This window comes from Ovis aries, chromosome 14 (assembly GCF_016772045.2).
Source record: "Ovis aries strain OAR_USU_Benz2616 breed Rambouillet chromosome 14, ARS-UI_Ramb_v3.0, whole genome shotgun sequence".
Classification (NCBI taxonomy): Eukaryota; Metazoa; Chordata; class Mammalia; order Artiodactyla; family Bovidae; genus Ovis; species Ovis aries.
Genome location: NC_056067.1, coordinates 50,241,358 through 50,383,748, shown reverse-complemented (window position 1 = coordinate 50,383,748; position 142,391 = coordinate 50,241,358). Strand labels below are relative to the sequence as shown.

At 46.9% G+C, this 142,391-nt stretch overlaps 3 protein-coding genes and 6 long non-coding RNA genes across 24 annotated transcripts in view; 3 read left to right on the top strand and 6 right to left on the bottom strand.

The window, feature by feature from the left end:
* The window catches only part of LOC132657765 (uncharacterized), a 7,473-nt gene extending 2,237 nt beyond the window's left edge, over window positions 1-5,236 (bottom strand). The window contains exons 1-2 of the long non-coding RNA XR_009596353.1: window positions 4,297-5,236; window positions 1-1,774 (exon numbers count right to left, since the gene is read on the bottom strand). The exon at window positions 1-1,774 is cut by the window's left edge and continues 2,237 nt beyond it. This is a non-coding gene — a long non-coding RNA (uncharacterized LOC132657765). The remainder of the gene's footprint in view (window positions 1,775-4,296) is intronic.
* Window positions 5,237-27,774: 22,538 nt separating this feature from the next.
* On the bottom strand, window positions 27,775-32,532 carry LOC132657766 (uncharacterized). Its single transcript, XR_009596354.1, has 2 exons — window positions 32,121-32,532; window positions 27,775-30,499 (listed from the first exon to the last, which is right to left on the bottom strand). It is a non-coding gene; the product is annotated as an uncharacterized LOC132657766 (long non-coding RNA).
* Window positions 32,533-42,262: 9,730 nt separating this feature from the next.
* Window positions 42,263-64,378, top strand: LOC114117997 (uncharacterized). Of its 7 annotated transcripts, none has more exons than XR_009596344.1 (9): window positions 42,263-42,392; window positions 46,383-51,059; window positions 54,719-55,213; window positions 55,322-55,412; window positions 55,935-56,019; window positions 56,452-56,606; window positions 56,897-57,030; window positions 60,450-60,866; window positions 63,811-64,378. It is a non-coding gene; the product is annotated as an uncharacterized LOC114117997 (long non-coding RNA). The 7 variants fall into 7 exon arrangements; XR_009596340.1 differs by adding an exon at window positions 59,778-59,873 and having other exon boundaries at window positions 46,383-55,213; XR_009596343.1 differs by adding an exon at window positions 59,778-59,873 and having other exon boundaries at window positions 46,383-55,213; window positions 56,452-56,808.
* A 2,095-nt stretch (window positions 64,379-66,473) lies between these two features.
* On the bottom strand, window positions 66,474-80,379 carry LOC132657761 (uncharacterized). Its single transcript, XR_009596345.1, has 2 exons — window positions 75,733-80,379; window positions 66,474-70,155 (listed from the first exon to the last, which is right to left on the bottom strand). It is a non-coding gene; the product is annotated as an uncharacterized LOC132657761 (long non-coding RNA).
* Window positions 80,380-96,677: 16,298 nt separating this feature from the next.
* LOC101104051 (uncharacterized) lies at window positions 96,678-104,287 on the bottom strand. The gene is made up of 3 exons (XM_042231391.1): window positions 104,267-104,287; window positions 102,136-102,848; window positions 96,678-98,149 (listed from the first exon to the last, which is right to left on the bottom strand). The coding sequence occupies exons 1-3, from the start codon at window positions 104,285-104,287 to the stop codon at window positions 98,026-98,028; spliced, it is 858 nt and encodes a 285-aa protein (XP_042087325.1). The 3' UTR covers window positions 96,678-98,025.
* An 8,378-nt stretch (window positions 104,288-112,665) lies between these two features.
* On the bottom strand, window positions 112,666-113,102 carry LOC114117822 (protein transport protein Sec61 subunit gamma-like). Its single transcript, XM_042231374.2, has one exon. The coding sequence runs from the start codon at window positions 113,043-113,045 to the stop codon at window positions 112,839-112,841; it is 207 nt and encodes a 68-aa protein (XP_042087308.1). The 5' UTR covers window positions 113,046-113,102; the 3' UTR covers window positions 112,666-112,838.
* Window positions 113,103-115,618: 2,516 nt separating this feature from the next.
* On the top strand, window positions 115,619-116,817 carry LOC114117819 (G2/mitotic-specific cyclin-B1-like). The gene has a single exon (XM_042231373.2). It carries the CDS (start codon window positions 115,634-115,636, stop codon window positions 116,756-116,758), a length of 1,125 nt encoding a protein of 374 aa, XP_042087307.1. The 5' UTR covers window positions 115,619-115,633; the 3' UTR covers window positions 116,759-116,817.
* A 7,122-nt stretch (window positions 116,818-123,939) lies between these two features.
* On the bottom strand, window positions 123,940-126,171 carry LOC121816522 (uncharacterized). Its single transcript, XR_006056194.1, has 3 exons — window positions 126,011-126,171; window positions 125,761-125,871; window positions 123,940-124,150 (listed from the first exon to the last, which is right to left on the bottom strand). It is a non-coding gene; the product is annotated as an uncharacterized LOC121816522 (long non-coding RNA).
* A 9,755-nt stretch (window positions 126,172-135,926) lies between these two features.
* The window catches only part of LOC101122718 (uncharacterized), a 17,266-nt gene continuing 10,801 nt past the window's right edge, over window positions 135,927-142,391 (top strand). For 7 of the 10 annotated variants that reach the window (XR_009596332.1, XR_009596331.1, XR_009596338.1 and 4 more), the window contains exons 1-2: window positions 135,927-136,058; window positions 140,057-142,391. The exon at window positions 140,057-142,391 is cut by the window's right edge and continues 1,899 nt beyond it. This is a non-coding gene — a long non-coding RNA (uncharacterized LOC101122718). The remainder of the gene's footprint in view (window positions 136,059-140,056) is intronic. The other 3 variants (XR_003591546.3, XR_006056187.2, XR_009596333.1) reach the window with 2 other exon arrangements.

Sequence of the window (142,391 nt, the reverse complement as noted above, 5' to 3'; positions counted from 1 at the left end):
AAACGTCCTTCCACAGAGTTCGCCAGACGCTGAGACCCGTGAGTGGATGAAACCGACTCAGACCCTAGCGGAGGCTGAAAAGGAGCCAGAGCCGAGGAAGGAGAGGGGATCGAGGACAGAAGAATCCAGAACACGAGATGGGGGAGGGGAGGAAATGGAGGACGAGTGAGACCGTGGTGAGCAGAGCAGGAAGAATCTAGCAACTGGAGAGGGGAGGGGGGGAGAATCAAGGATGGGGCAGGCCTAGGAGTGTGCAGAGCCCAGAAAGGTCTAGAAAAGCCGGGGAGAGGAGACGAATTGAGGGGGCCGGGGATGAACACATCCTGCCCTGACGGACGGGAGGGGAAAGTCGGGGTGAGGAGTAACTCGGCGGCGGGAAGTGGGGGGCTGCGGGGGGCTTCTTGCGCAGTTTCCGTTCTTGAGGCAAAAAAGAGGCCCGAGTCGCCCCCAGCGCTGCTGGAGCCGCCAGCCTCCCGGCCGCCTTGGGCAGCTCAGGGCTTGTTGGATCCACACCGGCCGCGCGCTTCCCCTTCGGCGCGGTCCTTCCACTCCGAAGGCGCCTCCGCGGCGCAGAGCTTCTCCTTCCCCCTGTTCTGTCCCTTGAAGACCGGCGCCCGGGCCCTGTGCCCCGCGACTCCTCTCAAGGTCCCCAGGGCCCCGCCGGCCCTTCTCCCTCAGGTCGGGAAGCGGCCTCCCAGCCCCGCGCCCAGCGCTGCCCTGCTCGCCACACTGCCCCCTCCTCAGGGCTCCCCGCCGGAGTTTCCCCTTTGAAGCCTCTCCCGCCCTCGGCCCCGCTGCCTCCTGGCTCCTGCAGGCCCGGCCCGTGGCCTGCGCTGCGCCCGCCTGCGGGACCCTCAGCCCAGCAGGAGAAGAAAGTCAGCACACGACCAGGCAGGAGGCCACAGCTACCGTTTCTCCAGGATCAGCTGTATTTATTGTCAAAAAGGCAGACAGACTTGGTAAGACGGTAACAGCCAAAGTTTGGTTTCAAATTTTCTCCCAGTGTTTGCGGAAATGGCAATTTAGGAGCCAATGTATTAATTCAAATCCGACGTGTTTTTTCCAGACTCGTTATCGTAACGTTAGTGACATTTCTTCAGTTTGAAATCACTCTTTGGTAGGCAGGTGCAACTGGTATTTATAATTAGCAAGGAAGCTTAAATCTCTGCTTTAAACTTGCCACAATGATGCCTCTTCTTAAACAATAATATATGACGTCCTTTTAAGATTTTCTGAAGATAGTACAGATAGCGAACGGATATATCAATAGAAATTAAATCAGTCACTTTTGCTGGTTGGTGTTTTATGCTTTTAAAGACGTACATGAGCTTATTTTTTAAACAATTCAGGTATAACCGGCTGTATGTCATGGATGTTATCTTCTGTATGTAGTACAAGTCCGTTTAATAAGGATTAAAAGTACAATATCCTTTTCATCAGGTATGCAACCAGCCAGTTTAAGGGTTCTCGGACTTGCTCCATTCCATATATCATTACTTCATTATTTATGAATTTCTTGACCTTCTCTGTGAGGAATTCAGCAACCATACCCCCTAGAACTTCCATGGTCTTGTGCTTCTTCAGTGAAAGAAGTAAAGCCCTGGGGAAAACTTCAAGTGCTTCTGCTCCTTTCAGTCCACGCCCAGAATTTATTTTCTCTGACAGAAGTCAGGGGGTGAAGTCACTGGCCAGTGAGTGTGTGACAGGGAACATGGCGCCACTTGAGGGAAGAGGTGAGTTCACGCCCACTTGTTTGCCGCCATGATGACTAATCCTAAAAGTTCGGGGAGGATTCAGTGTATAAGTCAAAGTCAATAGTATATGTCACATTGCAGTTGAAAATGTATTGGTTATTTTAAAATCTCTTTTGATACTGATTTCTAACATGATTCAACAGTGATAAGAGAATGGACTGTGTATGGTTTTAATACCTTTAGACCATGACATTTTTGTACCTTGCTTTATGTCCCTGCATGTGTTCCAGTGTCTCCTAGTTTATGAGAACTTGAAGAGAATTTATATCCTACTGTTGTGTGAAAATCATGTAAGTCTTAATTATGTTGAATCGGTTCCTTGTGCTTGTCAGGGCTACTATACCCTCTACGTCTCTGAATATTCGTTTGATGATACTCCAAAAAAGGATATTTATCTATTCAAAATATAATTATAATATACAGTGGAAATACATGTAACCTTCTTCTCTATTTTTGACCAAGATTTAAATATAAAGCTAGGGTAGTTCTAGTAACACAAAACAGATTTAAATATAAAGCTCGGGTAGTTCTAGTAACACAGTTCAGTTCAGTTCAGTCGCTCAGTCGTGTCCGACTCTTTGCGACCCCATGAATCGCAGCACACCAGGCCTCCCTGTCCATCACCAACTCCCAGAGTTCACTCAGACTCACGTCCATCGAGTCAGTGATGCCATCCAGCCATCTCATCCTCTGTCGTCCCCTTCTCCTCCTGCCTCCAATCCCTCCCAGCGTCAGAGTCTTTTCCAATGAGTTAACTCTTCTCGTGAGGTGGCCAAAGTACTGGAGTTTCAGCTTCAGCATCATTCCCTCCAGAGAAATCCCAGGGCTGGTCTCCTTCAGAATGGACTGGAGATTTAAATGTAAAGCTGGGGTAGTTCTGGTAACACAAAGCAGAAGCATTTACAGATCTGTTTTGTGTTTCTCGAACTACCCATGGAGAAGGAAATGGCAACCCACTCCAATGTTCTTGCCTGGAGAATCCCAGGAAAGGGGGAGCCTGGTGGGCTACCGTCTCTGGGGTTGCACAGAGTCAAACACGACTGAAGCGACTTAGCCTTGCAGAACTACCCTAGCTTTACATTTAAATCTGTTTTGTGTTACTGGAAGTACCCTAGCTTTACACTGACAGATCTGCTTTGAGACACCAGAACTGCCCTAGCTTTGCACTGAGAGATCTGCTTTGTGGCACCGGAACTGCCCTAGCTTTACATTAATTCTTGGTGAAACACATTTAAGAGCACAGTAAGAAATGCAGGGTCTTGTTGGAGATTGCGAGTGAAATGACACAAAGACAAGACACACAAGAGACAGACAAAGACACAACTCCGGCCAGAGGAAAAAAGAACTGCGCAAACAAGCTTGCGATTATTTTTGTAAAGCCCCCTTGGCAGAATTCCAGACTGCATGACTAAACCTTTTCAGTACAGCTCATGTGCATACATGTTATCCTACAGCAAAGGGAGTGAAAGTCCTGCTTACTGCAGAGTCTGTCCAGAGCCCTTTCTTCCTAATTATCACAAGAAGGGAATGTTCCCTCGTTTGCAAGGGACCATTAAACTCAAGGCTGTGTCCAGTCTCTGGCAGAACATCTTGTTTGCAAGCACGTTCAGCCCAAGCAGAGAGCCCCCTTTGCAGGCACATCTCCGCTTTCCCTATTGTGGCCGCATTAACTTCCTTCAGGGGCTAACTGGAGACTTCCTGAACTGGGGATTTCCAACTGCCCTTTAGAAATTTTATCAGCTCTAAAAAGACTTTGTCAAAAAAAAGTGGAGCATTTTTCTCTGACTGGAGAATTCAACTGCGCTTTAGAAATGTTATGTGCTTTGTCAAAAAAAGTGGAGGATTATTGCTCATGCAGAGCAAATAAATTCAGGACGTGGACTGAAAGGAACAGACACACTCACACAAGCTCCCTTTTCAGGCATGGAGAGATTGATTTCTTTAACCAAGACGGAGCTAATGGAAAGTCTTCAAGATACACTTGCTGATATTCTCACAGAGAAAGCAAGTGAATTTGTAGAAGATCAATTACAAGTATACAGAATGGAGCAGGCCTGGACGCCCTTCACATGGCTGCTGAAACCCGTAGTAAAAGGTCTGATGAGATGGGCCCTAGAAAAGATAGGTTCCATGGCATGGAGCCAGCTGGGCCTGAGTTCTTTACAGAATAAGATCTTGTATATATTTAAGGCGATGTTTCGTCAAAAGAGATCTGAAGTCTTTACGGTTTAATTTCTATTTCTCTACCACTTCAGGATCTATGCTATCTTTGCCAAGTCTCAAGAAAATGCAGGCTCAAGTTTAAAAAGTTTATCACCGTGGGATCTTTATGAGCAAGATTTATGATTTACACGTGCCAAACGTGCCTGCCTAACCAACAGGACTGATTTGAACCTGGAGGGACATCGCTACCAAGATGATAACAGTGTTCAGGAGGAAAAGATTACCAGCTTGCCTTCCCCTATTGGTTCCTCCGCTGCAGGAAGCACGACAAAACATAGAAACCGAATTTTTGCTGTTGCTGGCAACGCCCAAATCTTACCTTCCGGCCTGTGTGTCGTTCTTGTGACCCTTTGCGCTGTGCCTCCCCCCACTTGCGCACCCCCCCCACCAACGTCCATGCAGTTTCCCAGGCAAAAAGACTGGAGTGGCGTGCCATTTCCTACGGCAGCGGATCTTTCGCATCCCCAGACCAGGCTCCAGTCCCCGGCATGTCCTGCGCTGCAGGCGTCTTCTTTACCGCTCAGCCACCCCGACAACCTGTAGGCTTCACTTCTAAAGAAATAAAGGGCATCTGAACTCTCACGCGGCCTCCCGCCTGTTTCTGTGCTGACTTCCTTCTCCTGGAGGGCGGAGACGCCGCCGGGCAGGGGCAGACCAGGGAAGGGCCGGATTGTAACCAAGCAGGACCCACTGAGGCTTTCCCAGAAGAAACCCCCAGTCAAGTCCTCCACCAGCCTTTTGTCTGTAGGAAATCTTTCACCAAATAATCCATGTAGGGGCTTCCCTGGTGGTCTGCTGGCTAAGGCTCCACCGGTCAAATTCGTGGGCTGAAGGTAGGACCCAGGTCGGGGAACAAAGATCCCTCATGCCTTCTGGCGAGGTTGGGGGGAAATCTGGCCCCAGCACACAGAGGCCCAATGTCGGCAAGGAGATCTGCAGGGAAGCCAGGAGCAGTTGGAAGGACAGGGTCGTGGGGGCAGGAGGGCTGAGGGCCCTGAGTCCCAGCGGCCCGGAAGGCTGCGAGGTGCCTGCACACGGCACCTTCCGCGGCGCCGGGAGCCTTGAGGCGGCGGCCTCTGCGCAGCGGGGGCGGCGCTTGCGCAGACGGGCTCCCGAGCTCAGCGGAGGGGCCGGAGAAACCCGGGCGGCCCCGAGACGAGGCGGGGGCACAGGGCGCGGGCGCCCGTCTTCAAGGGACAGACTAGGGTCAGAACAGAGCCAGGGAGAAGCTCTGCGCCGCGGAGGAGCCCCCGGAGTGTAAGGACCGCCCCGGAGGGGAAGCGTGTGGACGGCGGTGGGTGTGGACTCCAAGCAGCTCCGTGCTTCCCAAGGCGGGGCCCGGGAGGCTGGCGGTTCCAGCAGCGCTGGCTGCACCGGAGGCCTCTCTTTGCCTCGAGGAGGGAAACTGGGAATGCAGCCCCGTCCCGCCCCATCAGAGTTATTCCTCACCCTGACTTTGCCCCCCCCCCCCCATCCCTCAGGGCAGTGCCTCTCTCTTCACCCCCTGCCCCCTAAACTCATCCCCCCATCCCCGGCTTTTCTGGATTTCTTCTGGGCTCTGCACACTCCTAGGCCTGCCGCATCCTCGATTCTCTGCCCCTCCCCGCTCTCCAGGTTCTAGATTTCAGACACGTTGGGACCTGGACTGCAGTGCTTCCACGTGGAGGCACGTCTTCTTGAGCCACAGACAACAAGGAAACGACAAGGGCCGAAATATAACTCTACGGACGTGAACGGCTGGGGCAAATGATGCACGAGATTAAAAAAAAGAAAACAGATCCAAACTCCAGTCACCCCTTCGGAGCTGGAGAACAAAGGCGGGGGTCCTGGTCGAGATGCCTGCACAGAGCACCACCAAGGGGCTGGGCAGACCTCGCATTCAGCCCTCCAGCCCTCCAGCCCAGCGCTGGACCCAGCCGGCCCTCACCCCATCTAATGGACCAGATTTCCCCCCATGTGCCCCGACACCCCCTCACCCCGCAGGAGCAAACAAGGCATCTTGTCACTTGTTTGACTCCCTTCCGGATGCACCCAGAGCTCCAATAAAACCATGTCTGAGTGTCCTGTCTGGCCTCTTATCAATGTCTGTTGACTGAGGACTCCAAGAACCCTGGTGGGGATCATACCCTTTCGGCTCTGCGCGCTCCTAGGTCAACACCCTCCTCCCTTTCCTCCCTCCCCACTCCCCGTGTTCTAGACGCTTCTGTCCTCATGCCATCCCTTCCCTGGACCCTGGATCTGTGTTGCCTCCACTCTGGTCTCAGTTTGGTTCACCTACTCACACATCTCAGCATCTCTCAGACTCGGCTGAAGCATGACTTTTTGACTTCCGAGGTGGGCATTCGCTTTCCTACACAGCTCCTCCAGATGCTGGAGGCCCCACCCAGACCCTCTCTGACAAAAATCCTGCCCTTCTCAGCTCGGTCCCAGCTGGGGCCTGGAAAGCCTGCCCTCTGTCCCACCCTCTAGACCCCACCCCAAGACCTCTCGCCATTGGCCTCCCTCACTTTCCCTGGGCTCCAGTCCAGGGAGCCTTTACTCACACACCCAGGCTCAGCTCGCTTCCTTTGTTTTAAATTCTAAACTTCAGTTCTTGCACTGACAAGTTTGAAAGGCGCTTTCCATTTACAGCTCCTACAAAACACTGCCTATGTTCCCCGTGGTGTAGGATCCCTCCTTGAAGCCGTCTTAGGGCTTCTCAGGTGGCACTCGTGTTCAGGAATCCGCCTGCCGACGCAGGACACACAGGAGACACGGGATCCTTCCCTGGGTGGGGGAGACGGCCTGCAGAGGGAAATGGCAACCCGATCCCAGTATTCTTGCCCGGAGAACTCCATGGACAGAGGAGCCTGTCTTCCTCCCAGCGGTCTGTACCTCCCACTCCTCCTCCCCCAAAGTGAAGCCCCTGCCCTCCGGCTAGAAACCACTAGTCATTCAAACTATCGGTGCGTCTGCTGCCGCTTTGTCGCACACGCCAGCTTGCTTATTTGGTCAGGTCCTCGTATTAGTGAATCCTACGTGACCCTGTCACTAGTTTCTCCCGTCCAGTATGTCATTGCTCTCTAGTCGGTGTTTTCCGTAGTTGTGCAAAAATGTTCAGCTTCATTAGGTCCAGGAAGATCCACTGGAGAATAGACAGGCTAGCCATTCCAGTGTTCTTGGGCTTCCCATGTGGCTCAGGTCCTGAAGAATCCGTCTGCAGTGTTGGAGACGTGGGTTTGATCCCTGGGTTGCAGAGATCCCCTGGAGAAGGGAAAGGTTACCCACCCCGGTACTCTGGCCTGGAGAGTTCCATGGACTCTGCCGTCCATGGGGTCGCAAAGAGTCGGACACGACTGAGCGACTTTCACTTCATTTTAAATTTCCTAACGGGAAGTAGATGGGGAAACAGTGGAAACAGGGTCAGACTTTATTTGGGTGGGGGTGGGAGGGTTCCCAAATCACTGCAGACGGTGACTGCAGCCATGAAAGTAAAAGACGCCTACTCCTTGGAAGAAAAGTGATGACCAACCTAGATAGTATATTCAAAAGCAGAGACATCACTCTGCCGACCTAGGTCCGTCTAGCCAAGGCTATGGTTTTTCCTGTGGTCATGTATGGATGGGAGAGTTGGACCGTGAGTCGGATGTGAAGTTGGACTGAGCGCCCAAGAATGGATGCTTTTGAACTGCGGTGTTGGAGAAGACTCTTGAGAGTCCCTGGGACTGCAAGGAGATCCAACCAGTCCATTCTGAAGGAGATCAGCCCTGGGATTTCTTTGGAAGGAATGATGCTAAAGCTGAACCTCCAGTACTTGGGAAACCTCACGCGAAGAGGTGACTCACTGGAAAAGATGCTGATGCTGGGAGGGACTGGGGGCAGGAGGAGAAGGGGACGACCGAGGATGAGATGGCTGGATGGCATCACTGAGTCTGAGTGAACTCCGGGAGTTGGTGATGGACAGGGAGGCCTGGCACGCCGCGATTCACGGGGTCGCAAAGAGTCGGACACGCATGAGCGACTCCACTGAGCTGAACTGAATGTCAGATTCATCAGAGACCAGTGCTTCTCAAAATGGTCTTCCCTCCATGAAGCACTTCTGCGAAAACCATCAGGGGATGAGAACTATCTGTGAGTGACTGCAAGACATGGCGACACACACGAGCACAATGTAATGGGCTCAGAAACTGCATTCCAGGAACCGGAACTATGACTCGGGAACATCGAGACATACCAGGTTTCTGGGATTTCCAAAATTTTTAATGCGTCTCTGTTCATAGCAACCAGCCACAGTAATGTCTAGAGGACTTGCATTTGCTAATGCTCCCCAAGGTAGTGAACACACCAGTCATGCTGGTTAATCGAATATTTGCCTCTGAGCTGCCTCACAGTTCCTCTGGAACACTCAAAGTTAGTTAGAGAAGGAGACTTCCCATCTGCTCTCCAAGGCAGCTCATTACTCCAGGAAAAACCAAATTCCAGTCTTGTACCAGCTGACTATTAAAAGGAATCCTCCCTATTTTAAAAACATGTATCATTTTTTTGGATCCACATGACGTGTCTCTTGTTTCCCCCTGTCCAAACCAGCAAAATTATCCTCTTCTTACATTTCAAGAAAGACTACTGTGATTTTCTGTATCTTCTTTGCGCAGCAAACATATATCCTACTTGCATTCCATTCTCTTACCATTTTTAGGAACTGTAAATACATTGCAGTTTTAAAATCCCTGAAAACTGAAAACCAAGAAACAAGCAATTGAATTGTATTTCTTTTTACGAACATTAGATTTCATAAAGCATAATTTCTCTTTAGGTGGTGCAAGATGTGTGTTTAATAAACATATTTAGTGTTTTTCTTCATACGAAGGTAAAGATAAAGAAACACTGACTTGTTCAGGAGTCAGTGTTTCAGTGTCTTATCTAAAATTGATTTCAGTCTTCCGTGCATTCTCATCGTTTTACTGAATTTAGCAAAACCCTAAAGTTCTAACTTCCCAAGCATCCGGAAAAACAAAATATAATTCTTTTAAAGAGTTTACCTAAAAACTTCTCGACCCTTTATGTCTATTATTTATCCTCATACTTCCTATCATCATAGTTAATTTCCTTGCAGTCAAAGTCGGGTGGGATCTCCCGTGCTGGCTCCCGGCATCCAAGTCGGTACCAGATGCGACTTTCTGACTAGCAGTAGAACTAGGGACAATGAAAGTTGATGACGGTGTTGGTCTCCATTCATTCGCACACCCTTGAACAACAGACTAACCTGACGTCAGTCCCAGACATGGACTTCATAGTGAGCCTTCCCCAGATTACGGGAACCTTAGAAACACTGCATTTGTAAGCGCGGACTTAAATGAAACACTGCAGTTGTAAGCGCAGCAATAACTCTCCACTTTTTAACTGGGGGAGACTGCCCCTTAGAGACTCTTTTGAGCTGTTGTAAAAAGCCCACCTTGTCTAAAAAAGTGGAGCATTCTTTCTTGCTCCTTCAAGAAAGAGCAAGAAAATAAATTCGGGACTTGGACTGAAAGGAACAGACACACTCAGACAAGCTCACTCTTCTGGCATGGAGAGACTGATTGCTCTAACCAAGACCGAGCTAATGGAAACTCTTCAAGATACACTTGCTCGTGTTCTCACAGAGAAAGCGAGTAGGTTTGTAGAACATCAATTACTAGTAGACAGAATGGAGCAGGCCCCGACGCCCTTCAATCGGCTGCTGAAACCCCTCGCCAAACCTCTGGTGAGATGGGCCCTGAAAAAGATAGGTTCCGTGGCATGGAACCAGCTGGGCCTGAGTTCTTTGCAGAGTAAGATCTCGTATATATTTAAGGCGATGTTTCGTCAAAAGAGATCTGAAGTCTTTACGGTTTAATCTCTATTTCTCTACCACTTCAGGATCTATGCTATCTTCGCCAAGTCTCAAGAAAATGCAGGCTCAAGTTTAAAAAGTTTATCACCGTGGGATCTTTATGAGCAAGATTTATGATTTACACGTGCCAAACGTGCCTGCCTAACCAACAGGACTGATTTGAACCTGGAGGGACATCGCTACCAAGATGGTAACAGTGTTCAGGAGGAAAAGATTACCAGCTTGCCTTCCCCTATTGGTTCCTCCGCTGCAGGAAGCACGACAAAACATAGAAACCGAATTTTTGCTGTTGCTGGCAACGCCCAAATCTTACCTTCCGGCCTGTGTGCCTGTTCAGTCGTTCTTTGTGACCCTTTGCGCTGTGCCTCCCCCCACTTCCCCCGCCCGCCCCAGGCTCCAACGTCCATGCGGTTTCCCAGGCAAAAAGACTGGAGTGGCCTGCCGTTTCCTACCGCAGCGGATCTTTCGCATCCCCAGACCAGGCTCCAGTCCCCGGCATGTCCTGCGCTGCAGGCGTCTTCTTTACCGCTCAGCCACCCCGACAACCTGTACGCTTCACTTCTAAAGAAATAAAGGGCATCTGAACTCTCACGCGGCCTCCCGCCTGTTTCTGTGCTGACTTCCTTCTCCTGGAGGGCGGAGACGCCGCCGGGCAGGGGCAGACCAGGGAAGGGCCGGATTGTAACCAAGCAGGACCCACTGAGGCTTTCCCAGAAGAAACCCCCAGTCAAGTCCTCCACCAGCCTTTTGTCTGTAGGAAATCTTTCACCAAATAATCCATGTAGGGGCTTCCCTGGTGGTCTGCTGGCTAAGGCTCCACCGGTCAAATTCGTGGGCTGAAGGTAGGACCCAGGTCGGGGAACAAAGATCCCTCATGCCTTCTGGCGAGGTTGGGGGGAAATCTGGCCCCAGCACACAGAGGCCCAATGTCGGCAAGGAGATCTGCAGGGAAGCCAGGAGCAGTTGGAAGGACAGGGTCGTGGGGGCAGGAGGGCTGAGGGCCCTGAGTCCCAGCGGCCCGGAAGGCTGCGAGGTGCCTGCACACGGCACCTTCCGGGGCGCGGGGAGCCCTGAGGCGGCGGCCTGTGCGCAGCGGGGGCGGCGCTTGCGCAGACGGGCTCCCGCGCTCAGCGGAGGGGCCGGAGGAACCCGGGCGGCCCCGAGACGAGGCGGGGGCACAGGGCGCGGGCGCCCGTCTTCAAGGGACAGAATAGGGTCAGAACAGAGCCAGGGAGAAGCTCTGCGCCGCCGAGGAGCCCCCGGAGTGTAAGGACCGCCCCGGAGGGGAAGCTTGTGGACGGCGGTGGGTGTGGACTCCAAGCAGCTCCGTGCTTCCCAAGGCGGGGCCCGGGAGGCTGGCGGTTCCAGCAGCGCTGGCTGCACCGGAGGCCTCTCTTTGCCTCGAGGAGGGAAACTGGGAATGCAGCCCCGTCCCTCCCCATCAGAGTTATTCCTCACCCTGACTTTGCCCCCCCCCCTCCATCCCTCAGGGCAATGCCCCTCTCTTCACCCCCTGCCCCCTAAACTCATCCCCCCATCCCCGGCTTTTCTGGATTTCTTCTGGGCTCTGCACACTCCTAGGCCTGCCCCATCCTCGATTCTCTGCCCCTCCCCGCTCTCCAGGTTCTAGATTTCAGACACGTTGGGACCTGGACTGCAGTGCTTCCACGTGGAGGCACGTCTTCTTGAGCCACAGACAACAAGGAAACGACAAGGGCCGAAATATAACTCTACGGACGTGAACGGCTGGGGCAAATGATGCACGAGATTAAAAAAAAGAAAACAGATCCAAACTCCAGTCACCCCTTCGGAGCTGGAGAACAAAGGCGGGGGTCCTGGTCGAGATGCCTGCACAGAGCACCACCAAGGGGCTGGGCAGACCTCGCATTCAGCCCTCCAGCCCTCCAGCCCAGCGCTGGACCCAGCCGGCCCTCACCCCATCTAATGGACCAGATTTCCCCCCATGTGCCCCGACACCCCCTCACCCCGCAGGAGCAAACAAGGCAACTTGTCACTTGTTTGACTCCCTTCCGGATGCACCCAGAGCTCCAATAAAACCTTGTCTGAGTTTCCTGTCTGGCCTCTTATCAATGTCTGTTGACTGAGGACTCCAAGAACCCTGGTGGGGATCATACCCTTTCGGCTCTGCGTGCTCCTAGGTCAACACCCTCCTCCCTTTCCTCCCTCCCCACTCCCTGTGTTCTAGACGCTTCTGTCCTCATGCCATCCCTTCCCTGGACCCTGGATCTGTGTTGCCTCCACTCTGGTCTCAGTTTGGTTCACCTACTCACACATCTCAGCATCTCTCAAACTCGGCTGAAGCATGACTTTTGACTTCCGAGGTGGGCATTCGCTTTCCTACACAGCTCCTCCAGATGCTGGAGGCCCCACCCAGACCCTCTCTGACAAAAATCCTGCCCTTCTCAGCCCGGTGCCAGCTGGAGCCTGGAAAGCCTGCCCTCTGTCCCACCCTCTAGACCCCACCCCAAGACCTCTCGCCATTGGCCTCCCTCACTTTCCCTGGGCTCCAGTCCAGGGAGCCTTTACTCACACACCCAGGCTCAGCTCGCTTCCTTTGTTTTAAATTCTAAACTTCAGTTCTTGCACTGACAAGTTTGAAAGGCGCTTTCCATTTACAGCTCCTACAAAACACTGCCTATGTTCCCCGTGGTGTAGGATCCCTCCTTGAAGCCGTCTTAGGGCTTCTCAGGTGGCACTCGTGTTCAGGAATCCGCCTGCCGACGCAGGACACACAGGAGACACGGGATCCTTCCCTGGGTGGGGGAGACGGCCTGCAGAGGGAAATGGCAACCCGATCCCAGTATTCTTGCCCGGAGAACTCCATGGACAGAGGAGCCTGTCTTCCTCCCAGCGGTCTGTACCTCCCACTCCTCCTCCCCCAAAGTGAAGCCCCTGCCCTCCGGCTAGAAACCACTAGTCATTCAAACTATCGGTGCGTCTGCTGCCGCTTTGTCGCACACGCCAGCTTGCTTATTTGGTCAGGTCCTCGTATTAGTGAATCCTACGTGACCCTGTCACTAGTTTCTCCCGTCCAGTATGTCATTGCTCTCTAGTCGGTGTTTTCCGTAGTTGTGCAAAAATGTTCAGCTTCATTAGGTCCAGGAAGATCCACTGGAGAATAGATAGGCTAGCCACTCCAGTGTTCTTGGGCTTCCCACCCATGTGGCTCAGCTCCTGAAGAATCCGTCTGCAGTGTTGGAGACGTGGGTTTGATCCCTGGGCTGCAGAGATCCCCTGGAGAAGGGAAAGGTTACCCACTCCAGGACTCTGACCTGGAGAGTTCCATGGACTCTGCAGTCGATGGGGGTCACACAAAGAGTCAGACAGGACTCAAGCGACCTAGGATATCAATCTTTAAAAAATTTTTTGCTGGGGTCCAGCACCGGTGGATCCAGGGTGATTCGAAGGTGTGGACGGAGTTGGCGTCCTGGAAAACACTTATTTAATTTCAGATATAGATGGAGGTTCGAAACAGATAGTGTAGTGGGAGAATTAGTGGAGAAAAGAGGCTGAATAACTGGTTTACATGGAATCCCAATCACCACCTAAGTAGGCCACAGCCGTCTTTCCGTTTTCCCAAAGGAGAGGGGGCAGTGAGGCCTCCCTGGTCCGATCTCAGAAGCCCAGGCAGAATTAGCAGGCTTGGTAAGTACCCACATTTCAGATGGGAATTCAGCCAGGAAAACGGGGAGCGAGAAAGAAACGACACGGGGGAATCAGTCTTTCCAGAAACTGATCTGATTTCTTTCTTTTTCAGGTTTGTTTATATACCTTTTTGTTATACATAGGGATGAATACAGAGTCACGCGGGGGTCAGCAGACCTGAATCTTGTCACAATCAGGTGCTTCATATAAAATTATACAAAGGTCTTATGAGTTTTATCATCTTTTAGCCATGAGGTCTGCTGACATTTTATGGCTCTTTCTGATACAGGTCAGTTAACCAGAAAACTTATTTCTCCAGGGGTGATTTTTTCTTAAATCAGGCGCCACCCTCCAAATAAAGTTGCATTCCTATAGGGTGAGCGTGTAGTGAGTTATAATCAAGAAAGGAATTTACTTAACCTAAGGTTTAACATGATTAATCTTAAAGGTTAATACTTATTTCTCCTATATGCTAGTTATATTCATTATAAGGGCAGGAATATGAAGTTTTCGCAGCAAATATTGGCTCAACAAATGTAAACCCTTCACCAATGTTCCCCTTAAGATCTATTTTGTTTTAAGATAGTGATAAAGTTACATAGCATAGTGATTTATAGTGATTTATAACAAAGTACAGTGATGTATAACAAAAAAGAAGATTCATTAAATCAAAAGTCTAGTATTGCTAACATCAAAAACTACTATATTTCCTTTTCTATATTCCAAATACATTGATTAATATATTCCCAGGTGCCTAAGGATATGGAGGCCTGATGGCAATCATTGACTCATCAATGAAAAAAGCCCTATGCTAATACTCCAAACTCTCTGTGCTGTTTATGGTTGAGAGGTTGTCACACAAGCTAGTCTGTCAGCAGAGAGGTTTGACCTGAGACATCCTTGTCACACCCAGGGCAGGGAATTAGCAGTAATTATTGGCAGGACAAATGAAAAAACCCTTCACCAATATAATTCCTACTAATGCTATACTAATAATCTTCTAACTTCTCAAAAGAGTCTGTTTTTAGAAAGTTTTAAAACATCCCGTGCCTCTCACAGTTGGGAGGCTGTAAACAATCACGTGCGGCCGAACGAGCCTGATCAGGCAGGCCAGAGAACCTCCAGAGTTCATAAGTTGAAACACTCTTATCACACCCAGGAATTTTTATTAACTGGAGCTGCAAGTTAACTCCTTCTCTGAGAGAAATGGTTATGGGGGAGAGCTCCCGTAAAGTACTCTGGTTTTGGGGTAGATGCTTGGGAACAGGGGGTTTCCTGAGGCTTGATCACACCTTTGCGTGTGCCAAGCTTCCTTCCTCATGGCCTTTGCCATGGGCGGAGTTCCTCACGCTGGCTCCCAACAATTTTTATTATGTTTTAATTGGAGGAAAATTGCTTAACAATGTCATGTTGTTTTCTGCCATACATCAAAGTGAATCAGTCGTAATTATATTTATATGCATATATCGCATCCCTTGAGAATCTCCCTCCCCCATTCCACCCCTCTGGCTCATCACAGAGCGCCTGGCGGGTCCCTGCACTAGCTAGCAACTTCTCAGGCTATCTGTCTGAGACATGGCTGTGTAACTATGTCGATGGGACTTTCTCCATCCGCCCCACTCTTTCCTTCCCCAGTCCACCAGCCCCATCTCTATATCTGTGTCTCCATTCCTTCCCTGAAAACAGGCTCACCAATACCGTTTTTCTAGATTCCATATATATCATTAATATACAATATTTGTTGCTCTCTGACTTACTTTTTTTCACAGCTATTTGTAAGGCCTCCCCAAACAGCCATTTTGCTTCTTTGCATGTCTTTTCCATGGGGATGGTCTTGATTCCTGTCTCCTGTACAATGTCACGAACCTCATTCCATAGTTCATCAGGCACTCTATCTATTAGATCTAGACCCTTAAATCTATTTCTCACTTCCACTATATAATAATAAGGGATTTGATTGAGGTCATACCTGAATGGTGTAGCAGTTTTCCCTACTCTCTTCAACTTAAGTCTGAATTTGGCAATAAGGAGTTCATGATCTGAGCCAGTCAGCTCCCGGTCTTGTTTTTGTTGACTGTATAGAGCTTCTGCATCTTTGGCTGCAAGAATATAATCAATCTGATTTCGGTGTTGACCGTCTGGTGATGTCCATGTGTAGAGTCTTCTCTTGTGTTGTTGGAAGAGGGTGTTTGCTATGACCAGTGCATTTTCTTGGCAAAACTCTATTAGTCTTTGCCCTGCTTCATTCCACATTCCAAGGCCAAGTTTGCCTGTTACTTCCTACTTTTGCATTCCAGTCCCCTATAATGAAAAGGACATCTTTTTTGGGTGTTAGTTCTAAAAGATCTTGTAGGTCTTCATAAAACCGTTCAACTTCAGTTTCTTCAGCATTACTGGTTGGGGCATAGACTTGGATAGTTGTGATATTGAATGGTTTGCCTTGGAGACGAACAGAGATCATTCTGTCGTTTTTGAGATTGTATTTCGGACTCTTTTGTTGACCATGATGGCTACTCCATTTCTTCTGAGGGATTCCTGCCCGCAGTAGTAGATATAATGGTCATCTGAGTTAAATTCACCCATTCCAGTCTATTTTAGTTCGCTGATTCCTAGAATGTCGACGTTCACCCTTGCCATCTCTTCTTTGACCACTTCCAATTTGCCTGGATTCATGGACCTGACATTCCAGGTTCCTATGCAATATTGCTCTTTACAGCATCCGATCTTGCTTCTATCACCAGTCACATCCACAACTGGGTATTGTTTTTGCTTTGGCTCCATCCCTACATTCTTTCTGGAGTTATTTCTCCACTATCTCCAGTAGCATATTGGGCACCTAATGACCTGGGGAGTTCCTCTTTTGGTATCCTATCATTTTGCCTTTTCATACTGTTCATGGGGTTCTCAAGGCAAGAATACTGAAGTGGCATGCAATTCCCTTCTCCAGTGGACCACATTCTGTCAGCAATCAATGCAAATAAATAGAGGAAAACAACAGAATGGGAAAGACTAGAGATCTCTTCAAGAAAGTCAGAGATACCAAGGGAACATTTCATGCAAAGATGGGCTCGATAAAGGACAGAAATGGTATGGACCTAACAGAAGCAGAAGATATTAAGAAGAGGAGGCAAGAATACACAGAAGAACTGTACAAAAAAGATCTTCACGACTCAGATAATCACCATGGTGTGATCACTCATCTAGAGCAGACACCCTGGAATGTGAAGTCAAGTGGGCCTTAGGAAGCATCACTACGAAAAAAGCTAGTGGAGGTGATGGAATTCCAGTTGAGCTGTTTCAAATCCTGAAAGATGATGCTGTGAAAGTGCTTCACGCAATATGCCAACAAATTTGGGAAACTCAGCAGTGGCCACAGGACTGGAAAAGGTCAGTTTTCATTCCAATCCCAAAGAAAGGCAATGCCAAAGAATGCTCAAACTACTGCACAATTGCACTCATCTCACACGCTAGTAAAGTAATGCTCAAAATTCTCCAAGCCAGGCTTCAGCAATACATGAACCGTGAATTCCCTGATGTTCAAGCTGGTTTTAGAAAAGGCAGAGGAATCAGAGATCAAATTGCCAACATCCGCTGGATCATGGAAAAAGCAAGAGAGTTCCAGAAAAACATCTATTTCTGCTTTATTGACTATGCCAAAGCCTTTGACTGTGTGGATCACAGTAAACTGTGGAAAATTCTGAAAAAGATGGGAATACCAGACCACCTGACCTGCCTCTTGAGAAATCTGTATGCAGGCCAGGAAGCAACAGTTAGAACTGGACCTGGAACAACAGACTGGTTCCAAATAGGAAAAGGAGGATGTCAAGGCTGTATATTGTCACCCTGCTTATTTAACTTCTATGCAGAGTACATCATGAGAAACCCTGGACTGGAAGAAACACAAGCTGGAATCAAGATTGCCGGGAGAAATATCAATAACCTCAGATATGCAGATGACACCACCCTTATGGCAGAAAGTGAAGAGGAACCAAAAAGCCTCTTGCTGAAGGTAAAAGGGGAGAGCGAAAAAGTTGGCTTAAAGCTCAACATTCAGAAAACGAAGATCATGGCATCCTGTCCCAGCACTTCATGGCTAATAGAGGGGGAAAGAGTGGAAACAGTGTCAGACTTTATTTTGGGGGGCTCCAAAATCACTGCAGATGGTGACTGCAGCCATGAAATTAAAAGACGCTTACTCCTTGGAAGAAAAGTTATGAGCAACCTAGATAGTATATTCAAAAGCAGAGACATCACTTTGCCGACTAAGGTCCGTCTACTCAAGGCTACGGTTTTTCCAGTAGTCATGTATGGATGTGAGAATTGGACTGTGAAGAAGGCTGAGCGCCAAAGAATGGATGCTTTTGAACTGTGGTGTTGGAGAAGACTCTTGAGAGTCCCTTGGACTGCAAGGAGATCCAACCAGTCCATTCTGAAGGAGATCAGCCCCGGGATTTTTTTGGAAGGAATGATGCTAAAGCTGAAACTCCAGTACTTTGGCGACCTCATGGGAAAAGTTGACTCATTGGAAAAGAGTTTGATGCTGGGAGGGATTGGGGCAGTAGGAGAAGGGGACGACCGAGGATGGGATGGCTGGATGGCATCACTGACTCGATGGACACGAGTCTGAGTGAACTCTGGGAGTTGGTAATGGACAGGGAGGCCTGGCGTGCTGCGATTTCATGGGGTCTCAAAGAGTCAGACAGGAGTTAGCGACTGAACTGCACTGATGATTCCATTGTATATACATACCACAACTTCTTCGTTCGTGGACATTTAGGTTGCTTCATGTGCTGCAATAAACACTGGGAGAATAGACTTTTTGGTGATGGTCCTTCTGATCAGTGTAGGGTGAAACCGTATTCTAGTACTGATTTGCAGTTCTTTATAATTTGTGATGTTGAGTATCTTTCCAGGTCCCTGTTTATCTTCTACACTGTGAGTACAACTTACCTCTTGCAATTAACTTTTTGAAGGTCTGCCCTGTTTTGAATTCTTTTCCGGTGATTTACCCCCCGGGCATTTCTTAAGGGCAGGCTTGTGTATACCCACTAGCTTCGGCTTTCAAGCGGTTGTTGTGGGAAATGGCCACAAGGTGGCAGCATTTCTTCATGCCCAACTCTGGGTCCCTGCGCAACCAGAGCCTTAGGGCACTTCCTATTTCTGGGTTGTCAGTGAGAGTGGGTATGCTTAAGACTTGTGTCCCCCCTTACTTCCTCCCCCTTACCCTCCATCCCAAGGACAGATCCCGATTGCAACACCACTCTGCAGAAGGGGGTGTCATCCACAGGTGGGGTGACGCTAAGGAAGGAAGCTGGAGATGGGAATCCCAACCCCACCATCAGGAGACGCAGAGCCCAGGGGACTTTGCAAAGTTCTTCCAGTCCAGAGGCTCCACCATCCTTTGGGGGCACTATGGTTGGTTCTGCTGCAGGAGGACCCGCCTGGATCTGGAGACTGAGGGCTCATACAGAGGGGAAAAGGAAGCTCATGTCTATCGCGGTTGGGGGGCTCATTGCCTGGCGTACCCTCCCCAGACCCTCAGCCCCACTACAGTCCAGTCTGGGGACCCAAGCCTACTCAGGCTCCAAGGATGTGACATCAGCTCAGGTCCCAAGTCCTGAGGAGAATAGAGTCATTTTTTTTTTTTTTTTGGCTTTCTATTTTTGCCACTTATTTTGAAATGGAATATATAGACAATTTACACTGTGGTGGGTTTTGTTTTGTTTTGTTTAGGTGTACAGCAACTTGAATAATTTACACATGACTTATATGTTCTTTTTCAGCTTCGTTCCCCATGTAGGTCATTACAGAGTGTTGAGCAGGATTCCTTGTGCTTTACACTGAGTCCTTATGGATTATTTTATAAACACTAGTGTATCTGTTATTCTCATGTTACTAATTTCTCCCTGCCCCCAAATTTTCATTTTTTGGTAACCATAAGTACTGTTTCTAAGTCTGGGAGGCTGTTTCTGTTTTTTAAAGAAGTTTATTGTATCCATGTTTAGATTTCTTCTAGAAATGATATCTTCGGATATTTGTCTTTCCTTACTTATGATCATCTGTGGGTCCATTTATGCTGCCGCCAATGGCATTATTTCCTTCGTTTTTTTTGATGGCTGAGTGTATTCCAGTATATAGATGGACCGGTTACCCTTTATTTCTCTATTGATGGATATTTTGGTGGATGGTCTGTGTTGGAGGTTGTCAATAGTGCTGCCTTGAAAATAGAGGTGCAGGTGTCATTTTAAATTATGATTTTCTCTGGATTGAAGACAAGGAGTGGGCTTGCCAGATCAGGTGGTCACTCTGTATTTGGTGTTTTAGGGAATCTCCACAGCGTTCTCCTTCGTGACTGCACCCACCCATATACATCTCTGAAACAGTGTAGGAGGATCCCCTATCCCCCTTGCCCTCAGCTGCACTGAATCTTTTGTAGATCTTTTGAAGACTAAGGGCTTCCCTGGTGGCTCAGATGGTAACGCATTTGCTTGCAAGGCGGGAGACCTGTGTTCAATCCTAGGTTGGGAAGATCCCCTGGAGAAGGATACGGCAACCCATTCTAGTATTCTTGCCTAGAGAATTCCCATGGACAGAGGAGCCTGGCAGGCTACAGTCTATGGGGTTGCAAAGAGTCAAACACGACTGAGCGATTAATGCTTTCACTTTTTGAAGATGGTCATTCTGAGAGGGGTAAGTTGACACCTCATTGCAGTTTGGAGTGGCGTTTCGCTAACAGTGATCCTGAGCATCTTTTCATGTGCTTTATGTCCATCTGGATGCTTTCTTTGGACAAATGTCCATTTCGATCTTTGGCCCATATTCTATTGGTTGATTGTTATATATATATGTTATATATATATATATGTATTGAGCTGTATGAACTGTTTGCATGTTTTGGAGATGAACTGCTTGTTTCTAAATTTGGTGGCAAACATTTTTTCCCCCATTTTGAGGTTTGTCTTCTTCTTTCCTTTAGGGTTTTTCATGCTGTTGAAAAGCTTTTGAGGTTAATGAGGTCCCTTTTGTTGAGTTTTTCTTTAATTTTCCCTCTTGTAAGAGTTGATCCAAAAAGAACTTGCTGCGATTTATGTCAAAGCATGTTCTGCATATATTTTCCTTGAGAGGTTTAGCATAGTCGTCCCTCCATTTCGCTCTTTAATTGATTTGGAGTTTCTTTTTCCGCAAGTGGTTAGGGAGAGATGTAGATTCTTTCACTTTTCTCTGTTTAAGGAACCTCCACCCTCTCCTCCATCCTGGCTGTTAACAACATACACCGGCAGCATCAGTGTAGGAGTGTTCCCTTTTCTCCACAACCTCTGCAGAATTTAGTGTTTGTAGACTTTTTGACAAAGGTCGTTTTGACAGGTATGAGCTGATACCTCATTTTAGTTTGATTTGCATTTTAATAAGATTCATGATGTTGAAAGTTTTTCGTGTGATTTAAAAGAAACAACATTGTGAGCAAAAATGATCTCTCGAGATTGTCTTCTTGACCATCTGCCCTCATCTGAAATATTTTTCTAGAACCTACCCAAGGACATTTGTTAAGGATAGGTGTTTTTTCCCACATCCCCTCAGGCTTGGCGACTGACTTTTAAGTATCCATTAGCACAGAGGTTTCCATTGTTGTTACCAAACGTGGCCACAAGGCGGCAGCATTTCTTCATGCTCCACACGTTGGAGTTTTGGTTTTTTTCCCCCCCCCACCTCTGGCTAATTTTAATTTTCTGTTGGGCTTCCCTGGTGGCTCAGAAAGTAATGAATCTGCCTGCAATGCAGGAGACCCGAGTTCAATCCCTGGATCAGGAAGATCCCTGGAGAGGAGAATGGCAACCCACTCCAGAATTCTTGCCTGGAGAATTCCATGGACAGAGGAGCCTGGCGGGCGACAGTGCATGGGATCGCAGAGTCAGACACGGCTGAACAACTAACAGCTTCAGTTTCTACTTTCTGTCGGAGTCGAGTTGATTTCTGTTGTTGTGTTGTTTTAGGTACAGGAACTTGATTCAGTCATACTCAGACATACATCGATTCTACTAAGGGGGCTTTTCCCAAATAGGTTCTTGCAGCGTGCTCCGCAGACTTCCTTGTGCTAACAGTAGGTCCTTTAGGATTATATCTGATAGTAAGCAGTGTGTATGCGTCAGTCCTACACTCTCAATGTTCCCCTTCCCCTACCTTTAAAAAAAATAACCATAAGTTGGTTTTCTAAGTCTGTGAGTCTCTTTCTGTTTATAAATTAGTTCATTTGTGTGAATTTATAGATTGTACCCATCAGTGATATATTTCTTTCCCTCTTGGACTGACTTCACTCAGTCCCTCCATGCTCCTGACAATGACACTTTTCCATTCTTTGGGATAGCTGAGTGTATTCCAGCGTCTCTTCGCTTCTCTATTGATGGACACTGGTTGATGCTCTGTCTTGGATAGCGTCAACAGTGCTGCCCTGAAAACTGGGGTGCACAAATCATTTTAAATGATTTAAAAATCATCTGATGATTTTCTCCAGATCTAAGGCAAGGGGTGGGCTTGCCTTATCATGCGTTACGTCTGTGTTTAGCGTTTTAAGGAATCTCCATGGTTTTTCCTCATGGCTGCACCCACCCATGAACACCCCCACCCCACGGGCGAGGAGGATGCTCTGTTCCCCTCGCCCTCGGCAGCATTTAATTCTTTGTAGATCTTTTGGAAGATGGCATCCTGAGCCGTGTGAGCCGATACCTGACCGCAGTTTTGATTGGCATTTTTCTAACAATGATCCTGGGCATCTTTTCAGGTGCTTTATGGCCATCTGGATACCTTCTTTGAACAAATATTCATTCAGAACTTTGGCCTGTTGTTTTTCAATTGAATTGATTGTTTTCTTGATATTGAGCTGCTGTTTGCATGTTTTGGAGGTGAATTCCATTTTTAAACTCAGTTGCAAACTTTTTTTTCCCATTTTGAGGGGTTTTTTTCCACCCTTTGTTTAGTATTTTCCTTGCTGTGCCAAAGGTTTTGAGGTTAATGAGGTCCCTTTTGTTGAGTTTAAAATTTTTTTTCCATTAATCTAAGAATTGTTGCAAAAAGAACTTGCTGCAATTTATGTCGAGGCATGTTCTGCCTGTATTTTCCTCAAGAGTCTAGGGTAATCGTCCCTCCATTTAGCTCTTTAATCAATTTGGAGTTTCTTTTTCTGCATGGGGTTTGAGAGTGTTGTAACTTCGCTCACTTTTCTCTTGTTTAAGAAATCTTCTCCCTGTTCTCCATCCTGCTAACAATTTACATTCCCAGCATTTGTACTGAAGAGTTAGCTTTTCTTCAGAACCTCTCCACCATTGTCTGTAGACTTTTGAAAAGGGCCCGTCTGACAGGTTTGAGCAGATACCTTGGTGCAGTTTTGGTCGGCATTTCTGTAACAGGGATCCTGAGCCCCTTCTCATGTGCTCTCCAGGCATCTGGATGCCTTCTTTGAGGAGTGTCCATTTAGACCATTGGCCCATTTTTCTGCTGTTGGGGTTTTCTGATATTGAGCTACATGAGCTGTCTGCATGTGTTGGAGATGAATTCCTGTGGGTATCCTCATTTGGAAACCTTTTCTTTTCCCAATCTGAAGATGGACTTTTTCTGTCATTTAGGATTTCCCTTGCTGTGCAAACCCTTAAGGTCGATGAGGTCCCTTCTGTTCACTTCCATTTTATTTTTCATTGCTCTCAAAGGTGGATCCAACAGTAACTGGCTGTGATTTATGTCAAAGTGTGTTCTGCATGTATTTTTCTCAAGAGGTAGAGAGTAATCTCCCCTCCAATGAGATCGTCGATCAATGTGGAATTCCTTTTTCTCTATGAGGTTAGGCAGTGTGGTAATGTCATTCTCTTTTCACTATTTAAGGAACTTCCACGCTATCCTCCCTACTGACTGTTAGCCATTTAACAATGCCAGCATCAGTACAGGAGGGTTCCCTTTTCCCCACAACCTCTCCACCGCTTACTGTTTGTAGACTTTTTGACAAAGGCCATTCTTACTGGTGTGAGCTGATATGTGATTGTAGTTTTGGTTTTCATTTCTGCAAGATTTCATGATGTTGAAATCCTTTCAAAACAAACAAACAAACATTATGAGTAAAACTGAACTCCCCAGTTTGGCTTTTTGACAGTCTGCTCTGTTCTGAATTCTTTTCCAGGACATTTGTTGAGGACAGGTGTCTTTTCCTTGCATTCCTGCAGGCCTGGGAAGAGTAAGTCCTCGTGTGAAGTGAAGTCGCTCAGTAGTGCCCGACACTTTGCAACCCCATGGACAGTAGTCTGCACCAAGCTCCTGCATCCATGGGATTTTCTAGGCAAGAGTACTGGAGTGGGTTGCCGTTTCCTTCTCCAGGGAATCTTCCCGATGCAGGGATCGAACCCAGGTCTCCCTCATTGTAGACAGACGTTTTACCGTCTGAGCCGCCAGGGAAGTAGGCACAGATTTTTCTGTTGTTGTTACCAAACATGGCCACAAGGCGGCAGCATTTCGTTATGCGCCACACTTTTGCTGGGGGATCATGGTTAACAACTTGAATCAGTGTAGAGTGGCTTACTGTTGTTTATCTGTTTAAAGTTTACAGGAACTTGATTCAGCTATACATAGACAGATATCGATTCTTTGCTTTTAAGGGAGCTTTTTCCAAATAGGTTCTTTCAGTGTATTCCGTGCTATTCAGTAGGCCCTTTTGGATTCTCTATCTGATAATAAGTAGTGTGTTAATCTGTTAATCCCAGCCTCTTAATGTCCCACTTCCCCTGTGTAGTTTTTAAAGATAATCGTAAGTTGGTTTTCTAAGTCTGTGAGTTTCTCTTTATAAATTATAAAGTTCATTCTCTTTATGAAGTTCATTTTAATGATTTTATAGACTCCACCTGTAAGTGATAATACTTCTGCCGCTCTCTGATTGACTTTCACTGCATATGACGAGTCTCTCAGTCCATCTAAGCTGCTTCCAAGGCGTTTCTTCGCTCTTCCTGATGACGGAGTGTATTCCAGTGTCTAGATGGACTAGTTACCCTTCATTTCTCTATTGATGGCTTTTTGATTGATGCTCTGCTTCGGATGTTATGGTGGCTCAGCGGTAAAGCATCCACCTGCAGTGCGGGAGACTCAGATTTGATTCCTGGGTTGGCAGCATCCACTGGAGGAGGGCATGGCAACGCGCTCCAGGATTCTTGCCTGGAGAATCCCATGCACAGAGGAGCCTGGTGGGCTATACAGTCCACAGGGGTTGGAAAAAGTCAGACGCAACTGAGCAACGAACACTTTCACTTTTGCTGTCTTGAATATTGTCAATAGTGCTGCCCTGAATATAGGGGAACAAGTATCATCTCAAATTATGATTTTCTCCGGATCTGAGGCGAGGGGTGGTCTTGCCAGAGTGAGTGGTAACTCTGCATTTAGTGGTTTAAGAATCTCCATACTGCTTTCCTTTGTGACCTGCCCTGCCCACTGACATCGCTGCCCCCAGTGTAGAAGAATCCCCTCTTCTCAGCAGCATTTACTCTTTGCTTCTCTTTTGGAGGATGGCCATTCTGCCCTGCATGAGGGGGCTGGCGCTTGCAGCTTTGATTGGCACTCATCTGACAGTGACGCTGAGCATCTCTTATGTGCATTATGCCCTCTGGATGCCTTCTTTAGGGAAATGTTCATTTACATCTTCGACATCATTTTCTGTTGGGTTGGGGTTGTTTTTTTTTTTTTTCCTTTATTCTTTTCATTGAGCTTTATGAGCTGCCTGCCTGTTTTCTAGATAAATTCTGAGTTTTTATTTTTGGCTGCAAACTGCCTTTTTCCTATGCCTCATGTTGCCTTTCTTTTTTTAGGGTTTTCCTTGCGGGGCGATAGCTTTTCAGGTTGCTGAGGTCCCTTTTGCTGAATTAGGTCTTATTTGTCATTATTCTAAGAGTGGATCCAAAAACAACTTGCTGCCGTTTCTGTCACAGTGTGTTCTGCCCATATTTTCCTCGAGAGCTGTTAGAGTATCTTCCCTGCTTCTAGCTTTTTCATCGATTTGGAGTTCCTTTTCCGGGATGAGGTTAGGGAGTGTTGTAATTTCATTTGCTTTTCGTTGTTTAAGGAACCTCCATTCTCTCCTTTGAGCTGGCTGTTAGCAGTTTCCATTCCCAGCATCAAGGCAGGATAGTATCCTTTCCTCCAAAACTTCTCCGCTATTTATTGCCTGTAGACTTTTTGACAAAGGCCATTCTGACAGGCTTGAGACGATGCCCAGTTCTAGTTTTGATTGGCATTTCTCTAATAACTAGTGATGTGAGCATCTTTTCATGAACTTTATGGCCATCTGGATGCCTGTTTGGGAGAAATGTCCTTTTAGATCTTTGGCCCATTTTTAAACTGTTTTAATTGAACAGAATGAGTTGTTTGTGTGTTTGGGGAATGCATTCCTTACTTTTTGCTTGGTTGCAAACATTTTTTTTTCCCCCTGAGGATTATCTTTGTTTTCCTTTAGGGTTTCCCTATGGACCTAAGAGAAGCAGAAGACATTAAGAAGAAGTGGCAAGAATACATAGAAGAGCTACATAAAAAAGATCTTCATGACCAGATAATCACGATGGTGTGATCCCTCACCTAGAGCCAGACATCCTGGAGTGGGAAGTCAAGTGGGCCTTAGGAAGCATCACTATGAACAAAGCTAGAGGAGGTGATGGAATTTCAGTCGAGCTATTTCAAATCCTAAAAGATGATGCTGTGAAAGTGCTGCACTCAATATGCCAGCAAATTTGGAAAACTCAGCAATGGCCACAGGACTGGAAAAGGTCAGTTTTCATTCCAATCCTAAAGAAAGGCAATGCCAAAGAATGTTCAAACTACTCCACAATTGCACTCATCTCACACGCTAGCAAAGTCATGATCAAAATTCTCCAAGCCAGGCTTCAGCAGTACATGAACCCTGAACTTCCAGATGTTCAAGCTGGATTTAGAAAAGGCAGAGGAACCAGAGATCAAATGGCCAACATCTGCTGGATCATCGAAAAAGCAAGAGAGTTCCAGAAAAACATCTTTTTCTGCTTTATTAACTACGCCAAAGCCTTTGACTGTGTGGATCACAACAAACTGTGGCAAATTCTTTAAGAGATGGGAATACCAGACCACCTGATCTGCCTCTTGAGAAATCCATATGCAGGTCAAGAAGCAAGTTAAAACTGTACATGGAATGACAGACTGGTTCCAAATTGGGAAAGGAGTCCATCAAGGCTGTATATTGTCACCCTGCTTATTTAACTTAGATGCAGAGTACATCATGAGAAATGCTGGCTGGATGAAGCACAAGCTGGAATCAAGATTTTCAGGAAAAATATCAATAATCTCAGATATGCAGAGGACACCACCCTTATGGCAGAAAGTGAAGAAGAACTAAAGACCCTCTTGAGGAAAGTGGAAGAGGAGAGTGAAAAAGGTTGGCTTAAAACTCAACATTCAGAAAACGAAGATCATGGCATCTGGTCCCATCACTTCATGGCAAATAGGTGGGGAAACATTGGAAACAGTGACATACTTCATTTTCTTGGGCTCCAAAATCACTGCAGATGGTGACTGCAGCCATGAAATTAAAAGACACTTGCTCCTTGGAAGAAAAGCTATGACCAACCAAGACAGCATATTAAAAAGCAGAGACATTACTTTGCCAACAAAGGTCCATCTTGTCAAAGGAATTGTTTTTCCAGTGGTCATGTATAGATGTGAGAGCTGGACCATAAAGAAAGCTGAGTGCTGAAGAATTGATGCTTTTGAACTGTGGTATTGGAGAAGACAGTTGAGAGTCCCTTGGACTACAAGGAGATCCAGCCAGTCCATCCTTAAGGAAATCAGTCCTGAATAGTCATTGGAAAGACTGATGGTAATGCCGAAACTCCAGTACTTTGGCCATCTGATGTGAAGAACTGACTCATTTGAAAAGACCCTGCTGCTGGGCAAGACTGAAGGCAGGAGGAGAAGGGGACAACAGAGGGTAAGATGGTTGGATGGCATCCATGGACATGAGTGTGAGCAAGCTCTGGGAGTTGGTGATGGACAGGGAAGCCTGGCGTGCTGCAGTCCATGGGGTTGCAGAGAGACGGACACGACTTAGCGACTGAACTGAACTGACTGAATACACTGAAAGAACCTAGATGGGAAAATGCGGGGGGCGCTCCGCAGAAAGAGAGAGGCAGTGGAACTTCCCTCAGCAAAGCCGAGGGGTCCAGAGGAGAGGTGAGTCTGCTGTCGGCCAACCCAGCCCCTCGGCGAGCAAGAGACAATAACACACAGCAGGGGTTCCATCTAAGCAGTTCCGCTTTATTGCCACAAACTCTTGGTTTATATAGGCAAGCAAGGGGGTTTTGCGAGGGACTTTCCATAGTTGCACCAATCATGTTAAAGGTCAAATCGCCATGTGCCTTCATTGTAACAGGAGTCTATGGTGATCACGCGCTGTCCACATGCACGGAAATCAAGAGAGCCAATCAAAAACTTTAACATAGACCACTCCCCTATCTCTTCCGCCAGGTGCCATCTTAGTTTTCGACCACAAAGCTAACCCATCTTTTTTAAGGTTTCCCATTTAGGGCCCCTCAGGAAAAGACCTCCTTCCCCCAAAATAGATATATGTTCATGTATAACAAAACCAAGTTCCTGTACCTAAAACAAACACAACGTCGGAAATCAACTCGACTTCAATAGAAAATAAACGCTAAACCAAAACAAAAACCACAGCTGGAGCAGGGAGAAATGCTGCCCCTTGTGGCCACTTTCATATCAGCAACTGAAAAACCTCTGCTCTTGGACACTTATCCACCTGCTACGTGGGAGACCTCGGTTCAATCCCTGGGTTGGGAAGATCCCCTGAAGAAGGGGACAGCTGCCCACTCCAGTATTCTGGCCTGGAGAATTCCATGGACTGTATAGTCCATGGTGTCGCAAAGAGTCAGACACGACTGAGCAACTTTCACTTTCACTTAGACACTTGTATTCACCAGGCCTGCGAGAATGTAAGGAAAAAAACACCTGTCCTCAACAAATGTCCTCAAGCAGGTCCTGGAAAAATAATTCAAAAGAGGGCAGACGACAAGAGGGCAATCTCCACACGTCAGTTTTACACTGTTTTGTTATTAAAAAAAAATCCTATGAAAAGCCTCCACATACTAAAACCTTATAGAAACGCAAATCAAAACTACAATGAGGAATCACCTCACACTGGTCAAAATGACCTTTGTCAAAAAGTCCACAAACAATAAATGCTGGTAGGTTTTGCAGAAAAGGGAATTCTCCTGCAGTGATACTGTCAATAATTGTTAAGAGTCCGTACAGAGGAGAGGGTGGAGCCTCCTTAAGAGAACAGTAAATGAAATTATGGCATTCCCTATCCCCCTACAGAAAAAAGTAACTAAATGGATTAAAGAGCTAAACTGAGGGACAATTACGCTAAACCTCTTGAGGGATGTATAGGGAAAACACACTTTGACATAAATGGCAGCAAGCCCTTTCGGATCTGTTGCAGGAAGGGGGACCCCTCCCAGGGCCTGAAACTGGGCTCTTGTCTAACGCTTGGAAATGAATTGTCTGAGGAGACACGTGTGCTGACAAAGGAAGAGATTTTATGGGAAAGGGCACCCGGGTGGTGAGCAGGAGGGTAAGGGAGCTAGGAGAAAGGCTCTGCCACATGGCTTGCAGTCTCAGGTTTTATGGTGATGGGATTAGTTTCCAGGTTGTCTTTAGCTAATCATTCTGACTCAGAGTTCTTCCTAGTGATGCAGGCCTTGTTCAGCCAAGATGGATTCGAGTGAGGATTCCAGGAGGTGGTCAGGTATGTGGTGTCTCCTTTTGACCTTTCTCGATTTCTTCTGGTTGGTGTTGGCTTATAAAAGTTCCATGTTCCTTACCAGGACCTCCTGTCGTAAAACAATTCATGCAAATAGTTACTATGGTACCTGGCCAGGGTGGGTGGTTTCAGTCAGCGTGCTTCTCCTAACAGATCCACTTTTAAAATAATGAAAAATTAAACAAAACTCAACAAAAGAGCCTCTAACCTCAAAAGCTTTTGCATTGCAAGGGAAACCGTAAACCAAACTTAAAAAAAACTTGCAATGGGGGGAAAAAATGTTTGCAACTGAATTTAGAAACAGGATTTATCTCCAAATCATGCAAACAGCTCATGCAGCTCGATACCAAAAAAACAATCAACCCAGTAGAAAAATGCGTCAAAGATCTAAATGGACGTTTGTCCAAAGAAGGCATCCAGAAGCCATAAAGCACCAGAAAAGATGCTCAGCATCACTAATTACTGCAGAAATGCAAATCAAAATGGCATCAAGGTATCAACTCACACCCCTCAGAATGTCCATCTTCTCAAAGATCTACAAAGATTAAATGTTGCTGAAGGCGAGGGGAACAGGGAATCCTACACTGTGGGCGGGGAAGTAAATGGGTGGGTGCAGCCATGAAGTTAAACAGTATGGAGGGTCCTTAAAACATTAACTATAGAGTTACCGCATGATCTGGAAAGCCCACTCCTTGCCTTAGATCTGGAAGGAAGATTAATTTTATATGACACGTGCATCCCTCTTTTCAGGGCAGCACTATTGACTATCCAAGAGCATCAACCAAAATGTCCATCCATAGAGAAATGAAGAGAAACTAGTCCTCTACACACTGGAATACACGCAGCCATCAAAAAGATCGAAAATATGCCACTGGCCGCAGCGTGGATGGACCAAGAGATTCGTCATATTGGGTGAAGTCTGTCAGAGAGGGAAAGAGAAACGTCTTGTCACTTACAGGTGGAATCTGTAATTTCATTCAAATGAACTAATTTATAAACAGAAACAAACAGACTTAGAAAACCCACTTATGATTAGTTTTTATTTTTTAAAAAGGTAGGGACATTAAGAGGCTGGGATTAACATACACACAGTACTTACCAAATAGATCATCCAAAAGGACCTAGTGAATAGCACACAGACGTCTACTGAACACATGGAAGGAACCGATATGGGAAAAGAATCTGAAAGAAAAAAACAGATAAACGTTCATGTGTAACTAAACCAGGTTTCTGTATACCTATAACAAACACAGCATTGGAAATCAGCTCTCCTCCAACAGAAAATCAACGCTAAATTACAAAAGAAAAACCGTGGCGTATTAAGAAGTGCTGCCGCCTTGTGGCCACCGTTGGTAACAACAACTGGGAAACCTGTTCTTGTGGGCACTGAATATTCACCACGTCTGTGGGGCTGTCAGTAAAATACATCAGCCCTCAACAAACGTCCTTGGGTTGGTAACGGAGAAAGAATTCAAAACAGCAGACTGTCAAGAGGACGATCTCGGGAGGTCAGTTTGACTCTCACTGTTTTCTAAAAAATCACATGGACGTATTTCAACATTGTGAAATCTTAAGAGAAATGCAAATCAAAACTACAATGAGGTATCACCTCACACAGGTTAGAATGGACATCGGCAAAAGGTCTAAAACCAGGAAATGCTGGGGAGGTTGCGGAGAGAAGGGAAGCCTCCTACGGTGGTGCTGGCAATGTCGACTGTTCACAGCCAGCACGCAGAACAGCGGGGAGGTTTCTCAAGTAAAAAGGGAATGAAATTAGGACACTCCAGAGAGAAGAAGAAACCCCACATTGATTAAAGAGCTGAAGAGAGGGCCAGGAATCTAAATCTCTTGAGGAAAATATAGGTATAAGATGCTTTGACATAAATCACAACTTTTGTTGGTCTTCATCTGAGAGAAAGGAAAACAAAACTAAACTAAACAAATGGGGCCTCATTGACTTTATTTTATTTTATTTTATTTCCTCATTGACTTTAAAAGCATTTCCTCAGCAAGGGGAGCCATAAACAGGAAAAAAAAATAGAAAACCCTCAGCATGGTAAAAATTAAGTGAACATGACTTGTTGAATACTAAGTGCCCATCAGCACAATTTTTCCAGTTGTTGTTATGAAGGCACTTGAGTCATCCAGAAATCATCCCCCTTCCCAGCCCCTGGAAAAATTGCCTTCCACAAAACCAGTGCCCAAAATGTTGGGAGACTGCTGCTCTATAGCACAGCAATAAGAATATATCTAACAGAACTGACCACTGCAGTAAAAACTGACCACATATTACACTTGTTTTTTCATTTTTCAAAAACAGCAAGATCTTTCTTATATAGAGTTCCAACATAAATAGAAATTAGCGCACAAAACATTTTTTCAAGGTGAACTAATTAGGTTTTGGGGGAAAAAAGTCCAGAAAGAAAACAGCACTTTACTTTTGCTTATTTCTAGACTAAGGTTCTGTGGGTATTATTTTAGCCCTCTATTACATGCTTTGTCTCTATTTACTGACAATCAGAAGTGTGGAGGTTTTTCCCCTAAAATTTAAAATAAATGCCATTTTCTGTAAAGGAAAATTAACAAGCTAACTTGTTAACAAATTCACTTTATACTTAACAAGCTAACTTTATTCTTCAAGGAACTATAATAAGAGAAGAAATGAACCTAAAGTTAGCAGAAGGAAAGGAATACTAAAAATCAGAGCAGAAGTAAATGAAATAAAGACCAGAGAAAGAAAAAAACAGATCAGTGAAACCAAGAGTTTTTTTTCTCTTTGAAAAGAAAGAGTTTCATTACTTACCACTGGTAAGGACATGGGGGAGGGCAACCTTCCGTCAGGCACCTAAGACTTTCAGCAGCTCGCTTCCATCCTGTTTTCTGTTCCTCTCTAGATCCGGCTGAATTAATTTCCCTCGAAAAAGCAAGAAACACGTCTTGGTTTCATCCCAGCGATTCACATTCTCCCTCCTCCTGGAACCCCCCCTCCCACCACTCCACTCTCCTCGCCCCTTCTCCCACTCCAGCGCAGCGGGCTTCACCTGCCGGACACACCTGCTGCTCACCCGCAATCAGCACAACCAAGCCGCTCTCTTAGTCTCAAAACAAAATTCATACTTTGTTTTGGTTTTTACTCCTTTGTCCCCTGTCTTCCTAATACACTGAGAGCCATGTTAGGACGAGCACTGCTCTCCTCACCCACTCACAGATGCTCTGCCTCCGTGTCTGCACACAGGGGGCCTCCCCTCCTTCTCTTCCCCAGCATCTCCCATGGCAGACAGAGGAAATACAGGCATTCATTCGTTCTGAGCTCTCCTCCGAATTATAATTACCTGCAAATTCCCAGGGACTCCAGAAAGCTAGGTTTTATATGGTACCTTCAATAAATCCCATAAAACCTTTTATGTTAGCAAAAAAAAAAAACAAAAAAACTCACTTGAATTTTTGCTCAGTAAAGCCACACTGGAAACCCCACTTTCTGCTCCCCAATCATCCCTCCATCCAGCCGGAGCCGGGGTGTGGTCAGCGGGGCAGGGTCAGCACATGTCCTGCCCAATGTCAGTGTACAAACACAGCTCCAAGGTTCTCTCCTGTTGGAGACTCCCTCTGTTTTTTGCTCAGAGGTGGAGCATAAAGAAGCACTCCCCTGACTCTTGCTCTTTGCTCCAGAGTTCTGTGCAGGTAAGAGTTACTCAGGATGGACGAGGGGCTCCTGAGTCTGTAGTTACAGGGACTGGGTCCTGAGACCCTCTCTGCCCACAGAGATGCCATCACCACAGCAGCTGCAGATCAGAGACAGCAGCAGCGTCTGCATGGAGCATCCGCTGCGTCTCCAATGAGATTCGAATGTTTGCCTGGGCACAGTCCTCCTCCTCAGATCAGAAGAGAAAGACAGAGGGAGAGAGAGACAGGGAGAGAGAGAAAGAGAGACAGAGACAGACACACAGAGAGAGATACAGTGAGAGACACACAGAAAGACAGAGAGACAGAGACAGGCAGAAAGTGTGTGTGTGTGTGTGTGTGTGTGTGTGACACAAAGTAGCCTGCCAGGCTCCTCTGTCCGTGTGATCCCATGGACTGTGGCCCATCAGGCTCCTCTGTCCATGGGATTTCCCAGGCAAGAAAATGAGTGGGTGGCCATTTCCTCCTCTAGGGGATCTTCTCGACCCAGGGGTTGAACCCACATCTCCTGAGTTTCCTTCCACTGGCAGGGGGATTCTTTTCCACTGCACCACCCAGGAAGCCCCTGACTAAGGACAACTGCTGGCAGTTATCCAGATGATTCCAGTGGGGAGTGGAACAGCAGGCAGAAAACATTCTCAGCCTTCTCTGTGGTAAGACGTGATTCAGAATCAACATTGAGATTAGGCATTAACAGGACACTCCGAGGTGCATCAAGAACTTCCTTTGTGGGCCTTCCTTGGTGGTCCAGTGGTTGAGAATCCATCTTGCAATGCAGGGGACGTAGGTTCAATCCCTGGTCGAGGAACTAAGACCCCACACGCTGGAGCAACGAAGCTTGCATGCTGCAACTACTGAGCCTGCGAGCTTTAGCGCCCGAGTGCCGCAAGAAAGACCCACCACAGCCAAATGCATAAATAAATATTTTAAGAAGAGGAACTTGTTGAGTCCTGCCCCAGGCCACAGGAGTGAGGTCTTGCACCAAGGCCACAGAAGCAGAGCCCAGAACCAAGGTTACCACCAAAGCTGACTGAGCCCCTTTGTAGCCTTGTCAAAAGCCCCTGATAATCACTCACCCTCCTGACTCCCAATTCAGCAAAGAGGCCCACTCCCGTAAACACCCTATAGCGTCCCAACCAATCACCTATCGCCAACCTTCCAGCAGGAATGTTCTTTGTCTTGATATAAGGGTTGGCTGTGAACTCATGAACACTGTCACCTCTCCTGGCCTGTCAGGAGTTGACAGCCAGCTGCGTTCGCAGCGCCCTCAGTGCTTTGTTCGTAATAGACTCACTCCCTTCTGAAGTGCTCTGGGTCTGGAAATTCTTTTCCAATCCATGCTCACACTACCTCAGCATCTGGTGGTCTATGGGGATTGCTCTCAGGGGACCCTGCCCCAATCTCCTTTCCTCCTTCCTTCTTCCTTGGGCCCTCTGTGAACAGGCAAGTGGCTGTGGAAGCAACTGAGGAACTCTGGCCAGCCTTACCCTCTGGTGTGTCCCGAAGGCCCCACTGCTCCCTGGGCCCCAGCAGTTGCTGCCCAAGTGGGTGAGGGTCTCTCTGTTTTCCTCCTTTCCAACTGAGGACTAGACAAATCAATATTGTGTTGGCATGGGTCAGGCATTTAAAAGCCACTAGGGTGCCTGCCGGAGAAGGCAATGGCACCCCACTCCAGTGCTCTTCCTGGAAAATCCCATGGACGGAGGAGCCTGGTGGGCTGCAGTCCATGGGGTCGCTAGGAGTCAGACACGACTGAGCAACTTCCCTTTCACTTTTCACTTTCATGCATTGGAGAAGGAAATGGCAACCCAGTCCAGTGTTCTTGCCTGGAGAATCCCAGGGACGGGGGAGCCTGGTGGGCTGCCATCTATGGGGTCGCACGGAGTCGGACACGACTGAAGTGACTGAGCAGCAGCAGCAGCAGCAGCAGGGTGCCTGCCGCTAGAAGACAGCCGTGGCAGAATAAAGGGAGTCACGGAACAGATCAGGCTCTCGGAGCTCCTGCCCCCAAGGCAACTTCCGTGCACAGTATGTGCCATACAGGTTCAGGCAAGACACTGAGCCCAGTGCCCAGGCCACAGCTCCTAGCAGGAGTAAACAGCAGACTACCCTCAGCTTGTCGTCTCTGTCCCTTTCACTTTCCCTCCCTCTGTCATGATTAATTTACAGGGGCCTAGGAGCAGCCTCTGACTCATCCCAAAGAAGGCCTTCCCCGGGTCAGAGGATCCTCAAAAGGGGAGTCACGGTTGGTTCCAGGAACACTCCCTCTGTCTTTCCGGCCCTAGTAGCCAGGTGTTTTCACGCGGTTTGGGCCTAGGCTGGTGCCTAGCCACACGGCTTCGTGCCGCTCTCGGTCACACATTACGAGGTGACCTCTCACTGTCGGACGCAGTTGCTGGGATGGTGGGCCATTTGTGCCGGTAGCCACATGGTGCCTCATCGCATGCAGAGGGTTCATTGGGTCAGCTGGAATGCCTTCTGTGGCCAGTGAATTCTCGGTACCCTCATTCTAAAAATGGGCTCAGGTGTGTCTTGAGACCCTCCCTCAGACTCACCTCTAGGCTGTATTCTGAAGAACTGGAAAAAAAAAATTTGACCCTGAAAATCTTAAGAAGAAAAGGGTCACTTTCTTTTGCAACAGAACTTGGAGCCGATACAAATTGAGGAACCAAGAAAAATGGCTTCCTCATGGCCCATTAAATTACAGCACAATCCTCCAACTTGATCTCTTTTGATGTTCCTTATGCTCAAAACTTTATGGCACTCGGTCAGATTGCAGATCTCAGGGGCTCACGCTGCATGGGTCTCTCTGCTGCTGCCCAATCCCTTCATTCCCCTCTGTCTCTCCCTCCACCAGATCTCCTGGTCCAGGACTTTTCCCTATAATCAAAAGCCTGGAAAAACTCTCCTAAAATTCTAAAGAATCCCCTTCTAACTCCTCCTGCCTCTTGGGGCGGTGGGGTGGGAGAGAAGGAAGTGGGAACAGAACCAAGCTTCCCCTATTCCTGCAAGTTCCCTTACTCCTTCAGATTCTTCTAATCAAACCAAGGCTCCGCCATCCCAGGGGAACAGTCCCTGCTGGGACAACAGCGTATCAGCCAATCTGCACCTGTGACCAGAGCCAATGTAAATCTGAACACTCTCCAGTTGAAAATTTTAAGCTACAAGACCATGATCACGGAAAGGAAAAAGACAATATAGCCACGATATTCTATAGAGTCCGAAAAAAACTGGCTAAAATGAAATCTTTTTGAAATTGCAAAACTATTTCTTTTGGCACGTGCAATTAGGAAAAAGCTGGCTTGTTAAGATACTTTTTCTTTTTTTGGAGTTCTGACCCTTCCTGCGGAGAAGGCAATGGCACCCCACTCCAGTACTCTTGCCTGGAAAATCCCATGGATGGAGGAGCCTGGTAGGCTGCAGTCCATGGGGTCGCTAGGCGTCGACACGACTGAGCGATTTCACTTTCACTTTTCACTTTCATGCATTGCAGAAGGAAATGGCAACCCACTCCAGTGTTCTTGCCTGGAGAATCCCAGGGATGGGGGAGCCTGGTGGGCTGCCGTCTACGGGGTCGCACAGAGTCGGACACGACTGATGCGACTTAGCAGCAGCAGCAGACCCTGCCTGAGAAGCAAAAACATTCCTAGGAAAAAAAACTGAACTTAACTCTTTCCAAGTCCTTGAGATACACAGCCCACTCTGCCTGAGACTCCCGCTGAGAGCAAATTAGTAGAACTTCAAGCCAAGGGGGAAAAGGGGGCAAAGAGATATTTTAAATCTCAAGTGGCAGACTGTGAGATCTCTGTCTGTCCAGACATATGCATGCCTTAGTGTGTGCCTGTGATTTGGATAATATTGCTGAGGTTAATTTGTCAATGAGCTCTGTTTAATTGGCCTAAAGAAAGGTAGGGCTTCTCTGGTGGCTCAGATGGTAAAGAATCTGCCCACAATGCAGGAGACCCAAGTTCAATCCCTGGGTCGGGAAGATCCCCTGGAAAAGGGAATGGCTACCCACTCCAGTATTCTTGCCTGGAGAATTCCACGGACAGAGGAGCCTGGCCGGCTACAGTCCAGGGGGTTGCAAAGAGTCAGACACAACTGAGCGACTACAACACATACACTAAAGTAAGCGCTTAGAAATCAAGCGATTCTGAATTCAAGAAAAAGTAAACTAAATGAATTTCAGGCTCATGTAAACTGGGAAATATTCACTATTAAGTTAATCAGTTCAGTTCAGTTGCTCAGTCGTGTCTGACTCTTTGCAATCCCATGGACTGCAGCACGCCAGGCTCCTTTCCCAATTTGGAACCAGTGTGTTGTTCCATGTCCGGTTCTAGCTGCTGCTTCTTCATCTGCATACAGATTTCTCAGGAGGCAGGTAAGGTGGTCTGATATTCCCATCTCTTGGAGAATTTTCCACAGTTTCCTGTGATGCACACAGTCAAAGTCTTTGGCATAGTAAATCAAGCAGAAGTAGATGTTTTTCTCAGAGAAGGCAATGGCAACCCACTCCAGTACTCTTGCCTGGAAAATCCCATGGACAGAGGAGCCTGGTGGGCTGCAGTCCATGGGGTCGCTAAGAGCACGACTGAGCGCTTCACTTTCACTTTTCACTTTGATGCATTGGAGAAGGAAATGGCAACCCACTCCAGCGTTCTTGCCTGGAGAATCCCAGGGACAGGGGAGCCTGGTGGGCTGCCATCTGTGGGGTCGCACAGAGTTGGACACGACTGGGGCGACTTGGCAGCAGCAGCAGCAGTTTTTCTGGAACTCTCTTGCTTTTTCAATGATTCAATGGATGCTGGCAATTTAATGTCTGGTTCCTCTGCCTTTTCTAAATCCAGCTTCAAACGATGGAAGTTCTTGGTTCACGTACTGTTGAATCCTGGCTTGGAGAATTCTGATGATGACTTTGCTAGTGATTGAGGTGAGTGCAATGGTGCGCTAGTTTGAACATTCTTTGGCATTGCCTTTCTTGGGAATTGGAATGAAAATGGACCTTTGCCTGTGGTTACTGCTGGGTTTTCTAAATTTGCTGGCATATTGAGTAGAGCACTTTCACAGCATCATCTTTTAGGACTTGAAATAGCTTCATTGGAATTCTATCACCTCCACTAGCTTTGTTTGTAGTGATGCTTCCTAAGGCCCACTTGACTTCGCATTTCAAGATGGCTCTAGGTGAGTGATCACACCATCATGGTTATCTGGGTCATGAAGATATACCCATTTGAATGCAGAGTTCTGAAGAATAGCAAGGTGATATAAGTAAGCCTTCCTCAGTGATCAATGCAAAGAAACAGAGGAAAACAATAGAATGGGAAAGACGAGAGACCTCTTCAAGAAAATAAGAGATACCAAGGGAAGATGTTACGCACAGATGGACTCGATAAGGGACAGAAATGGTATGGAGCTAACAGATGCAGAAGATATTAAGAAGAGGTGGCAAGAATACACAGAAGAACTGTACAAAAAAGTTCTTCATGACTCAGATAACCATGATGGTGTGATCACTCACCTAGAGCCAGACATCCGGAACAAACTTATCAGGTAAATAAAAAGACTGTCTCAAAGAAATCTCAAAGTATAGTGGGGACCTCTAGAAGAAAAAATCCACCTCAGCAAAAACTGATGCCAGACCTATGACAGCTACAGTCAATGGACCAAACATATTAAAAACAAATTAGTCTTGGCTGTGTTTAATAAAAATTAGGGTAATGGTAGAAAGAAATTTGTCTCACTGAATATTAAATCCTAGTTTTGTTAATTAAGGTTAGCGTTTACTAAGATTCACTTCTGAGATAATTATTTGTTGTTATAAAATTTAATTAAGTTAGTAAGAGGACATTCTAAGTTTGTTTTTGAAGACTAACTTCATAATCAATCTTTGGATAAAGATCAGATGCTCCATGGTCTACAACCAGAAGATTAACACCAGATTATATAGCCGTTCAACAAACTAAGTCAGACGACAAGGTAAATACTGGGCTACACCTAGTAAGAGTTCTTAAATTCTTACTTGTGACATTACTATTACTGCTAGCTATATTGCTTTCTACATTGCCTATTTTACAGAATTGTTGTCTCTTACTTTACCAATTGTGTGACTGAGTCTCTAATAAAAGGATGATATATAGTTCCATATGAGATCAATGATTATACTAATGCAACTCTGGATATGAGAAGAAGCAAAAAGACGGAATATTTTCATGGACTATAAGAGAGTACTAGTAAGGCAGATACAATCCAGGACTTTTGCTACTTTCGTAGCCTAGTCCAGTAACAGCGCCTTGAGTGGACAATCAAAACATCTTCCCTAGACCCGGGAACGAGCATTCCTAATATATCTTCGCTAGACCTGGGAACGAGCATTCCTAATATATCTTCTCTAGACCTGGGAACGAGCATTCCTAACATCACGGGACAAAACGACCACAACATGCCCCCGAAACCATGGTCAAATCTGTGGCCATGAAGGGAGCCTGCGGCTGGAAACTGGCACTTGCCATCCGCCTCTACAAAGATGAAATCAGGAGCCACTACAGCTGCCGACCTTCTACACCCACAGAAAGGAATTTGGGCTAGAAATCACGAATGAGGTTGTGTGCTCTAAGAAAAACTGGCAGGACAGGCCTTCCGATGGTTAGACATTTCCAAGTAAAGATTTTCATGAACCCCAATTCTTGCATCTTCTCATACCTAGACCAATGTCTGGCCTTGGTGCTCCTGACTAGCCCCTCTTTTAGGCCCCTTGGCAGTTTTTCTACTTCCATGAATCTTCAGGCCATGTGTCACTAACCTTCTTGTTGAGTTTGTTTCTTCTAGAATACAAATAGAATCTCCAGATGCTGATGCAGTAAGGATACCAGCTGGCTGACACTCAGACGACGCTAGAACAAGCGGTCTTCTCATTCCATAGACTCTCATCTCCCTCCAAAAATGCACCCTGACGGAGTGTGGGCATTGGGACCCAGGACCCCACGACCCTCCTGTCCAGCAGGAAGAAGCCAGAGCAGTTTCGGCCCCTTTCCCCAATGGCTTGGGTCCCCACGTTGCAAGAGAGGATAGGCAGGTAGTTAGACATGAGCAGGGTGTAAAGGGGCCAAAGATCTGGCCCATTAATAAGACGGGGGACACTGAATCCCGCTCCAGGGCACAGCTGTGAGGTCTTGCACCAAGCCACAGAAGCGGAGCCCAGAACCAAGGTCACCTCGAAAGCTGACTATCCCACTTTATAACTGTTGCCAAAAATCCCCTAATAGTAACTAGAAAGCTGCCTGACTCCCAGTTAGGCAAAGATGCCCACTCCAGTAACCACCCTATAGCGTGAAACCAATCACCTAATGCCAACCTTTCAGCAGGAACTTCTTTGTTTTAAGGCTACAAAAGTGGGCTATTAACTCATGAACACTGTCGACTCCCTGGTCTGTCAGCCGTTGTCAGCCAGCTGCGCTCGCGGGGCCCACTCTCTCTCTGCTCTTTGTTTTTAATAAACTCACTCCCTTCTGAAATGCCCTGTGTCTGGAAATTCTTTTCCAACCCGCGCTCAGACTGCTTGAACAGTGTAGACTTGGGAGCTTGGGAGGCAGGCTCCCCGTAGGAGCAGAGGGCCCAGAGGCGCCAGGGCGGCCTTGAGAGGAGTGTGGGGTGCACAGGGCCGGGAGCCAGTCTTCAAGAGAGAGAATAAGGTCAGAACAGAGGGAAGGAGGAGCTCTGTACCACAGAGGAACCCTCCCAGTGTAAGGACCGTCCCCACAAGGGAAGCACGCGGATGGTGTGGACTCCAACAAGCTCTGAGCTTCCCAAGGGAGGCTGGCGGTTCCGAAGGGCAGGATGCGCCTGAGGCCCCTTTTTGCCTGAAAAACAGAAACTACACAGGTAATCCCATCTCTGCAGAGTCATTCCTCACCCCGACTTTCCCCTCCCATCCCCCAGGACAGCAACGTTCTCTTCATTCCCTGCCCCCTAAACTCCTTCCCCTTCCCCCGCTCTTCTAGACCGTTCTGGGCTCTGCGCACTCCTAGGCCTGCCCCATCCTCCATTTCTTCCCCTTCCCACTACTTGTATTCTAGATTCTTCTGCCCACTATACCCTCCGCTCCCTGGGTCCTGGACCCTTTTCAGCCTCCATGTGGCCTCAGTTGGTTTCACCTACTCACACATTTCACCATCTCGCAAACTCCATGGAAGAACGTCTGGCGCCCCCACGTGGACATTCATTTTCCTGCAGGCTGCCCCAGACGCTGGTGGCCCCAACCAGACCCCCTCTGAGAGCAACCCTGGCCTTCTCAGCCTGGTTCCCGCTGGAACCTGGAAACCCGGCCCTCTTGTCCGACATTCTAGGTCCTACCCCAAGCCGTTCCCTCACTTCCCCAGGCTTGGAGTCCAGGAACCCTATTCTGGCCCCCATCCCCACTCCTCCTGTCCTTCATTTTTTGAATCGCCTGCGCCCTCAGCTCAAGACTCCTGTCTCCCCCGGGGTCCTGACATCCCCTGCTGCTGCTGCTGCTGCTGCTGCTGCTGCTGCTGCTGCTGCTGCTGCTGCTGCTGCTGAGTCGCTTCAGTCGTGTCCGACTCTGTGCAACCCCATGGACTGCAGCCCACCAGGCTCCGCCTTCCCTGGGATTCTCCAGGCAAGAACACTGGAGTGGGTTGCCATTTCCTTCTCCAATGAATGAAAGCGAAAAGTGAAAGTGAAGTCGCTCAGTCGTGTCTGACTCCTAGCGACCCCATGGACTGCAGCCCACCAGGCTCCTCCGCCCATGGGATTTTCTAGGCAAGAGCACTGGAGTGGGGTGCCATTGCTTTCTCCCCGACATCCCCTACTTCTGCTCAAACTCTGCTTTTCTAGCCCCAAAGGATTCCAATCTCTTTCTCCACCTGGTTTCCTGGACCCTTTCTCCACCGGCTCCTCTTCCCTGGGACTCCTGTGTGCCAGGGATTTGTGCCTGCCTGTCGCTAACTCCCTTCAGATGCAAAACACATAGAAACATACACACACACATACAAATAGATATAAACACACAAATACACAGACATATACACACATCCGTGTACACACACGTATATGGGCACATACCTACATACATACACACAGATAGACATATATGGATACATATTCACACACAAACACAAACAACCCACAGATGTCCCACACCAAGGCCTTGATTGATTGAGCTACTACGTAGAGCACTTCTCAGAAAACCCCGCCCCCTGGGCTTCCTCTGTGAAAGGGGCACCTCCCACATCATCCTCCGGAGGAAGTAAATTCAGGGTGTGTTCTGAAAGGAGAGCTCACAACTCAAGCTTTCTCCGAGTCTTCACATGTTTCGCTGATCATGGATAAGGTCTGGGAAGTCCGAGAGCGGGTGCTGGCTACATTTCTCACACAGAAGGTAACAAAATTTTCCCTGATGTCCTGGACTGGATGCTCTTATGCGGCAGGGTCACCCAATCTGCCCGAGAAGGCACCTGGCTGGCCAGGAAGTTGCCCACTCTATCTGGGGATCTGGGCAACAGAGGGGGTCTGCCAAATGAACCTTTAATGGGCATCTGCCCTGTGGGTGCCGACTTGGGAGTTTGGGGCGGGCTGATCCAGACCTGAGGGGAGGGCGAGGAACCATGGGGCCTTGAGAGGAGTCAGGGATGCGCGGGCCCGGGCAAGGGAGGGAACTGGGTGAGAACAGAGGGAAGGAGAAGCTCCAGGCCACCGAGGAGCCCTCAAAGGGTAAGGGCCGTTCTGGGAGGGGACATGTGGACGGTGTGGGCCCCAACAAGCGCTGTGCTTCCCCAGGGGGTCCTGGAGGCTGGCAGTTCCAACAGCGGGAGAGGTCACTGAGGCCTCCTTTTGCCTCGAGAACTGAAACTGCACAAGCAGCCCCGCCCCCGCTTTCCCTTCCCGCTTTCCCTTCCCTTCCTCGAGGGCAGTGACCCGCTCTTCATTCTCTGCCCCCTAAACTCTTCCCGCTTCCCGGCTTTCTAGGTCCTTCTGGGCTCCGCCTACCACAGTCTTCCTCATTCTTCCTCATCCTGTGCCCTCGCGTTCTAGATTCTTCTGCCCGCGCTCCCCGCCCCTCCCTTGGCTCTGGCTCCTCTCCAGCCTCCACTTGTGGCATCAGTTAGTTTCACTTCCTCACACATCTCAGCATCTTGGAAGCTCAGCGGAAGGACATTTGAAGCCCAGAGATGGACATTCCCTTTTTTCTTACAAATACTAGTTTGCGGTATTTTGTTAGATTCCTCATGTAAGTGACATCCTATAGTCTTTGCCACTGTTTTCTCCCACTTAATACATTATGTTTACTCTTTTATTTTAACTAACCAGAAGTATCTAAAACGCACCCACTGAGAAATGAGAAAGGGGCACAAATGAACTGATCTACAAAACAAATAAAATTATAGATGTAGAAAGGAATCTGATGGTTACCTGGGGTAAGGAGGGAGGGATAAATTGGAAGACTGAGGTTGACATGTACACAGTACTGTATATAAAATAGATGAGGAGTAACGGCCTTCTGTACAGCACAGGGAACTCTACTCAGTACCCTGTCATGACCGATATGGAAAAGCATCTAGAAAAGCGTGGATATATGTATAACTGACTCACTTAGCGGTATAACTGAAAGTAACACAACATTGTAAATCAACTATACCCCTAGAAAAAGATTTTTTTAAGGAAGGAAAAGAACAAAACTCTGAATGGAAAAGAAAATGAAAGTCAAAGCAATATACATGTACCAGGTACATACCAGTGTCTGGTATATATTATAATAATATGTATACTAAAAAAAATGTATATATATAATATATAATATGGGGCTTCCCAGGTGACACAGTAGTAAAGAATCCGTCTGCCAACACAGGAGATACAAGAGATTCAGGTTGAACCTCTGGGTCACGAAGATCCCCTGGAGTAGGAAATGACAACCCACTCCAGTATTCTTGCCTGGAAAATTCCATGGACAGAGGCTATATAGTCTATGGGGTCAGAGTCGGACATGACTGAGCACACACACACACATGTATATAATATACATGATGTGTATAATGTTCAGTTCAGTTCAGTCGCTCAGTCGTGTCTCACTCTTTGCGACCCCATGAATCCCAGCATGCCAGGCCTCCCTGTTCATCACCATCTCCTGGAGTTCACTCAGACCCACGTCCATCGAGTCCGTGATGCCAGCCAGCCATGCCATCCTCGGTCGACCCCTTCTCCTGCCCCCAGTCCCTCCCAGCATCAGAGTCCTTTCCAATGAGTCAACTCTTCACGTGAGGTGGCCAAAGTACTGGAGTTTCAGCATTAGCATCATTCCTTCCAAAGAAATCCCCGAGTTGACCTCCTTCAGAATGGGCTGGTTGGATCTCCTTGCAGTCCAAGGGACTCTCAAGAGTCTTCTCCAACACCACAGTTCAAAAGCATCAATTCTTTAGCGATCAGTCCAACTTCACATCCGACTCACAGTCCAACACTCCCATCCATACATGACCACAGGAAAAACCATAGCCTTGACTAGACGGACCTTAGTTGGCAAAGTGATGTCTCTGCTTTTGAATATACTATCTAGGTTGGTCATAACTTTTCTTCCAAGGAGTAAGCGTCTTTTAATTTCATGGCTGCAGTCACCATCTGCAGTGATTTTGGAGCCCCCAAAATAAAGTCTGACACTGTTTCTACTGTTGCCCCATCTATTTCCCGTGAAGTGATGGGACCGGATGCCCTGATCTTCGTTTTCTGAATGTTGAGCTTTAAGCCAACTTTTCGCTCTCCGCTTTCACTTTCATCAAGAGGCTTTTAGCTCCTCTTCACTTTCTGCCATAAGGGTGGTGTCATCTGCATATCTGAGGTTATTGATATTTCTCCCAGCAATCTTGATTCCAGCTTGTGTTTCTTCCAGTCCATGGTTTCTCATGATGTACTCTGCATAGAAGTTAAATAAGCAGGGTGACAATATACAGCCTTGATGGACTCCTTTTCCTATTTGGAAGCAGTCTGTTGTTCCATGTCCAGTTTGAACTGTTGCTTCCTGGCCTGCATACAGATTTCTCAAGAGGCAGGTTAGGTGGTCTGCTATTCCCATCTCTTTCAGAATTTTCCACAGTTTATTGTGATCCACACAGTCAAAGGCTTTGGTATAGTCAATAAAGCGGAAATAGGTGTTTTTCTGGAACTCTCTTGCTTTTTCCATGATCCAGCAGATGTTGGCAATTTGATCTCTGGTTCCTCTGCCTTTTCTAAAACCAGCTTGAACATCAGCGAGTTCACGGTTCACATATTGCTGAATCCTGGCTTGGAGAATTTTGAGCATTACTTTACTAGCATGTGGGATGAGTGCAATTGTGCGGTAGTTTGAACATTCTTTTGCACTTCCTTTCTTTGGAATTGGAATGGAAACTGACCTTTTCCAGTCCTGTGGCTACTGCTGAGTTTTCCAAATTTGCTGGCAGATTGAGTGCAGCACTTTCACAGCATCATCTTTCAGGATTTGAAACAGCTCAACTGCAATGCCATCACCTCCACTAGCTTTGTTCGTATTGATGCTTTCTAAGGCCCACTTGACTTCACATTCCAAGATGTCTGGCTCTAGATAAGTGATCACATCATCATGATTATCTGGGTCATGAAGATCTATTTTGTACAGTTCTTCCGTGTAGTCTTGCCTCCTCTTCTTAATATCTTCTGCTTCTGTTAGGTCCATACCATTTTTGTCCTTTATTGAGCCCATCTTTGCATGAAATGTTCCCTTGGTATCTCAGATTTTCTTGAAGAGATCTCTAGTCTTTCCCATTCTGTTGTTTTCCTCTATTTCTTTGCATTGATCGCTGAAGAAAGCTCTCATCTCTTCTTGCTATTCTTTGGAACTCTGCATTCAGATGCTTATATCTTTCCTTTTCTCCTTTGCTTTTCGCCTCTCTTCTTTTCACAGCTATTTGTAGATATATATCATATAATATATAATACATAATAGAATATATAATATATAGTAGATGTATATATTACATTTGTATGCATATGATATATTTTCCGTGGGTTAACATAGATAAATTAATGATATATGGAACGAAACAAGCCCTGAAACCCTTAAACTGTTGGGTTGCCCAGTTCAAGGGATGCTGATATTTGTACTAGACAAGACAGCAACCAGTTAAACGTGAATTGTTCATGAAACAATATCATATACATCTTTAAAAAGACGTTTGGTCACCAACTAGCAAAAGCTGTTATGGTTTAATTTCTTTCTATATATCTTTGGAATCTATGCTATCTTTGGGAAATCTTAGAAGACGATATTGTATATTATTGTTAAAGAAGCCTCATCATTGAGGGAAGTTAACAGTAGGGATTTGGATATCCTTATTAATTATAAATACTGACTCCTCCTGTCCAGCAGGAAGAAGCCAGAGAGGATTCACTTGTTTCGCTGATCATGGACAAGGTCTTGGAAGTCCCAGAGCGGGTGGGGGCTGAATTTCTCACACAGAAGGTAACAAAACTTATAGAAGCTATTTTAACAACATGTGGAATGGAGCAAGCCCTGAGACCCTTTTACTGGTTGATCCCATACCCAATCAGAGGGATACTAACATTTGTACTACACAAGATTGCTTCGGTGGCATGCAACTGGAAGATCGAGAAAATTTTTAAAAATAAGAGCGTATATATATTTGAAAAGATGTGTAATCAACCAACAGAAGTGATTGTGGCTTGATTTCTATTTATATATGCATTTGGGAGCTATAGTATCTTTGTGAACTATGTTTGGGGTTTTTGTGGGGGGAGGGAGGCTTTTCATTTCTTCTGCCTCTTTGAGAAACACAGGCTTTATTAGGTTACTGCTGGGCAGAGGTTACAAAAGGGCTTCTGGGCTTCCTCCCAGGCTGGAGTAGATACTCCCAGAGGAGTAGTGTGTTTCCTCTGCCCTCTCCCTCAAGGCTGAATGCAGATGGCCCCATGTAGCCGGAAGACCTCTCCCTGCAGGACTGGTTTTTCCCTGATGTCCTGGACTGGATGCTCTTACGCGGCAGGGTCACCCAGTCTGCCCGAGAAGGCACCTGGCTGGCCAGGAAGTTGCCCACTCTATCCGGGGATCTGGGCAACAGAGGGGGTCTGCCAAATGAACCTTTAATGGGCATCTGCCCTGTGGGTGCCGACTTGGGAGTTTGGGGCGGGCTGATCCAGACCTGAGGGGAGGGCGAGGAACCATGGGGCCTTGAGAGGAGTCAGGGATGCGCGGGCCCGGGCAAGGGAGGGAACTGGGTGAGAACAGAGGGAAGGAGAAGCTCCAGGCCACCGAGGAGCCCTCAAAGGGTAAGGGCCGTTCTGGGAGGGGACATGTGGACGGTGTGGGCCCCAACAAGCGCTGTGCTTCCCCAGGGGGTCCTGGAGGCTGGCAGTTCCAACAGCGGGAGAGGTCACTGAGGCCTCCTTTTGCCTCGAGAACTGAAACTGCACAAGCAGCCCCGCCCCCGCTTTCCCTTCCCGCTTTCCCTTCCCTTCCTCGAGGGCAGTGACCCGCTCTTCATTCTCTGCCCCTAAACTCTTCCCGCTTCCCGGCTTTCTAGGTCCTTCTGGGCTCCGCCTACCACAGTCTTCCTCATTCTTCCTCATCCTGTGCCCTCGCGTTCTAGATTCTTCTGCCCGCGCTCCCCGCCCCTCCCTTGGCTCTGGCTCCTCTCCAGCCTCCACTTGTGGCATCAGTTAGTTTCACTTCCTCACACATCTCAGCATCTTGGAAGCTCAGCGGAAGGACATTTGAAGCCCAGAGATGGACATTCCCTTTTTTCTTACAAATACTAGTTTGCGGTATTTTGTTAGATTCCTCATGTAAGTGACATCCTATAGTCTTTGCCACTGTTTTCTCCCACTTAATACATTATGTTTACTCTTTTATTTTAACTAACCAGAAGTATCTAAAACGCACCCACTGAGAAATGAGAAAGGGGCACAAATGAACTGATCTACAAAACAAATAAAATTATAGATGTAGAAAGGAATCTGATGGTTACCTGGGGTAAGGAGGGGAGGGATAAATTGGAAGACTGAGGTTGACATGTACACAGTACTGTATATAAAATAGATGAGGAGTAACGGCCTTCTGTACAGCACAGGGAACTCTACTCAGTACCCTGTCATGACCGATATGGAAAAAGCATCTAGAAAAGCGTGGATATATGTATAACTGACTCACTTAGCGGTATAACTGAAAGTAACACAACATTGTAAATCAACTATACCCCTAGAAAAAGATTTTTTTAAGGAAGGAAAAGAACAAAACTCTGAATGGAAAAGAAAATGAAAGTCAAAGCAATATACATGTACCAGGTACATACCAGTGTCTGGTATATATTATAATAATATGTATACTAAAAAAAAATGTATATATATAATATATAATATGGGGCTTCCCAGGTGACACAGTAGTAAAGAATCCGTCTGCCAACACAGGAGATACAAGAGATTCAGGTTGAACCTCTGGGTCACGAAGATCCCCTGGAGTAGGAAATGACAACCCACTCCAGTATTCTTGCCTGGAAAATTCCATGGACAGAGGCTATATAGTCTATGGGGTCAGAGTCGGACATGACTGAGCACACACACACACATGTATATAATATACATGATGTGTATAATGTTCAGTTCAGTTCAGTCGCTCAGTCGTGTCTCACTCTTTGCGACCCCATGAATCCCAGCATGCCAGGCCTCCCTGTTCATCACCATCTCCTGGAGTTCACTCAGACCCACGTCCATCGAGTCCGTGATGCCAGCCAGCCATGCCATCCTCGGTCGACCCCTTCTCCTGCCCCCAGTCCCTCCCAGCATCAGAGTCCTTTCCAATGAGTCAACTCTTCACGTGAGGTGGCCAAAGTACTGGAGTTTCAGCATTAGCATCATTCCTTCCAAAGAAATCCCCGAGTTGACCTCCTTCAGAATGGGCTGGTTGGATCTCCTTGCAGTCCAAGGGACTCTCAAGAGTCTTCTCCAACACCACAGTTCAAAAGCATCAATTCTTTAGCGATCAGTCCAACTTCACATCCGACTCACAGTCCAACACTCCCATCCATACATGACCACAGGAAAAACCATAGCCTTGACTAGACGGACCTTAGTTGGCAAAGTGATGTCTCTGCTTTTGAATATACTATCTAGGTTGGTCATAACTTTTCTTCCAAGGAGTAAGCGTCTTTTAATTTCATGGCTGCAGTCACCATCTGCAGTGATTTTGGAGCCCCCCAAAATAAAGTCTGACACTGTCTCTACTGTTGCCCCATATATTTCCCGTGAAGTGATGGGACCGGATGCCCTGATCTTCGTTTTCTGAATGTTGAGCTTTAAGCCAACTTTTCGCTCTCCGCTTTCACTTTCATCAAGAGGCTTTTAGCTCCTCTTCACTTTCTGCCATAAGGGTGGTGTCATCTGCATATCTGAGGTTATTGATATTTCTCCCAGCAATCTTGATTCCAGCTTGTGTTTCTTCCAGTCCATGGTTTCTCATGATGTACTCTGCATAGAAGTTAAATAAGCAGGGTGACAATATACAGCCTTGATGGACTCCTTTTCCTATTTGGAAGCAGTCTGTTGTTCCATGTCCAGTTTGAACTGTTGCTTCCTGGCCTGCATACAGATTTCTCAAGAGGCAGGTTAGGTGGTCTGCTATTCCCATCTCTTTCAGAATTTTCCACAGTTTATTGTGATCCACACAGTCAAAGGCTTTGGTATAGTCAATAAAGCGGAAATAGGTGTTTTTCTGGAACTCTCTTGCTTTTTCCATGATCCAGCAGATGTTGGCAATTTGATCTCTGGTTCCTCTGCCTTTTCTAAAACCAGCTTGAACATCAGCGAGTTCACGGTTCACATATTGCTGAATCCTGGCTTGGAGAATTTTGAGCATTACTTTACTAGCATGTGGGATGAGTGCAATTGTGCGGTAGTTTGAACATTCTTTTGCACTTCCTTTCTTTGGAATTGGAATGGAAACTGACCTTTTCCAGTCCTGTGGCTACTGCTGAGTTTTCCAAATTTGCTGGCAGATTGAGTGCAGCACTTTCACAGCATCATCTTTCAGGATTTGAAACAGCTCAACTGCAATGCCATCACCTCCACTAGCTTTGTTCGTATTGATGCTTTCTAAGGCCCACTTGACTTCACATTCCAAGATGTCTGGCTCTAGATAAGTGATCACATCATCATGATTATCTGGGTCATGAAGATCTATTTTGTACAGTTCTTCCGTGTAGTCTTGCCTCCTCTTCTTAATATCTTCTGCTTCTGTTAGGTCCATACCATTTTTGTCCTTTATTGAGCCCATCTTTGCATGAAATGTTCCCTTGGTATCTCAGATTTTCTTGAAGAGATCTCTAGTCTTTCCCATTCTGTTGTTTTCCTCTATTTCTTTGCATTGATCGCTGAAGAAAGCTCTCATCTCTTCTTGCTATTCTTTGGAACTCTGCATTCAGATGCTTATATCTTTCCTTTTCTCCTTTGCTTTTCGCCTCTCTTCTTTTCACAGCTATTTGTAGATATATATCATATAATATATAATACATAATAGAATATATAATATATAGTAGATGTATATATTACATTTGTATGCATATGATATATTTTCCGTGGGTTAACATAGATAAATTAATGATATATGGAACGAAACAAGCCCTGAAACCCTTAAACTGTTGGGTTGCCCAGTTCAAGGGATGCTGATATTTGTACTAGACAAGACAGCAACCAGTTAAACGTGAATTGTTCATGAAACAATATCATATACATCTTTAAAAAGACGTTTGGTCACCAACTAGCAAAAGCTGTTATGGTTTAATTTCTTTCTATATATCTTTGGAATCTATGCTATCTTTGGGAAATCTTAGAAGACGATATTGTATATTATTGTTAAAGAAGCCTCATCATTGAGGGAAGTTAACAGTAGGGATTTGGATATCCTTATTAATTATAAATACTGACTCCTCCTGTCCAGCAGGAAGAAGCCAGAGAGGATTCACTTGTTTCGCTGATCATGGACAAGGTCTTGGAAGTCCCAGAGCGGGTGGGGGCTGAATTTCTCACACAGAAGGTAACAAAACTTATAGAAGCTATTTTAACAACATGTGGAATGGAGCAAGCCCTGAGACCCTTTTACTGGTTGATCCCATACCCAATCAGAGGGATACTAACATTTGTACTACACAAGATTGCTTCGGTGGCATGCAACTGGAAGATCGAGAAAATTTTTAAAAATAAGAGCGTATATATATTTGAAAAGATGTGTAATCAACCAACAGAAGTGATTGTGGCTTGATTTCTATTTATATATGCATTTGGGAGCTATAGTATCTTTGTGAACTATGTTTGGGGTTTTTGTGGGGGAGGGAGGCTTTTCATTTCTTCTGCCTCTTTGAGAAACACAGGCTTTATTAGGTTACTGCTGGGCAGAGGTTACAAAGGGCTTCTGGGCTTCCTCCCAGGCTGGAGTAGATACTCCCAGAGGAGTAGTGTGTTTCCTCTGCCCTCTCCCTCAAGGCTGAATGCAGATGGCCCCATGTAGCCGGAAGACCTCTCCCTGCAGGACTGGTTTTTCCCTGATGTCCTGGACTGGATGCTCTTACGCGGCAGGGTCACCCAGTCTGCCCGAGAAGGCACCTGGCTGGCCAGGAAGTTGCCCACTCTATCCGGGGATCTGGGCAACAGAGGGGGTCTGCCAAATGAACCTTTAATGGGCATCTGCCCTGTGGGTGCCGACTTGGGAGTTTGGGGCGGGCTGATCCAGACCTGAGGGGAGGGCGAGGAACCATGGGGCCTTGAGAGGAGTCAGGGATGCGCGGGCCCGGGCAAGGGAGGGAACTGGGTGAGAACAGAGGGAAGGAGAAGCTCCAGGAGCCCTCAAAGGGTAAGGGCCGTTCTGGGAGGGGACGTGTGGACGGGGTGGGCCCCAACAAGCTCTGTGCTTCCCGAGGGGGCCTGGAGGCTGGCAGTTCCAACAGCGGGAGAGGTCACTGAGGCCTCCTTTTGCCTCAAGAACTGAAGCTGCACAAGCAGCCCCGCCCCCGCTTTCCCTTGCCGCTCTCCCTTCCCTTCCTCGAGGGCAGTGACCCGCTCTTCATTCTCTGCCCCCTAAACTCGTCCCGCTTCCCGGCTTTCTAGGTCCTTCTGGGCTCCGCCTACCACAGTCTTCCTCATTCTTCCTCATCCTGTGCCCTCGCGTTCTAGATTCTTCTGCCCGCGCTCCCCGCCCCTCCCTTGGCTCTGGCTCCTCTCCAGCCTCCACTTGTGGCATCAGTTAGTTTCACTTCCTCACACATCTCAGCATCTTGGAAGCTCAGCGGAAGGACATTTTAAGTCCAGAGATGGACATTCCCTTTTTTCTTACATATACTAGTTTGTGGTATTTTGTTAGATTCCTCATGTAAGTGATATCGTATAGTATTTGCAACTGTTTTCTCCCACTTAATAGATTCTGTTTACTCTTTTATTTTATCTAACCAGAAGTATCTAAAACGCACCAACTGAGAAATGAGAAAGGGGCACAAATGAACTGATCCACAAAACAAATAAAATTATAGATGTAGAAAGGAATCTGATGGTTACCTGGGGTAAGGAGGGGAGGGATAAATTGGAAGACTGAGGTTGACATGTACACAGTACTGTATATAAAATAGGTGAGGAGTAACGGCCTTCTGTACAGCACAGGGAACTCTACTCAGTACCCTGTCATGACCGATATGGAAAAAGCATCTAGCAGCGTGGATATATGTATAACTGGCTCACTTAGCGGTATAACTGAAACTAACACAACCTTGTAAATGTTAGGTAAAAGACCAGGACACCAGAAAAGTGTCTAACAGGCTCTGTAATGGCGAAGCGCTCCCGGGCAGGGTTCTCAGACCCGAGCGAGGCAGGTCGAGGAAGTCTGCGCCCGGACTGTGTTAGGGGTGGCTTTTATCCGTTCGTTGCGAGGGATTGTCAGGCTAGAAGGACAGGGATTTGGATAGGTCGCGAGGCCGAGGCATCACAGGCTGACAGGTCCTTCTACGTGGCTGGGGTGGGGCGGCTTTAGCTGGCGAAGTGTGCTGTCTTCGGTCCCCGGGATCTGCGAGGCTCCTTCCGATAGGGACCTCCCCCGCCGGCAGGAGGGGGAGGAGGGGCGGCCCATCATGGCCCCCGGGGTCCGGCCTTACAGTAAATCAACTATACCCCCAGAAAAAAAATTTTTTTAAGGAAGGAAAAGAACAAAACTCTTAATGGAAACGAAAATGAAAGTCAGAGCAATATACCTGTACCAGGTACATACCAGTGTCTGGTATATATTGTAATAATATGTATACTATTATACACCTTGGGAGCTTCCCCGGTAACACAGTAGTAAAGAATCCGCCTGCCAACACAGGAGATGCAAGAGATGCAGGTTGAATCTCTGGGTCACGAAGATCCCCTGGAGTAGGAAACGACAACCCACTCCAGTATTCTTCCCTGGAAAATTCCATGGAACTAATGGGCTATATAGTCTATGGGGTCACAGTCGGACGTGACTGAGCGCACACACACAGACGTATATAACATAATGATAGATATCATGTTATGTAATATATAATATAATACATAGTAAATGTATGTCATATTATGTAACATACATAATATAACATATAGTAGATACATGTATTACGTTTGTATGCAAAATATATATTTTCCGTGGGTTTCTCATAGATAAATTAATGATATATGAAACAAAACAAGCCCTGAAACCCTTGAACTGTTGAGTTGCCAGTCCAAGGGATGCTGATATTTGTACTACACAAGACAGCAACCAGTTAAACATGAATTGTTCATAAAACAATATCATATACATCTTTACAAAGATGTTTACTCGCCAACTAGCAGAAGCCGTTATGATTTAATTTCTTTTTATGTATCTGTTCGGAATCTATGCTATCTTTGCGAAATCTTAGAAGACGACATCGTATATTATTGCTAAAGAAGCCGCATCATTGAGGGAAGTTAACAGTAGAGATTTGGATATCCTTATAATTATAAATACCGACTCCTCTGTCTAAGAGAGAGGACTGATTTAAAACTGGGCAGACATCACTAACATGATAACAGGTTTCAGGGACACAGATTACCAGCTTGGCTTCCTGTGGTGGCCGCTAAACTGTGATTTCCTTCAACACTGGCAAACATTTGGAAATCGAACTTTTGCTGTTCTAAGCAAGACACCAACTGTGCCTTCCTGGCAATGCATAGACTTGACCCTGGACATAAAGGATTACCAAAGTGTCTTGTGGTCTTCTGCCTGGTTCTCTGCTGACCGAGACTCCAACGGGGCACAGAGCAGAGGAAGGGCCAGACGGTGACCGGGCAGGACCCTCGGACCCAGCCGAGTCTTCCACCTGCCTTTGGTCTGTAGAAAACCTTTCATCAAAGAATAAACTTGGGGACTTCCTTGGGGGTCCAGTAGGTGAAGACTCTGAACTTCCCCTGCAGGGAATGCAGGTTTGATCTGTGGCTGGGGAACAAGAATCCTACTTGCCATGCGACGCGGCCAGAAAATAAAAAGTAAAAAGAATTTTTAAAGAGTAAATTGAATCAGAGAAGTGAGAAAATGCGGAAAGAAAAGGGAAACAGTCAAACAAGCCAAGATAATAATACTTCAGCCATTAGACAAAGTCAAGGACCTTTATTTAGTTCTTCCTCAAGGCCTATAGATATTGTTCTCTGCCTTGTATGTGAACTTTTTAGCAGATACTGAAACCCCTACCAGGTGGAGGAAGTTAACTGTATGTTGCCCACAAGCAAGTCAACCCCAGACCACTTGGATCCAGAAGGTTGATGACGCTGCCTCTTCATTACCTCACCACTGACCACGGCTTGGTAAACACTGTGAGACACCTCACTACCACCACCAGGCCGGGACACACGGTCTTAAGGTATTGCCTGCTGTGGCCCTCTTTGCCTCGCCAAACAGTAAAGCTAATTTGTTTCTACTTCACCCAACTCTTCCTTAAAGGTTTCATCCCGCACCACTGTACAGAGGCCGGATTTTGGCAACAAATTGGGCGTTCAGTGTGCGGTTGACTTAGGGGCAGCCCCACGGGGGTCCCCTGGCTTGATCCGACTCTCCAAGGTCATTCCTCCAAGCCAGGCTCTTTTGAGAAGGCAGAGGGTTGGAAGATTCCTACAGAGGCCAGGTTGCCTGGGACCCTTGTCAAGAAGGCTGAGCTCCAGTCATACGAGGTACTGCATCCAGGCAGTGGGGGCTCTGAGTCAGAAGTGGAGGGCGAAGGAGGACCACCCTAGAAGCTGGGGAGGCCACCTTCGCCTTAAAGAAGTTTCTTTCTCCAGCCTATGCCAGCCTGAATTTTTCTGCTCCAAAGAATTATTTGGAGGAAGGAGAAAGCATCGGGGACGTGGAGACACCTTGGCCAGCATCTGGGTAAGTCCCCAGGTGAATATTCTGAGGCTCCTTTGAAACAGGAGGGGAAAGGGCAGGGCACAACCTTTGACATATCCCGAGGGCACAACAGAAACTAATTACAATCAAATGGGTTCAAGATGGCCGACAAGTCAACTTGACGAGACCTTGATCCTTGGTATAAACTCACTGTAACACATCAGCAAGCTAAATGGCACGTCCAAGGTGCCAGGACAGTTCCGAGGTCAAACATCAAAGACCAAAAAGTGGGCCGTGGCCCAGCTCCTGGAATTCCCCTCCCCTTCCTCAAAACTCTTGGGATAATCCTCCCACTTATGAGTCTGTGAAATTAGCCAGCCCATGAAAACTAAGCATACCACGCTTCCAGGCCGTGGCACTCGCCCTCTGTAATGGCTCACACTCTGTCTGTGGGGAGTGTTTCTCTATGAATAAATCCACGTCTTACCCATCACTTTGTCTCTCACTGGATTCTTTCTGTGATGAGACATCAAGAACCTGAGCTTTCTTATGTCTTGAAACCAGGTCTGTGATCTCAGCTGGAAGACCATGGGTTTTGGCTGGGTTCGAGGTTCGAGTTCCAGCACATGGGTTCAAGTCCCAACCTGCGGTAAGCAGCTTCACCTTCCACATGCTCATCTGAGGAACTTTCGATTCCATCTGGGGAACATTCAGCTTCCATCTGGGTATTTCAATTTGGAAATTCCACCTGTAAGATACCACTTGGATAAAAATCACAGGCTGAGCAGGAATTGGAAGCAGCCACTCTGAGCTTTATGCTTTCTGTTTTTCTCCCCCTGCTATAGGCTTTCATTAGCTGGTGAGGTCTGGTTGCATTTGGTTTACTCATTTCTGATCAAAATTGGAAAGTGCTTCTTTGATTCCATCAGACAGCCTCATAAGAACAGAAACATTCTAATATTCTTAGGAGAAACTTGAAGTTAAGCTTTGTCATGTCCTTGAAGTGTTAGGGAAAACAAACTGAAACTGCCTACCCTGGCCAGGCACCATAGTAACTCTTTGCCTATGTACTTCAAAACAGGAAGTCCTGGTCAGAAATGTGGAACTAACAAGCTACTATGAACTGGACGAATTCAGGAAAGTCCAGAAGGAGAGACACCGGTTCATATGTCCTACCAGCCTCCCAGAATCCTCCTCACTGGAATCCATCTTGGCTGAGCGATGTTTGCACCACCAGTAAGGACCCTAAGTCAGAATGATTGGCCAGAGACAACCCAGAAACTTATCCTATTACCATAAAACTCGAGAACTCGAGCCACGTGGCAGAACAGTTCTCCTGGGCTCCGTTTCCCGGCTTCTCTGCCCCTGGGCGCCCCTTCCCAAGAAGGACTCTTGCTTTCTCAGCATGTGCATCTCCTCACACAATTCATTTCTGAAGGTTAGACATGAGCCCACTCTCTGGCCCTGGGAGGGGTCCCTTTCCTGCATCAAATGTCAACTCTTGTGGGACCTCTTCTTCACTACAGCTGACATCCTAACCACTTGGGGCTACTCGGTGACCAGCTCGCCCACCAGTGAACCAGAGCCAGTGGCTATAACTGGAACCTTTTGTCCCTGATCTCCTCCTGATGCAGACAACTGGCCAGAGTGCCCTGACCAGGTAAGGAAAAAGAAAATGACTTCTTTCCCCTCCCTCTTTCTTTCCCCTTCCCTCTTTCTTTCCTCTTTTCAACCTCTCCTATCCTACCCTTTTCTCCTGTCCTGGTCCTGGATGCAGGAGTCGGTTTGAAGGGCCTCACTTGATCTGAATGTGGGAGCCTGGTCACCTCCGGTGGGCAGAGAACTTGCCCCGTCCTCCCTTCCTAGAAGCCGAGGGAAAAGTCCTGTAACCCCTGGGCATTTGCAGGTGTCAAGAAACATCTGTAAGGCCACCCCTTTTGTCTCCCCTTCTTCCCTTCTTTCAACCTGGCCTCCTTCCCTCCCTTGGAACTCTTTGAAGGCCTGAGATATTTCCATTTCCTCTGTTAGCACTAAGATCTGAAGTTCTGTGTCTCAGTAGGAGGTTTTTGGAGGGACTTCAGCCTTGTGTTTAAGGGAGGGTCTGATTAGGACGGCTGGGCCTGTGTGTGTTTTATACTCTGTGGTTTGTGATGGCCATCCTGCCTTGTGACCTGGGATAACATTGTGTGGTCACTGTATTGTTTAGATTCCAGAGAAACTTGATTTAGGCAAAACTCTTAAAAAACTCATTCCGAAACTGGTTCTTTTTGCATATACAGTTAGTAAAAGCAAGCTTAATCAAACATCTTTTGAGAATTCTGACTCGGAGGGAACAAGTCCTACTTAGAGAACTTGATTTTCCCTCCCTGTGCCTTGAGACTAGGGCTCTCAGAAACACTTACTTAGACCAGACCATCTGATTCCTGAGACAGAGAAAAATAGGAAGAAGCCTTTAAAATTTTTACCTATTCCAACAGGTATTTATAAACTAGTGAATTTTATGATACCTGATTTTCATGACTGAGTTTAGAAAATGAAGCTAGATCTCCCATTCTGTCTGTCTGGATATATGTATGTCTCAGTATGTGTCTTTTCCTTTGGATAATATTGCAGAGGTTAATTCATAAATGAGCTAAATTTAATTGGCTTAAAGAAAAGTAAGTGCTTACTAATCAAACAATTCTAAATACAAAAGAAATTGAAATGGAGTAAAGACAATCTCTTTAACAAGTGGTGCTGGGAAAACTGGTCAACCACTTGTAAAAGAATGAAACTAGATCACTTCCTAACACTGCACACAAAAATAAACTCAAAATGGATTAAAGATCTATATGTAAGATCAGAAACTATAAAACTCCTAGAGGAGAACATAGGCAAAACACTCTCAGACATAAATCACAGCAGGATCCTCTATGATCCACCTCCCAGAATTCTGGAAATAAAAGCAAAAATAAACAAATGGGATCTAATTAAAATTAAAAGCTTCTGCACAACAAAGGAAAATATAAGCAAGGTGAAAAGACAGCCTTCGGAATGGGAGAAAATAATAGCAAATGAAGCAACTGACAAACAACTAATCTCAAAAATATACAAGCAACTTATGCAGCTCAATTCCAGAAAAATAAACGACCCAATCAAAAAATGGGCCAAAGAACTAAATAGACATTTCTCCAAAGAAGACATACGGATGGCTAACAAACATGAAAAGATGCTCAACATCACTCATTATTAGAGAAATGCAAATCAAAACCACAATGAGGTACCACTTCACACCAGTCAGAATGGCTGCGATCCAAAAATCTGCAAGCAATAAATGCTGGAGAGGGTGTGGAGAAAGGGAACCCTCCTACACTGTTGGTGGGAATGCAAACTAGTACAGCCACTATGGAGAACAGTGTGGAGATTCCTTAAAAAATTGCAAATAGAACTACCTTATGACCCAGCAATCCCACTTCTGGGCATACACACCGAGGAAACCAGAATTGAAAGAGACACATGTACCCCAATGTTCATCACAGCACTGTTTATAATAGCCAGGACATAGAAACAACCTAGATGTCCATCAGCAGATGAATGGATAAGAAAGCTGTGGTACATATACACAATGGAGTATTACTCAGCTGTTAAAAAGAATTCATTTGAATCAGTTCTGATGAGATGGATGAAACTGGAGCCAATTATACAGAGTGAAGTAAGCCAGAAAGAAAAACACCAATACAGTATACTAACACATATATATGGAATTTAGGAAGATGGCAATGACGACCCTGTATGCAAGACAGGGAAAGAGACACAGATGTGTATAACGGACTTTTTGGACTCAGAGGGAGAGGGAGAGGGTGGGATGATTTGGGAGAATGACATTCTAACATGTATACTATCATGTAAGAATTGAATCGCCAGTCTATGTCTGACGCAGGATGCAGCATGCTTGGGGCTGGTGCATGGGGATGACCCAGAGAGATGTTATGGGGAGGGAGGTGGGAGGGGGGTTCATGTATGGGAATGCATGTAAGAATTAAAGATTGTAAAATTTAAAAAATAAAAAACTAAAAAAAAAGAGAGAAATTGAAGTGAAAGTCGCTCAGACGTGTTCGACTCTTGGTGACCCCATGGACCATAGAGTCCGTGGGATTCTCCAGACCAGAATACTGGAGTGGGTAGCCGGTCCTTCTCCAGGGCATCTTCCCAACCCAGGGATCGAAGCCAGGCCTCCCACACTGCAGGCAGATTCTTTACCAGCTGAGCCACTAGGAAATTAAGCTAAATGAATTTCAAGTTCATGTGAACTAGGAAATATTTTGTATTAAACTAATACATGGTATTAATGTTTATTAGTTGATCTAATTAGTATAGACATGTCTTCAGAGTCATCAATGTGACGTGTAATATTTCTGTTCTGCTTAGGGCTTCCCTGTGGCTCAGACGGTAAAGCATCTGCCCACAATGTGGGAGACCTGGGTTCAATTCCTGAGTCAGGAGGAGCCCCTGGAGAAGGAAATGGTAATCCACCCCAGCACTCTTGCCTGGAAAATCCCATAGACGGAGGAGCCTGATAGGCTACAGTCCACGGGGTCGCAAAGAGTCGGACACGACTGAGCGACTTCACTTCACTAGGTTTACGAGAGATCAAATAAGATCTTATTCTATCTGTTACAAAATTTTCAGCAAGAAAAGTAACTCAGTGTGGAAAAAACTTTTTAAGGAAAGTAAGCTCTGTGTTTTCTGTAAGAGAAGGTGTGAGAAATGAAGTAGTACTGAAAAGAGTTAGGCATGATCAGGCTTTTCTAAGATTGAAATGAATTGAGTGGGCAGATGGATTTTGTTAGAAATGGGCTAGAACAAGACTGGATTTGTTCTATCCTTCCAAAGTAGTCTTGAAATGCTGCTTTTGACAACAGACTGTGTGTTTCTTTGCCTTTAAATGATTTGCATTTGCTTTTGAGATCTCTTGTTACTTTGGTTGAGGAATCAATATTGTCTCACAGTGACAGAAGATCTTATTTGACCAAGTATTTCCAAACATTTTGACAAGTTCTCCAAATATCAAGTTTTAATTAAAGTTCTTTTGATTTCCAGCTAACCTTGAGATACTTGAGAGCTTCCCCGAGGTATCTTAAAGAAAAATATTTAGGAGTCAGCCCTGAATATTCGCTGGAAGGATTGGTTGCTGAAGCTGAAGCTCCAGTACTTTGACCACCTGATTCCAAGAGCCGACTCATTGGAAAAGACTCTGATGCTGGGAAACATTGAAGGCGAAAGGAGAAAGGGGCAGCAGAGGATGACATGGTTCGAGAGCATCACTGACTCAATGGACGTGAATTTGAACAGACTCTGGGAGAAAGTGGAAGACAGAGGAGCCTGGTGTGCTACAGTCCATGGACATGAATTTGAGCAGACTCTGGGAGAAAGTGGAAGACAGAGGAGCCTGGTGTGCTACAGTCCATGGGGTTGCAGAGTCAGACACAACTTAGTGACTGAAAAACAACAAATTTGGTATGTTAAGTTAAATGTAATCATTTGTAATTCTGGTTACTGTAACCAAGTTTTTTTTTATTGATTACACTGTAATCAGATGTTTTACCATTCCTCTGAAGTATCTATAGATACTTTTGTACCCTGGTGCTATCAAGGGTATTTTGCACCCTTAATGCTTCCTCATCAAGGAGATTCATAGAAAGACTGTGGAAGCAGTTACAGTAGTTGCACAGGCTGGATGGTGACTGGGCAGGGATTCTGGCCCATGCAGATAAAAGCAAGGAGCTGTCCTGCCCCTGGGGCCCCTAGATCAGGAATCCAGAGATTTTCACTCCCTGACAGGCAGGGTCGATGTCCCTACTCAGCCTTGAAGCAGTCATAGAAGATGGACCATCGCCCCTCTGCTTCACAAAAGAGTATGGGAATAACATCTCTGAGGGAGGAATGAAATAGGACGAAAGGGAGCGGAACACAACCTTTAAAAGAATGACGTAGCCATAGGATATGATGAACCCTGGTTAGAACTGTGGGGCCCAGGTCAAGAACTAGGAGATCCCGGCTGAGGGCCTGTCCAAACAGGTGGGGGCTCTTTCTGAACCCCTGAGGTAATACTGTCCAAGTCATCTGTTGGTGTTTTTCTCTTGGGACCTCCCAGTCAAAGGCAAAAAGATATTGGGATTCTTTAGCCAGTGGTATGCAAAAAGATGCATCTTTGAGATCCAAGACTGTAAACCACTTGGCACTGGGTGGGATTTCTCCCAAGATTACATAGGGATTGGGTACTGTGGGATGGAGGGGGACTACAGCTTCATTTGTGATCTGGAGATCTTGAACCATTCCCCAGGCTCCATCCTTTTTCTTTACTGAGAGGATTGGGGTGTTACATGGCCAACTGTTGGGGACCAATAGCCCACAAGCAAGGAATTTATTTATTAAAGGCTGTTGTCCCTCCCGAGCCTCTCTTTTGAAGGGATATTGTTTCTTGTTAGGAAACTGAGTGGGATCTCAGAGGACAGTGATGACCGGTTCAGCTTGGTGGGCTCGTCCAGGAGCCCCCTGTTCCCACACCTGGGGGTTAATTTTGTCTTCCCATAGTTTTTGGTCCCTCTCAATTGGAGGTGTAATGGGTTCTTCAGTAGTAACCAGGAGCTGTAGGGCTCTGAAAAGCTTCCCATCACAAGGGTGGTCCCCAGTTTAGTGAGTATGTCTCTTCCCATTAAGGGAGTAGGACACTCAGGGACCACCAGAAACTGGTGGGAAAATATTGTCCATCCCAGCAACAAAGGAGTGCTCGGGTGAATCTTTTAGTAGTTGCTTTTCCTGTAGCACCCCAAATGGTACAGGTTTGGGAGGAGAAGGGTCCAGAGTAGGAGATCAAGACAGAGTAGGTAGCCCCTGTGTCAACCAAGAAATTCTCGGACCTACCTGCCACATCCAGTTGCACCCTGGGCTCCAGCCTCCGTGATGGTTATCTGTTACAGGCGGGCTGGCTGGAGCGGGCTGCTTCAGTCCTCTTGAACTATCATGAGGGTAGGCTTGGCGCTTGACCTTGAGGCTCTTGGGTCCTGAGGGCAGAGTGCCACCCAGTGTCCCAGTTGATGGCATTTGTGGCAGCCGTTTTAGGAGACTTGTCACGGTTTGGACACTCTTTGGCCCAGTGAAAGGCTAAAAGAGGCCCTCCAAAAGTTTACTAGAAAGGTCCTTCAGAAAAACAGGCCTCCAAACAACTATGAAACAAGTGGTCTCCTCTTGTCCCACTTGCCAATGAAACAACCCCCAAGGAGCTCAAAGACCCCAGCTGGCCCAGCCTGTCCAAGGACGTGGGGCCTACCCAGGAGACTGGCAGATGGACTTCACCCTGATGCCACTATATAATAGTATAATAGTATATAATAAATACCTATTAGTCATGAGAGATACATTCACAGGATGGACTGAAGGCTTTCCCACCCGGACTGAGAAGGCTGAGGAGGCAGGAAAAAAAGAACTGTTCCATGAAATCATTCCAAGATTTGGTCTGCCCAGGTCATTACAAAGTGACAATGGGACATCATTTACTTCTAAGGCCACCCAAGGGGTCTCTAAAGCATTGGGCATTACTGATTATGTCCATGTGCCTGGAGGCCTCAATCTTCAGGAAAAGTAGAAAGAGCCAATCAATTCTTAAAATCAGAGATAAAAGAGATAACCCAGGAGACCTCCCTGGGATGGAAGGAGGCTTTACCAATAGGTCTCCTCTGCACCTGTATTGCCCCTAAGAACAGGTTAGTCTTAGTCCTTATGAGATGCTATATGGGAGACCTTTTGTTTCTGTCCATAACCTCCTTCTAGATCCAGAGGTTCACACCGTCCAGTCTTATACCATGGCCATTGGGCAATTCCAACAGGATATGCGATGTGGGGTATGAACCAGGACCCAAAAGATTCTAAGGAGTCACCACTATATGCTCCAGGGACCCAGGTCCTAATCAAAGCCTGGAAAGATGGGTCCCCAAAAGCTCAACTCCAGCCCACATGGAAGGGCCCCTACCCTGTAATACTTTCTACCCCTGCAGCAGTCAAGCTGCCAGGACATGACTCCTGGACTCACTATTCACAAGTCAAGCCATGGGAGAAAACAGAAGAAGACACTCAATACACCTGTGAGCCCCTGGGAGATCTCAGATACCTATTCAGGACTACAAATGAGTGCCATTCCTATGAACACACCCAAAATCTGGTTTCTGAGGATAAGATTTCTTAGGATAGCTCTAAAGAGCCAACACAGCTTGGTAGAGACTGTACTCCAAAACAGACAGGAGATAGATCTTCTGATCTCTGAACAAGCAGGGACTTGAGCCATCCTGGCGATGTGAATTTGAAATTGGCTAATGCCCCTACTAGTCCTTGTCATGCTATATTGATGACGCTTATGATTATTCCATGTACTGTCAATTATCTAACCTGTTTTGTCTCTTCCCAGGTCAACAAGCTGCAACATGCAGTGCCAGTTCAACAAAGATATAAAACTACAGCCGACCACGGAAAATACCACTCACCCTTAGATGGACACCGCTATAAGGACTCTGAGGCTTGAGACTAGCAAGAGGGGGAGGCCCAATACCCCTCGCCGTCCCAGTTCAGCAGGAAGTAGCCAGAAAGACCTCGACGCCCCTAATCCCAAAAGAATTGGGCCTTCCATCTCTTGAGGGGGTAATGTTAGGTAGTTAGAATAGGGAAAAGGAGTCCGGAATGGCGGTGGCTACAAGATAAGGAACAGAAAAGCCCGCGAAAATAGAACACAAGAAGGTCTGAGGACTGGAGTGAGGACCTCAGGTAAAACAAACAACACTCCTGACTGGCCCAATTTACATAGGACAGGCCCAGGAAAAAACATACAAAAAGAGGAGCCAAAGCTAGCTCGCTCTCTCTCTCTCTCTCACCCGCGTGCCGGGGCGCTCATCGCTTCGTGTCTTTGGATAAACGTGCCCTCACGCCTCGAAGATGGATTTTCCTGCTATCTTCTAAATAAAATAGAGCTGTAACACTGATTTGTCTAAGAGCTATAACACGGTCCGTTCAAGGTCTGAGAGCTATAACACGGTCTGTCCAAGACCCGATAGCTGTGACACGCCCAGGGGGCTTTCATGTCCGTCACTCCAAATCTTTGTTGTGACGAGGCAGAACCAATGAGCATACACTCGCCTGATAGACCCAACTAAAGCCAAGATGCAGAGTCGAATTCCACTAGACCCTGAGCCTCAGTATATGCTCACTGTAACATATCAGCAAGCTAAGTGACCATCCAGCACCTTGGCAAAGTGAATAACCACGGTTTCACACTGATCTATGATTCTACCTGATTTAGTGTTTCAACTCCTTTTGATATTTTCAACAAAACTTCCTAAATCAAATTCTAATGAAGTCTTCTTGACCCCTAGCTAACTCTGGGATGCTTCAAAGGGCCCCTGAAACAGGACAAAGAGAGATATTAAGCTAATTAGGTTCCTTTGGTAGGTTAAACTACACGGGCAATATTATCAAATGAGTAATATGTTGAGGTCCTTTTGGAAAATCTAAGCTACTCCATTTTGTTAGCAGAAAAACTCCATTTTGTAAGGTTCCGGGAAAAGAGCCTTTGGAAAGCCTGTGACCTCACCCCACCACCCACGAGCCAATTGGACCCCAGACCAGAATCTCCTGACTTAACGTTCAGGAACTCGTGGTCTACTTAGGTAATAGGGACCAATCAAAAACCAACACACAATCCTTTGAAAGAAAGTGACCAATCAGACGTCCCCCTACCTAGAAATTCTTTTTTTTCCATGAACACTCCCTATATAAGCAATGTAACGCAAAACCCAGGGCTCCTCCCTATAGCCGCTGTGTCGGTATCCGGTGGGAGCCCCAGCTCGAGCTTGGTAATAAAAACTCTCTTGTTTTTGCATGGGATATCGGCTCCCTGGTGGTCACTGGGAGATTTTGCGACTTGGGCATAACACTCTAATGGACTGGAACCTGGTGGTCCAGAGTCGACGATAAGAAAGTAAAAGAGAGAAAGAGGCTCATATTCCTTGGTTTATGCAGAAAACCAATAAAGTGCTTTGACTCAGGGCTTGCGTCGCTCACAAAGGCACCTGGCGCCCTCTCGAGGTGGGTGAAGGCACAGGGTGCCTTCCTGAGAGGGTCTTAGGAGCCTGGGCAGGAGTGTGAGCACAGCGGGTCTCTGCGCTCCAAAGAGTTAGCCAGAGAGAGAGAGAGAGAGAGAGAGAGAGAGACACGGGGACCAAAGCTCTGATGGAGCAAAGTGTTTTATTCAACATTATGTGGGTATTTATACTGTCTTACAAGATAGCTTTTTTAAGCAGAGATAAAATCAAAACTTACAGGTTATCAAGGAAACATGAGGTCATCCATATGAAAGAGAGAGGGTTGTAAATAATCACTTTTACCGTATGGTTCATAAAATGGAAGAGGGTCATAAATAGTTACTTATCACAGCATGGAAAAACAAAAGAAGGAAATGCATGCATTCCTAAGCCCCAGCAGTAGTTTGCTACTCCACTGAATATTCCTGAATATTCAGGAATTAATAAGGGACAGAGGATTCATGACAGATCCAAAACAGCACACAGGAAGCCTCCTCTTAAATGCTTCCTGACAATTCCCCCTATTTTATTATATTTGTAAAATGAAATTTGGTTTGTTCCCAGTTGTAGGCACTATGATTAAAATGAACAGGAGTAACACAAAATTGAAGTAATCTGGAAGCAAGTCCAGCCATGGGACTTTCTCCCCAAGGTCGTTGGAGATTTCCTGGTAACCACAAATTACCTCGAGATCAAAGAATCAAAAGGGAATCATTTCTTAAAGAGATAGAGGAGTTAAGACAAGTATATGGTTTGCAATTAATACAAGTTACACAACATAAAGTCCTATTAAATTGTCAATGTTATGCCCAGAGTCCGAGTCCCCAAAACTGAGAGAATAAGACGTCCACAGCAATGCAAAAGCATAAAGGGGTTTATTACTAGCTCGAGCCAGGGCCCAGGTTTTATCCAGCACAGTGGAATCTGACAAAGGCCCCTTGCTCTGAATCACATATACTTTTATACAGACGGTTCTTTGTTTCTGTAACAGCATAGCTGATTGGTTAAACCATACGTGCACGCGGGACTTTTAAACCTCATATCCCTATCTGGATTGGCTCGGGTCTGGCGCGGGCGGGGGGGCTATGGGGATTTTTTTGATTGGTCTAACTACACTGCCTGTGGGCTTGCCCCTTAGAGCCTGTCCTGGCTTCAGTTTGGTCCTAACAGTCAATTTCCTATGGCTGTAACAAAAGGAAGTGGGACACAGGCCTGTATAACATGTGACTGATTATAGCGAAAGAAATAGTTACTATGACCACGACGGGTTCCTGTGAAATGTCCGGTCCAAGTTCCAAGTTCTTCGGTGCTCAAGCAAATGTGCAAATGTCCCATTGTTCAGGCCCCTCTGTTGCTCGAGGACCATCCTAGGACGAGGTGGGGCTAATCCACCGGCAAGCCCCTAAGAAGTCCTTCGTCATGACAATGTTCCATCATAGTGTCAGTGACCTTCCATGTCACTTGCGTAACAGTCACACACCGTGCTGTTAACATCTTCTGAGCAGTTAGATAACCACATACCATGGGGTCCCCAATCAACAATTGTATGATTAGCCAGAAACATTAATTTTGCTGATTTGGCTTGACATTAGTCCCAACGAAGAGGAGTATATGTAAAGTTCTTATAAGGAAGTGAAAGTGAAATCGCTCAGTCTTGTCCGACTCTTTGTAACCCCATGGACTGTAGCCTACCAGGCTCCTCTGTCCATGGGATTTTCCAGGCACTAGTAATGGAATGGATTGCCATTTCCCTTTGCATAATGTTCTTTGTTCTTTCCCTAACACTTTCCCTAAAGTCTCAGTAGTATAAACATGGTTTACAGACAAAGAAAGGGCAGTAAATAATCCAAGCAACATCTGAAAATCCTTTTTGGGAGGCAGGACGAAAACCCAAGTTTGTCAGCTAACGTTTATACACAATTCTGCTGGGCCCACGCACAGGGGAAGGACTTCATAGCCTAAAGATATGTTAATGAGTTTTCCCTCCTCCCCAGGGTGTGAGGGCCCTTTCACGTTCCAGGGAAGGGGCATGTGGGTGGAGTCAATGGTTGACAAGATCTGTTTTTCCCGGTCCATTCTATGTCCTGCAATAGAGGGGGGTTGCCTATGTAAGCTCAGTAAGTGTGATTAGTCAGAGCTGCAGCGGGGGAGGTACAGGCCAAAAGACTGAGCATTGCCAGAAGAATGTATTCAGGACTCTGAGGCATTCCCTGTAGAGAGACCAAATTTTCAGCTCGATTAGTAAGGGTTTTTATTTGTCCCCAAGTGGGGAGATCATAAGGATGAGGCCACGGAGGGAGGTGCTTCTTGGAGATCTTCAGAACCCACATGGCCCGTGTTGGAATTGCTTCCTCCTGGGGTCCTTGTTGTCCCGTCTCCATTTTGAAGGTTGGGGGACCCCTTGGGTCAAATCTTCCGAAGAGGAAGCCATGTGAGTTCGTTGGATCCATCTGAGGAAATACAAGCATACCCTTTCCCCTGTAAGATTAATTTCCCCCATTTCCATTTTTTCGTGAACTCGTCCTGGTTCCAAATGGGCAGAGGAAGAGAGGTGACCTTCAATTCCTCGAAGTGCTTCTCTGCCCTCGTTAAAATATCTCCCTGTGGTGAGTTTAAAAATTTTAAAACAAATAAAGCTGTATTAACAGTAGGTATAGGTTTAGAAAATATCTTATGTTGGAATTGTTAGGTAGAATAGGGAAAAGGAGTCCAAAATGGCGGTGGCTAAAAGACAAGCAAGGGAAAAGCCGGCGAAGATAGGACAAAAGAAGGTCCGAGGACCAGAGTGAGGACTTCAGGTAGAACAAACAGCTCTCCTGGCTGAGCCCAGTTTGTGTAAGGCAGACCCAGGGGGAGGAAAAACACATAAAAGGAGGAGCCAAAGCACTTTCTCTCTCTCTTCCTCTCCCACGTGTGTGGGCTCTTTCTCTCTCTCTCCCTCTCTCTCTCCCTCCCCACGAGCTCCTCTACTTTCTTCTCTTCAGATCTTTGGGTTGGCATGCCCTCATGCTTCGAGGACGGATTCTCCTGCTATCTTCTAAATAAAACAGAGCTGTAACACTGATTTGCCTAAGAGCTATAACACGGTTTGTCCAAGACCCGAGAGCTGTGATGCGCCGAGGGCTTTAATGTCGGTCGCTCCAAATCTTTGTTGTGACGAGACAAAGAACCGAGGAACATACACTCGCATGACAGAATCTAGTAAAGTCTGCTTTAAATAAGGAAGACAGTAGTGTTCCTGTGTATTCCCCCTTTTAAAATTTTTTTATTTGCAACTTTAGTGTGTGATGTGTTCATTCGACTATGCCTTGTGCCTGTGGATTATAAGGAATACCTGTAATATGTTTAACAGAAAAAGATTGTAAAAATTGTTTAAAGTGTCTAGAAATATAGGCAGAACCATTGTCTGTTTTTTTATAGAACTAGGAGTTCCCATTACAGCAAAACAAGCCAGTAAGTGAGTTATATTCACTTTTCACTTTCATGCATTGGAGAAGGAAATGGCAACCCACTCCAGTATTCTGGCCTGGAGAATCCCAGGGATGGCAGAGCCTGGTGGGCTGCCGTCTATGGAGTCGCACAGAGTCGGACACGACTGAAGCGACTTAGCAGCAGCAGCAGCCGCAGCAGGAGTTCCCATTACAGCAAAACAAGCTAAGAAGTGAGTTATAACGTGTTGTGTAGCCTCACCGTGAAGAGGTGTGGCCCAAATAAAAGAAGTATTAGTGTCGATACAGACATGCAAGAAAGAAGATGGAGAAAGTTCAGGGCAATGAGGTACATCCATTTGCCATAGTTCATTAGGTTGCAAACCACGATGATTAATACCTTGTGCAATGAGTCGAAGATGTAGAGGTCTACAAGTAAAGCAATTACTAATAATTTCTTTAGCCTGGCGGTGTGGGATTTTCCATAACTGGTGTAGGGAGCCAGCATGGTTATGCAACAGAGCATGCTGTTCCTCTGGAGTCGCAAAGGAAACCAGTTTATCAGCTTGCTCATTACCGTAAGTCATGGGGCCAGGAAGACAAGAACGTGCTCGAATATGTGTAATATACATGGGAGAATTGCGGTTTCTAACAACAGATTGTAGTTCGAAAAAGAGTTGTTGAATAATAGGTTGATTGGAGTTTATGGTGGAGGTTTCTATATTTTTTAATACAAAATATATAGAATCAGAGACTATATTAATGGGGTAAGGATGTAGGCAAATAACTTGAATAAGAGCATGTAATTCATTTTGTTGAGCAGAAGCAAATTTAGTATAAAAGACTTTATATTCCCTAAGAGACCAGAATGAAGCTTTGGCGTTTTTAGTCCCACCTATATAAAAAGCCTCTGCCTGTGGTACAGGCTGTGAGCTGATAATGTGAGAACTAATAAATTCAGTATTTTTGAAGAAATTCCACAGCTTACCAGAAGGATAATGAAATGAAATTTCTCCAAAGTATTCCAGAAAAGCTATTTGGAAATCGGTGGAAGTTTGTAATGAGTTCTCAAGTTGAGATTGATTGATAGGTATTATAATTTTATGAGGATCAGAGCCGATTAGAGTTGTAGTCCTATTTCTTCCATTGATAATGATTAGAGCAATTAAATCAAGGTAGGGTGTAAGTGACTTTATTCCCCTAAAACGAGTATAGATCCAGTCTATGGCTGTTCTTGTTGGGCAAGAAGTCCTGTGGGAGAAAGAGGAGAGGGGAGTATAAGCAACTCTAGAGGTAAATCCAGTTTGATGCGAGTAGGAAATTGTTTTGTGATTTATTTTGCACCAAATAGAGTTCCTCTCATGCCTCTTGAGAAAGTGAACAAGGGCTATTTAAATCAGGATCTCCTTTTGAAGTATTAAATCGGTTATTCAGTTGATAATTAGCAATGCCTAAAGAAGGTCTGGAGAAGGCAATGGCACCCCACTCCAGTACTCTTGCCTGGAAAATCTCATGGACGGAGGAGCCTGCTAGGCTGCGGTCCATGGGGTCGCTAAGAGTTGGACACGACTGAGCGACTTCACTTTCACTTTTCACTTTCCACTTTCATGCATTGGAGAAGGAAATGGCAACCCAGTCCAGTGTTCTTGCCTGGAGAATCCCAGGGACGGTGGAGCCTGATGGGCTGCCGTCTATGGGGTCGCACAGAGTCGGACATGACTGAGCGACTGAACTGAACTGAACTGAAGGAAGGTCTAATCCAATTTATATCACCTAAGAGCTTTTGAAAATCATTTAAGGTTGATAATTTATCAGTACGGATCTGAGTTAGTTGGGGAGTAGTACATTGTTTATTAACAACAAACCCCAAGTAATGGTAAGGTGTAGAGGTTTGAAATTTTTCAGGGGCAATGATTAATCCAGAGTTTTTAAAGCATAGTTGAGCTATATCAAACATGTGTTGAGTTTCTAAGCTAGATGGAGCCGAAAACAATATATCATCCATATAGTGAATAACAAGAAAGTTAGGAAATTGCTTTCTCACAGGCTCAAGGGCTTTGGCTACGTAGTACTGACCCACGGTGGGAGAATTCATCATCCCCTGTGGCAGTACAGTCCATGGGTACCGCTTATGAGGTCCGATATGATTAGGGTAAGGGAGAGAGAAAGCAAATCTCTCTCGGTCTAAAGGGTGCAAAGGTATATTAAAAAAGCAGTCTTGTAAATCAATAATAATAATATGCCAACTTTGAGGAATAGTGGTAGGTGATGGGATTCCTGGTTGTAATGCACCCATAGGTTTCCGAGATGCATTAACTTTTCTAAGGTCTGTTAGGAGACGCCATTAGTTAGATTTCTTTTTTTATACCAAACATAGGAGAGTTCCAAGGAGAACAACATTCCTCAATATGCTTTAATTTTAGTTGTGTATCTATAAGTTTCTTAGCTGCCTATTATTTCTCTTTCCTGAGGGGCCACTGCTCTATCCAAATAGGCTCGTCATTCTTCTGAGTTGTTTTAATAATTGTATTGTTTGTTAAATGAGCAGTGGCCCCTCGGAAAAATGTGGAATGTATATCTGAGTTTGCCATTGCATAAGTAAATGTCTTTCTATTAGATAAAGGGGTGCCTCTATCACATAAGGTTTTAATGTTGCAGGTTGGCCTTCTGGTCCCTCACATGGATAAATTTGAGTACTCTGATAAACCTCTTGTACTTTGGTTTGAGAAATCCCTGCAATTCGGAAGAAATTTTTGTACAAGCCAGGATTGGGGGCCATAAATGTTTGGAAATAATAGTAATATCAGATCCAGTGTCGAGGAGACCAAAAAATCTTCTACCATTAGTTTTGATATTTATAGTTGGTCGGGCAAATTCGGGTACTAATGATGTCCAAAAGGACTGTTTTTGATCTGTACTGCCGAATCCGCCCGTCCGTACATCATTAGGGGAATTAATAGAAATGTAAGGTAAAAGGAGTAATTGAGCGATTTTATCCCCCTTTGAATTGCCATAAAACCTGAGATGACATCATACTTTGAATTTCTCCTTTACAATCTGAATCAATTACTCCAGGGTGAACAGTAATTCCTTTAGAAGTCAAACTAGATCGGCCAAGTAACAGACCAAAGGTTTGTTGGGGGCAGGGGTCCAAAAGTCCGGTAGGTATTCCAGAGGGGACTGCCTGGGGGTAAAGGAGAAAGGCATTTAGGGCTGGTATATCGACTGCAGTGCGGCCAGCTGTTGAGGGTTTGAGGGAAAAGATGGAATTTGCCCCTGGTTTTTGTTGAAAGGGACCTGGGGGTCCCCTGCTTGGAGTTTCCCGGAATAGGTTTCCCTTCAGCGTCAAATTTAGATTTACAATCTTTGGCCCAATGCATTCCTCTATGGCAGCGAGGGCGGATTTTTGGAGGTTTTTAACTTTCTTAAGGCAGTCCCTTTCTAAATGGTTCTTATCTCCACATGTAAAGCATCCTTCATTTCCCTTTCTTAAGGGAGCAACCATTGTTTCAGCTAGCATTTGCACCTTTTGAGTTTCTGATCCTAGATTGTGACAAGCCTTCAAATAATCAATAATAGTCCCTGTCTCATGAATTGGAGCTATAGCTTCTTGACATTCCTGATTTGCATTTTCATAAGCAAGCGATTTCTCTAGTTGCCTTTTGGCTTCTTCTCCAATTACAGTATGGGAAATAGCAGTTTCTTTAGAGATACCAAGGGAACATTTCATGCAAAGATGGGCTCGAAATGGTCTGGACCTAACAGAAGCAGAAGATATTAAGAACAGGTGGCAAGAATACACGGAAGAACTGTACAAAAAAGATCTTCAATAATCACGATGATGTGATCCCTAATCTAGAGCCAGACGTCTTGGAATGTGAAGTCAAGTGGGCCTTAGAAAGCATCACTACGAACAAAGCTAGTGGAGGTGATGGAATTCCAGATGAGCTGTTTCAAATCCTGAAAGATGATGCTATGAAAGTGCTGCACTCAATATGCCAGCAAGTTTGGAAGACTCAGCAGTGGCCACAGGACTGGAAAAGGTCAGTTTCCATTCCAATTCCAAAGAAAGGCAATGCCAAAGAATGCTCAAACTGCTGCACAATTGCACTCATCTCACATGCTAGTAAAGTAATGCTCAAAATTCTCCAGGCCAGACTTCAGCAATACGTGAACCGTGAACTCCCTGATGTTCAAGCTGGTTTTAGAAAAGGCAGGGGAATCAGAGATCAAATTGGCAACATCTGCTGGATCATGGAAAAAGCAAGAGAGTTCCAGAAAAACATCTATTTCTGCTTTATTGACTATGCCAAAGCCTTTGACTGTGTGGATCACAATAAACCGTGGAAAATTCTGAAAGAGATGGGAATAGCAGACCACCTAACCTGCCTCTTGAGAAATCTGTATGCAGGTCAGGAAGCAACAGTTAGAACTGGACATGGAACAACAGACTGCTTCCAAATAGGAAAAGGAGTCCGTCAAGGCTGTATATTGTCACCCCGCTTATTTAACTTCTATGCAGAGTACATCATGAGAAACCCTGGACTGGAAGAAACACAAGCTGGAATCAAGATTGCCGGGAGAAATATCAATAACCTCAGATATGCAGATGACACCACCCTTATGGCAGAAAGTGAAGAGGAACTAAAAGCCTCTTGATGAAAGTGAAAGAGGAGAGTGAAAAAGTTGGCTTAAAGCTCCACATTCAGAAAACGAAGATCATGGCATCTGGTCCCATCGCTTCATGGGAAATAGATGGGGAAACAGTAGAGACACTGTCAGACTTTATTTTTGGGGGCTCCAAAATCACTGCAGATGGTGGCTGCAGCCATGAAATTAAAAGACGCTTACTCCTTGGAAGAAAAGTTATGACCAACCTAGATAGTATATTCAAAAGCAGAGACATTACTTTGCCGACTAAGGTCCATTTAGTCAAGGCTATGGTTTTTCCTGTGGTCATGTATGGATGTGAGAGTTGGACTGTGAAGAAGGCTGAGCGCCAAAGAATTGAGTGTTTGAACTGTGGTGTTGGAGAAGACTCTTGAGGGTCCCTTGGACTGCAAGAAGATCCAACCAGTCCATTCTGAAGGAGATCAACCCTGGGATTTCTTTGGAAGGAATGATGCTAAAGCTGAAGCTCCAGTACTTTGGCCACCTCATGTGAAGAGTTGACTCATTGGAAAAGACTCTGATGCTGGGAGAGATTGGGGGCAGGAGGAGAAGGGGACGACCAAGAATGAGATGGCCGGATGGCATCCCGGACTCGACGGATGTGAGTCTGAGTCAACTCCGGGAGTTGATGATGGACAGGGAGGCCTGGCGTGCTTCGATTCATGGGGTCGCAAAGAGTCGGACACGACTGAGCGACTGAACTGAACTGAACTGAATCTAGCCAAAAAATCAGCACATGTTTCATTGGGTCCCTGTCATATTTTAGTATAGCTACCTGTAGGCTCCCCTTGAGGAGTAATTCGATCCCAAGCTTCAAGGGCCACTGTTTTTAATTGTTCATGTAACAAGGGAAGGCACTGTATTTGAGCTTCTATAGCATCAAATTGTCCTGTACCAGTTAGCATTTCAAAAGTAGTTTGATTTGGGGGAGCACCAGCTCAAGCATTTCTGCTAGCATCATCTCTGGCTATATCATGAAACCACATCATCCACTGAAGATATTCTCCTGGTTTAAGGAGAGCTTTTATTAAAGTTCGCCTGCTGCTGCTAAGTCGCTTCAGTCGTGTCCGACTCTGTGCGACCCCAGGAGATGTCAGCCCACCAGGCTCCCCCGTCCCTGGGATTCTCCAGGCAAGAACACTGGAGTGGGTTGCCATTTCCTCCTCCAATGCATGAAAGAGAAAAGTGAAAGCGAAGTTGCTCAGTCGTGTCCGACCTCAGCGACCCCATGGACTGCAGCCTACCAGGCTCCCCCGTCCATGGGATTTTCCAGGCAAGAGTACTGGAGTGGGGTGCCGTTGCCTTCTCCAAAGTTCGCCAATCATGGGTAATAAAATTTCCAATAGAGGATGTTATAGAATTTAGAAGTACTTTAGTAAAAGGTGAACGTGGGCCGTACATAGTTATAGCTTTTTTAATTTGTTGCATGTGGTAAAAGTTAATACCCTCATATTGAGGTATTATGTGCCCTTGAGCGTCAGGATTTCCTAAAACTGGAAAGGCGGAGAAACCATTTGCTTCAGAGACCTGTGATTGCAATGCCAGCAATTCAGAGGGCCTCTGTCGTGAAGGAGAGTGAGTAGGTAGATTATTGTTATTCAGAAAGGTGTTGTTGGTTTTAATGTCAAAAGGTGTCTTAGGGGAGTTGTTGCCAGAATCATTAGGTTCTAGCAAGGGAGGGACTTTGAGATTTGTGCCCATTGCCATGGGAGGAGTGCTTGGAGCAACCAGGGCAGGGCTTGTAGGAAAATTCTGAAATCTTTTTATTTTGTTCTAATTGGGCCGTTCGTAAGGTTTCATCGTCTAATTCTTATTCATGTAAAAAGTATTCTGCCTGTTGCTGAATATCAGGAGGGCTAGAATTACGTTGAAATGGCAAAATCACGGCTTCAGTGAGAGCCCATAGAGGCCAAAAATCTATTGAGATATTTTTTCCCTGTCTGGTGGCACGTTCAACATTCTCTTTGGCCTGGTGCCAAATTTCTAAATCAAAACTACCTTCATCAGGGAACCAAGGGTTACATTCAACTGCTGTCTGAAGGCAAGCCTCTATTTGCTGAGACAAAACTGAAAATCCCTGAAGTTTAAATAAGTGCTGAAGTAAAGTGGAAAAGTGATAGGGCTTTCCAGCCATTTGACCCATGTCTAAGTACTTACCAGCCTCATTAGGCCACGGGGTCACTCTGTCCGCATCTGCCACGTGTACCAGGTACCTGTTCTGGGCACCACTTGTTGAGGTCCTTTAATGGACCAGAACCTGGTGGTCCAGAGTCGATGATAAGAAAGAGAAAGAGAGAGAGAAAGAGGCTGATATTCCTTGGTTTATGCAGAAAATCAATAAAGTCCTTTGACACAGGGCTGTGTCACTCATGAAGGCACCTGACGCCCTCTCAAGGGGGGGTGAAGGCACAGGGTCTTCTCGAGAGGGCCTTAGAAGCCTGGGCAGAAGAGTGCGCACAACGGGTCTCTGCGCTCCAGAGAATTAGCCTGAGAGACAGAGAGACAGAGAGACACGGGGATCAAAGCTCTAATGGAGCAAAGTTGTTTTATTCAACATGTGTGGGTATTTATACTGTCTTACAAGATAGCTATTTTCAGCAGAGATAAAATCAAAACTTACAAGTTATCAAGGAAACATGAGGTCATCCATATGAAAGAGAGAGGGTTGTAAATAATCACTTTTACCATATGGTTCATAAAAAGGAAGAGGGTCATAAATAGTTACTTATCACGGCATGGAAAAACAAACAAAGGAAATGCATGCATTCCTAAGCCCCACCCCCACCCCTGCCCCCAGTAGTTTGCTGCTCCACTTAATTCCTGAATATTCAGGAATTAATAAGGGACAGAGGATTCATGACAGATCCAAAACAGCACACAGGAAGCCTCCTCTTAAATGCTTCCTGACAGTAATAAATCTTCTTACGTTACATTGTATGATAATTGTTACTAGGAATAATATAGCTATTCTAGTGATTGAATAGAGTTTCTAAACATCTGGTCTATCCTAGTAAAATGTTATCAGTCATAATTCTAGTTATTATCTGAAAGGGTGGGACAGACTGTGGCAGATGGCCAGTGAGTCTGGCTGTAAGAGGGGACGGAGCAGGTTGATGGGGAAAGGGGAAGAGGCCATCCCATGCAGGGACTGCGTAGGCAGATACAGGGAGGCGCGAGCAAGTTCCAGAGGACCAAGAGTGATGAGGGGACAAGCGTGGAAATGAGACAACAAGGAGCAGGGGAGAGGGAGCTCTTGGGGGAAGGTGAGACAAAAGAGACAGTAGCTTTTCTGAAGACTTGGTGTGTTCTGTGGTATCTTTTCGGGTTCCCACGTGGCGCTGGTGGTAAAGAACCCATCTGCCAATGCAGGAGACATAAGAGATGCGAGTTCGATCCCTGGGTGGGGAAGATCCCCTGGAGGGGAGGGCATGGCAACCCACTCAGTATTCTTGCCTGGAGAATTCCCATGGACAGAGGAGCCTGGTGGGCTACAGTCGATGGGGTCGCAGAGTCGGACACAACTGAAGCGACTTAGTAAGCATGGACAGACGGACATGGCGTCTTTCCCTCCAGAGTCTGGACTGAGGAGGCCAGGAGGGCTCAGGGCACTGGAAGGGATCAAGCAGTAACTGTTCATGACATGTCTACCACCTGTGCTTGCTTCTTCCTGCTCATATTTGTATGGACATCAGCCAGCCCCATTTTCCCACGTTCCTTCCTGCGTTTGCAAAGGAAAAAAGTTTGAGAGCTAGCCATGATCCCTCGGTCCTCAGGGCAGCATGAGCGCAGCCCAGAGCCATCTTGGTTGCACAAGGGCTTTTTCCCCACTCCTTTTTGAAAGCTCTCCTGTAATATTGTACTCTTAAACTTTTACTTATTTAATGTGGCTGTGCCAAGTCTTAGGTGCAGTACTGGGATCTTGCACCTTCATTGCGGCTTTCAAGATCTTTAGCTGGAGCACGCAAACTCTTAGCTGTGGTGTGAGGGATCTAGTTCCCCGACCAAGGTTGGAACCCAGGTCCCCTACACTGGGAGTGAGGAGTCTTAGCCCCTGGACTACCAGGGAGAGTCCCAGGGTAAAGATTCTTGTGAACGTCATCCTTTCCTGTTAATATCATACCCACCACGTTCTGCCGCCAGAACTTCTCTCTCCCAGGAAACAGTGATGGAGGTTAGGATAATTTAGATATAATATTTTTCTGTGTACCCCTGTGCCCCCAGAATAGAGTGGACTCAGAGTTACAGGTGAATTTCTGCTACCAGACCATTCCCCCAAGCAAAATAAGGACAAATGAGGGCCTTCCGCCGTAAAGCCCCGTCGGTGGTCCCACGTGAATGGGTTGACCAGACTATTTCCAGGTGAAAAAAGCTAATTTTTAGGGATGGGAGGATTTGAGGTGCTTGCCATGGGCATACATGGGAGCCAGAGCTGGAGCCAGCTGCTCAGCTCCCTGACTAAAAAGCAGAAGAAGCATCTTTGAGATTTCGGCGAGGAGCATCCCTTCTACGACAAGGTTTCCAGAAAGGAAGCAAAACCGCAGACTTGTCACCTGTCAGAGAGTTCAGATACTTCAGGTTCTGAAAGAGAAGCAGAGACTTAACCAGAACAAGTGTCTGGTTACCATCGACTGCTCACCACATTAAAGAATGTTTCCAAGGAAGATGAGGAGGAGGAAGAAGACAGTGCTATGGATGAGACAGAAATGAATCTTGAAGATGGCAATAGTGACATCAGTGAGGAGGAACAAGTGGCAGCAAAGTCTGCTGACACGCAGAGGAGTGTGGCCTTACCTGCAGACCCCGAGGGAAAAGATGGGCATGGGCCACCGGGCACATCAGAGGAATCCCCCGAGGAGTTTCAGTTCAGTTCAGTTTAGTTCAGTCGCTCAGTCGTGTCCGACTCTTTGCAACCCCGTGGACTGAAGCACGCCGGGGCCTCCCTGTCCATCACCAACTCCCAGAGTTCACTCAAACTCATGTCCATGAGTCAGTGTTGCCATCCAGCCATCTCAGCCTCTGTTGTTCCTTTCTCCTCCTGCCCCCAATCCCTCCCAGCATCAGGGTCTTTACCAATGAGTCAGCTCTTCGTATCAGGTGGCCAAAGTATTGGAGTTGCAGCTTCAGCCTCAGTCTTTCCAATGAATTTTCAGGACTGATTTCCTTTAGGATGGACTGGTTGGATCTCCTTGCAGTCCAAGGGACTCTCAAGAGTCGTCTCCAACACCACAGTTCAAAAGCATCAATTCTTCGGCGCTCAGCTTTCTTTATGATCCAACTCTCACATCCATACATGACTACTGGAAAAACTACAGCTTTGACTAGACAGACCTTTGTTGGCAAAGTAATGTCCCTGCTCTTTAATATGCTGTTTAGGTTGGTCATAACTTTTCTTCCAAGAAGTAAGCATCTTTTAATTTCATGGCTACAGTCACCATCTGCAGCGATTTTGGAGCCCCCCTACATATAGTCTGTCACTGTTTCCCCATCTATTTGCCATGAAGTGATGGGACCAGATACCATGATCTTCGTTTTCTGAATGTGAAGCTTTAAGCCAACTTTTTCACTCTCCTCTTTCACTTTCATCAAGAGGCTCTTTAGTTCTTCGCTTTCTGCCATAAGGGTGGTGTCATCTGCATATCTGAGGTTACTGATATTTCTCCTGGCAATCTTGATTCCAGCTTCTGCTTCATCCAGTCCAGCATTTCTCATGATGTACTCTGCATCTAAGTTAAATAAACAAGGTGACAATATACAGCCTTGATGGACTCCTTTCCCAATTTGGAACCAGTCTGTTGTTCCATGTCCAGTTCTAACTGTTGCCTCTTGACCTGCCTACAGATTTCTCAGGAGGCAGGTCAGGTGGCCTGGTATTCCCATCTCTTGAAGAATGTACCACAGTTTGTTGTGATTCACACAGTCAAAGGCTTTGGCATAGTCCATAAAGCAGAAGTCAATGTTTTTCTGGAACTCTCTTGCTTTTTCCATGATGCAACAGATGCTCGCAATTTGATCTCTGGTTCCTCTGCCTTTTCTAAATCCAGCTTGAACATCTGGAAGTTCAGGGTTCACATACTGTTGAAGCCTGACTTGGAGAATTTTGAGCATTACTTTACTAGCGTGTGAGATGAGTGCAAGTGTGCTGTAGTTTGAGCATTCTTTGGCATTGCCTTTCTTTGGGATTAGAATGAAAACTGACCTTTTTCAGTCCTGTGGCCACTGCTGAGTTTTCCAAATTTGCTGGCATATTGAGTGCAGCACTTTCACAGCATCATCGTTTAGGATTTGAAATAGCTCACCTGGAATTCCATCACCTCCACTAGCTTTGTTCATAGTGATGCTTCCTAAGGCCCACTTGACTTTGCATTCCAGGATGCCTGGCTCTAGGTGAGTAATCACACCATCATGGGGGATAGATTCATCCTTAAGGAATGATGCCAAGGTACGTGATTCTGAAAATCAAAAGAAATTCTTTCTCTTTCTGACTTACTTCTGTCTGTAGAATATGCTCTAGGTTCTTCCATCTCATTAAGACTGACTCAAATGCATTCTTTTTTAAAACTGAGTAACATTCCACTGTATATATGTACCACAATTTCTGTATCCATTCTTGTCACTGGATATCTAGGCTGCTTCCATGTCCTAGCAATTGTGAAAAATGCTGCGATGAACATTGGGTGATGGGAGGGAGCTTCAAGAAGGAGGGGACACATGTATACCTCTGGCTGATTCGTGCTGATGTATGGCAGAAACCAGCACAATATTGTAAAGCAAATAGCGTGCAGAAAAAAAAAAAAAAAAAGAAATTCCTGTGATATAATCTTCTTCTCAGTAAGATATTTCTTCCAAACCATAAGGGGTCTTGTATTCATTGCCAAGACCTCTCTTCAGATGGTAATATCAGAACAGCCTGTCTAATGGCAATGCATATGGATTCATTATATATCGTTTCTTTCCAACGTCTACAGAATCGCCCTCATTGTACTTTCAGTATAACCCAGTGGGTGACATTCTGACTTGTGATTACCCCCTTTGGAAAACTAGTCTTCCCACTTGGGAGCTGCAGGTAGCCATAAGTTTATCCCCCCTAAATATGCCTCCTAAACGAACCCTTTGTCCAAGATCAACCCCAGTCTCTCAACTCCGCAGAGCCCTCTTTGCTCCTCTTCTACCACGATCAGTCCACTAGAGGGCACTCACGCTCCTCTTTTGCCGTCAGTTCCATTCAGTTCAGTTGCTCAGTCGTGTCTGACTCTTTGCGACCCCGGACTGCAGCACACCAGGCCTCCCTGTCCATCACCAACTCCCAGAGTTTACTCAAACTCATGTCCACCGAGTCGGTGATGCCATCCAGCCATCTTATCCTCGGTCGTCCCCTTCTTCTCCTGCCCCCAATCCCTCCCAGCATCAGGGTCTTTTCCAATGAGTCAACTCTTCGCATGAGGTGGCCAAAGTATTGGAGTTTCAGCTTCAGCATCAGTCCTTCCAATGAACACCCAGGACTGATCTCCTTTAGGATGGACTGGTTGGATATCCTTGCAGTCCAAGGGACTCTCAAGAGTCTTTTGCCCTAACCTGAGACAAATGCCCGTGTGTTCATTGCCACAACCACCAGCGGACAGACATCAGGGTCCCGCAGGAAGAACCTCACGTGGAGCAGGTGGCAGGATGGACTGGTGACCTGGAACCCACCCCAGGACCCAAGTCACTGCTGAGGGGGACGGCTCCAGGCACAGTGGGCAGTGTGGGCTGGACACAGGTGCCCAGACGCCTAGGCCACCAGCGTGGGCACTGGGGGAAACGGCTGTGAACCTGCGGCCCAGTCACTCAGGATCTGCGCATGTGCCCTTGGCTGGGCTGCTGAGGAACCTTCCAGAATGGACCCTCCACAGCAGGAGACGAGTCCTCCTGGGCACTTCAGGAGGCCTTGTGCTGGGAAGGGTCAGGGGAGATGCGTCTATCATTGCGGCACAGGTTCTCCTGGGGGCTGAGGGGGCAGCTGGGGGTCCCAGGTTCACCATAAACTCCAGATCAGGACCCGGGGTGCTGGGACGGGGAGGTCCTGCCACCCCGCCTCTCAGGACACCATTCCTGTGCTTGACACTCCTTCCCACTCCCTGCAGTGCAGGAAAAGAGATCCCAGAGTCCCTTCAAGTAGACTGGAAAATGTAGGCGCACAGGTGAGATTCAGCAGGTGGCCGTGAGGAGAGGGTGGTGTTCCTGAGGGGGAGCAGTTAGATGATGGACAGACTCCCGTGCACTGTCCGCCCAACTGCTGCCGCTGAACCAGCGGGTGGGCGGTTTTCCTCGGAGACTCCAGCCGCATCCCTGCAAACGTCAGAGACTTCTCACTTCATTCCTGTGCTTCCCTGTGACTCAGATGGTAAAGAATCCACCTGCCAATGCAGGAGTCCCGGGTTCAATCCCTGGGTCAGGAAGATCCCCTGGAGAAGGAAATGGCAACCCACTCCAGTACTCTTGCCTGGAGAATCCCATGGACTGAGGGGCCTGACGAGCTACAGTCGTCCATCCGGTCGCAAAGAGTTAGACTCGACAGAGCGGCTAAACAACACTGCTTCATTGCTTCTAGCCGAGGTGCCTTAACTCTGTTCCCCCACCCAGTCCTGCTTCAAGCCTGTGTCCTGACCACGCTTGGGCAACTCAGTTTGACGGCCTCAGGTTTCCAGATACACCCAGGTCATCAGAATGGTCATTGTCACCTCTGACCCCACCGGGATGGAGGCTGAGTCCTGCCCTCCTGGTGGGCTGTGCGACCAGGCTCTCAGCCTCCATATCCTGATTATCAGCCAGCTCCCAGGATGATGGCAGCAACTGAGCAGAAGGAAGAGGCAGGGACGATTGTTACCCATCCGTTGTGTCTGCAAGAAGACCTGTTGGGGAGGAAGCCAGGAAACGGCTGAACTTCCTGTCATTCGGAAGTGGCAGTGCTGCCTGGGAAATTTAGCATGGAACACACGGGTGTGGTCCTGTTTTGCAGACACAAGATTTAGACTGTGGAATCATAGGTTTCCGTTGGGTGTCACCATCAACAACAATCCTACCCATGTGGGGCACAGACTGAAAATTCCTCACCCCAGGGAAGGTTGGTGTGGGGGCCAAGGCACTGCCAGGCTCACCAGGGCGACCCTCTGTAGGGGCAGCTGCTGCAGAGACGTGGTCTCTGTTGGGAATAGCAATGTGTCCTCCCTGGGCATCAGTACCCGGCTCCCTGGCTCCCTCCCTCTCCCTGCAGTCCCCAGGCCACCTGCCCATCACAATCCCATCTCAACCCTCATAGCAGGCTCCCAGCAACTGTCCCTGGGACATCACATGGCTCATTTCGTCTCTTCAGTTTTCTCCCAAAGCCTGCCTGGTGCTGTGCAGGGTCCTGTAGGTGCCCTGAAGGGGGTGTGTGTGTGTGTGTTTGATTAGCCCCTGCGCAGGGATAATATTTCAAGCTGAAGGAATTTGACAGTCATTTTTAAATGTTTATTTTAAATGCAAGAATTCATGATTAGCACTTCTACGTGGACTCAACCAGGGTCTGTCTTGGAGACTGGATCACTCTTTTTTTAAAAAAAAAATTATTGATTTATTTTATATTTACTTTTGGCTGCACTGGGTCTCCATTGCCGTGCACAGGCTTCCTCTAGTTTCGGCGAGAGGGGGCTTCTCTCTGGTTGCAGTGTGCAGGCTTCTCCTTGCAATGCCTTCTCTTGTTGCAGAGCACAGGCCCCAGGGTGCGGGGCTTTTAGGAGTTGCTGCATGGCTTAGTTGCTCCGTGACAAGCGGGATCTTCCCAGACCAGGGCTTGAACGTGTGTCCCCTGCACCGGCAGGTGAATTCCCTGGACCACCAGGGAAGTCCGATCCCATGACCCTTAATTGAACAAGCAGGTGGATGGAAAGAACAGGATGAGAGGTATGAGGAGGGAGCTGTTAGGTAAAAGACCAGGACACCAAAACAGTGTCTAACAGGCTCTTTAATGGTGAAGCCGTCCTGGGCGGGGTTCCCAGACCCGAAAGAGGCAGGTCAAGGTAGTCCGCGGCCCAGACCGTGTTGGGGGTGGCTTTTATACGTTCCTTGCGAGGGATGGTCAGGCTAGAAGGATGGGGGTTCGGATAGATCGCCACGCCCAGGCGTCACAGGCTGACAGGTCCTTCTACGTGGCTGGGGTGGGGCGGCTTTAGCTGGCGAAGTGTGCTGTCATCCGTCCGGGATCTGCGAGGCTCCTTCCGTTAGGGACCTCCCCCGCCCACAGGAGGGAGAGGAGGGGCGGCCCATCATGGCCCCCGGGGTCCGGCCTTACAGGAGCCTGTGTGGAGACCAGAAAGAAACTTTTTAACTGTGTGCAGCGAAGGTGGCTGACAGTGAAGGGCCTGACTGCTGAACTATGGGCCCAGCTTAGATGAGAGGCCAGCGAGGAGTGGTGTTTTTGAGTCACCCAGAGCGAGACGGTCGTAGAGTGTGGGCCCGGATTGAGGTCTTCAGGCTTCCAAGTGTGCACGAAATCGAGTGGGCAGTGGGACAGCTAACAGGGCACAGACTGGAGATCTGGCCTCCACCAGTGACTTCCTGTGCCGGCCCGGCACAGTCTCCCGGCTGCCCTGCTGGTGGCCAGGGCTGTCCTGTACGAGACAGCTAAGGAGTCGCAGAGACACTGGTCAGCCATTATCAACCACCGCATCCCCTCATCGTCCCTGTTTTCCTTGTTAAATTGTGGCTAACTGCATACGTGTACTTTGGTGGCCCCAAAGTGGAAGCAATTCAAGGGGCAATTTGTTTTTATTTATTTATGTTTGGTTGCGCTGGGTCTGTGTTGCTGCTCGGGCCTTTTCTCTAATTGAGAAGAGCAGGGGGCTACTCTCTGGTTGTGGCGTTCCGACTTCTCATTTTGTGGCTTCTCCTCTTACGGAGCACGGGCTCTAGAGCACTGGGGCTTCAGCAGTTGTGGCACGTGGGCCCGGTGATTACGGCTTCCGGGATCCGGGCACAGGCTCAACAGTTGTGGCGCATGGGTTAGTTGCTGCACCGCATGTGGGATCTGCCTGGATCAAGGACCGAACCCGGGTCTCCTGCATTGGCAGGCAGATAGAGTCTTTACCACTGAGTCACCAAGGAAGCCGTCTTTACAATTTAATTTTTATTAAAACATCTTGTTTTGTATTGGGGTATAGCCGACTAACCGTGTTGTGATAGTTTCAGGTGGACGGCAAAGGGATTCAGCCACATTTATACATATATCCATTCTTCCCTGAACTTCAAGGGGCAGTTTGTTCTGGGCATCTTTTTTCTTCCTTGTGCACCATGAATATTATTTTTGAAAAAACCTGCACCACCAAGGTACTGGCATATGCCAACACCCTTTTTTTCCCCCCTCAAACACATTTCTTCCCTCACAGTCAGGACCAATGACAGGAACTGCTGAAATATGCAAGGGTTTCTTGAGAGCCTGTGACCGCGCAGCTCGCAGCAGGCACGCTTCCAGCTGACGGAGTCGACGCGGCTGCTCCTGCTAGGCCGGCGAGCAGCTATGTCCCAGGGAACACTCAGCCGCACGTGCAGGGCCCGTCCTGATGCAAAGGAAAGCAATGACAGGGGAGCTGCTTGTCTGAGGGCTGCCACTGCCCAAGGAAACATCCTCACTTCTCTCTGGTGGCCATATGGGAAAACTTGCTGGGCTCAGCTTTCTAAACCTTTAGACCAGGAATCCCCTGGTGGTCCAGCGGATAAAACTCCACCTGCCAACGCATGGGACACGGGTTCAATCCCCGGTCTGGGAAGATAGCACATGCTGCAGAGCAACTAAGCCCGTGGGCCACAACTACTGAGCTCCTGCACCGCAGCTGCGGAAGCCCGTGTGCCCTAGAGCCCATACTCCACAGCAAGGGAAGCAATGGGAAGCCCGGGCATCACAATGAGCAGCCCCTGCTTGCCACAGCTAGAGAAAGCCTGCCTGCAGCAAGCAACACCCAGGGCAGCCAAAGAATAACTAATTAATTAACTTTAAACAACGCAAGGCCCTAACTTTAATCAAGCTTTTCACTGAATCAGCAGAGGGATAGTGGTTCCGTTATATGGTATGGGGAACTCTTGGGAAAATCGCTGGGGAAACCAGAAAGAACCCAAGACCCTCATTTGGACATAAAACCTGACGATGCCTATTAGACACTGAAACATTCTGGTCACTTGTCCTGCGGAGGCCTTACTTGCTCTGCCCATAAAGATGGGGACTTTCTTTCAGTCTCTCAAGCCTGTTATCTCCCTGGTCTTTCGTTTCGCCCTTAAATCCCATTACAACAGACTTATTTACACTTTCTTGTGGTTCTCAGAAGCCTGGACTCTTAACAGAGCTGACAAAGGCAGTGTGTCGCAGTGGAAAGAACAAGGACTTTGCATCAGGCGGATGTGGGCTCAAATTCTGCCATGAGTGCTTTCAGCCTCCCTGAGAGCAAGCAAGCTGTGAACCCTCCCTGGTCCTAACACCTCCCTCAGCGTGACAACCGAGATCGGCCCTGTGTGGAAGAGGACCTTGCAGGACGCCTGGTTCTGAACAGGTGTCAGCTACGACGGATTTTCCTGTCGTTCCCTTCAGCTGAGCTTCTAAGAGTGGAAGCAGAGAGCAGTCCACTGGCTCCTCTTCCTACCTCCTCCCCTCGGCTGCCGTCAGTGTCCGCGTCCCCAGTGGCTGCAGCATAAAAGCCCCACGTCCTGGGCCGGTTCTGCAGACACTACACGGGGTCCCCCCACCCCCATGCCTTCCGCCCATTTCCAACTCTGGGCCTGGGCTCACGCCCCTCCCTTAATCAGAAACGCGCCCCTCATTTCTCTTGGAGGGTTCACATCCCAAAGACCCTCAAGGATGAACTCAGGTTCATAAACCATCACCGGTTCACCCCGTGCCTGGGATTCCAATCCCAACGACACTCACTTCCTAAATTCACTACAGGAATTGTCGTGAGGAACCTGAGGAAGTGTAGCTTGTGTTTTTCTTCCTTTGGCCACACTGTGCAGTTTGCAGGTCTCAGTTCCCCAACCAGGCTAGGGCCTGGGCTCCAGGAAGTGAAAGTGCTGAGTCCTAACAGCTGGACAGCCAGGGAATTTCTGAAGCTGTCGTGTGTCCCTTGAAATCTGCACAATCTCTCAAGAAGGGGTGTCTTTGCTTCCCATGGCTGCCGTAACCACCCAGCACACACAGAGCACAGTCCTGTCGTGCAAGTCTGCAGTGAACCCGACGGGGCTCGAATCCAGGGTCAGTGGGGCTGTACCCCGTCTGGAGTCTTCAGGGCAGGATGTGTTTCTCTCCCTTTCGCTGGACTCTGCGGGCTGCCTGCATCCAGGGCTCACGGCCCCTTCCTGTGTCTTCACAGCTCATCACTCCTGCCTCTGCCTCTGCTCTCACGTCTTCCTCTCTCCTTCACTCTCTTGCCCCTACTTCACCAGGACCAGGATGATAACACTGAACCACGTGGAGAATGCAAAAATAGAGTCCCCCCCACGTCACCATCCTTCACTTCATCCTGTCTGCAAAATCTCCTCCTTTGTTGTGTAAAAGGAGGGATTCACGGGCATTCTTCCTTCTTCCGTGCAGAGGACTCAGAGTATTGTGGGGTCAAGACCACAAGGGGATCTATTCTGGAGCAGGTCCCCCCGACCTCATCTCAGGGTCCTTTCCTTCCCCAGTGTAGGCACAAAGTGTTTGCTGAAGCCAAGAGCTCCATTTCTAAGTTTTGCTCTTTACACTTAAGGCCGCTGCCAGGTCTCAGCCTTTGACTGCAGGAGGTGAGGGTCCCCTGGCCTCTCACACTTGGCTGTCACTGCTGAATGACAGGAGCGAGCCCGTCCCTCTCTCTGGTCCAGGCTCAGGTTACCAGCACCTGATTCCACACTCCTTCTCTCTACCACCCCCCACACCTCAACCCCGAGACAGCATGCCAGCTGTGCACCTCTGTTCTTATCCCCACTGCTCCCCTCGGATAAAATGTCCAGGATACCAGTGCCCTACTTCCCAGTCCTGTGGTGAGTGATCTGATCCGGAAACAACTTGCAGGGCTGGCTTCCGAGCAAGAGCCACTGCTGGAGTGGATGGTCTCCAGTCCGGCTTCCTGGAAGCAGAGCAAGAGAGAGGATTCTGGAGTTTCCTGGAGGGGTCACTGGCGGGAATCCAGGCAGCACAGAGCCAGGAGCTAGCCAGGGTCAGGTCTGGGGGGGGGGGTGGCATGCTGCAGCCTTACCGAGGGGCTCTGAGCACACACTTCAGCCCATGGCCGGCCTCACTTGGGGCTCCAGAGCCCTGTGCTAGGCAGTCCTGGCTGCTGGCTGCTCCCAGGAGTGGATGGGGGGCAACTGTCTGAAGAGGGACTGTGGCTCAGCTGAGGGCAGTCTCTGCAACAGAGTGAGGCCTCTGTGAGACCACTGAGCAGCCTGGGTACAGACACCACACCGTGCACCCACGGCACGCACTATATCGTATAAATACTTTGAGAGAAAAGGATGAGACTCTCTGGGAAACAACATCAGATGCTTTGGAAACAGAGGTGGCAATTAGGATTCTGATCTGGGCTGAGATGAGAAATGATAAGACGCCAAAGCACATGAAAGGAAGTGAAAGTAAAAGTCGCTCAGTCGTGTCTGACTCTGCAACCCCATGGACTCTAGAGCCCATGGAATTCTCCAGGCCAGGATACTGGAGTGGGTAGCCTTTCCTTTCTCCAGGGGATCTTCTCAACCCAGGGATCGAACCCAGGTCTCCCACACTGCAGGTGGATTCTTTACCAGTTGAGCCACCAGGGAAGCCCCTCCAGAGCACAATCAGGGTTAAACAGTCACTAAGAGAAAGGACGCGCTCCAGGCCCAGCCCAGGGGGAGGCGTGTTCATTACACCTGTGTGTGTTTATGTGTGTGCACCTGTGTGTGTGTGTGTGAATAAGTATGTGTGTGTATATTTGTCTATATATACATGTGTGTCTTTGGACATAGGGAAATGTTTGTGTGTGTTTATATGTGCGTGTATATTTGTGTGTGTTTATCGGTATGTCTCAATGTAATCTGTGTGGACATGCAGGTGTGGGTATATGTATGTGTATTCATATGATTACAGGCATCTGTGTGTGTGTGTATGTTTCTATGTGTTGTGCATCTGCCTGTGAAGGGGGTTAGGGACAGACAGGCACAAATCAGCTGACACACAGGAGTTCTGGGGCTAGAAAGGCAGAGAGAGAATGAGCAGGGAGTAGAGGATGTCAGGACCCAAGAGGAATGGGAGGAGAGAGAAAGCTAGAGTTGAGACTGTGGGCGGTTCAAAAAAGGAAAGGACCTGAGGGCTTTGGGCGGGGACTAGAGTGTAGGACCGGAGGGCAGGGTTTCCAGGCTCCAGCTGGGACCAGGCTGAGAAGGGCAGGGTTGCTCTGCGGTGCGGAGTCGGGGTGTCTGGGTGGGGAGGAAGACCTGCAGGAGAGAGAATGTCCACCCGGGGGCGCCAAACGTCCTTCCACAGAGTTCGCCAGACGCTGAGACCCGTGAGTGGATGAAACCGACTCAGACCCTAGCGGAGGCTGAAAAGGAGCCAGAGCCGAGGAAGGAGAGGGGATCGAGGACAGAAGAATCCAGAACACGAGATGGGGGAGGGGAGGAAATGGAGGACGAGTGAGACCGTGGTGAGCAGAGCAGGAAGAATCTAGCAACTGGAGAGGGGAGGGGGGGAGAATCAAGGATGGGGCAGGCCTAGGAGTGTGCAGAGCCCAGAAAGGTCTAGAAAAGCCGGGGAGAGGAGACGAATTGAGGGGGCCGGGGATGAACACATCCTGCCCTGACGGACGGGAGGGGAAAGTCGGGGTGAGGAGTAACTCGGCGGCGGGAAGTGGGGGGCTGCGGGGGGCTTCTTGCGCAGTTTCCGTTCTTGCGGCAAAAAGAGGCCCGAGTCGCCCGCAGCGCTGCTGGAGCCGCCAGCCTCCCGGCCGCCCTGGGCAGCTCAGGGCTTGTTGGATCCACACCGGCCGCGCGCTTCCCCTTCGGCGCGGTCCTTCCACTCCGAAGGCGCCTCCGCGGCGCAGAGCTTCTCCTTCCCCCTGTTCTGTCCCTTGAAGACCGGCGCCCGGGCCCTGTGCCCCGCGACTCCTCTCAAGGTCCCCAGGGCCCCGCCGGCCCTTCTCCCTCAGGTCGGGAAGCGGCCTCCCAGCCCCGCGCCCAGCGCTGCCCTGCTCGCCACACTGCCCCCTCCTCAGGGCTCCCCGCCGGAGTTTCCCCTTTGAAGCCTCTCCCGCCCTCGGCCCCGCTGCCTCCTGGCTCCTGCAGGCCCGGCCCGTGGCCTGCGCTGCGCCCGCCTGCGGGACCCTCAGCCCAGCAGGAGAAGAAAGTCAGCACACGACCAGGCAGGAGGCCACAGCTACCGTTTCTCCAGGATCAGCTGTATTTATTGTCAAAAAGGCAGATAGACTTGGTAAGACAGTAACAGCCAAAGTTTGGTTTCAAATTTTCTCCCAGTGTTTGCGGAAATGGCAATTTAGGAGCCAATGTATTAATTCAAATCCGACGTGTTTTTTCCAGACTCGTTATCGTAACGTTAGTGACAGTTCTTCAGTTTGAAATCACTCTTTGGTAGGCAGGTGCAACTGGTATTTATAATTAGCAAGGAAACTTAAATCTCTGCTTTAAACTTGCCACAATGATGCCTCTTCTTAAACAATAATATATGACGTCCTTTTAAGATTTTCTGAAGATAGCACAGATAGCGAACGGATATATCAATAGAAATTAAATCAGTCACTTTTGCTGGTTGGTGTTTTATGCTTTTAAAGACGTACATGAGCTTATTTTTTAAACAATTCAGGTATAACCGGCTGTATGTCATGGATGTTATCTTCTGTAGTACAAATATCAATATCCTTTTCATCAGGTATGCAACCAACCAGTTTAAGGGTTTTCAGACTTGCTCCATTCCATATATCATTACTTCATTATTTATGAATTTCTTGACCTTCTCTGTGAGGAATTCAGCAACCATACCCACTAGAACTTCCATGGTCTTGTGCTTCTTCAGTGAAAGAAGTAAAGCCCTGGGGAAAACTTCAAGTGCTTCTGCTCCTTTCAGTCCACGTCCAGAATTTATTTTCTCTGACAGAAGTCACGTGGTGAAGTCACTGGCCAATGAGTGTGTGACAGGGAACATGGCGCCACTTGAGGGAAGAGGTGAGTTCACGCCCACTTGTTTGCCGCCATGATGACTAATCCTAAATTTCGGGGAGGATTCAGTGTATAAGTCAAAGTCAATAGTATATGTCACATTGTAGTTGAAAATGTATTGGTTACTTTAAAATCTCTCTTGATATTGATTTCTAACATGATTCAACAGTGATAAGAGAATAGACTGTGTATGGTTTTAATACCTTTTAGACCATGACATTTTTGTACCTTGCTTTATGTCCCTGGATGTGTTCCAGTGTCTCCTAATGTACGGGAACTTGAAGAGAATTTGTATCCTACTGTTGTGTGAAAATCATGTAAGTCTTAATTATGTTGAATCGGTTCCTTGTGCTTGTCAGGACTACTATATCCTCTACTTCTCTGAATATTCGTTTGATCAATTTTTGAGAGTTTGATATTGAAACTCCAAAACAAATCTTCATTTATCTATTCAAAATATAATTATAATATACAGTGGAAATACATGTAACCTTGCTCTCTATTTTTCACCAAGATTTAAATGTAAAGCTAGGGCAGATCTAGTAACACAAAACAGATTTAAATATAAAGCTAGGGTAGTTCTAGTAACACAGTTCAGTCCAATTCAGTTCAGTCGCTCAGTCTCAGTCGAGTCCGACTCTTTGTGACCCGACTTCTTTGTGAATCGCAACACTCAGGCCTGCCTGTCCATCACCAGCTCCCAGAGTTCACTCAGACTCATGTCCATCGAGTCAGTGATATCATCCAGCCATCTCATCCTCTGTCGTCCTCTTCTCCTTCTGCCTCCAATCCCTCCCAGCATCAGAGTCTTTTCCAATGAGTCAACTCTTCGCATGAGGTGGCCAAAGTACTGGAGTTTCAGCTTCAGCATCATTCCCTCCAAAGAAATCCCAGGGCTGGTCTCCTTCAGAATGGACTGGAGATAAAAATGTAAAGCTAGGGTAGTTCTAATAACACAAAACAGAAGCATTTAGAAATCTGTTTTATGTTCCTAGAACTACCCATGGAGAAGGAAATGGCAACCCACTCCAGTAATCTTGCCTGGAAAATCCCATGATTGGAGGAGCCTGGTAGGCTGCAGTCCATGGGGTCCCTAAGAGTCACACAGGACTGAGCCACATCACTTTCACTTTTCACTTTCATGCATTGGAGAAGGAAATGGCAACCCACTCCAATGTTCTTGCCTGGAGAATCCCAGGGACGGGGAATCCTGGTGGGCTACTCTCTTTGTGGTCACACAGAGTCGGACCCGACTGAAGGGACTTAGCTAAGCACAACTGCCCTAGCTTTACACTGAAAGATCTGTTTTGTGGCACCAGAACTGCCCTCGCTTTATATTAATTCTTGGTGAAACATATTTAAGAGCACAGTAAGAAATGCAGGGTCTAACTGGGGACTTGCTGAACTGGGGATTTCCAACTGCACTTTAGAGACTTTGATGTGTTGTAAAAAGCCTACCTTGTCTAGAAAAGTAGAGGATTCTTGCTCCTTCAGAGCAAATAAACTGAGGACTTGGACTGAAAGGAACAGACACACTCACACAAGCTCACTTTTCTGGCATGGAGAGATTGATTGCTTTAACCAAGACCGAGCTAATGCAGACTCTTCAAGATACACTTGCTCATGACTCACAGAGACAGCAAGTAAATTTGTAGAAGATCAATGACTAGTATACAGAATGGAGCAGGCTCGGACGCCCTTCAAATGGCTGCTTAAAGGACTAGTCAAATGTCTGGTGAGATGGGCCCTAAAAAAGATAGGTTCCGTGGCATGGACCCAGCTGGGCCTGAGTTCTTTACAGAATAAGGTCTTGTATATACTTAAGGCGATGTTTCGTCAAAAGAGATCTGAAGTCTTTACGGTTTAATCTCTATTTATCACCACTTCACTATCTATGCTATTTTTGCGAAGTCTCAAGAAAATGCAGTATTATGTTAAAAAGTTTCTCACTGTGGGATCTTTATGAGCAAGATTTATGATTTACACGTGCCAAACGTGCCTGCCTAACCAACAGGACTGATTTGAACCTGGAGAGACATCACTAACAAGATGGTAACAGTGTTCAAGAGACAAGGATTACCAGCTTGCCTTCCTGTATTGGTTCCTCCACTGCAGGAAGCAGGACAAAATATAGAAACCGAATTTTTGCTGTTACCGGCAACGCCCAAATGTTCCATTCTCGCCTGTGTGCCTGTTCAGTCATTCTTTGTGACCCTTTGCACTGTGGCCCCCCGGGCTCCAATGTCCATGGGGTTTCCCAGCAAAAATACTGTGGTGGCCTGCCATTTCCTACGCCAGCGGATCTTACGCATCCGGAGACCAGGCTCCAGTCCCCGGCATGTCCTGCGCTGCAGGCGTCTTCTTTACCGCTTAGCCACCCTGACAACGTGTACGCTTCACCCTAAAGCAATAAAGGGCATCTGAACTCTCACGTGGCCTCCCGCCTGTTTCTGTGCTGACTTCCTTCTCCTGGAGTGCGGAGACGCCAGGCAGGGGGCAGACCAGGGAAGGGCCGGATTGTAACCAAGCAGGACCCACTGAGGCTTTCCCAGAAGAAACCCCCAGTCAAGTCCTCCACCAGCCTTTTGTCTGTAGAAAATCTTTCACCAAATAATCCATGTAGGGGCTTCCCTGGTGGTCTGCTGGCTAAGGCTCCACCAGTCAAATTCATGGGCTGAAGGTAGGACCCAGGTCGGGGAACAAAGATCCCTCATGCCTTCTGGCGAGGTTGAGGGGAAATCTGGCCCCAGTACACAGAGGCCCCAGTTTGGCAAGGAGATCTGGAAGGGAGCCAGGAGCAATTGGAAGGACAGGGTCGTGGGGGCAGGAGGGCTGAGGGACCTGAGTCCCAGCAGGGTGAAAGGCTGAGAGGTGCCAAAGGGCACATTCCAGAGGGGAGCCCTGAGGAGGCGGCCTGTGCACAGCAGGGCTCCCGAGCTCAGCGTAGGGGCCGGAGGAACCTGGGCGGCCCCGAGATGAGGCGAGGGCGCAGGTCCTGGGCGCCCGTCTTCAAGGGACAGAATAGGGTCAGAACAGAGCCAAGGAGAAGCTCTGCGCCACGGTGGAGCCCCCGGAGTGTAAGGACCGCCCCGGAGGGGAAGCGTGTGGACGGCGGTGGGTGTGGACTCCAAGCAGCTCCGTGCTTCCCAAGACGGGCCTGGGAGGCTCGGGGTTTCCAACAGTGCTGGATGCACTGGAGGCCTCTCTTTGCCTCAAGGAAGGAAACTGGGAATGCAGCCCCGTCCCTCCCTCAACAGAGTTATTCCTCACCCTGACTTTCCCCTCCAATCCCTCAGGGCAGTGCCCCTCTCTTCACCCCTGCCCCCTAAACTCATCCCCCCACCGCCGGCTTTTCTAGATTATGGGCTCTGCACACTCCTAGGCCTGCCCCATCCTCGATTCTCTGCCCCTCCCCGCTCTCCAGGTTCTAGATTTCAGACAGGCTGGGACCTGGGCTGCAGTGCTTCCATGTGGACACACATCTTCTTGAGACACAGACAACAAGGAAATGGCAAGGGACTAAATGTAACACTACGGACATGAACAGCTAGGGCAAATGATGCACGAGATAAAAAGAGAAAAAAGATCCAAACTCCAGTCACCCCTTTGGAGCTGGAGAACAAAGGCGGGGGTCCTGGACACGATGCCTGCACAGAGCACCACCAAGGGGCTGGGCAGACCTCGCATGCAGCCCTCCAGCCCAGCGCTGGACCCAGCCTGCCCTCACCCCATTTAATGGCCCAGATTTCTCCACATGCGCGCCGACACCCCCTCACCCCGCAGGAGCAAACAAGGCAAACTTGTCACTTGTTTGACTCCCTTCCGGATGCACCCAGAGCTCCAATAAAACCTTGTCTGAGTTTCCTGTCTGGCCTCTTATCAATGTCTGTTGACTGAGGATTCCAAGAACCCTGGTGGGGATCATACCCTTCCGGCTCCGGGTGCTCCTAGGTCAACACCCTCCTCCCTTTCCTCCCTTCCCCCTCCCTGTGTTCTAGATGCTTCTGTCCTCATGCCATCCCTTCCCTGGACCCTGTATCTGTTTTGCCTCCACTCTGGTCTCAGTTTGGTTCACCTACTCACACATCTCAGCATCTCTCAAACTCGGCTGAAGCATGACTTTTGACTTCCGAGGTGGGCATTCGCTTTCCTACACAGCTCCTGCAGATGCTCGAGGCCACACCCAGACCCCCTCTGACAAAAATCCTGCCCTTCTCAGCCTGGTCCCAGCTGGAGCCTTGAAAGCCTACCCTCTGTCCCACACTCTAGACCCCACCCCAAGACCTCTCACCATTGGCCTCCGTCACTTTCCCTGGGCTTGAGTGCAGGAAGCCTTTACTCACACACCCAGGCTCAGCTCGCTTCCTTTGTTTAAATTTCTAAACTTAAGTTCTTGCATTGACAAGTTTGAAAGGCACTTTCCATTTACAGCTCCTACAAAACACTGCCTGTGTTCCCCGTGGTGTACGATCCCTCCTTGAAGCTGTCTTAGGGCTTCTCAGGTGGCACTCGTGTTCAGGAATCCGCCTGCCAATGCAGGACACACAGGAGACATGGGATCCATTCCTGGTTGGGGGAGACGGCCTGCAGAGGGAAATGGCCACCCAATCCCAGTATTCTTGCCTGGAGAACTCCATGGACAGAGGAGCCTGTCTTCCTCCCAGCGGTCTGTACCTCCCACTCCTCCTCCCCCATATTGAAGCCCCTGCCCTCCTGCTAGAAACCACTAGTCATTCAAACTTTTGGGGCGCGGTGTGTCTGCTGCTGCTTTGTTGCACACGCCAGCTTGCTTATTTTGTCAGGTCCTCATATTAGTGAATCCTACGTGACCTGTAACTAATTCCTCCCATCCAGTATGTCATTGCTCTCTAGTCGGTGTTTTCCTCAGTTGTGCAAAATTTTTCAGCTTCATTCGGTCCAGGAAGATCCACTGGAGAATAGATAGGCTAGCCACTCCAGTGTTCTTGGGCTTCCCTTGTGGCTCAGCTCCTGAAGAATCCGTCTGCAGTGTTGGAGATGTGGGTGTGATCCCTGGGTTGCAAAGATCCCCTGGAGCAGGGAAAGGTTACCCACTCCAGTACTCTGGCCTGGAGAACTCCATGGACTGTGTAGTCCATGGGGTCGCAAAGAGTCGGACACGAGTGAGCAACTTTCACTTCATTTTAAATTTCCTAATATGAAATTGATCAGAGACCAGTGCTTCTCAAAATGGTCTTCCCTCTATGAAGCACTTTTGCAAAACCATCAGAGTACAAGAAGTATCTGTGAGTGACTTGAAGATATCGTGACACACATGAGCTCAATGTAATGGGCTCAGAAACTGCATTACAGGAACCAGAACTATGACTCGGGAACATCAGGACATACCAGGTTTGTAGGAATTCCACAACTTTTAACATATCTCTATTCATAGCAACCAGCCACAGTAGAACTCTCGAAGACTCACATTTGATAATGCTCCCCATGGTATTTAACACCCCCGTGATGTAGTTAATCTGATATTTGCCTCTGAGCTGCCTCACAGTTCCTCTGGAACACTCAAAATTAGTTAGAGAAAGAGACTTCCCATCTGCTCTCCAAGGCAGCTCATTACTCCGGGAAAAACCTAATCCCAGTCTTGTACGAGCTGACTATTAAAAGGAAACTTCTTTACCTAATTAAATTTAATTTAACCTTACTCAGTCCTCCCTATTTTAAAAACATTTATCATTTTTTGTATCCACATGATGTGTCTCTTGTTTTTCCCTATGCAAACCAGCAAACTTCTCCTCTTCTTACATGTCAAGAAAACTACTGTGATTTCTGTATCTTCTTTGGACAGCAACATATATCGTACTTACATTCCATTCTCTTACCATTTTTAGGAACTGTAAATACATTGCAGTTTTGAAATCCCTGAAAACTGAAAACCAAGAAACAAGCAATTGAATTGCATTTCTTTTTACGAACATTAGATTTCATAAAGCATAACTTTTCTTTAGGTGGTACAAGATGTGTGTTTAAGAAACATATTTAGTGTTTTTATTCATAAGAAGGTAAAGATAAAGAAACATTGATGCGGGGGGTGCTCCGCAGAAAGAGAGAGGCAGTGGAACTTCCCTCAGCAAAGCCGAGGGGTCCCGAGGAGAGGTGAGCCTGCTGTCTGCCAACCCAGCCCCTCGGGGAGCGAGAGACAATCAGACGCGACAGGGGGTCCATCTAAGCAGTTCCGCTTTTTGCCGCAAGCTCCCAACTTATAAAGGCAAGCGGGGGGTGGGGGGGCTTTCGAGGGACTTTCCATAGTTGCACCAATCACATTAAAAGCCAAATCGTCATGTGCCATCATTAGAACAGGAGTCTATGGTGATCACGTGCTGTCCACGTGCTTGGAAATCAAGAGAGCCAATCAAAAGTTTTGAAAACCTCTTAGACCACGCACCTATCTCTTCCACCAGGTGCCATCTTAGTTTCCGACTGCAAAGCTAGCCCTTCTCTTTAAGGTTTCCCATTTAGGGCCCCACATCTCCCCCTTTTTTATTTTATTTAAGCCCTGGAGACATTTGTATTGATGTTCTGTAAAGCAAGGCGTAAAGCTGTAGGCGGCCAACCTCCAGCCTCGCCAGCCCCTCTCGAGGCTGTGCCTGTCTTAGGTTGCCCTCTTCTGAGGGTCTTACCTGTCATTGGCTATCCAGCCACCTCTTGGGGGCTAGGTGGAATCTCTCTAGACAATGGGTTTCTAGAACATTTTCTTATTTATATGTCTCGGTTAATCTCTCGAAGGGCTAAATTAATCCAGGGATTTTGTGGGTGCCCAATGTGGGACTCCTTTTCCATGACCTGGGCAAGCATAACTATTTTTTGCTGTAAGCACCTATTGCGGGCTGTGAGATTTTTTACCTTTAACATTACAACAAGCCGAATAACAAAAACAAGCAAATAGAAGGCATTTTTAAACCAGGTAAATGGACTTTGTACCCAGTCCCATAGATCCGTTGCTCCCTTTTTCACCTGGTAGAGTCTCATTTAACACTGGAAAAGCTGTCAGACAAAAGCTGGGGTATCTCACATCCCAGTGTATGCGAGCCAAGACACTCAACGTCTCGATTGCTCTGGCGTGGAGATCAAGCTGTTGTTGGAGTCCCATTATGGCGGATCTTCAGGTGTTCGAGCTGGTTTGAAATCCTTGAGCAGAGGCACTGGGTATGTTTAAAACCTCGATGGTCTGAGCTTGTTGAACTCCCAGTACGGATGCTGACACTGTTGTACCCTCATGGGTGATGGCCTTGTGTGTCATTAAACCCAGGCTTCTCCAAAAACTGTTGCACAGCCGTGGCACTGACGAAGGTCAGCAAGGAGAGGACAGGTAATCCGACGATCACCAGGAGCAGTGTCCACCAGGGTCACCGCCATCGATGATCTGAAAGGGAAGAAAAGACTGCCTCAGGAACTTTTTGTTCTTGGGCTCTATATGTGAGTGTCTCTTTAATCTGTGTCAGATTTTGAGATTTGACCTCTCTCTTGTGGTGTAAATTTAAGATTCCTTGCTGGCACCCATATAGGGCTGGGGTCCCCAATGGGGAATATGCATCCGAATCCTCTTCTCATTGTAAGGAGTGGATTGGGCCCCTTCCACTGTCCAGTGATGGGGTCTTTTCATCTCACTTGTATTTCAGGTTTTATTTCTTGGTTAGACTAATGTTTTGGAAAACATGGTATCGGTTCATTTTTTGAAAAATTTAAAATGTTTAGAGTAAAGAGTGCCATTCCAAGTTGCTGGTGAGGGCTTATTCCCCCTTTTTGTTTTTGTAATTGAGCCTTTAAATTGTGATGGTGGTGCTCAATTATGGCTTGTCCCTGGGGGTTATGTGGGATTCCGGTGTTATGACGAATGTGCCATTGTTGGAAGAATTTCCGTAAGCTCTGGCTGATGAAGCAAGGGCCATTATCTGTTTTTGTTTGATGGGGAAGGCCCAACGACGCAAAACATTGTAAAAAATGGCTTTGAGCATGTTTTGCTTTTTCTCCTGTGTGGGCAGTAGCCCAGCAGGCATGACAGTAAGTGTCAATAGACACAAAAACATACTTGAGTTTTCCAAAAGGAGAATAATGGGTTACATCAGTTTGCCACAGCACATTGGGTTTTAGCCCTCGAGGGTTTACTCCTGGGGGCTGTAAAGGCGGTACTTGTCAATAAGGAAGACAGGATTTACAAGTATGTATGATTTTTTTTTAATTCTCTAATAGGGATCTGTGGAAACCTTTTATGTAGCCCTCTCCAATTTATATGAGTAAGATCGTGAAGATCATAGGCATCTTGTAAGTTACAAGCTTGGATTGTAAGGGAGGCCGCTCTATCGGCCAGGGAATTTCCCATTGTTTTTCTGATTTTGAATTGGGGGCACCCGTATCAGTGACACGCTCCTCACTCCGTGAAAAGCAGAGCTTGAGGGCCGAAATGGTCAGACAGAACCCTATGGGGGGCTCCCCACCGTACTGTAACCTCTCACTGCCTAGCAAGGGTTTGTACTCGATCCCAAGTGTCCCAAGAGAACAGATTGGCCAAAGCAACCGGGGCGGGGGGGCGCCACCCGTACAATGGTCCCCCAGACCTTAATGGCCTGAGGGTCAGAAATCTCAAGTCCCCTGCTTATGAGCATATGTCTCAGTGCCTTGAGTGCGGGCTCATCAGATTTCCCGATGTTATTTCCCATGCTGCCGAGGGAGAATAGAAAGAAAAGTCACTGAGGACAACCACCAAAAATCCTACCGGGAGTGGTGGCGGCCAGAAAGTTGGGCTTATGGTATGCTTTTGGAACTGTTTCTGTGCCTGCGTCGTTGCACGGAAGTTTTCTTGCTGGGGGCGGGCACCCTAGAGGTTTCTAGCCCGTTCCGTGACCCCCTTACCCTGTCACGGGAGTCTTCAAGTGGCAGGCGCCCTAATGGCCTTTAAGTGCCTGACCCGTGCCCACAGGGAAGGTTCTAGGCCACGTCCTCAGTTAAGAATGATTCAAGGGGAGTTTCACCCGGTCGGGCTCTAGTTACTGAGGCTTACTTGTTGCGGGGCCTTCAAAGTCCGCCAGAGCGTGGCCCTAGCCAGGACTTATCAATTGCCTCCACAACCGTTCTCCAGTTCACTGAAACTCCCGAAAAAGGAATTAAGGACAGATCAGAAAAGAAGAGAAGAAAGAAAATAAGTCAGGAGAGTTTTTTGTCACTTCCACCCAGCCCCTCGGCGAGCGAGAGGCAATCAAACGCGACAGGGGTTGCCTCTAAGCAGTTCCGCTTTATTGCCGCAAGCTCCTGACTTATGAAGGCAAGCAGCGGCGGGCAGGGTTGTTGCCAGGTGAAAGGTCGGGCAAGGTCGGACATGTGGAGGCATGCCCAGGCATGTGGAGGCATGCCCCGGAAAAGTGCCGCAGACAAGTCCAGGAGGCGGGCCGACAACCAAGCCGTCCAATCAGGTGCTGACATGGAGCCCTTGGACACCAACCACCGCTGAGCCTGTGCTTTCTTCCTTATATGGGAGCCCGGCCCTGGCTATAAAACCTTTCCCCACCCCTCATACCCACCAGACTCCCTCTGCTTCCTTGCTCACCCACCCCCGGGAGTTCTGTCCGAGAGCGACCGCCCAATAATGGCTCTGATCAACGGTCGGTAGAGGTGGCTCTTTCTTCCCGCGGCGTTTCTTACACCACGGACTTTCCATAATGGCGCCAATCACATTAAAGGTCAAATCGTCATGTGCCATCATTAGAACAGGAGTCTATGGTGATCACGCGCTGTCCACGTGCACGGAAATCAAGAGAGCCAATCAAAAGTTTTGACAACTTAGACTGCTGACAAATGAAAGTTATCAGGAAACTGGGGATTTCCAACTGCCCCTTATGAGCTCTAAAAGCCTACTTTGTCTTAAAAAGTGTAGCACTTAAATCTGACTTAACATTTACAACTGCGCTTTAAAAATTCTATGCGCTGTAAAGCACTTAACATACAACAAGTGGAGGAGAAGCGCTTAACATACAACAAGTGAGGAGATTGCTCATACCGAAAGCGCTTAACATACAACAAGTGAGGAGATTGCTCATACCGAAAGCGCTTAACATACAACAAGTGAGGAGATTGCTCATACCGAGCAAATAAATTCAGGACGTGGACTGAAAGGAACAGACACACTCACACAAGCTCCCTTTTCTGGCATGGAGAGATTGATTTCTTTAACCAAGACCGAGCTAATGGAAACTCTTCAAGATACACTTGCTAATGTTCTCACAGAGAAAGCAAGTAAATTTGTAGAAGATCAATTACAAGTATACAGAATGGAGCAGGCCTGGACACCCTTCACATGGCTGCTTAAACCCCTAGTCAAAGGTCTGATGAGATGGGCCCTAAAAAAGATAGGTTCCGTGGCATGCAACCAGCTGGGCCTGAGTTCTTTACAGAATAAGATCTTGTTTATATTTAAGCTGATGTTTTGTCAAAAGAGATCTGAAGTCTTCACGGTTTAATCTCTATTTATCTGCCACTTCAGTATTTCATGGGCTTCCCTGGTGGCTCAGAGGTTAAAGCCTCTGCCTGCAATGCGGGAGACCCCTGGGTTCAATTCCTGGGTCACGAAGATTCCCTGGAGAACAAAATGGCAACCCACTCCAGTATTCTTGCACCGAGAATCCTATGGACGGTGGAGCCTTCTGGGCTACACTGCAAAGAGTTGGACACGACTGAGCGACTTCACTTTCACTTTCAGTATCTATGTTATCTTGGCGAAGTCTCAAGAAAATGCAGGATCATGTTAAAAAGTTTAGCACTGTGGGATCTTCATCACCAAGATTTATGATTTACACGTGCCAAACGTGCCTGCCTACCCAACAGGACTGATTTGAACCTGGAGGGACATCACTGACAAGATGATAACAGTGTTCAGGAGACAGAGATTACCAGCTTGCCTTCCTGTATTGGCTCCTCCACTGCAAGAAGCAGGACAAAACATAGAAACCGAATTTTGGCTGTTGCTGGCAACGCCCAAATCTTACCTTCCCGCCTGGGTGCCTGTTCAGTCGTTCTTTGTGACCCTTCGCGCTGTGGCCCCCCGAGGCTCCAATGGCCATGCGGTTTCCCAGAAAAAATACTGGAGTGGCCTGCCATTTCCTAGGGCAGCAGATCTTACGCATCCGGAGACCAGGCTCCAGTCCCCGACACGTCCTGCGCTGCAGGCGTCTTCTTCACCGCTCAGCCACCCTGACAACGTGTAGGCTTCACCCTAAAGAAATAAAGGGCATCTGAACTCTCACGTGGCCTCCCGCCTGTTTCTGTGCTGACTTCCTTCTCCTGGAGGGCGGAGACGCCAGGCAGGGGTGGACTAGGGAAGGGCAGGATTGTAACCAAGCAGGACCCACTGAGGCTTACCCAGAAGAAACCCCCGTCAAGTCCTCCACCAGCCTTTTGTCTGTAGAAAATCTTTCACCAAATAATCCATGTAGGGGTTTCCCTGGTGGTCTGCTGGCTAAGGCTCCACCGGTCAAATTCATGGGCTGAAGGCAGGACCCAGGTCGGGAAACAAAGATTCCCTCATGCCTTCTGGCGAGGTTGGGGGGAAACCTGGCCCCAGTACACAGAGGCCCAATTTCGGCAAGGAGGTCTGGAGGGAAGCCAGGAGCAATTGGAAGGACAGGGTCGTGGGGGCAGGAGGGCTGAGGGCCCTGAGTCCCAGCGGCCCGGAAGGCTGCGAGGTGCCTGCACTCCGCACCTTCCGCGGCGCCGGGAGCCCTGAGGCGGCGGCCTGTGCGCAGCGGGGGCGGCGCTTGCGCAGACGGGCTCCCGCGCTCAGCGGAGGGGCCCGAGGAACCCGGGCGGCCCGAGACGAGGCGGGGGCACAGGGCGCGGGGACAGACTAGGGTCAGAACAGAGCCAGGGAGAAGCTCTGCGCCGCGGAGGAGCCCCCGGAGTGTAAGGACCGCCCCGGAGGGGAAGCGTGTGGACGGCGGTGGGTGTGGACTCCAAGCAGCTCCGTGCTTCCCAAGGCGGGGCCCGGGAGGCTGGCGGTTCCAGCAGCGCTGGCTGCACCGGAGGCCTCTCTTTGCCTCGAGGAGGGAAACTGGGAATGCAGCCCCGTCCCTACCCTATCAGAGTTATTCCTCACCCTGACTTTCCCCTCCCATCCCTCAGGGCAGTGCCTCTCTCTTCAACCCCTGCCCCCTAAACTCATCCCCCGATCCCCGGCTTTTCTAGATGCTTCTGGGCTCTGCACACTCCTAGGCCTGCCCCATCCTCGATTCTCTGCCCCTCCCCGCTCTCCAGGTTCTAGATTTCAGACACCTTGGGACCTGGACTGCAGTGCTTCCACGTGGACACACGTCTTCTTGAGCCACAGACAACAAGGAAACGACAAGGGACTAAATGTAACTCTACGGACGTGAACGGCTGGGGCAAAGGATGCACGAGATGAAAAAAGATCAAAACTCCAGTCACCCCTTTGGAAATGCAGAACTAAAGCAGGGTCCTGGTCGCGATGCCTGCACAGAGCACCACCAAGGGCCTGGGCAGACCTCGCATGCAGCCCTCCAGCCCAGCGCTGGACCCAGCCTGCCCTCACCCCATTTAATGGCCCAGTTTCCCCACATGCTCCCCAACACCCTCTCACCCCACAGGAGCAAACAAGGCAAACTTGTCACTTGTTTGACTCCCTTCCTGATGCACCCAGAGCTCCAATAAAACCTTGTCTGAGTTTCCTGTCTGGCCTCTTATCAATGTCTATTGACTAAGCATTCCAAGAACTCTGGTGGGGATCCTACCTTTCTGGCTCTGCAGGTTCCTGGGTCAACACCCTCCACCCTTTCCTCCCTCTCAGTTCCCCGTGTTCTAGACGCTTCTGTCCTCATGCCATCCCTTCCCTGGACCCTGGATCTGTTTTGCCTCCACTCTGGTCTCAGTTTGGTTCACCTACTCACACATCTCAGCATCTTCAAACTCGGCTAAAGCATGACTTTTGACTTCCGAGGTGGGCATTTGCTTTCCTACACAGCTCCTGCAGATGCTGGAGGCCCCACCCAGACCCCCTCTGACAAAAATCCTGCCCTTCTCAGCCCGGTCCCAGCTGGAGCCTGGAAAGCCTACCCTCTGTCCCACACTCTAGACCCCACCCCAAGACCTCTCACCATCGGCCTCCCTCACTTTCCCTGGGCTCGTGTCCAGGAAGCCTTTACTCACACACCCAGGCTCAGCTCGCTTCCTTTGTTTTAAATTCTAAACTTAAGTTCTTGCATTGACAAGTTTGAAAGGCGCTTTCCATTTACAGCTCCTACAAAACACTGCCTGTGTTCCCCGTGGTGTACGATCCCTCCTTGAAGCCGTCTTAGGGCTTCTCAGGTGGCACTCGTGTTCAGGAATCCGCCTGCCAATGCAGGACACACAGGAGACACGGGATCCTTCCCTGGGTGGGGGAGATGGCCTGCAGAGGGAAATGGCAACCCAATCCCAGTATTCTTGCCTGGAGAACTCCATGGACAGAGGAGCCTGTCTTCCTCCCAGCGGTCTGTACCTCCCACTCCTCCTCCCCCATATTGAAGCCCCTGCCCTCCTGCAAGAAACCACTAGTGATTCAAACTATCGGGGCTCGGTGCGTCTGCTGCTGCTTTGTTGCACACGCCAGCTTGCTTATTTTGTCGGGTCCTCATAGTAGTGAATCCTACGTGACCTATAACTAATTCCTCCCATCCAGTATGTCATTGCTCTCTAGTCGATGTTTTCCTCAGTTGTGCAAAATTTTTCAGCTTCATTCGGTCCAGGAAGAGCCACTGGAGAATAGATAGGCTAGCCACTCCAGTGTTCTTGGGCTTCCCTTGTGGCTCAGCTCCTGAAGAATCCGTCTGCCGTGTTGGAGACGTGGGTTTGATCCCTGGGTTGCAAAGATCCCCTGGAGCAGGGAAAGGTTACCCACTCCAGTACTCTGGCCTGGAGAATTCCATGGACTCTGCAGTCCATGGCGTCACAAAGAGTCGGACACGACTGAGTGACTTTCACTTCATTTTAAATTTCCTAATGTGAAATAGAAGGGGAAACAGTGGAAACAGGGTCAGACTTTATTTGGGGGGGATTCCAAAATCACTGCAGATGGTGATTGCAGGCATGGAAGGAAAAGACGCCTACTCCTTGGAAGAAAAGTTATGACCAACCTAGATAGTATATTCAAAAGCAGAGACATCACTTTGCCGACTAAGGTCCGTCTAGTCAAGGCTATGGTTTTTCCAGTGGTCATGTATGGATGTGAGAGTTGGACTGTGAGTCGGATGTGAAGTTGGTCTGAGGGCCGAAGAATGGATGCTTTGAACTGCGGTGTTGGAGAAGACTCCCGAGAGTCCCTTGAACTGCAAGGAGTTCCAACCAGTCCATTCTGAAGGAGATCAGCCCTGGGATTTCTTTGGAAGGAATGATGCTAAAGCTGAAACTCCAGTACTTTGGCCACCTCACGCGAAGTGTTGACTCACTGGAAAAGACCCTGATGCTGGGAGGGATTGGGGGCAGGAGGAGAAGGGGACGACCGAGGATGAGATGGCTGGATGGCATCACTGAGTCTGAGTGAACTCCGGGAGTTGGTGATGGACAGGGAGGCCTGGCAAGCTTCGATTCACGGGCTCGCAAAGAGTTGGACACGACTGAGCGACTCCACTGAGCTGAACTGAATGTGAAATTGATCAGAGACCAGTGCTTCTCAAAATGGTCTTCCCTCTATGAAGCACTTCTGCGAAACCATCAGGGGATGAGAACTATCTGTGAGTGACTGGAAGACATGGCAACACACATGAGCACAATGTAATGGGCTCAGAAACTGCATTCCAGGAACCGGAACTATGACTCGGGAACGTGGAGACATACCAGGTTTCTGGGAATTCCATAATTTTTAATGCATCTCTATTCATAGCAACCAGCCACAGTAATGTCTAGAGGACTTACATTTGATAATGCTCCCCAAGGTTTTGAACACCCCCGTGATGCTAGTTAATCTGATATTTGCCTCTGAGCTGCCTCACAGTTCCTCTGGAACACTCAAAGTCAGTTAGAGAAAGAGACTTCCCATCTGCTCTCCAAGGCAGCTCATTATTCCAGGAAAAACCAAATTCCAGTCTTGTACCAGCTGACTATTAAAAGGAAACTTCTTTACCTAATTAAATTTAATTTAACCTTAATCAGTCCTCCCTATTTTAAAAACATGTATCATTTTTTGGATCCACATGACCTGTCTCTTGTTTTTCCCTATCCAAATCAGCAAACTTATCCTCTTCTTAGATTTCAAGAAAAACTACTGTGATTTTCTGTATCTTCTTTGGACAGAAACATATATCCTACTTGCATTCCATTCTGTTACCATTTTTAGTAACTGTAAATACTTTGCATTTTTCAAATCCCTGACAACTGAAAACCAAGAAACAAGCAATTGAATTATATTTCTTTTTATGAACATTAGATTTCATAAAGCATAATTTTTTTTTAGGTGGTACAAGGTGTGTGTTTAATAAACATATTTAGTGTTTTTATTCATAAGAAGGTAAAGATAAAGAAACACTGACTTGTTCAGGAGTCAGTGTTTCAGTGTTTTATCTAAAATTGATTTCATCTTCCGTGCATTCTCATCGTTTTACTGAAATTAGCAAAACCCTAAAGTTCTAACTTCCCAAGCATCCGGAAAAACAAAATATAATTCTTTTAAAGAGTTTACCTAAAAACTTTTCTACCCTTTATGTCTATTATTTATGACAATATCATCATAGTTAATTTCCTTGCAGTCAAAGTCGGGTGGGATCTCCCGTGCTGGCTCCCGGCATCCAAGTCGGCACCAGATGCGACTTTCTGACCAGCAGCAGAACTAGGGACAATGAACGCTGATGGCAGTGTTGGTCTCCATTCATTCGCACACCCTGGAACCACAGGCTAACGTGACGTCAGTCCCAGACATGGACTTCATAGTGAGCCTTCCCCAGATTACGGGAACCCTAGAAACCCTGCATTTGTAAGCGCGGACTTAAATGCAGCAATAACCCTCCACTTTTTAACTGGGGGTTTCCAACTGCCCTTTAGAGACTTTTGGGGTGTTGTAAAAAGCCTACCTTGTCTAAAAAAGTGTCTCCATTAATTCACACACAGTTGCACGACAAAACTAACCTGACGTCAATACCAGATATGCACTTCCTAGTTAACATTCCCCAGATGACAGGAAACTTAGAAACACTGCATGTGTAAGCACCTACTTGAAGTCACTTAAATGGAGCTCATAAATGCAGCAATAACCCTCCACTTTTTAACTGGGGCTTTCCAACTGCCCTTTAGAGACTTTGGAGGTGTTGTAAAAAGCCTACCTTGTCCAAAAAAGTGTCTCCATTTATTCACACACAGTTGAACGACAAAACTAACCTGTCGTCAATACCGGATATGGACTTCATAGTTAACATTCCCCAGATGACAGGAAACTTAGAAACACTGCATTTGTAAGCACTTACTTGAAGTCACTTAAATGGAGCTCATAAATGCAGCAATAACCCTCCACTTTTTAACTGGGGCTTTCCAACTGCCCTTTAGAGACTTTGGAGGTGTTGTAAAAAGCCTACCTTGTCCAAAAAAGTGTCTCCATTTATTCACACACAGTTGAACGACAAAACTAACCTGTCGTCAATACCGGATATGGACTTCATAGTTAACATTCCCCAGATGACAGGAAACTTAGAAACACTGCATTTGTAAGCACTTACTTGAAGTCACTTAAATGGAGCTCATAAATGCAGCAATAACCCTCCACTTTTTAACTGGGGCTTTCCAACTGCCCTTTAGAGACTTTGGAGGTGTTGTAAAAGCCTACCTTGTCCAAAAAAGTGTCTCCATTTATTCACACACAGTTGAACGACAAAACTAACCTGTCGTCAATACCGGATATGGACTTCATAGTTAACATTCCCCAGATGACAGGAAACTTAGAAACACTGCATTTGTAAGCACTTACTTGAAGTCACTTAAATGGAGCTCATAAATGCAGCAATAACCCTCCACTTTTTAACTGGGGCTTTCCAACTGCCCTTTAGAGACTTTGGAGGTGTTGTAAAAAGCCTACCTTGTCCAAAAAAGTGTCTCCATTTATTCACACACAGTTGAACGACAAAACTAACCTGACGTCAATACCGGATATGGACTTCATAGTTAACATTCCCCAGATGACAGGAAACTTAGAAACACTGCATTTGTAAGCACTTACTTGAAGTCACTTAAATGGAGCTCATAAATGCAGCAATAACCCTCCACTTTTTAACTGGGGGTTTCCAAATGCCCTTTAGAGACTTTTGAGGTGTTGTAAAAAGCCTACCTTGTCTAAAAAAGTGTCTCCATTAATTCACACACAGTTGAACAACAAAACTAACCTGTCGTCAATACCAGATATGGACTTCATAGTTAACATTCCCCAGATGACAGGATCTTGCTTCTATCACCAGTCACATCCACAACTGGGTATTGTTTTTGCTTTGGCTCCATCCCTTCATTCTTTCTGGAGTTATTTCTCCACTATCTCCAGTAGCATATTGGGCACCTAATGACCTGGGGAGTTCCTCTTTCGGTATCCTATCATTTTGCCTTTTCATACTGTTCATGGGGTTCTCAAGGCAAGAATACTGAAGTGGCTTGCCGTTCCCTTCTCCAGTGGACCACATTCTGTCAGCGATCAATGCAAATAAATAGAGGAAAACAACAGAATGGGAAAGACTAGAGATCTCTTCAAGAAAATCAGAGATACCAAGGAAACATTTCATGCAAAGATGGGCTCGATAAAGGACAGAAATGGTATGGACCTAACAGAAGCAGAAGATATTAAGAAGAGGAGGCAAGAATACACGGAAGAACTGTACAAAAAAGATCTTCATGACCCAGATAATCACCATGGTGTGATCACTCATCTAGAGCAGACATCCTGGAATGTGAAGTCAAGTGGGCCTTAGAAAACATCACTACGAACAAAGCTAGTGGAGGTGATGGAATTCCAGTGGAGCTGTTTCAAATCCTGAAAAATAATGCTGTGAAAGTGCTTCATGCAATATGCCAACAAATTTGGAAAACTCAGCAGTGGCCACAGGACTGGAAAAGGTCAGTTTTCATTCCAATTCCATAGAAAGGCAATGCCAAAGAATGTTCAAACTACTGCACAATTGCACTCATCTCACACGCTAGTAATGTAATGCTCAAAATTCTCCAAGCCAGGCTTCAGCAATAGGTGAACCGAGAATTCCCTGATGTTCAAGCTGGTTTTAGAAAAGGCAGAGGAATCAGAGATCAAATTGCCAACATCCTCTGGATCATGGAAAAAGCAAGAGAGTTCCAGAAAAACATCTATTTCTGCTTTATTGACTATACCAAAGCCTTTGACTGTGTGGATCACAATAAACTGTGGAAAATTCCGAGAGAGATGGGAATACCAGACCACCTGACCTGCCTCTTGAGAAATCTGTATGCAGGCCAGGAAGCAACAGTTAGAACTGGACCTGGAACAACAGACTGGTTCCAAATAGGAAAAGGAGTACGTCAAGGCTGTATATTGTCACCCTGCTTATTTAACTTCTATGCAGAGTACATCATGAGAAACCCTGGACTGGAAGAAACACAAGCTGGAATCAAGATTGCCGGGAGAAATATCAATAACCTCAGATATGCAGATGACACCACCCTTATGGCAGAAAGTGAAGAGGAACTAAAAAGCCTCTTGATGAAAGTGAAAGAGGAGAGTGAAAAAGTTGGCTTAAAGCTCCACATTCAGAAAACGAAGATCATGGCATCCGGTCCCATCACTTCATGGCTAATAGATGGGGAAAGAGTGGAAACAGTGTCAGACTTTATTTTGGGGGGCTCCAAAATCACTGCAGATGGTGACTGCAGCCATGAAATTAAAAGACGCTTACTCCTTGGAAGAAAAGTTATGAGCAACCTAGATAGTATATTCAAAAGCAGAGACATCACTTTGCCGACTAAGGTCTGTCTAGTCAAGGCTATGGTTTTTCCAGTGGTCATGTATGGATCTGAGAGTTGGACTGTGAAGAAGGCTGAGCGCCAAAGAACGGATGCCTTTGTACTGTGGTTTTGGAGAAGACTCTTCAGAGTCCCTTGGACTGCAAGGAGATCCAACCAGTCCATTCTGAAGGAGATCAGCCCCGGGATTTTTTTGGAAGGAATGATCCTAAAGCTGAAACTCCAGTACTTTGGCGACCTCATGGGAAAAGTTGACTCATTGGAAAAGAGTTTGATGCTGGGAGGGATTGGGGCAGTAGGAGAAGGGGACGACCGAGGATGGGATGGCTGGATGGCATCACTGACTCGATGGACACGAATCTGAGTGAACTCTGGGAGTTGGTAATGGACAGGGAAGCCTGGCGTGCTGCGATTCATGGGGTCTCAAAGAGTCAGACACGAGTTAGCGACTGAACTGCACTGATGATTCCATTGTATATACATACCACAACTTCTTCGTTCGTGGACATTTAGGTTGCTTCATGTTCTGCAATAAACACTGGGAGAATAGACTTTTTGGTGATGGTCCTTCTGATCAGTGTAGGGTGAAACCGTATTCTAGTACTGATTTGCAGTTCTTTATAATTTGTGATGTTGAGTATCTTTCCAGGTCCCTGTTTATCTTCTACACTGTGAGTACAACTTACCTCTTGCAATTAACTTTTTGAAGGTCTGCCCTGTTTTGAATTCTTTTCCGGTGATTTACCCCAGAGCATTTCTTAAGGGCAGGCTTGTGTATACCCACCAGCCTCGGCTTTCAAGCGGTTGTTGTGGGAAATGGCCACAAGGTGGCAGCATTTCTTCATGCCCAACTCTGGGTCCCTGCGCAACCAGAGCCTTAGGGCACTTCCTATTTCTGGGTTGTCAGTGAGAGTGGGTATGCTTAAGACTTGTGTCCCCCCTTACTTCCTCCCCCTTACCCTCCATCCCAAGGACAGATCCCGATTGCAACACCACTCTGCAGAAGGGGGTGTCATCCACAGGTGGGGTGACGCTAAGTAAGGAAGCTGGAGATGGGAACCCCAACCCCACCATCAGGAGACGCAGAGCCCAGGGGACTTTGCAAAGTTCTTCCAGTCCAGAGGCTCCACCATCCTTTGGGGGCACTATGGTTGGTTCTGCTGCAGGAGGACCCGCCTGGATCTGGAGACTGAGGGCTCATACAGAGGGGAAAAGGAAGTTCATGTCTATCGCGGTTGGGGGGCTCATTGCCTGGCGTACCCTCCCCAGACCCTCAGCCCCACTACAGTCCAGTCTGGGGACCCAAGCCTACTCAGGCTCCAAGGATGTGACATCAGCCCAGGTCCCAAGTCCTGAGGAGAATAGAGTCATTTTTTTTTTTTTTTTGGCTTTCTATTTTTGCCACTTATTTTGAAATGGAATATATAGACAATTTACATTGTGGTGGGTTTTGTTTTGTTTTGTTTAGGTGTACAGCAACTTGAATAATTTACACATGACTTATATGTTCTTTTTCAGCTTCGTTCCCCATGTAGGTCATTACAGAGTGTTGAGCAGGATTCCTTGTGCTTTACACTGAGTCCTTATGGATTATTTTATAAACACTAGTGTATCTGTTATTCTCATGTTACTAATTTCTCCCTGCCCCCAAATTTTCATTTTTTGGTAACCATAAGTACTGTTTCTAAGTCTGGGAGGCTGTTTCTGTTTTTTAAAGAAGTTTATTGTATCCATGTTTAGATTTCTTCTAGAAATGATATCTTCGGATATTTGTCTTTCCTTACTGATGATCATCTGTGGGTCCATTTATGCTGCCGCCAATGGCATTATTTCCTTCGTTTTTTTTGATGGCTGAGTGTATTCCAGTATATAGATGGACCGGTTACCCTTTATTTCTCTATTGATGGATATTTTGGTGGATGGTCTGTGTTGGAGGTTGTCAATAGTGCTGCCTTGAAAATAGAGGTGCAGGTGTCATTTTAAATTATGATTTTCTCTGGATTGAAGACAAGGAGTGGGCTTGCCAGATCAGGTGGTCACTCTGTATTTGGTGTTTTAGGGAATCTCCACAGCGTTCTCCTTCGTGACTGAACCCACCCATATACATCTCTGAAACTGTGTAGGAGGATCCCCTATCCCCCTTGCCCTCAGCTGCACTGAATCTTTTGTAGATCTTTTGAAGACTAAGGGCTTCCCTGGTGGCTCAGATGGTAAAGCATTTGCTTGCAAGGCTGGAGAGCTGGGTCAAGCCCTAGGTTGGGAAGATCCCCTGGAGAAGGAAACGGCAACCCATTCTAGTATTCTTGCCTAGAGAATTCCCATGGACAGAGGAGCCTGGCAGGCTACAGTCTATGGGGTTGCAAAGAGTCAAACACGACTGAGCGATTAATGCTTTCACTTTTCGAAGATGGTCATTCTGAGAGGGGTAAGTTGACACCTCATTGCAGTTTGGAGTGGCGTTTCGCTAACAGTGATCCTGAGCATCTTTTCATGTGCTTTATGTCCATCTGGATGCTTTCTTTGGACAAATGTCCATTTCGATCTTTGGCCCATATTCTATTGGTTGATTGTTATATATATATATGTTATATATATATATATGTATTGAGCTGTATGAACTGTTTGCATGTTTTGGAGATGAACTGCTTGTTTCTAAATTTGGTGGCAAACATTTTTTCCCCCATTTTGAGGTTTGTCTTCTTCTTTCCTTTAGGGTTTTTCATGCTGTTGAAAAGCTTTTGAGGTTAATGAGGTCCCTTTTGTTGAGTTTTTCTTTAATTTTCCCTCTTGTAAGAGTTGATCCAAAAAGAACTTGCTGCGATTTATGTCAAAGCATGTTCTGCATATATTTTCCTTGAGAGGTTTAGCATAGTCGTCCCTCCATTTAGCTCTTTAATTGATTTGGAGTTTCTTTTTCCGCAAGTGGTTAGGGAAAGATGTAGATTCTTTTTTTTTTCTATTTTAAAATTATTTTAATTTACAAATAGAAAACATCTTGGAAGAAAAAAATGAAAGAAAAATATAAAACACAGAGACAAATTTCTGCTCCAACAGCTTCTCAAATCCTCACTTGTTCACCAATCCCCAAGATGAAAACTACTTTTCTAAAAAGGTATTCAGCCACCAACAATGATGTTATTAATAGGAATATGGATCAATTTCACAAAAAAGCCAATGAATCCCATTATAGCAAATCCTATTGCTGTTGCCATGGCAATCTTCTGGAATTCTTTTCTAACAGGTTTGGTGCATCTTTTAACCAGCCGAATGGAGTCTTTCACAAACTGCCGACTTGGCTCAACGAACTGCATTACCTGATCCATGATGTCTGCTCCGCGTCTGCTCACCAGAGACACGTAGCACAAGAGCTGACAGACGCCGAGATGTAGATTCTTTCACTTTTCTCTGTTTAAGGAACCTCCACCCTCTCCTCCATCCTGGCTGTTAACAACATACACCGGCAGCATCAGTGTAGGAGTGTTCCCTTTTCTCCACAACCTCTGCAGAATTTAGTGTTTGTAGACTTTTTGACAAAGGTCGTTTTGACAGGTATGAGCTGATACCTCATTTTAGTTTGATTTGCATTTTAATAAGATTCATGATGTTGAAAGTTTTTCGTGTGATTTAAAAGAAACAACATTGTGAGCAAAAATGATCTCTCGAGATTGTCTTCTTGACCATCTGCCCTCATCTGAAATATTTTTCCAGAACCTACCCAAAGGCATTTGTTAAGGATAGGTGTTTTTTCCCACATCCCCTCAGGCTTGGCGACTGACTTTTAAGTATCCATTAGCACAGAGGTTTCCATTGTTGTTACCAAAAGTGGCCACAAGGCGGCAGCATTTCTTCATGCTCCACACTTTGGAGTTTTGGTTTTTTTTCCCCCCACCTCTGGCTAATTTTAATTTTCTGTTGGGCTTCCCTGGTGGCTCAGAAAGTAATGAATCTGCCTGCAATGCAGGAGACCCGAGTTCAATCCCTGGGTCAGGAAGATCCCTGGAGAGGACAATGGCAACCCACTCCAGAATTCTTGCCTGGAGAATTCCATGGACAGAGGAGCCTGGCGGGCGACAGTGCATGGGATCGCAGAGCCAGACACAGCTGAACAACTAACAGCTTCAGTTTCTACTTTCTGTCGGAGTCGAGTTGATTTCTGTTGTTGTGTTGTTTTAGGTACAGGAACTTGATTCAGTCATACTCAGACATACATCGATTCTACTAAGGGGGCTTTTCCCAAATAGGTTCTTGCAGCGTGCTCCGCAGACTTCCTTGTGCTAACAGTAGGTCCTTTAGGATTATATCTGATAGTAAGCAGTGTGTATGCGTCAGTCCTACACTCTCAATGTTCCCCTTCCCCTACCTTTAAAAAAAATAACCATAAGTTGGTTTTCTAAGTCTGTGAGTCTCTTTCTGTTTATAAATTAGTTCATTTGTGTGAATTTATAGATTGTACCCATCAGTGATATATTTCTTTCCCTCTTGGACTGACTTCACTCAGTCCCTCCATGCTCCTGACAATGACACTTTTCCATTCTTTGGGATAGCTGAGTGTATTCCAGCGTCTCTTCGCTTCTCTATTGATGGACACTGGTTGATGCCCTGTCTTGGACAGCGTCAACAGTGCTGCCCTGAAAACTGGGGTGCACAAATCATTTTAAATGATTTACAAATCATCTGATGATTTTCGCCAGATCTAAGGCAAGGGGTGGGCTTGCCTTATCATGCGTTACGTCTGTGTTTAGCGTTTTAAGGAATCTCCATGGTTTTTCCTCATGGCTGCACCCACCCATGAACACCCCCACCCCACGGGCGAGGAGGATGCTCTGTTCCCCTCGCCCTCGGCAGCATTTAATTCTTTGTAGATCTTTTGGAAGATGGCATCCTGAGCCGTGTGAGCTGATACCTGACCGCAGTTTTGATTGGCATTTTTCTAACAATGATCCTGGGCATCTTTTCAGGTGCTTTATGGCCATCTGGATACCTTCTTTGAACAAATATTCATTCAGAACTTTGGCCTGTTGTTTTTCAATTGAATTGATTGTTTTCTTGATATTGAGCTGCTGTTTGCATGTTTTGGAGGTGAGTTCCATTTTTAAACTCAGTTGCAAACTTTTTTTTCCCATTTTGAGGGTTTTTTTTTCCACCCTTTGTTTAGTATTTTCCTTGCTGTGCCAAAGGTTTTGAGGTTAATGAGGTCCCTTTTGTTGAGTTTAAAAATTTTTTTCCATTAGTCTAAGAATTGTTGCAAAAAGAACTTGCTGCAATTTATGTCGAGGCATGTTCTGCCTGTATTTTCCTCAAGAGTCTAGGGTAATCGTCCCTCCATTTAGCTCTTTAATCAATTTGGAGTTTCTTTTTCTGCATGGGGTTTGAGAGTGTTGTAACTTCACTCACTTTTCTCTTGTTTAAGAAATCTTCTCCCTGTTCTCCATCCTGCTAACAATTTACATTCCCAGCATTTGTACTGAAGAGTCAGCTTTTCTTCAGGACCTCTCCACCATTGTCTGTAGACTTTTGAAAAGGGCCCGTCTGACAGGTTTGAGAAGATACTTCAGTGCAGTTTTGGTCGGCATTTCTTTAACAGGGATCCTGAGCCCCTTCTCATGTGCTCTCCGGGCATCTGGATGCCTTCTTTGAGGAGTGTCCATTTAGACCATTGGCCCATTTTTCTGCTGTTGGGGTTTTTTGATATTGAGCTACATGAGCTGTCTGCATGTGTTGGAGATGAATTCCTTGTGGGTATCCTCATTTCGAAACCTTTTCTTTTCCCAATCTGAAGATGGACTTTTTCTGTCATTTAGGATTTCCCTTGCTGTGCAAACCCTTAAGGTCGATGAGGTCCCTTCTGTTCACTTCCATTTTATTTTTCATTGCTCTCAAAGGTGGATCCAACAGTAACTGGCTGTGATTTATGTCAAAGTGTGTTCTGCGGAAGATTAATGCTGAAAATAAGGCGAAGATCAGTATGGCAGGGGCCAAGCACGTGCCTGTGGCCGGTGTTGCAACCTCTAAGCCCGGGCTGAGGCCCCGAACAGCGCTTGGAGACATCGGTAACAAAGTCAGTGAACAACCGCAGGCCAAACTGCCTCTGAAAAAGGTCGATACTCCGTCTCCAAGCCCCATGGAAACATCTGGCTGTGCCCCTGCAGAAGAATATCTGTGTCAGGCTTTCTCAGATGTAATTCTTGCAGTGAGTGATGTGGATGCAGAAGACGGAGCGGATCCAAACCTTTGTAGCGAATATGTAAAAGATATCTATGCTTATCTAAGACAACTTGAGGAAGAGCAAGCAGTCAAACCAAAATACCTAATGGGTCGTGAAGTCACTGGAAACATGAGAGCCATCCTGATTGACTGGCTAGTGCAAGTTCAAATGAAATTCAGGTTACTGCAGGAGACCATGTACATGACTGTTTCCATAATTGATCGGTTCATGCAGGATAACTGTGTGCCCAAGAAGATGCTGCAGCTGGTGGGAGTCACTGCCATGTTTGTTGCAAGCAAATATGAGGAAATGTACCCTCCAGAAATCGGTGACTTTGCCTTTGTGACTGACAACACCTACACCAAGTTTCAAATCAGACAGATGGAAATGAAGATTCTGAGAGCTTTAAATTTTAGTCTGGGTCGCCCTCTACCCCTGCATTTCCTTCGGAGAGCATCTAAGATTGGAGAGGTTGATGTTGAGCTACATACTCTGGCCAAATATTTGATGGAACTAACTATGCTGGACTACGATATGGTGCACTTTCCTCCTTCTCAGATTGCAGCAGGAGCTTTTTGCTTAGCACTGAAAATTCTTGATAATGGTGAATGGACACCAACTCTACAGCATTACCTGTCATACACTGAAGAATCCCTGCTTGTTGTTATGCAACACCTGGCAAAGAATGTGGTCATGGTGAACCGTGGGCTTTCAAAGCACATGACTATCAAGAACAAGTATGCCACATCTAAGCATGCTAAGATCAGCACTCTAGCACAGCTGAATTCTGCACTAGTTCAAGATTTAGCCAAGGCTGTGGCAAAGGTGTAACTTGTGAACTTTGGAATACTATCTGCAAATAAAATTGGCACCATGTGCCATCTGTACAAAAAAAAAAAAACAAAACAAAAAAACAAAGTGTGTTCTGCATGTATTTTTCTCAAGAGGTAGAGAGTAATCTCCCCTCCAATGAGATCGTCGATCAATGTGGAATTCCTTTTTCTCTATGAGGTTAGGCAGTGTGGTAATGTCATTCTCTTTTCACTATTTAAGGAACTTCCACGCTATCCTCCCTACTGACTGTTAGCCATTTAACAATGCCAGCATCAGTACAGGAGGGTTCCCTTTTCCCCACAACCTCTCCACCGCTTACTGTTTGTAGACTTTTTGACAAAGGCCATTCTTACTGGTGTGAGCTGATATGTGACTGTAGTTTTGATTTTCATTTCTGCAAGATTTCATGATGTTGAAATCCTTTCAAAACAAACAAACAAACATTATGAGTAAAACTGAACTCCCCAGTTTGGCTTTTTGACAGTCTGCTCTGTTCTGAATTCTTTTCCAGGACATTTGTTGAGGACAGGTGTCTTTTCCTTGCATTCCTGCAGGCCTGGGAAGAGTAAGTCCTCGTGTGAAGTGAAGTCGCTCAGTCGTGCCCGACACTTTGCAACCCCATGGACAGTAGCCTGCACCAAGCTCCTGCATCCATGGGATTTTCTAGGCAAGAGTACTGGAGTGGGTTGCCGTTTCCTTCTCCAGGGAATCTTCCCGACGCAGGGATCGAACCCAGGTCTCCCTCATTGTAGGCAGACGTTTTACCGTCTGAGCCACCAGGGAAGTAGGCACAGATTTTTCTGTTGTTGTTACCAAACATGGCCACAAGGCGGCAGCATTTCGTTATGCGCCACACTTTGGCTGGGGGATCATGGTTAACAACTTGAATCAGTGTAGAGTGGCTTACTGTTGTTTATCTGTTTAAAGTTTACAGGAACTTGATTCAGCTATACATAGACAGATATCGATTCTTTGCTTTTAAGGGAGCTTTTTCCAAATAGGTTCTTTCAGTGTATTCCGTGCTATTCAGTAGGCCCTTTTGGATTCTCTATCTGATAATAAGTAGTGTGTTAATCTGTTAATCTCAGCCTCTTAATGTCCCACTTCCCCTGTGTAGTTTTTAAAGATAATCGTAAGTTGGTTTTCTAAGTCTGTGAGTTTCTCTTTATAAATTATAAAGTTCATTCTCTTTATGAAGTTCATTTTAATGATTTTATAGACTCCACCTGTAAGTGATAATACTTCTGCCGCTCTCTGATTGACTTTCACTGCATATGACGAGTCTCTCAGTCCATCTAAGCTGCTTCCAAGGCGTTTCTTCGCTCTTCCTGATGACGGACTGTATTCCAGTGTCTAGATGGACTAGTTACCCTTCATTTCTCTATTGATGGCTTTTTGATTGATGCTCTGCTTCGGATGTTATGGTGGCTCAGCAGTAAAGCATCCACCTGCAGTGCGGGAGACTCAGGTTTGATTCCTGGGTTGGCAGCATCCACTGGAGGAGGGCATGGCAACGGGCTCCAGGATTCTTGCCTGGAGAATCCCATGCACAGAGGAGCCTGGTGGGCTATACAGTCCACAGGGGTTGGAAAAAGTCAGACGCGACTGAGCAACGAACACTTTCACTTTTGCTGTCTTGAATATTGTCAATAGTGCTGCCCTGAATATAGGGGAACAAGTATCATCTCAAATTATGATTTTCTCCGGATCTGAGGCGAGGGGTGGTCTTGCCAGAGTGAGTGGTAACTCTGCATTTAGTGGTTTAAGAATCTCCATACTGCTTTCCTTTGTGACCTGCCCTGCCCACTACATCGCTGCCCCCAGTGTAGAAGAATCCCCTCTTCTCAGCAGCATTTACTCTTTGCTTCTCTTTTGGAGGATGGCCATTCTGCCCTGCATGAGGGGGCTGGCGCTTGCAGCTTTGATTGGCACTCATCTGACAGTGACGCTGGGCATCTCTTATGTGCATTATGCCCTCTGGATGCCTTCTTTAGGGAAATGTTCATTTACATCTTCAGCATCATTTTCTGTTGGGTTGGTTTTTTTTTTTTCTTTATTCTTTTCATTGAGCTTTATAAGCTGCCTGCCTGTTTTCTAGATAAATTCTGAGTTTTTATTTTTGGCTGCAAACTGCCTTTTTCCTATGCCTCATGTTGCCTTTCTTTTTTTAGGGTTTTCCTTGCGGGGCAATAGCTTTTCAGGTGGCTGAGGTCCCTTTTGCTGAATTAGGTCTTATTTGTCATTATTCTAAGAGTGGATCCAAAAACAACTTGCTGCCGTTTCTGTCACAGTGTGTTCTGCCCATATTTTCCTCGAGAGCTGTTAGAGTATCTTCCCTGCTTCTAGCTCTTTAATCGATTTGGAGTTCCTTTTCCGGGATGGGGTTAGGGAGTGTTGTAATTTCATTTGCTTTTCGTTGTTTAAGGAACCTCCATTCTCTCCTTTGAGCTGGCTGTTAGCAGTTTCCATTCCCAGCATCAAGGCAGGATAATGTCCTTTCCTCCAAAATTTCTCCGCTATTTATTGCCTGTAGACTTTTTGACAAAGGCCATTCTGACAGGCTTGAGAAGACGCCCAGTTCTAGTTCTTTGGCATTTCTCTAATAACTAGTGATGTGAGCATCTTTTCATGAACTTTATGGCCATCTGGATGCCTATTTGGGAGAAATGTCCATTTAGATCTTTGGCCCATTTTTAAGCTGTTTTAATTGAACAGAATGAGTTGTTTGTGTGTTTGGGGAATGCATTCCTTACTTTTTGCTTGGTTGCAAACATTTTTTCCCCCCCCGAGGATTATCTTTGTTTTCCTTTAGGGTTTCCCTATGGACCTAAGAGAAGCAGAAGACATTAAGAAGAAGTGGCAAGAATACATAGAAGAGCTACATAAAAAAGATCTTCATGACCAGATAATCACGATGGTGTGATCCCTCACCTAGAGCCAGACATCCTGGAGTGGGAAGTCAAGTGGGCCTTAGGAAGCATCACTATGAACAAAGCTAGTGGAGGTGATGGAATTTCAGTCGAGCTATTTCAAACCCTAAAAGATGATGCTGTGAAAGTGCTGCACTCAATATGCCAGCAAATTTGGAAAACTCAGCAATGGCCACAGGACTGGAAAAGGTCAGTTTTCATTCCAATCCTAAAGAAAGGCAATGCCAAAGAATGTTCAAACTACTCCACAATTGCACTCATCTCACACGCTAGCAAAGTCATGATCAAAATTCTCCAAGCCAGGCTTCAACAGTACATGAACCCTGAACTTCCAGATGTTCAAGCTGGTTTTAGAAAAGGCAGAGGAACCAGAGATCAAATGGCCAACATCTGCTGGATCATCGAAAAAGCAAGAGAGTTCCAGAAAAACATCGACTTCTGCTTTATTGACTATGCCAAAGCCTTTGACTGTGTGGATCACAACAAACTGTGGCAAATTCTTTAAGAGATGGGAATACCAGACCACCTGATCTGCCTCTTGAGAAATCCATATGCAGGTCAAGAAGCAAGTTAAAACTGTACATGGAATGACAGACTGGTTCCAAATTGGGAAAGGAGTCCGTCAAGGCTGTATATTGTCACCCTGCTTATTTAACTTGGATGCAGAGTACATCATGAGAAATGCTGGCTGGATGAAGCACAAGCTGGAATCAAGATTTTCAGGAAAAATATCAATAACCTCAGATATGCAGATGACACCACCCTTATTGCAGAAAGCAAAGAAGAACTAAAGACCCTCTTGAGGAAAGTGAAAGAGGAGAGTGAAAAAGGTTGGCTTAAAACTCAACATTCAGAAAACTAAGATCATGGCATCTGGTCCCATCACTTCATGGCAAATAGGTGGGGAAACATTGGAAACAGTGACATACTTCATTTTCTTGGGCTCCAAAATCACTGCAGATGGTGACTGCAGCCATGAAATTAAAAGACACTTGCTCCTTGGAAGAAAAGGTATGACCAACCAAGACAGCATATTAAAAAGCAGAGACATTACTTTGCCAACAAAGGTCCATCTTGTCAAAGGAATTGTTTTTCCAGTGGTCATGTATAGATGTGAGAGCTGGACCATAAAGAAAGCTGAGTGCTGAAGAATTGATGCTTTTGAACTGTGGTATTGGAGAAGACAGTTGAGAGTCCCTTGGACTACAAGGAGATCCAGCCAGCCCATCCTTAAGGAAATCAGTCCTGAATAGTCATTGGAAAGACTGATGGTAATGCCGAAACTCCAATACTTTGGCCATCTGATGTGAAGAACTGACTCATTTGAAAAGACCCTGCTGCTGGGCAAGATTGAAGGCAGGAGGAGAAGGGGACAACAGAGGGTAAGATGGTTGGATGGCATCCATGGACATGAGTGTGAGCAAGCTCTGGGAGTTAGTAATGGACAGGGAAGCCTGGTGTGCTGCAGTCCATGGGGTTGCAGAGAGACGGACACGACTTAGCGACTGAACTGAACTGACTGAATACACTGAAAGAACCTAGATGGGAAAATGCGGGGGGCGCTCCGCAGAAAGAGAGAGGCAGTGGAACTTCCCTCAGCAAAGCCGAGGGGTCCAGAGGAGAGGTGAGCCTGCTGTCCGCCAACCAAGCCCCCCGGCGAGCCAGAGACAATAACATGCGACAGGGGTTCAATCTAAGCAGTTCTGCTTTATTGCCACAGACTCCTGGTTTATATGGGCAAGCAAGGGGGTTTTGCGAGGGACTTTCCATAGTTGCACCAATCACGTTAAAGGTCAAATCGTCATGTGCCCTCATTGTAACAGGAGTCTATGGTGATCACGTGCTGTCCACGTGCAGGGAAATCAAGAGAGCCAATCAAAAACTTTAGCATAGACCACGCCCCTATCTCTTCCGCCAGGTGCCATCTTAGTTTCCCACGGCAAAGCTAACCCATTTTTTTTTAAGGTTTCCCATTTAGGGCCCCACGGGAAAAGACCTCCTTTCCCCAAAATAGATATATGTTCATGTATAACAAAACCAAGTTCCTGTAACTAAAACAAACACAACATCGGAAATCAACTCTACTTCAATAGAAAATAAACGCTAAACCAGAGCAAAAACCACAGCTGGAGCAGGGAGAAATGCTGCCCCTTGTGGCCACTTTAATATCAGCAACTGAAAAACCTCTGCTCTTGGACACTTATCCACCTGCTACGTGGGAGACCTCGGTTCAATCCCTGGGTTGGGAAGATCCCCTGAAGAAGGGGACAGTTGCCCACTCCAGTATTCTGGCCTGGAGAATTCCATGGACTGTATAGTCCATGGTGTCGCAAAGAGTCAGACACGACTGAGCAACTTTCACTTTCACTTAGACACTTGTATTCACCAGGCCTGCGAGAATGTAAGGGAAAAAACACCTGTCCTCAACAAATGTCCTCAAGCAGGTCCTGGAAAAATAATTCAAAAGAGGGCAGATGACAAGAGGGCAATCTCCACAGGTCAGTTTTACACTGTTTGTTGTTATTAAAAAAAAAAAAAATCCTATGAAAAGCCTCCACATACTAAAACCTTATATAAACGCAAATCAAAACTACAATGAGGAATCACCTCACACTGGTCAAAATGACCTTTGTCAAAAAGTCCACAAACAATAAATGCTGGTGGGTTTTGCAGGAAAGGGAATTCTCCTGCAGTGATACTGTCAATATAAATTGTTAAGAGTCCGTACAGAGGAGAGGGTGGAGCCTCCTTAAGAGAACAGTAAATGAAATTATGGCACTCCCTATCCCCCTACAGAAAAAAGTAACTAAACCGATTAAAGAGCTAAACTGAGGGACAATTACTCTAAACCTCTTGAGGGATGTATAGGGAAAACACACTTTGACATAAATGGCAGCAAGCCCTTTTGGATCTGTTGCAGGAAGGGGGACCCCTCCCAGGGCCTGAAACTGGGCTCTTGTCTAACACTTGGAAATGAATTGTCTGAGGAGACACGTGTGCTGACAAAGCAAGAGATTTTATGGGAAAGGGCACCCGGGTGGCGAGCAGGAGGATAAGGGAGCTAGGAGAAAGGCTCTGCCACATGGCTTGCACTCTCAGGTTTTATGGTGATGGGATTAGTTTCCGGGTTGTCTTTAGCTAATCATTCTGACTCAGAGTTCTTCCTAGTGATGCAGGCCTTGTTCAGCCAAGATGGATTCGAGTGAGGATTCCAGGAGGTGGTCAGGTATGTGGTGTCTCCTTTTGACCTTTCTCGATTTCTTCTGGTTGGTGTTGGCTTATAAAAGTTCCATGTTCCTTACCAGGACCTCCTGTCGTAAAACAATTCATGCAAATAGTTACTATGGTACCTGGCCAGGGTGGGTGGTTTCAGTCAGCGTGCTTCTCCTAATAACAGATCCACTTTTAAAATAATGAAAAATTAAACAAAACTCAACAAAAGAGCCTCTAACCTCAAAAGCTTTTGCATTGCAAGGGAAACCGTAAACCAAACTTAAAAAAAACTTGCAATGTGGGGAAAAATGTTTGCAACTGAATTTAGAAACAGGATTTATCTCCAAATCATGCAAACAGCTCATGCAGCTCGATACCAAAAAAACAATCAACCCAGTAGAAAAATGCGTCAAAGATCTAAATGGACGTTTGTCCAAAGAAGGCATCCAGATAGCCATAAAGCACCAAAAAAGATGCTCAGCATCACTAATTACTGCAGAAATGCAAATCAAAACGGCATCAAGGTATCACCTCACACACCTCAGAATGTCCATCTTCTCAAAGATCTACAAAGATTAAATGTTGCTGAAGGCGAGGGGAACAGGGAATCCTACACTGTGGGTGGGGAAGTAAATGGGTGGGTGCAGCCATGAAGTAAAACAGTATGGAGGGTCCTTAAAACATTAACTATAGAGTTACCGCATGATCTGGAAAGCCCACTCCTTGCCTTAGATCTGGAAGGAAGATTAATTTTATATGACACGTGCATCCCTCTTTTCAGGGCAGCACTATTGACTATCCAAGAGCATCAACCAGAATGTCCATCCATAGAGAAATGAAGAGAAACTAGTCCTCTACACACTGGAATACACGCAGCCATCAAAAAGATCGAAAATATGCCACTGGCCGCAGCGTGGATGGACCAAGAGATTCGTCATATTGGGTGAAGTCTGCCAGAGAGGGAAAGAGAAACGTCTTGTCACTTACAGGTGGAATCTGTAATTTCATTCAAATGAATTAATTTATAAACAGAAACAATTTATAAACAGAAACTTGATTTATAAACAGACTTAGAAAACCACTTATGATTATTTTTTATTTTTTAAAAAGGTAGGGGAAGGGAGACATTAAGAGGCTGGGATTAACATACACACAGTACTTATCAAATAGATAATCCAAAAGGACCTAGTGAATAGCTCACAGACGTCTACTGAACACATGGAAGGAACCGATATGGGAAAAGAATCTGAAAGAAAAAAACAGATACACGTTCATGTATAACTAAACCAGGTTTCTGTATAGCTATAACAAACACAGCATTGGAAATCAGCTCTCCTCCAACAGAAAATAAACGCTAAATTACAAAAGGAAAACAGTGGCGCATTAAGAAGCGCTGCCGCCTTGTGGCCACTTTTGGTAACAACAACTGGAAAACCTGTTCTTGTGGGCACTTAATATTCACCACGTCTGTGGGGCTGTCAGTAAAATACACCAGCCCTCAACAAACGTCCTTGGGTTGGTAACGGAGAAAGAATTCAAAACAGCAGACTGTCAAGAGGACGATTTCGGGAGGTCAGTTTGACTCTCACTGTTTTCTAAAAAATCACATGGACGTATTTCAAAACTGTGAAATCTTAAGAGAAATGCAAATCAAAACTACAATGAGGTATCACCTCACACAGGTTAGAATGGACATCGGCAAAAAGTCTAAAACCAGGAAATGCTGGGGAGGTTGCGGAGAGAAGGGAAGCCTCCTACAGTGGTGCTGGCAGTGTCGACTGTTCACAGCCAGCACGCAGAACAGCGGGGAGGTTTCTCAAGTAAAAAGGGAATGAAATTAGGACACTCCAGAGAGAAGAAGAAACCCCACATTGATTAAAGAGCTGAAGAGAGGGCCAGGAATCTAAATCTCTTGAGGAAAATATAGGTATAAGATGCTTTGACATAAATCACAACTTTTTTTGGTCTTCATCTGAGAGAAAGGAAAACAAAACTAAACTAAACAAATGGGGCCTCATTGACTTTATTTTATTTCCTCATTGACTTTAAAAGCATTTCCTCAGCAAGGGGAGCCATAAACAGGAAAAAAAATAGAAAACCCTCAGCATGGTAAAAATTAAGTGAACATGACTTGCTGAATACTAAGTGCCCATCAGCACAATTTTTCCAGTTGTTGTTATGAAGGCACTTGAGTCATCCAGAAATCATCCCCCTCCCCAGCCCCTGGAAAAATTGCCTTCCACAAAACCAGTCCCCAAAATGTTGGGAGACTGCTGCTCTATAGCACAGCAATAAGAATATATCTAACAGAACTGACCACTGCAGTAAAAACTGACCACATATTACACTTGTTTTTTCATTTTTCAAAAACAGCAAGATCTTTCTTATATAGAGTTCCAACATAAATAGAAATTAGCGTACAAAACATTTTTTCAAGGTGAACTAATTAGGTTTTGGGGGAAAAAAGTCCAGAAAGAAAACAGCACTTTACTGTTGCTTATTTCTAGACTAAGGTTCTGTGGGTATTATTTTAGCCCTCTATTACATGCTTTGTCTCTATTTACTGACAATCAGAAGTGTGGAGGTTTTTCCCCTAAAATTTAAAATAAATGCCATTTTCTGTAAAGGAAAATTAACAAGCTAACTTGTTAACAAATTCACTTTATACTTAACAAGCTAACTTTATTCTTCCAGGAACTATAATAAGAGAAGAAATGAACCTAAAGTTAGCAGAAGGAAAGGAATACTAAAACTCAGAGCAGAAGTAAATGAAATAAAGACCAGAGAAAGAAAAAAACAGATCAGTGAAACCAAGAGTTTTTTTTCTCTTTGAAAAGAAAGAGTTTCATTACTTACCACTGGTAGGGACACGGGGGAGGGCAACCTTCCATCAGGCACCTAAGACTTTCAGCAGCTCGCTTCCATCCTGTTTTCTGTTCCTCTCTAGATCCGGCTGAATTAATTTCCCTCGAAAAAGCAAGAAACACGTCTTGGTTTCATCCCAGCGATTCACATTCTCCCTCCTCCTGGAACCCCCCTCCCACCACTCCACTCTCCTCGCCCCTTCTCCCACTCCAGCGCAGCGGGCTTCACCTGCCGGACACACCTGCTGCTCACCCGCAATCAGCACAACCAAGCCGCTCTCTTAGTCTCAAAACAAAATTCATACTTTGTTTTGGTTTTTACTCCTTTGTCCCCTGTCTTCCTAATACACTGAGAGCCATGTTAGGACGAGCACTGCTCTCCTCACCCACTCACAGATGCTCTGCCTCCGTGTCTGCACACAGGGGGCCTCCCCTCCTTCTCTTCCCCAGCATCTCCCATGGCAGACAGAGGAAATACAGACATTCATTCGTTCTGAGCTCTCCTCCGAATTATAATTACCTGCAAATTCCCAGGGACTCCAGAAAGCTAGGTTTTATATGGTACCTTCAATAAATCCCATTTTATTTATAAAAAACCTTTTATGTGAGCAAAAAAAACTCACTTGAATTTTTGCTCAGTAAAGCCCCACTGGAAACCCCACTTTCTGCTCCCCAATCATCCCTCCATCCAGCCGGAGCCAGGATATGGTCATCGGGGCAGGGTCAGCACATGTCCTGCCCAATGTCAGTGCACAAACACAGCTCCAAGGTTCTCTCCTGTTGGAGACTCCCTCTGTTTTTTGCTCAGAGGTGGAGCATAAAGAAGCACTCCCCTGACTCTTGCTCTTTGCTCCAGAGTTCTGTGCAGGTAAGAGTTACTCAGGATGGACGAGGGGCTCCTGAGTCTGTAGTTACAGGGACTGGGTCCTGAGACCCTCTCTGCCCACAGAGATGCCATCACCACAGCAGCTGCAGATCAGAGACAGCAGCAGCGTCTGCATGGAGCATCCGCTGCGTCTCCAATGAGATTCGAATGTTTGCCTGGGCACAGTCCTCCTCCTCAGATCAGAAGAGAAAGACAGAGGGAGAGAGAGACAGGGAGAGAGAGAAAGAGAGACAGAGACAGACACACAGAGAGAGATACAGTGAGAGACACACAGAAAGACAGAGAGACAGAGACAGGCAGAGTGTGTGTGTGTGTGTGTGTGTGTGTGTGTGTGTGTGTGTCTGACACAAAGTAGCCTGCCAGGCTCCTCTGTCCATGTGACCCCATGGACTGTGGCCCATCAGGCTCCTCTGTCCATGGGATTTCCCAGGCAAGAAAATGAGTGGGTGGCCATTTCCTCCTCTAGGGGATCTTCTCGACCCAGGGATTGAACCCACATCTCCTGAGTTTCCTTCCACTGGCAGGGGGATTCTTTTCCACTGCACCACCCGGGAAGCCCCTGACTAAGGACAACTGCTGGCAGTTATCCAGATGATTCCAGTGGGGAGTGGAACAGCAGGCAGAAAACATTCTCAGCCTTCTCTGTGGTAAGACGTGATTCAGAATCAACATTGAGATTAGGCATTAACAGGACACTCCGACGTGCATCAAGAACTTCCTTTGTGGGCCTTCCTTGGTGGTCCAGTGGTTGAGAATCCATCTTGCAATGCAGGGGACGTAGGTTCAATCCCTGGTCGAGGAACTAAGACCCCACACGCTGGCGCAACGAAGCTTGCATGCTGCAACTACTGAGCCTGCGAGCTTTAGCGCCCGAGTGCCACAAGAAAGACCCACCACAGCCAAATGGATAAATAAATATTGTAAGAAGAGGAACTTCTTGAGTCCTGCCCCAGGCCACAGGAGTGAGGTCTTGCACCAAGGCCACAGAAGCAGAGCCCAGAACCAAGGTTACCACCAAAGCTGACTGAGCCCCTTTGTAGCCTTGTCAAAAGCCCCTGATAACCACTAACCCTCCTGACTCCCAATTCAGCAAAGAGGCCCACTCCCGTAAACACCCTATAGCGTCCCAACCAATCACCTATCGCCAACCTTCCAGCAGGAATGTTCTTTGTCTTGATATAAGGGTTGGCTGTGAACTCATGAACACTGTCACCTCTCCTGGTCTGTCAGGAGTTGACAGCCAGCTGCGTTCGCAGCGCCCTCAGTGCTTTGTTCGTAATAGACTCACTCCCTTCTGAAGTGCTCTGGGTCTGGAAATTCTTTTCCAATGCATGCTCACACTGCCTCAGCATCTGGTGGTCTATGGGGATTGCTCTCAGGGGACCCTGCCCCAATCTCCTTTCCTCCTTCCTTCTTCCTTGGGCCCTCTGCGAACAGGCAAGTGGCTGTGGAAGCAACTGAGGAACTCTGGCCAGCCTTACCCTCTGGTGTGTCCCGAAGGCCCCACTGCTCGCTGGGCCCCAGCAGTTGCTGCCCAAGTGGGTGAGGGTCTCTCTTTTTTCCTCCTTTCCAACTGAGGACTAGGCAAATCAATATTGTGTTGGCACGGGTCAGGCATTTAAAAGCCACTAGGGTGGCTGCCGGAGAAGGCAATGGCACCCCACTCCAGTGCTCTTGCCTGGAAAATCCCAGGGGCGGGGGAGCCTGGTGGGCTGCAGTCCATGGGGTCGCTCAGAGTCGGACACGACTGAGCGACTTCCCTTTCACTTTTCACTTTCATGCATTGGAGAAGGAAATGGCAACCCACTCCAGTGTTCTTGCCTGGAGAATCCCAGGGACGGGGGAGCCTGGTGGGCTGCCGTCTATGGGGTCGCACAGAGTCGGACATGACTGAAATGACTGAGCAGCAGCAGCAGCAGCAGGGTGCCTGCCGCTAGAAGACACCCATGGCAGAATAAAGGGAGTCACGGAACAGATCAGGCTCTCGGAGCTCCTGCCCCCAAGACAACTTCCGTGCACAGTATGTGCCATATCGGTTCAGGCAAGACACTGAGCCCAGTGCCCAGGCCACAGCTCCTAGCAGGAGTAAACAGCAGACTACCCTCAGCTTGCCGTCTCTGTCCCTTTCACTTTCCCTCCCTCTGTCATGACTAATTTACAGGGGCCTAGGAGCAGCCTCTGACTCATCCCAAAGAAGGCCTTCCCCGGGTCAGAGGATCCTCAAAAGGCGAGTCACGCTTGGTTCCAGGAACACTCTCTCCGTCGTTCCAGCCCTAGTAGCCAGGTGTTTTCACGCGGTTTGGGCCTAGGCTGGTGCCTAGCCACACGGCTTCGTGCCGCTCTCGGTCACACATTCCGAGGTGATCTCTCACTGTTGGACGCTGTTGCTGGGATGGTGGGCCATTTGTGCCGCTAGGCACACGGTGCCTCATCGAATGCAGAGGGTTCATTGGGTCAGCTGGAATGCCTTCTGTGGCCAGTGAATTCTCGGTACCCCCATTCTAAAAATGGGCTCAGGTGTGTCTTGAGACCCTCCCTCAGACTCACCTCTAGGCTGTATTCTGAAGAACTGGAAAAAAATTTTTTGACCCTGAAAATCTTAAGAAGAAAAGGGTCACTTTCTTTTGCAACAGAACTTGGAGCCAGTACAAATTGAGGAACCAAGAACAATGGCTTCCTCATGGCCCATTAAACTACAGCACAATCCTCCAACTTGATCTCTTTTGATGTTCCTTATGCTCAAAACTTTATGGCACTCGGTCAGATTGCAGATCTCAGGGGCTCACGCTGCATGGGTCTCTCTGCTGCTGCCCAATCCCCTCATTCCCCTCTGTCTCTCCCTCCACCAGATCTCCTGGTCCAGGACTTTTCCCTATAATCAAAAGCCTGGAAAAACTCTCCTAAAATTCTAAAGAATCCTCTTCTAACTCCTCCTGCCTCTTGGGGCGGTGGGGTGGGAGAGAAGGAAGTGGGAACAGAACCAAGCTTCCCCTATTCCTGCAAGTTCCCTTACTCCTTCAGATTCTTCTAATCAAACCAAGACTCTGCCATCCCAGCGGAACAGTCCCTGCTGGGACAACACCATATCAGCCAATCCACACCTGTGACCAGAGCCAATGTGAATCTGAACACTCTCCAGTTGAAAATTTAAGCTACAAGACCATGATCACGGAAAGGAAAAAGACAACACAGCCACAATATTCTATAGAGTCCAAAAAAAAACTGGCTAAAATGAAATCTTTTTGAAATTGCAAAACTATTTCTTTTGGCACGTGCAATTAGGAAAAAGCTGGCTTGTTAAGATACTTTTTCTTTTTTTGAAGTTCTGACCCTGCCTGTGGAGAAGGCAATGGCACCCCACTCCAGTACTCTTGCCTGGAAAATCCCATGGACGCAGGAGCCTGGTAGGCTGCAGTCCATGGGGTCGCTAGGAGTCGGACACGACTGGGCGATTTCACTTTCACTTTTCACTTTCATGCATTGCAGAAGGAAATGGCAACCCTTTCTTGCCTGGAGAATCCCAGGGACGGGGGAGCCTGGTGGGCTGCCGTCTACGGGGTCGCACAGAGTCGGACACGACTGATGCGACTTAGCAGCAGCAGCAGACCCTGCCTGAGAAGCAAAAACATTCCTAGGAAAAAAACTGAAGTTAACTCTTTCCATGTCCTTGAGATACACAGCCCACTCTGCCTGACACTCCCGCTGAGAGCAAATTAGTAGAACTTCAAGCCAAGGGGGAAAAGGGGGCAAAGAGATATTTTAAATCTCAAGTGGCAGACTGTGAGATCTCTGTCTGTCCAGACATATGCATGCCTTAGTGTGTGTCTTTGATTTGGATAATATTGCTGAGGTTAATTTGTCAATGAGCTCTGTTTAATTGGCCTAAAGAAAGGTAGGGCTTCTCTGGTGGCTCAGATGGTAAAGAATCTGCCCACAATGCAGGAGACCCAAGTTCAATCCCTGGGTCGGGAAGATCCCCTGGAAAAGGGAATGGCTACCCACTCCAGTATTCTTGCCTGGAGAATTCCACGGACAGAGGAGCCTGGCCGGCTACAGTCCAGGGGGTTGCAAAGAGTCAGACACAACTGAGCGACTACAACACATACACTAAAGTAAGCGCTTAGAAATCAAGCGATTCTGAATTCAAGAAAAAGAAAACTAAATGAATTTCAGGCTCATGTAAACTGGGAAATATTCACTATTAAGTTAATCAGTTCAGTTCAGTTGCTCAGTCGTGTCTGACTCTGCAATCCCATGGACTGCAGCATGCCAGGCTCCTTTCCTAATTTGGAACCAGTGTGTTGTTCCATGTCCGGTTCTAGCTGCTGCTTCTTCATCTGCATACAGATTTCTCAGGAGGCAGGTAAGGTGGTCTGATATTCCCATCTCTTGGAGAATTTTCCACAGTTTCCTGTGATGCACACAGTCAAAGGCTTTGGCATAGTAAATCAAGCAGAAGTAGATGTTTTTCTCAGAGAAGGCAATGGCAACCCACTCCAGTACTCTTGCCTGGAAAATCCCATGGACAGAGGAGCCTGGTAGGCTGCAGTCCATGGGGTCGCTAAGAGCACGACTGAGCGCTTCACTTTCACTTTTCACTTTGATGCATTGGAGAAGGAAATGGCAACCCACTCCAGTGTTCTTGCCTGGAGAATCCCAGGGACGGGGCAGCCTGGTGGGCTGCCATCTGTGGGGTCGCACAGAGTTGGACACGACTGGGGCGACTTGGCAGCAGCAGCAGCAGCAGCAGCAGCAGCAGCAGCAGCAGCAGCAGCAGGAGCAGCAGATGTTTTTCTGGAACTCTCTTGCTTTTTCAATGAATCAGTGGATGCTGGCAATTTGATCTCTGGTTCCTCTGCCTTTTCTAAATCCAGCTTCAAACTATGGAAGTTCTTGGTTCACGTACTGTTGAATCCTGGCTTGGAGAATTTTGATGATGACTTTGCTAGCGATTGAGGTGAGTGCAACGGTGCGCTAGTTTGAACATTCTTTGGCATTGCCTTTCTTGGGAATTGGAATGAAAATTGACCTTTTCCTGTGGTTACTGCTGGGTTTTCTAAATTTGCTGGCATATTGAGTAGAGCACTTTCACAGCATCATCTTTTAGGACTTGAAATAGCTTCACTGGAATTCTATCACCTCCACTAGCTTTGTTTGTAGTGATGCTTCCTAAGGCCCACTTGACTTCGCATTTCAAGATGGCTCTAGGTGAGTGATCACACCATCATGGTTATCTGGGTCATGAAGATATACCCATTTGAATGCAGAGTTCTGAAGAATAGCAAGGTGAGATAAGAAAGCCTTCCTCACTGATCAATGCAAAGAAATAGAGGAAAACAATAGAATGGGAAAGACTAGAGACCTCTTCAAGAAAAGTAGAGATACCAAGGGAAGATGTCATGCAAAGATGGACTCGATAAAGGACAGAAATGGTATGGAGCTAACAGATGCAGAAGATATTAAGAAGAGGTGGCAAGAATACACAGAAGAACTGTACAAAAAAGTTCTTCATGACTCAGATAACCATGATGGTGTGATCACTCACCTAGAGCCAGACATCCGGAACAAACTTATCAGGTAAATAAAAAGACTGTCTCAAAGAAATCTCAAAGTATAGTGGGGCCCTCTAGAAGAAAAAATCCACCTCAGCAAAAACTGATGCCAGACCTATGACAGCTACAGTCAATGGACCAAACATATTAAAAACAAATTAGTCTTGGCTGTGTTTAATAAAAATTAGGGTAATGGTAGAAAGAAATTTGTCTCACTGAATATTAAATCCTAGTTTTGTTAATTAAGGTTAGTGTTTACTAAGATTCACTTCTGAGATAATTATTTGTTGTTATAAAATTTAATTAAGTAAGAGGACGTTCTAGTTTGTTACTGAAGACCAACTTCATAATCAATCTTTGGATAAAAATCAGATGCTCCATGGTCTACAACCAGAAGATCAACACGAGATTATAGTCATTCAACAAACTAAGTCAGACGACAAGGTAAATACTGGGCTACACCTAGTAAGAGTTCTTAAATTCTTACTTGTGACATTACTATTACTGCTAGCTATATTGCTTTCTACATTGCCTACTTTACAGAATTGTTGTCTCTTACATTACCAATTGTGTGACTGAGTCTCTAATAAAAGGATGATATATAGTTCCATATGAGATCAATGATTATAATAATGCAACTCTGGATATGAGAAGAAGCAAAAAGACGGAATATTTTCATGGACTATAAGAGAGTACTAGTAAGGCAGATACGATCCAGGACTTTTGCTACTTTCGTAGCCTAGTCCAGTAACAGCGCCTTGAGTGGACAATCAAAACATCTTCGATAGACCCGGGAACAAGCATTCTTAGTATATTTTCGCTAGACCCGGGAATGAGCATTCTTAGTATATCTTCGCTAGACCTGGGAACGAGCATTCCTAACATCACGGGACAAAACGACCACAACATGCCCCCAAAACCATGGTCAAATCTGTGGCCATGAAGGGAGCCTGTGGCTGGAAACTGGCACTTGCCATCCGCCTCTACAAAGATGAAATCAGGAGCCACTACAGCTGCCGACCTTCTACACCCACAGAAAGGAATTCGGGCTAGAAATCACGATCGAGGTTGTGTGCTCTAAGAAAAACTGGCAGGACAGGCCTTCCGATAGTTAGAGATTTCCAAGTAAAGATTTTCATGAACCCCAATTCTTGCATCTTCTCATACCTAGACCAATGTCTGGCCTTGGTGCTCCTGACTAGCCCCTCTTTTAGGCCCCTTGGCAGTTTTTCTACTTCTATGAATCTTCAGGCCATGTATCTCTAACCTTCTTGTTGAGTTTGTTTCTTCTAGAATACAAATAGACTCTCCAGATGCTGATGCAGCAGGGATACCAGCTGGTTGACACTCGGACGACGCTAGAACAAGCAGTCTTCTCATTCCATAGACTCTCATCTCCCTCCAAAACTGCACCCTGACGGAGTGTGGGCATTGGGACCCAGGACCCCATGACCCTCCTGTCCAGCAGGAAGAAGCCAGAGCAGTTTCGGCCCCTTTCCCCAATGGCTTGGGTCCCCAAGTTGCAAGAGAGGATAGGCAGGTAGTTAGACACGAGCAGGGTGTAAAGGGGCCAAAGATCTAGCCCATTAATAAGACAGGGGACACTGAATCCCGCTCCAGGGCACAGCTGCGAGGTCTTGCACCAAGCCACAGAAGCGGAGCCCAGAACCAAGGTCACCTCGAAAGCTGACTGTCCCACTTTATAACTGTTGCCAACCCCCCCCCCCAATAGTAACTAGAAAGCTGCCTGACTCCCAGTTAGGCAAAGATGCCCACTCCAGTAAAAACCCTGTAGCGTGAAACCAATCACCTAATGCCAACCTTTCAGCAGGAACTTCTTTGTTTTAAGGCCACAAAAGTGGGCTATTAACTCATGAACACTGTCGACTCCCTGGTCTGTCAGCCGTTGTCAGCCAGCTGCGCTCGCGGGGCCCACTCTCTCTCTGCTCTTTGTTTTTAATAAACTCACTCCCTTCTGAAATGCCCTGTGTCTGGAAATTCTTTTCCAACCCGCGCTCAGACTGCTTGAACAGTGTAGACTTGGGAGCTTGGGAGGCAGGCTCCCCGTAGGAGCAGAGGGCCCAGAGGCGCCAGGGCGGCCTTGAGAGGAGTGTGGGGTGCACAGGGCCGGGAGCCAGTCTTCAAGAGAGAGAATAAGGTCAGAACAGCGGGAAGGAGGAGCGCTGTACCACAGAGGAACCCTCCCAGTGTAAGGACCGTCCCCACAAGGGAAGCACGCGGATGGTGTGGACTCCAACAAGCGCTGAGCTTCCCAAGGGAGGCTGGCGGTTCCGAAGGGCAGGATGCGCCTGAGGCCCCTTTTTGCCTGAAAAACAGAACTACACAGGTAATCCCATCTCTGCAGAGTCATTCCTCACCCCGACTTTCCCCTCCCATCCCCCAGGACAGCAACGCTCTCCTCACTCCCTGCCCCCTAAACTCCTTCCCCTTCCCCCGCTCTTCTAGACCATTCTGGGCTCTGCGCACTCCTAGGCCTGCCCCATCCTCCATTTCCTCCCCTTCCCACTTCTTGTATTCTAGATTCTTCTGCCCACTATACCCTCCGCTCCCTGGGTCCTGGACCCTTTTCAGCCTCCATGTGGCCTCAGTTGGTTTCACCTACTCACACATTTCACCGTCTCGCAAACTCCATGGAAGAACGTCTGGCGCCCCCACGTGGACATTCATTTTCCTGCAGGCTTCCCCAGACGCTGGCGGCCCCAACCAGACCCCCTCTGAGAGCAACCCTGGCCTTCTCAGCCTGGTTCCCGCTGGAACCTGGAAACCCGGCCCTCTTGTCCAACGTTCTAGGTCCTACCCCAAGCCGTTCCCTCACTTCCCCAGGCTTGGAGTCCAGGAACCCTATTCTGGCCCCCATCCCCACTCCTCCTGTCCTTCATTTTTTGAATCGCCTGCGCCCTCAGCTCAAGACTCCTGTCTCCCCCGGGGTCCTGATGTCCCCTGCTGCTGCTGCTGCTGCTGCTGCTGCTGCTGCTGCTGCTGCTGCTGCGTCGCTTCAGTCGTGTCCGACTCTGTGCGACCCCATGGACTGCAGCCCACCAGGCTCCACCTTCCCTGGGATTCTCCAGGCAAGAACACTGGAGTGGGTTGCCATTTCCTTCTCCAATGAATGAAAGCGAAAAGTGAAAGTGAAGTCGCTCAGTCGTGTCTGACTCCTAGCGACCCCATGGACTGCAGCCCACCAGGCTCCTCTGTCCATGGGATTTTCTAGGCAAGAGCACTGGAGTGGGGTGCCATTGCTTTCTCCCCAACATCCCCTACTTCTACTCAAACTCTGCTTTTCTAGCCCCAAAGGATTCCAATCTCTTTCTCCACCTGGTTTCCTGGACCCTTTCTCCACCGGCTCCTCTTCCCTGGGACTCCTGTGTGCCAGGAGATTTGTGCCTGCGTGTCGCTAACTCCCTTCAGATGCAAAACACACAGAAACATACACACACACATACAAATAGATATAAACACACAAATACACAGACATATACACACATCCGTGTGCACACACGTATATAGGCACATATCTACATATATACACACAGATAGACATATATGGATACATATTCACACACAAACACAAACAACCCACAGATGTCCCACACCAAGGCCTTGATTGATTGAGCTACTACATAGAGCACTTCTCGGAAAACCCCGCCCCCTGGGCTTCCTCTTTGAAAAGGGGCACCTCCCACAACATCCTCTGGAGGAAGTAAATCAGGGTGTGTTCTCAAAGGAGCGCTCACAACTCAAGCTTTCTCCGAGTCTTCACATGTTTCGCTGATCATGGATAAGGTCTGGGAAGTCCGAGAGCGGGTGCTGGCTACATTTCTCACACAGAAGGTAACAAAATTTTCCCTGATGTCCTGGACTGGATGCTCTTATGCGGCAGGGTCACCCAGTCTGCCCAAGAAGGCACCTGGCTGGCCAGGAAGTTGCCCATTCTATCTGGGGATCTGGTCAGCAGAGGGGGTCTGCCAAATGAACCTGTAATGGGCATCTGCCCTGTGGGGTGCCGACTTGGGAGTTTGGGGCGGGCTGATCCAGACCTGAGGGGAGGGCGAGGAACCATGGGGCCTTGAGAGGAGTCAGGGATGCGCAGGCCCGGGCAAGGGAGGGAACTGGGTGAGAACAGAGGGAAGGAGAAGCTCCAGGCCACCGAGGAGCCCTCAAAGGGTAAGGGCCGTTCTGGGAGGGGACATGTGGACGGTGTGGGCCCCAACAAGCGCTGTGCTTCCCCAGGGGGTCCTGGAGGCTGGCAGTTCCAACAGCGGGAGAGGTCACTGAGGCCTCCTTTTGCCTCGAGAACTGAAACTGCACAAGCAGCCCCGCCCCCGCTTTCCCTTCCCGCTTTCCCTTCCCTTCCTCGAGGGCAGTGACCCGCTCTTCATTCTCTGCCCCCTAAACTCTTCCCGCTTCCCGGCTTTCTAGATCCTTTTGGGCTCTGCCTACCACAGTCTTCCTCATTCTTCCTCATCCTGTGCCCTCGCGTTCTAGATTCTTCTGCCCGCGCTCCCCGCCCCTCCCTTGGCTCTGGCTCCTCTCCAGCCTCCACTTGTGGCATCAGTTAGTTTCACTTCCTCACACATCTCAGCATCTTGGAAGCTCAGCGGAAGGACATTTGAAGCCCAGAGATGACATTCCCTTTTTTCTTACATATACTAGTTTGCGGTATTTTGTTAGATTCCTCATGTAAGTGACATCCTATAGTATTTGCCACTGTTTTCTCCCACTTAATAGATTATGTTTACTCTTTTATTTTAACTAACCAGAAGTATCTAAAACACACCCACTGAGAAATGAGAAAGGGGCACAAATGAACTGATCTACAAAACAAATAAAATTATAGATGTAGAAAGGAATCTGATGGTACCTGGGGTAAAGGAGGGGAGGGATAAATTGGAAGACTGAGGTTGACATGTATACACTACTATATATAAAATAGGTGAGGAATAACGACCTTCTGTACAGCACAGGGAACTCTACTCAGTACCCTGTCATGACCGATATGGAAAAAGCTTCTAGAAAAGCGTGGATATATGTATAACTGACTCACTTAGCGGTATAACTGAAAGTAACACAACATTGTAAATCAACTATACCCCTAGAAAAAGATTTTTTTAAGGAAGGAAAAGAACAAAACTCTGAATGGAAAAGAAAATGAAAGTCAAAGCAATATACATGTACCAGGTACATACCAGTGTCTGGTATATATTATAATAATATGTATACTAAAAAAATGTATATATATATAATATATAATATGGGGCTTCCCAGGTGACACAGTAGTAAAGAATCCGTCTGCCAACACAGGAGATACAAGAGATTCAGGTTGAACCTCTGGGTCACGAAGATCCCCTGGAGTAGGAAATGACAACCCACTCCAGTATTCTTGCCTGGAAAATTCCATGGACAGAGGCTATATAGTCTATGGGGTCACAGTCGGACATGACTGAGCACACACACACACGCGTATATAATATACATGATGTGTATAATGTTCAGTTCAGTTCAGTCGCTCAGTCGTGTCTCACTCTTTGCGACCCCATGAATCCCAGCACGCCAGGCCTCCCTGTTCATCACCATCTCCTGGAGTTCACTCAGACCCACGTCCATCGAGTCCGTGATGCCAGCCAGCCATGCCATCCTCGGTCGACCCCTTCTCCTGCCCCCAGTCCCTCCCAGCATCAGAGTCCTTTCCAATGAGTCAACTCTTCACGTGAGGTGGCCAAAGTACTGGAGTTTCAGCGTTAGCATCATTCCTTCCAAAGAAATCCCAGAGTTGATCTCCTTCAGAATGGACTGGTTGGATCTCCTTGCAGTCCAAGGGACTCTCAAGAGTCTTCTCCAACACCACAGTTCAAAAGCATCAATTCTTCAGCGATCAGTCCAACTTCACATCCGACTCACAGTCCAACACTCCCATCCATACATGACCACAGGAAAAACCATAGCCTTGACTAGACGGACCTTAGTCGGCAAAGTGACGTCTCTGCTTTTGAATATACTATCTAGGTTGGTCATAACTTTTCTTCCAAGGAGTAAGCGTCTTTTAATTTCATGGCTGCAGTCACCATCTGCAGTGATTTTGGAGCCCCCAAAAATAAAGTCTGACACTGTTTCCACTGTTTCTTCATCTATTTCCCATGACGTGATGGGACCAGATGCCATGATCTTCGTTTTCTGAATGTGGAGCTTTAAGCCAACTTTTTCACTCTCCTCTTTCACTTTCATCAAGAGGCTTTTTAGTTCCTCTTCACTTTCTGCCATAAGGGTGGTGTCATCTGCATATCTGAGGTTATTGATATTTTTTCCCGGCAATCTTGATTCCAGCTTGTGTTTCTTCCAGTCCAGGGTTTCTCATGATGTACTCTGCATAGACGTTAAATAAGCAGGGTGACAATATACAGCCTTGATGGACTCCTTTTCCTATTTGGAAGCAGTCTGTTGTTCCATGTCCAGTTTGAACTGTTGCTTCCTGGCCTGCATACAGATTTCTCAAGAGGCAGGTTAGGTGGTCTGCTATTCCCATCTCTTTCAGAATTTTCCACAGTTTATTGTGATCCACACAGTCAAAGGCTTTGGCATAGTCAATAAAGCAGAAATAGATGTTTTTCTGGAACTCTCTTGCTTTTTCCATGATCCAGCGGATGTTGGCAATTTGATCTCTGGTTCCTCTGCCTTTTCTAAAACCAGCTTGAACATCAGGGAGGTCACGGTTCACGTATTGCTGAATCCTGGCTTGGAGAATTTTGAGCATTACTTTACTAGCATGTGGGATGAGTGCAATTGTGCGGTAGTTTGAGCATTCTTTTGCATTTCCTTTCTTTGGAATTGGAATGGAAACTGCCCTTTTCCAGTCCTGTGGCCACTGCTGAGTTTTCCAAATTTGCTGGCAGATTGAGTGCGGCACTTTCACAGCATCATCTTTCAGGATTTGAAACAGCTCAACTGCAATGCCATCACCTCCACTAGCTTTGTTCGTAGTGATGCTTTCTAAGGCCCACTTGACTTCACATTCCAGGATGTCTGGCTCTAGATAAGTGATCACATCATCATGATTATCTGGGTCATGAAGATTTTTTTTTGTACAGTTCTTCCGTGTATTTTTGCCTCCTCTTCTTAATATCTTCTGCTTCTGTTAGGTCCATACCATTTTTGTCCTTTATCGAGCCCATCTTTGCATGAAATGTTCCCTTGGTATCTCTGATTTTCTTGAAGAGATCTCTAGTCTTTCCCATTCTGTTGTTTTCCTCTATTTCTTTGCATTGATCGCTGAAGAAAGCTCTCATCTCTTCTTGCTATTCTTTGGAACTCTGCATTCAGATGCTTATATCTTTCCTTTTCTCCTTTGCTTTTCGCCTCTCTTCTTTTCACAGCTATTTGTAGATATATATCATATAATATATAATACATAATACAGTATATAATATATAGTAGATGTATATATTACATTTGTATGCATATGATATATTTTCCGTGGGTTAACATAGATAAATTAATGATATATGGAACGAAACAAGCCCTGAAACCCTTAAACTGTTGGGTTGCCCAGTCCAAGGGATGCTGATATTTGTACTACACAAGACAGCAACCAGTTAAACGTGAATTGTTCATGAAACAATATCATATACATCTTTAAAAAGACGTTTGGTCACCAACTAGCAAAAGCTGTTATGGTTTAATTTCTTTCTATATATCTTTGGAATCTATGCTATCTTTGGGAAATCTTAGAAGACGATATTGTATATTATTGTTAAAGAAGCCTCATCATTGAGGGAAGTTAACAGTAGGGATTTGGATATCCTTATTAATTATAAATACTGACTCCTCCTGTCCAGCAGGAAGAAGCCAGAGAGGATTCACTTGTTTCGCTGATCATGGACAAGGTCTTGGAAGTCCCAGAGCGGGTGGGGGCTGAATTTCTCACACAGAAGGTAACAAAACTTATAGAAGCTATTTTAACAACATGTGGAATGGAGCAAGCCCTGAGACCCTTTTACTGGTTGATCCCATACCCAATCAGAGGGATACTAACATTTGTACTACACAAGATTGCTTCGGTGGCATGCAACTGGAAGGTCAAGAAATTTTTTAAAAATAAGAGCGTATATATATTTGAAAAGATGGGTAATCAACCAACAGAAGTGATTGTGGCTTGATTTCTATTTATATATGCATTTGGGAGCTATAGTATCTTTGTGAACTATGTTTGGGGTTTTTTGTGGGGGGAGGGGGGCTTTTCATTTCTTCCGCCTCTTTGAGAAACACAGGCTTTATTAGGTTACTGCTGGGCAGAGGTTACAAAAGGGCTTTTGGGCTTCCTCCCAGGCTGGAGTAGATACTCCCAGAGGAGTAGTGTGTTTCCTCTGCCCTCTCCCTCAAGGCTGAATGCAGATGGCCCCATGTAGCCGGAAGACCTCTCCCTGGAGGACTGGTTTTTCCCTGATGTCCTGGACTGGCTGCTCTTACGCGGCAGGGTCACCCAGTCTGCCCGAGAAGGCACCTGGCTGGCCAGGAAGTTGCCCACTCTATCTGGGGATCTGGTCAACAGAGGGGGTCTGCCAAATGAACCTTTAATGGGCATCTGCCCTGTGGGTGCCGACTTGGGAGTTTGGGGCGGGCTGATCCAGACCTGAGGGGAGGGCGAGGAACCATGGGGCCTTGAGAGGAGTCAGGGATGCGCGGGCCCGGGCAAGGGAGGGAACTGGGTGAGAACAGAGGGAAGGAGAAGCTCCAGGCCACCGAGGAGCCCTCAAAGGGTAAGGACCGTTCTGGGAGGGGAAGTGTGGATGGTGTGGGCCCCAACAAGCGCTGTGCTTCCCCAGGGGGTCCTGGAGGCTGGCAGTTCCAACAGCGGGAGAGGTCACTGAGGCCTCCTTTTGCCTCGAGAACTGAAACTGCACAAGCAGCCCCGCCCCCGCTTTCCCTTCCCGCTTTCCCTTCCCTTCCTCGAGGGCAGTGACCCGCTCTTCATTCTCTGCCCCCTAAACTCTTCCCGCTTCCCGGCTTTCTAGATCCTTTTGGGCTCTGCCTACCACAGTCTTCCTCATGCTTCCTCATCCTGTGCCCTCGTGTTCTAGATTCTTCTGCCCGCGCTCCCCGCCCCTCCCTTGGCTCTGGCTCCTCTCCAGCCTCCACTGTGGCGACAGTTTGTTTCACTTCCTCACACATCTCAGCACCTTGGAAGCTCAGCGGAAGGACATTTGAAGTCCAGAGATGGACATTCCCTTTTTTCTTACATATACTAGTTTGCGGTATTTTGTTAGATTCCTCATGTAGGTGATATCGTATAGTATTTGCCACTGTTTTCTCCCACTTAATAGATTATGTTTACTCTTTTATTTTATCTAACCAGAAGTATCTAAAACGCACCCACTGAGAAATGAGAAAGGGGCACAAATGAACTGATCTACAAAACAAATAAAATTATAGATGTAGAAAGGAATCTGATGGTTACCTGAGGTAAGGAGGGGAGGGATAAATTGGAAGACTGAGGTTGACATGTACACAGTACTGTATATAAAATAGGTGAGGAGTAACGGCCTTCTGTATAGCACAGGGAACTCTACTCAGTACCCTGTCATGACCGATATGGAAAAAGAATCTAGAAGCGTGGATATATGTATAACTGACTCACTTAGCTGTGTAACTGAAACTAACACAACATTGTAAATGTTAGGTAAAAGACCAGGACACCAGAAAAGTGTCTAACAGGCTCTGTAATGGCGAAGCCCTCCCGGGCGAGGAAGTCCGCGCCCGGACTGTGTTGGGGGTGGCTTTTATCCGTTCGTTGCGAGGGATGGTCAGGCTAGAAGGACAGGGATTTGGATAGGTCACGAGGCCGAGGTGTCACAGGCTGACAGGTCCTTCTACGTGGCTGGGGTGGGGCGGCTTTAGCTGGCGAAGTGTGCTGTCTTCGGTCCCCGGGATCTGCGAGGCTCCTTCCGATAGGGACCTCCCCCGCCGGCAGGAGGGGGAGGAGGGGCGGCCCATCATGGCCCCCGGGGTCCGGCCTTACAGTAAATCAACTATACCCCCAGAAAAAAAATTTTTTTAAGGAAGGAAAAGAACAAAACTCTTAATGGAAACGAAAATGAAAGTCAGAGCAATATACCTGTACCAGGTACATACCAGTGTCTGGTATATATTGTAATAATATGTATACTATTGTAC

Excerpts from the sequence above, each read along its gene's own strand:
- LOC101104051 (XM_042231391.1), bottom strand. The coding sequence starts at position 104,287 with ATGGGGGAGGAGGAGTGGGAG. Across the intron at positions 102,849-104,266 it reads TGGGGGAGGAGGAGTGGGAG|GGTAGGGACGGGGCTGCATT; the intron begins GTACAGACCGCT and ends TAACTCTGATAG. Across the intron at positions 98,150-102,135 it reads TTGACGGGGGTTTCTTCTGG|ATCATCGATGGCGGTGACCC; the intron begins GTAAGCCTCAGT and ends CTTCCCTTTCAG.
- LOC114117822 (XM_042231374.2), bottom strand. The coding sequence starts at position 113,045 with ATGGATCAGGTAATGCAGTTCGTTGAGCCAAGTCGGCAGTTTGTGAAA.
- LOC114117819 (XM_042231373.2), top strand. The coding sequence starts at position 115,634 with ATGTCAAAGTGTGTTCTGCGGAAGATTAATGCTGAAAATAAGGCGAAG.